The sequence below is a fragment of the Mustela nivalis genome, assembly GCF_964662115.1.
Source record: "Mustela nivalis genome assembly, chromosome: 12".
In the NCBI taxonomy this organism is placed as follows: Eukaryota; Metazoa; Chordata; class Mammalia; order Carnivora; family Mustelidae; genus Mustela; species Mustela nivalis.
In genome coordinates this window covers 15,313,090-15,457,268 of record NC_139031.1, presented here as the reverse complement: position 1 = coordinate 15,457,268, position 144,179 = coordinate 15,313,090, and the positions used below count along the sequence as shown (strand labels likewise).

The 144,179-nt window shown below is 42.3% G+C and overlaps 1 protein-coding gene across 2 annotated transcripts; it reads right to left on the bottom strand.

Moving 5' to 3' along the window:
* Nucleotides 1–40,643: 40,643 nt before the first annotated feature.
* Nucleotides 40,644–141,964, bottom strand: PTN (pleiotrophin). Of its 2 annotated transcripts, none has more exons than XM_082692170.1 (5): nt 141,694–141,964; nt 65,591–65,706; nt 64,520–64,693; nt 62,375–62,536; nt 40,644–41,425 (listed from the first exon to the last, which is right to left on the bottom strand). In XM_082692170.1, exons 2-5 carry the CDS (start codon nt 65,703–65,705, stop codon nt 41,373–41,375), a joined length of 504 nt encoding a protein of 167 aa, XP_082548296.1. In that variant the 5' UTR covers nt 65,706; nt 141,694–141,964; the 3' UTR covers nt 40,644–41,372. The 2 variants fall into 2 exon arrangements, with proteins under 2 accessions (XP_082548296.1, XP_082548295.1); XM_082692169.1 differs by having other exon boundaries at nt 40,644–41,428; nt 141,694–141,962.
* Between the last annotated feature and the right edge of the window lie 2,215 nt (nt 141,965–144,179).

Below are 144,179 nucleotides of genomic sequence, written 5' to 3'. Positions count from 1 at the left end.
CTGATTATACTGGTTTGAATATTGTCCAAAAAGAAGAACTCCTCCTCTCCTCACACTTTATTCAAAATCTCTATCTCCTCTTACAGTAGAGATTGCAACAAGTTTCCTGGCCCAAAGTGTGAATTTTACACAAAATTATTCTTCAGGGTTTACCATGTGAACCCAGGTTTCAGTATGCTAGATCTGTGTAAGATTCCATTTTACATTTTAGGATTTCATTGATTGTGATCTTATCTTAACTAGTTATTTTGGTCTTTCTTTTACTTCCCTTGAAATAATAACATCTCTGAACCTTCTCTGGATCCTCTCGAGGTTGATTGGACATTTCTTAGGTGTGCTGAGCAGGCGTTCTTGAAATTTCTCCGAGTGGAGATGCACTGAGGACTCTCTCATTTGAACGGGGGCCCCCCTTCCCCCCCCCCCCCACCAATGCAGTGGGGACGGAAATCTCACTGCAGTTCCGTCAGGGTCCACATGATGGTGGCCTTGTCTCCATAAACGGGACTTCAAGGCCCTCTGTGAGCGGCAAGTGTATTGGCCTCAGTTTTAAGCTCCTGCCATAAAGCCGTGGCTGCTTGCCAGAGCCCCTGCCAAAGGGCCCAGGTTTTGGGCTTGGGATCCACACCCGTGGCCGTGACCAGGGGATTGTGGGCTGCATGACGTGTGCAGAAGAGCCGTGGAAAGACATGAGCACTCTCAAGTGCTGCAGCCGCACTGTGTTTGGGGTTTGCTTTTGATTTTTCTGTGAAAGGTTTTTCTGACACAATTCAAATTTGGGAGATGGAGGATGAAATTAGTGAAAATGAATAATGCTACAGTCTAAACTGAGACCTGCAGTCATGGTAAAATACAAGATTGCCAAGATTTAATATGAAAAAGAATATGAGATTCTCATTTAAAATGAAAATCATCATAATTTGGCTTGCAGTGGGTGGGTTAAATAAGGTGTATCACTAAAATGAATTTCACCACTTATTGCTTTTTAAAATGTGACTACTGGAACATAGTAAGAGCTGATAACAATAACTAGGCTGGCTAATACTTTTTCAGCATCTACTAGATGTCGCAAATGATGCCAACTGTCTTTCACGGGTTATTTCCCAGGAACTCTGAGAGATAATGTTATTGTCACTGTTTTGCCTATAGCGAAACTTGGGTTTACCCAGGTTAAGTTCAGAGTCACAGAAGAAGGGATGGAAGAAGCTGTGATATTCATCCAAGGTCTCTAGTAGCACTGTTCCCCAGTCCTCTGAGGGGAGCACAAAGAAAATTAACTTTTACTTTTTATAGAAAGGGAAATAATCATCCAAAATGAGGCCTCACCAAGGCTCAGAATGAATGTTTCCTTTCCTTATGGAATAATTGAATTGACCTCGCAAAAAATGAAAAAGAACTCATTATTATCATTTGCATATATTTTTCAGGAACAAGTTACTTCTAACATATGTGAGTCACAGGAACAAATACCACTTTAAAACATATATATAAATCTTATAACTTGAATCAAAAGATCAAAGTGTTCTATCAACAAAGTTTTCCCCTTCCTTCACCTTTCCCTTTTGGTACTTCTGTTTCTTTATTAGTCTCAATTTCAGCTTCAAGAAGGGAAAAATCACATGGTGCGTGCTTGTCCACAAACCCTGGCAAGAAAAGAGTAAACATCTTCCACCCTGGATCCCAGTAGGTGAGCGCTAGGTAGGAATGGAGCACCTTAGGAAGACTAGGATGGAAACAAAGATTGAAATCCCTGAGCAGAAGTAGCTCTATGAGTTCTGAGGCTTATTACGTGGGCACATCACCGAAGGGCCTTGGGTACTCCAGAGATAAGTCATTACACCCTACTTACTCATCTAACTCTGCTTTGTGAACTGGAACAAGACCAAGCAAATGCCCAGGAGGCAAATGTCCCCTGAAAAAATTACACTTTTTATTTGGACCGTGTAGCAGGTGTGGATGAAGTGAGGGTCTGTGACTATCTTGTCGGGTTCATATTTACGAGTTACACTGTGTTTTCACAATTACTATGTCCACTTAACATCCATACATAGGACAAAACCCCACTTACTCTAAATTAATGGTTATCAAGTAACAAAATGACATTTACGACTTCTAATTCTTGCCCCCCACCATCCGATTCTGATTCCGTTGTTCTGAGATAGGTCCTGACATTACTATTTATATTTAAGTATTTGCTTGCTTTTGCTCTCTAGGTAATCACAATGTGCAGCTAGATTTAAATACCACAGGTTAATAAAAAACAAACAAACAAACAAACACTAAGATTCCAAATAATTATTGAGGTGAAGACTAATTTTCTGTTGCTCAGAGAGTTCTAATTTATGTGGATATATATATAATAGTTAAGCACCTATATGGTGATCCCCATTATTCATGAACTCTCTATTTGTGAATTTGCCTTCATGCTAAAATTTATAACCTCCAAATAAACACTTAAACAACTGAGCACTTTCATGGGCAATCACAGACGTGCTCGTGCTCGGCACGGCGCAAACTGCCCGACAGACACGTTCCCAGCTGAGGGTGAATAATGACTCTGCCATCATGTTCCAGCTCTCCTCCTGTGAACAGCTCTCAGACTCTCAACAGCCTGCTTAGCGCCGTAGTTTTTGCTTTTTTGTGCATTTTAAAAGTCTTATTTTTTCATTTTTTAAGGTTTTATTTTAATTCCAGTTAGTTAATACAGTGGTATGTCAGTTTCAGGTGTACACGGTGCGTACAACACCCGGCGCTCATCACAGGTGCACTTTTAAATCTCCATCACCTGTTTTACCCATCCCCCCGACCCTCCTCCCCTCTGCAACCATTCATTCTCTACAAGTAAACTAGGTATCTGGTTTCTCTTTCTCTTATTTTTTTTCCCTTTGCTTGTTTGCTTTGTTTCTTAAGCTCCACATGTGAGTGAAACGATACGATGTTTGTCGTTTTCGGATGGAGTTATTTCACTTAGTGTTTTCGGATGGAGTTATTTCACTTAGTGTTGTACTTTCTAGATCCATCCATATTGTTGCAAAGGGCAAGATGTCATTGTTTTTTATGGCTAAATAATCCTGTGTGTGTGTACAATACCTCTTTATCCACTTAATCAGTGGACACTGGTTGCTTTCCTATCTGGGCTATTATAAACAATGCTGCTAGAAACATAGAGGTGCATGTATCCCTTTGAGTTAGTGTTTTTGTATTTTGGGGTAAATACCCAGTCGTGCAATTACAGAATCATAGGGTAGTTCTATGTTTATCTTTTTTTTTAATTTTTTATTTTTTATAAACATATATTTTTATCCCCAGGGGTACAGGTCTGTGAATTGCCAGATTTACACACTTCACAGCACTCACCAAAGCACATACCCTCCCCAATGTCCATAACTCTACCCCCCTTCTCCCAATCCCCCTCCCCCCAGCAACCCTCAGTTTGTTTTGTGAGATTAAGAGTCACTTATGGTTTGTCTCCCTCCCAATCCCATCTTGTTTCATTTTAAGTTTATCTTTTTGAGGAAGCTCCGTACTATTTGCACAGTAGCTGCACCAGTTTGCATTCCCACCAAGAGGGTTCCTTTTTCTCCACAACCTCACCAACACATGTTGTTTCTTGTGTTGTTGATTTTAACCATTCTGACAGGTGTGAGATGATATCTCATTGCAGTTTTGATTTGCATTTCCCCGATGATGACTGATGATGAGCATCTTTTCATGCATCTGTTGTTGGCCATCTGGATTCTTTAGAGAAATGTCTGTTCATGTCTTCTGCCCACTTTTTGAATCAACTTGCTTGGTTTGGGGGTGTTGGGTTAAGTTCTTTATATGTTTTGGATACTAACCTTTGATCAGCTATGTCATTTGTCATAACTTCTCCCATTCATTGTCTTTTAATTTTGTTGATGGTTTCCTTTGCTGCACAGAAGCTTTTTATTTTGATTTACTTGTAGTTCCAGTAGTTTATTTTTGCTTTTGTTTCCCCTTGCCTCAGGAGACCTATCCAGAAAAATGATATTATAGCCAATGTCAGAGAATTCCTGCCTGTACGTTGTTCTAGAATTTTTATGATTTCAGGTCTCACATTTAGGTCTTTAATCCATTTTGAGTTTATTTTTGTGTATGGTGTAAGAAAGTGGTCCACTTTCATTCTTTTGCACGTAGCTGTCCACTTTTCCCAGAACCATTTGTTGATGAAATTATCTTTCTTCCATTGCATATTCTTGACTCCTTTGTCAAAGATTAATTGATTATATAATCATGGGTTTATTTCTGGGCTCTCTATTCTGTTTCATTGATTGATATGGCTATTTTTGTGCCAGCACCACATGTTTTGATTACTATAGCTTTGTAGTATATCTTGAAATCTAGGATTGTGATACCTCCAGTTTGATTCTCCTTCCTCAAGGTTACTTTGACTATTCTGGGTCTTTTGTGGTTCCACACAAATTGCAAGATCATTTGTTCTAGTTCTGTGAAAAATGCTGTTGGTACTTTGATTAGGGATTGCATTAAATCTGTAGATTACTCTGGGTAGTATGGACATTTCAACAATATTTGTTATCCCAACCCATGAGCATGAAATATCTTTCCATTTGTTTGTGTCATCTTCATGTTTAATCTTTATTTTTTTTTAATCAATCAGTTTATAGTTTTCAGAGTACAAGTCTTTCACTTTCTTGGCTGAGATTATTCCTAGGTACATTAATTTTTTAGTGCAATTATAAATGGGATTGTTTTCTTATTACTTCTGCTTCATTATTAGTGTATACAAATGGAATGGACTTCTGTATATTGATTTTGTATCCTGCAAATTCATTGAATTAATCTTTCAGTTCTAGCACTTTTTTGGTGGGGTCTTTTGGGATTCCTATATACAGTTTCAAATACCTACAAATAGTGAATGTTTTGTTTCTTCCTTACCAGCTTAGATGTTTTAATTCTCATACTGTAAACAGCTCTCAAACTTTTAACAGTCTATTTAGTGCCATTTTTAGTTTATTTCGGCCATTTAGTGCCATCTTTTCTTTCTTTTTGTTGTCTAATTGTTGTGTCTAGGACTTCCAGTACTATGTTAAATGAAAGTGGTGAGAGTGTACATCCTTGATTTGTTCCTGACCTTAGAGGAAAAGCTCTGTTCTTACCCCTGGGGATGATATCAGCTGTGGGTTTTTCATATATGATCTTTATTATGTTGAGGTATATTCCCTCTAACCCTACTTTGTTGAAGGTTTTTATCATGCTTGGATGTTATGCTTTGTCAAATGCTTTATCTGTATCTATTGAAATTACCATATGGATGTTATTCTTTTTTTTTTTTTTTTTTTTTTTTTTTTGTTAATGCAGTGGATCACATTGATTTGCACATATTGAGCCACACTTGCATTCCAGGAATAAATCCCACTTGATTATGATGAATTTTTTAAATGTATTGTTGCGTCCAGTTTGCTAATATTTTGTTGAAGATTTTTATCTCTGTGTTTGTTAGAGATATTGGCTTATATTCTTTTATTTCTTTATCTGGTTTTGGTATCAGGCTAATGCTGGCCCATGGAATAAATTTGGAAGCTTCCTTCCCTTTTATATATATTTTTGGGAATAGTTTGAGAAGTATAGATATTATTTCTTCTTTTTGTTTTTTTAAGTTTATCTATTTATTTACACAGTCTCCACATTCAATGTGGGGCTCATACCCATGACCCTGAGACCAAGAGTTAGATGCTCTTCTGATGGAGCCAGCCAGGTGCCCCTGTATTAATTCTTCTTTAAATATTTGGTAGAATTCACCTGTGAAGCTGTCTGGTCCAAGCTGTCCTTACTGGTAATCAGTCCATTCAAATTTTCCATTCCTGATTCCATCATGGGAGGTTATATGTTTCTAGGAATTTATCCGTTTCTTCTAGGTTGTCCAAGCTATTGGCATATAATTCTTCATAATATTTTCTTATAATCCTTATTTCTTTAGTACTGGTTATTTCTTCTCTTTCATTTCTGATTGTTTTTTAGTTCTTTTTTTATTTGGTGAGTCTGGTTAAAAAATTATCAATTTTGTTGATTATTTCAAAGAATAAGCCAATGGTTTCATTGATCTTTTTAGTTTTTATATCATTTGTTTCTGCTCTGATCTTGTTTCCTTCCTTCTACTGATTTTGGATTTTGTTTGTTTTTCCTTTTTTTAGCTCCTTTAGGTATAAGGTTAGGTTGTTTGAGATTTTTTTCTTGCTTTTTGAGGTAGGCCTATATTGCTATACATTTCCCTCTTGGAACAATTCTTGTTGCATCCTAAAGATTTTGGACTATTGTATTTTCATTTTCATCTGTCTCTAGATATTTTTCATTTCCTCTTTTCTTGGGTGACCCAGTCATTGTTTAGTAGCACATTATTTAATCTCCATGTATTTCTGTTCTTTCCAGTTTTTTTCTAGTAGTCACGTTCTAGTTTTATAAGCATTGTGGTCAGAAGAGATGCATGGTATACATTTAACCTTTTCAGGTTTGTTGACATTTGTTTTGTGACTTAATATGCGATCTATTTTGGAGAATGCTCTATGTGCTCTAGAAAAGAATGTGAATTCTGCTATTTCAGGATGGAATGTTCTGAATAGCTTTTAAATCCATCTGGTTCAATATGTCATTCAAAGTCCTTGTTTCTTTATAGGTTTTATTTGATGATCTAACTATCCACGTAAGTGGTGTGTTAACCCTACTATTATTGCATTACTATTGATTAACTCCTTCATGTTTGTTGTGAGCTGCTTTATGTATTTGGTTCTCCCATGTGGATGCCTAAACACTTAGACTTGTTCCCTTTGTGGTTATATAGTGTTCTTCTTTGTTTCTTGCTACAATCTTTGTTCTAAAGTCTATTTTGTTCAATATAGGTATTGCTACATTGGCCTTTTTTTCACTTCTATTGGCATGATAGATTCTTTGACATCTCATTTTCAATCTGCATGTTTCTTTAGGTCTAAAATGTGTCTTGTAGGCAGCATAGAGATGAGTCTTGCTTTTTTATTCATTTTGTTACCTTATGTCTTTTGGTTGGGGCATTTAGTCCATTTACATTTAAAACAATTATTGATAGGTCTATACTTATTGCCATGTTCTTTCTTGTTTTATGGTGGTTTTTGTGGTTCTTCTCAGTTCCTTTCTTTTCTTCTCTGGGTTCCTTTAGTGATATGCTTGGATTTCTTTCTTCTCTTTCTCTCTTTGCATATTTATTACTGGTTTTTGATTTGTGGTTACCATTTGGCTTATATATAACATCTTATGCATATCGCAGTCTGTAGAATCTGGTGGTTGCATTCTAAAAGTACTAAATTTTTATTCCTCTCTTTTCACATTTTAGATAAATTGTGATATGCTTTACATCCTTTTATTTTATGAATCCTTGACTGATTTTTATAAATATACTGTATTTTACTGCTTTTATGCTTCCCAATTTTCTTACTCCTGCTTATGTTCTTTCCTTTCAATTTAAAGAGTCCACTGTAACATATTTTTGTAAGTCTGGTTGAGTGGTGATGAATTTCTCTAAATTTTATTTGTCTAGGAAACTCTTTACTATTCTGAATGACAGCTTTGTTGGATGGAGAATTCTTGGTTCTAGGTTTTGTTTGTTTTTTTATCTTTCAGCACTTTGAATAGATCATGCCACTTTTTCTGGCCTGCAAAGTTTCTACTAAAAAATCAACGGATTTATGGGGTTTCCCTTGTATGTAGTTCTCTTTTGCATCCGTTTTTTGTTTTGTTTTGTTTTGTTTTAATCTCTTGCTGTCTTTAAAATTCTCTTTAATGGGCACCTGGGTGGCTCAGTCAGTTAAGTGTGTAACTCTTGGTTTTTGGCTCAGGTCATAATCTCAGATTGTGGCATCAAACCCCATATCCGGCTCTTGGTCAACAGGGAGTCTACTGAAGATTCTCTTTCTCTCTCTTGTCTTCCCTGTACTCGTGCTCCTTCTCTCCCTGTCTCTCTCTCTCTAAAATAAATAAATATTTTTAAAAATTAAGATAAATAAAATTCTCTCTCCCTACTTTTAGCATGTTTAAGTACTACGTGTCATGGTGTGGTGTCAACTCCTTGGGTTGAATTTTTTTTTTTTTTAAAGATTTTATTTTATTTATTTGTCATAGAGAGAGAAGCGAGAGCAAGCACAGGCAGACAGAGTGGCAGGCAGAGGCAGAGGGAGAAGCAGGCTCCGTGCCAAGCAAGGAGCCCGATGCAGGACTCGATCCCAGGACGCCGGGATCATGACCTGAGCCGAAGGCAGCCGCTTAACCAACTGAGCCACCCAGGCGTCCCATGGGTTGAATTTATTAGGTCTCTGTGCCTTTTGGATCTGGATATCTGTTTGCTTCCCAGATTTGAAAGCTTTCAGCTATTATTTCTTTAAATAAATTTTCTGCTCCTCTTTTCCTTCTGAGATCGCTATAATGCAAATATTATTACACTTGAGGATGTCACTGAGTTCCCTTCATTTATTTTCATTTTTTATTATTCTTTTTTCTCCCTTGTGTTCAGCTGATTACTTTGCATTACTCCGTCCTCCAGGTCGCTGACCCACCCTTCTGACTTCTCCAGTCTACTGTCTGTTGCCTCCGGAGTATTTTTAGTTTCAGTTGTTGAGTTCTTTATCTCTGATTGGTTCTTTTCCTTGTTTTCTATCTCACTGAGATCCTCCATTCTTTCCTCATGTCCAGTGAGTATCTCTATGATCATGACCTTAGATTCTCTATCAGGCATGTTGTTAATCTCCATTTTGCTTAGGTCTTTTGCTGTGATTTTTGTCCTGATCTTTCATTTTGGGACATATTCTTCTGTCTCCTCATACTATCTAACTCTCTCTGTCTGTTTCTATGTGTTGGGAAAGTCAGCTATGTCTCTGGCTCTTAAAAGTGGTGGCTTTATGAAGAAGAGGTCCTGTAATGCCCTCTGGTACAAAGTCCATTGTTCACCTGAACCTGGCACTTCAAGATGTCTCCTTTGTGTGTTGTGTACCTTAGTGTTGTGGCTAAGCTGCTTTTGCTTTCAGTCCACTCATCTGCTATAGCTCTCTTTGCTTGCTATGGGCAGGGTCTGGTCCCTGTGTTGTTAGTGGCCAGTCTGAGGCTGTCTTGGGAATATTTTGCATCAGACCAGCCATTTGCCAAACCTGCAATAGTATCAAATTTCAGGGCACTCTCCTTGTGTTGTCCTCTGGGAGGTTTTTGTTGGTGGGTAGTGCCTGCAGTCAGAGGAGATGTCTGCCCCATCCTACTGTTGAGGCCGCACCAGAACTGGTGTGTGTAGTTCTTTTTCCCTGTTCCAAGGCAAGAATCATTTTGGAGCGGTGCTGGCCCCTCTTGGGGTTGCTTGCACACTGTCATGCTTGTGGAACCATTTTGGATGGGCTACTGACAAGGCTGAGTTGGAGAGGGCAGGACCACAGAAGAGCACAGGGGTAGGGCATGTGATGTTAACAATGTTTTGGTGGGTCTGCTGTGCAGGGAGACCAGGAGCCACGGCTTAGCTGGAGGGGGTGGGTCTGAGGAAGTGCATGGGATGGGCATGTTGTTAGTGTGCTGGGTGGAGAATGATGGTGTGCTGGCTCCCACCGGTGTCACTGTATCTAGGCTGGGTGATAGGACATGGAAATGATACTTAAGAGTTCTTTTGTTTTTGGAAAAGTCTCGCAATGATCCCTGCCCCTCTAGAATATGGTCTGAGAGTAATAAACAAATCTCCCTCCTGCATACCCTAGGAGTTTTTCGAACTGATTTTATGTGTATCTCAGTGGGGCTGTTTGTTATACTGTCTTTTAAGGACAGGGATTCAGTTTCCTTTGCCCTCCAGCTGTCCCAGAGCTGAACCCACTGATTTTAAAGTCCCATATGTTAAGTCCCAGTGATTGAGAGAACTTGTGAAGTTAAACCCCTTTGGTTTTCAAAGCCAAATGTTCTGGGCATTTGTCTTCCTAGTGTGGGTCCCCTGTGCCTGGAGTATCTTGTGTGAGGTCAGTTCCTCTCTCTCCTGTCCATGCACAAGACATCCCTCACTCTCGCAAACAGTCCTATAGTTCCATTTGGCTCCCAAATTCATCTCTGTCCTTCCTACCCTCATTGATGTGGACTCTTCTCTACATTTAGCAATGGAGTCTGTTCTGCCACTCTTGGAATAATTATTTGGATTATTTACACTGATATGGGTGGTATCTAGGAGTAGCTGTGGGACAAAATGAGCCCAGGATCCTCCTACTCTGCCATCCTTCCTGGAAGTCAAATATAAAATAGTTTTAAATTTTATTCTGGACATTATGCATATTATGACTGGATACTATTATAGTTTCCAATAAGGAATTTTGTTTTGTTTTGTTCTAACTTTAAAGCTAATCATCTTGTTGAACTTAAACTGCCAACACTTGGGTAGCATCTGACATTTCATACTTTTTAAAATATTTTATTTATTTGGGAGAGAGAGTGGGAGGAGGATCAGAGGGGAGAGAGACAAGCAGACCCTGTGCTGAGTGCAGAGCCTGAGGTGGGGCTTGATCCAAGACCCAGGCCCACCCAAGTGCCCCTGACATTTCAGTACAGTTCTTTTTTGTTTGTTTGTTTTTGTTTGGTTTGGTTTTGGGGGGAGGAGGGTTTTCTGGGTTTGTTTTTTTTTTGGGGGGGGTAGTTTGGTGAGGTGTTTTGAGTCACCCGATACATATATGATTCAAGTTTTAGCCAGAGATTTGTGCAGAGATTTACTTAAAACTTGAGATTCCATTTCTCTGGTTCTCTCCTGTCTAGGTTTTCTCCCTCATTATTCCTGGCTGTGGTTTCTCGAAACTCTATAGACTAAAATGAATGTGGATTTACTAGCAGATGTTTTGCCGTTCTGCATGGTAAAGACTGTGACCTTTCCTAAGGCTGAAAACTGTAATAAATGAAATCCAGTGCTTTTTTCCTTCTTTAATGTACTGACACCCCTCCCAGATCTTCGTGCTTATGTTCACTCTCAAGGGCCTTCAAATAATTAGGTTTTAGGCTTTGACCAGGTCTTACAATTGTTGCCTAATGAAGGGCTGGTCCCATGCAAGCTTATTCAGTCAGGATGTACTGTTGGATTGGTTCTAATATATTGCTATTAGTGAATTAAGACACAATTTTGTATTTAAAACATTGGCATGGGTGATTGCAAGGCATCCTGATAGTTTGCTTGCTTTTGTTGACTAAAACCTATATCCAATATAATGAAGATGAAATTCCAGACTCTCCTTGTTATGCTGTTAAAAAAAAAAAAGAAAGAAAGAAAGAAAAGGGGAGTGGTATTCAATGGTTTAGGAAGATGGGAGGGAGTGCTCCAGTAGAGTAAGGCTTGCCCATCTGCTCCCTAAGTACATCCCCAAGAGGGTCCAGAAGACACATCCCTCATTAGAGGTGGCATCTCATGGTGGCTCTTCTCTAGAGACCAGGTTCAGTGGTGGGAATTACTGCTGTCAGACCAGCTTGTCTGATTTCAGTGATGATGATGGGACTCCGTGGTGGCACTACTCAAAAAAGGCAAGAAATGTGTGAATCCTGGAATGAAAGGCAGGGCTGAAATCAGTACTAGGAACAGTCTCACCAGCAGAAGTCTCTGGTATTAGCTAGCAGATCCTTACATCTCTAGAACTGATATACAAGGACAGCCTCTAATGTTTTACTTACTTTGTGTAAGTAGAAAGCTCTAGGATTGATGAACAGAGGACTGAATGAAATCACGGTAGTTACCGAATGGAACAGAAAGTTTAACAGAACCACCAGGACTATAAAGGCACCCTTCCCAGCTACCTCAGGTTAGGAAGTCCCTCTCCTAGTAACGATGTCATGGAGATCAAAACAACTGGCAATTGAAATTAGAAAGCAGTTGCAGAAGGGAGCTATTAGTGATAGAACAAAACTCTACATTGGAGGAAGAGCTATTTATCTGGTGGACAAATCATGTCTTAAGGTTATGATTTGGTCTTGCACATATTACTTATCATGCTGGGCCTGTGAGATCAGGAATTTCTTGGACATTGTATACATATTGGACGTCCTGCCAGTGTGATTACGGACAATGCAGACAGAACATGGAGCAAACTGGAGGATACTGGGAATGGTGGAAGAGACAACATATCTAACTTCACAAGCACTGTAGAGTGCTAGAGTCTGAGAACTGCTGCTTTTGAGGTTTTCAGAACTGCCAGTAAATGACTATTTTCCAGTTGTAGTCTTGGTGCAGACTAGCTCTACTGAGATTTCCCTGTATCCTGATAAAACTTGTTTTTTTCCATGTCTAATAAATCTTCTATAACTCTTTTAATATAACTACATGAGTAGTGATTTAAAATTCATCAGAGTGGTCTTTAGGATTTTTCTCAGTATTGAGTGCATATTAAGATCTGATTTCTGGGTGCCTGGGTGGCTCAGTGGGTTAAGCTGCTGCCTTCGGCTCAGGTAATGATCTCAGGGTCCTGGGATCGAGTCCCGCATCGGGCTCTCTGCTCAGCAGGGAGCCTGCTTCCCTCTCTCTCTGCCTGCCTCTCTGTCTACTTGTGATCTCTCTCTGTCAAATAAATAAATAAATAAATCTTTTAAAAAAAGATCTGATTTCTGTTCAGCATAATTATGTGATACTTTGATGTAATACAAAAGGTATCAAATATATAGTTATCATTATGTGGAAATTAATCCATTGTGGCTGTTACAGGCTGCATGCTTGTATCCTCTACTCCTAAAATGCGTATATTGAAACCTGAACCTCCAATGGAAAGGTATTAAGAGGTGAGGCCTTTGGGAGATAATTAGGTTCCAATGAGATCATAAGGATGGATGAAATTAGTAGCCTCGTAAGAAGAGAGAGGACAGCTCCTCCTCCACCCCCCCCCCCACACACACTCCTCTCTCATGTGAGGATATAGCAAAAACATAGCTGACTGAAATCTAGGAAGAGGACTCTTACCAGACACTAAATCCACCAGCACCCTGACCTTGGACTTTCCGGGTTCAAAATAATTGCTCACTGTTTAAGCCACTCAGTCTGTGGTAATTTGTCATAGCAGCCCCTGCTGACTAAAACAGAAGCATAGGACATGCTTTGTTCTGTTGGAATGTTTATTTAAGTAAATCATTTAGATAAAAAAATGAAGATAGGCTAGTTCAATTTGAGTTCCTGGATAGGAGAGGTGTGTGAGAGACACGGCTAGAAAACCCAGAGAACCAGTTCACATGGTTAATCAAGATGCACTGGGACTCTACCCAGGTAATCAAGATACTGATAGACCACACGTCTTACATATTTTCTACATCGCCAAGATATTTTATTCATTACCAGTACTTACTATGCTTAGTGTATATTGGAGTATCACTAAAAATGAGCCCATTATGCAACAGGACGACAGAAAAGAAAATAAATCTCCCTCTGTTGCAAGTTATCCATCTCTCCCTACTAAAGTTTCCTTCTCAAGTTGACATTTTAGGTAGCCAGAACATGGTCAGACACTTTGATAATGACACAGTCTGTACCCATATTTTCTGTGAGACTTTATGCAGCTTGAATAAATCCTGGAAGAAGTGTCATTCCAGTCTCAAAGATTTTTCTTGACATATAGGAACTCTCCTCTCCCTACTTATCATCTTGAAGTCTCTCTTTTCTCCACTCATAAAATGTGAGGAGAGGCTTCTTCCAGAAGGTTATTAAAGTTTGTTTGGCAGTCCACTGGTTGGGAATGAGATTTCCCGGTGGTTTAATTTTGATGTGTTTCCTAACTTGGGTTTAATTCTATTCATCCCAGTAGATGTTCGAGTAGAAGTCCATGTTACTATGAATATGTATTATAGTACTCTGAAGTTGATGATATTTTAAATAATTTAATACAGAGCATTTTCTACTCTAGTAATTTTAATGACCCATATCAACTGTAGAAATTTGAAGAACAGTTGCATGAAACAGAACTATCCCTTGGAAAAGACAAGCTGTGCACTAAATGTTATCCCATGAGGCAGTATCACATTGACTAATATATTTCATAGTTCAAGGGCTGACCCCACTGACTCAGAGATGGAGTTATCAGCATACTAATAATGGATACATATGGCAGACTGAACTCAAATTAACCATGTAATAGAGCTGAAACATAAAATCCTGACCTCCATGTATTAATTATAATGATGAAAATAACTGTACCTCAGGCTGCAGTACTCACTTTGATCTGGCATTGATTTTCTTCCTGTACGTTGACCTAAATTGGGTATGGACTTGTTCTCCGTGAAATTGGTTTTGTCAAGTCAGTGAGGTTGGATGAGGTAGGTAGGTGTTTTTGCTTATGTGACAGTGGGGGCTCCTGCAATTCTCCTTTCCCTAAGCAGACCATCCCCTCTATGCGGACCTCCCCCACCACCCCCAGACTCCTGGTTCTGATCAACACACCCTGGTGGGTGACATCAGTCTCATACCCCTCAATTCCTTGAACTTGTAGCCATGCTTTTTAAGCTGCCTTTGCATGTACCCAATTAAAATACTGACTTTGTAGCTTACTTGCAGATAGTAGGCATTCCTTTTTAAAATATATTCTGAATTTCTTGGAGACTGCCTCTTTGTAGACTCCAACTGCTAGTAATTGGTAAGAAAAATAAATAAATAAATAACCTTACATAATTGATAAGAAATTGAAATATGGTATCTTAAAGTCTGACAAGGGAAACTTAACTAGGAATTATAAAGCAAAGTTCATGAAAGGTAACCATTAAAGAAACTGAGTCCAAGGTAGATGGCAGAAAAAAACCCATCATCATGATTCTTGGAAAGAATGTGACTTCTCTTTGCGAACCACACATTTATTACTGAAACTAGACAAAAGACAGTAGAGTATAAAAAGTGAGAACCCCGTATTAAAAAACTTTTCCACCCTAATGTTAATTTCTAGTGAGAAAAGTAATGGCATCTCAAGCTGAAATAATTACTTTGACATGGAATTAATTTTCCTCTTCTGTAGAGATTAATATGTATTTCTTTAGACCAAACTAACTGTATCCATCACATAGACAGTAGCTGTGGGCTCCTTAAAGTCTGATGGATAACAGGCCAGCAGAGCCCAGGGGACTGTCCAGAATCCTATTCCAGAGAAGAAGTTTTCCTGCTAAGTGTAAGAATCCTAGCCTTAGAAAGTGGACTTTAAAAAATAAAAACAGGCATCGGGAGGAAAAGTAAAGAATATAGCCATTCACCTATGATTCCATTTAATGTTTGACTAGAATTCTGTCAGATGCTCTAGTGTTCTCTAGACTTACACATCAATGTAGCCAAGTCCAACACGAGCAAATAATCTTCAACAGTCCTGAAATACACACTCCCTAGAATTTTTATTTATTTATTTATTTCCTAGTTACTTCATTAGATAACTTTCTCTTCATTTCCTTTTTACCTAATTTTGCCACTGGAAGGCCTAATCTCTAGAGTTGAAATACTATCACATATCTTGAGTAATTGGAGGGAGAAGTAACCAACAATACAGAAAAACAAATAATCATGAGGTATCGATTGGTGTAAAGGTTATGCAAACTTCTGAAGCTTCCTTCCTTCCATGTTCTAAACGTCCATTTTCCCTGATTTTTAAAAATTACCGTTTTGAGTTGAAAGAACTTTGGATCTTAGCTAGTTTGTCTTTCTCTCTTAAACAGCTGCCATCTACAGCAGGTAAAGATGCTTGGAAGATACATTTATTTTCTATTTTTTCTATATGTATAGTACGAAATAACATTTAAAAAATCACGTTTATATTGATTTCTTAAGAAAATTCAGAAGTGTGACAACTCCAAAACTCCAAGCACCGACAGAGTAATGGAAATTTCCATAGTCTACTGGTGGGATGTAAATTTTGTAAAACAGATCTGTAAGAATTTAGTTGCTTCAGAATCCTGAGGGCCTGTCTTGCAATTCTTCCCCTGGGGTTTGCAACGGCAGCCTACCGTGGTGTGTTTTTCCTCGCTGCTGACATACATATGCAGGACTGTAGTTTCTTCTCCATCCTGATGCTCAAGCTTCAGGGATACTTACACCAAAGCCTAGCCCTGTAGTGAAGGCCTTTTCCAAATAAGGTCCCGCTCAACTCAATGTGGACCATTCTGTATAGCCCAATAGATGAGCCAGAGCCGAATGGAATGTTTTATCTCCATGACCCTAAGAGGAAGGCCAAGCCCTGTGCTTTCTTTGTTGTAGCAGATGGAAGCTGAAGCCATTAAAGCCTTCTACTTTAGAGAGCTAGATATCCCAGAAGCCCCCCTCCTAGTGGACCCCCCAAAAATCTCCACCGAAGTGTCAGCTCCCTGAGTTCTCACAGGACTTACCATTCCCTCCCTGGGAACGCGAGTGCCTCGCCCAGGTCTCCCACATATGAGCCGTCTCTCGTTCCTCCTTCCGGATTTGCAGGGCGTCATTGCCATCATGGATTGGTGTGATTTGGGTGGGATGTCCTGGTAGCCCCCATCGGACTGCCTCACGACACAGAACGGGAGCCTCGATATAGTCCTGAAGCAAAACGAAGACTGAAGAGAGACTAAGCCACAAATAGAAACTGTTCCTGATTCTTTTTTCTGACCGGAATCAAAAAGAATATCTTTGCCAAAACAGTGGCGGCCGACAGAGTACCTGAAGCCTCATTAATCTGCTCTGACCAGGATACTGGGTCTGGCACAGCCACTTCAGCTGGGCCTTCTCCTTGGTTAAGCTTGCAAGAGCCTACAGTAATTTTTCAGGAGCCGGACTTTCAAAGGAGGACTGGCTAAGTACCACCACCCACTGTATACTTTAGGTTTCTAATGGTGGCTCTTACCTCCACCATCTGCCCTGAGGATATAATACTGTTTTTGACTAACTGTATTGGCTACAGGAGGAGGGCAGGGTCAGAGGTTGCCTGGGGGGTCAGTGACCCAACACGGGGTTTACTGCCATTGCTAAGTTTGTTGATACCAAGTATTCATTCTGGAATTGGAAAAATGACCACTGGATGGGTCTTGAGATGGGGCCCACTGTGATCTTATTTTTATCTGGGCACCGTGTTTTCCTTGTTTCCCTCAGCCCCTATTCAAGCTAGGATAGAGGGCTTGATGTTGACAATTTAGATCTCTAGTTACCAATGTCAAGTCAGACACTTTGTCAATATTTCTCAAAATGTCTGGGTATTATCTTGTCCTTGGGGTAAATTCAACCTTTTAAGTGTCCATAGATCCACTTGGAGAAGGACTAAAAGAATCATTAAAGTATTTTCTTGGTACGGTGCTGGCAGAGTCTTTGCATCTAGGACCTGGTTCTGTTCAGTCATTGGGTTCTGAATATTAAAATTAGCTCAGATTTAGTAACTGAACAAGGAATCATAACTACTTTGGCAGCAAACACCCTCAGCCTCCTGCTTTTCTATTCTTACCTTTTCCTGGTTGTAGGTGCTTCACATCACCCTTGTTGACTGCCTTGTCTTACCATTTGGTCTCTAGGAACACCAGATTCCATTATTATCTCTCAGACCCCCTGAAGGCAAGGTCCAGTTAGCTGTCCCTCCAGCCTTGCTGGTCATAAAGGCAATTGCAGCCTTCAGGCTATTGGCTTTTAAGCATTGAATTCTGGCCTCTATTACTTGAAGGCCTCACTGTCCTCATGATATTAACCAACCCAGTTTGTGACCACTGCTAAATTGGGTACCTTACATGTCACAGAATTCAATGCCAAAATGGCACAGGTTTTGTCCCCAAGCTCTCATATTAGTTGAGATAAAACAAAACAAAACAAAACAAAACAACCCCCCCCCCCACCAAAAACCAAAATAATAAAACCCATTTCGAAGTTCTACTGAGCCAGGAGCTCCTTGTAATGCTGTGTTAGGACCAACCAATGGATCCTGTGGTCACTTGCCTATTACAGTGGGGTTTGTTTTTTGTTTTGTTTTGTTTTGTTTGGCTATAAAATGGGGCTTTGTATGAGACAGTATTCTGAAGGTTGAGTAATTCTTGTGTTCTGTGAGCCCTCTCAAAATGAGGGTGTCTGAGAAGGTGAACTCCTATCTAAAATGTGAATCCATCCCAATAAGGATGACTTGGTTCTATCCTCCAGAATGCAATGCTCCAATATTATCTGCTGTGTGTGTGTGTGTGTGTGTGTGTGTATAGAGAGAGAGAGGGAGAGAGGGAGAACATTTTGGAAAAACACATATAAAAAGGTTAACAGTAATTATAGAAAGAAAATAAGAAAATATTGGACAGTTACTAATTTTTTCCTAATATATTTTCTTTTTTTTTTCCCTAATATATTTTCATTGTGTTAGGTTTATATTAAAAAATGAGAACAGAGCTCCTACAAAGAACTAGCAAATGTTTATAAGTTTATAATTTTTTAAGTAGGTTTTCTTTACCTTGTTTATCTAGTCTACATTTCCTGAATTAAGCTGATAAAACAATCATTGCTCTTACTCTAATAAGAATTTCAGGATTTTTGTCTCATCATTGAAAGAAGACCATTCCTTTCTATTTCGAAAAAAGGAACAAAATTGTTGATAACAAAGTACCAACTCCTAACACAATGAGAGAAAATACAATAGGAAATAAAACCTGCCAAAACTTAGAGCTGTGTAAGAATGTGTAAGTTACTCCTCAGGTACAACCGAATATTGGTATTTGCATTTCACCTAAAGAAGGTGGTTGGGGGAATCGTCTTCTTACCTTGTGTTTCATGGCTGTTATTTAACTTAATAACGTCCAGAAGTAATTTACATACAAATGGCAGAATGGATTCCAGTGGTCCTTATTTAAAGATGGTTAAATATCACAATATACAGTCATATAACGCTGAATATATATAATTTTCATATAATGAAAGTGGCTAAAATGTAGCTATTGATACAATGTCTTTGTTCTTTAGTACTGAGTGTCACGGGACAAGTTATTAGCCTTTTTGAATCTTATTTTGACTGTGTGGCCTCCCAGTCCCACCAATTGCCCCTTAAGACCCTTTGTTCTGTTTTGGGTGCATTTAACCAGATTCCAAGTTAATGCTGGTCACTTTTGTATTGGGGTATTCCTTTCCAGTGGGTCACTTCTGGTGGCTCCCTCCCCCTTCTGTTTATCTTCCAATATCAGTCTGTGCGCTCCCACTCCACTCTACCTCCCCACTGATGATCTCTGCTCCTGTAGAGATCCAGAAGTGTATTATCTTAGATTTCTGGCTGATTTCATGGGTGTATAGAGTGTTCTGGTAGATATTTAGCTCAATTCAGGGGAACGATTGAATCAGGGTCTCCTACTCTCTGCCATCTTTCCCCTCTTCAGTATGACTATGAAATGAAGGTATTAATAGCCCTTGTCTCTCAGAATTGTTATGAGAACTAAAGAGACAATCCACAGTAAGAATTTATAACAATGTTTTGCAGGTAGTATGCACTCAGTAAATCCAAGTTATTAATACTGCTTTCAGAGTTCTACATTTTCTTTTTTTTTCGTGTATTATTTTTATTAACATATAATGTATTATTTGCCCCAGGGATACAGGTCTGTGAATCATCAGGCTTACACATTTCACAGCACTCCCTACCCTCCCCAGTGTCCATGATCCAGCCATCCTATCCCCACTCTCCCCAGCAACCCTCAGTTTGTTTCATGAGATTGAGTCTCTTATAGTTTGTCTTCTTCCCAATCCCATCTTGTTTCATTTTTTCCCTCCCTACTCCCTATGGCCCACTGCCCTGCCTCACAAATTCCTCCTTTCAGAGAGATCATATGATAATTGTCTTTCTCTGATTGACTTATTTCACTTAGCATTAATACCCTCTAATTCCATCCACACCATTGCAAATGGCAAGATTTCATTTCTTTTCATGGCTGCATAGTATTCCAGTGTGTGTGTGTGTGTGTTTGTGTGTGTGTGTGTGTGTGTATACATACATACAGAAGGAGATGTCCATCTTCTTTATCCATTCATCTGTTTATTGACATCTAGGTTCTTTCCATAGTTTGGTTACTGTGCACACTGTTGCTATAAACATTGGGGTGCACATGCCCCTTCAGATCACTACATTTTTATCTTTGGGGTAAATACCCAGTAGTGCAATTGTTGAGTCATAGGGTAGCTCTATTTTCAACTTTTAGAGGAAACTCCATACTGTTTTCCAGAGTGGCTGCACCAACTTGCATTCCCACCAACCGTGTAGGAGGGTTCCCCTTCCTATGCATCCTTGCCAGCATCTGTTGTTTCCTGACTCGTTAATTTTAGCCCTTCTGACTGGTGTGAGGTGGCATCTCACTGTGGTTTTGATTTGTATATCCCTGATGGCAAGTGATGTTGAGCACTTTTTCATGTGTCTGTTGGCCATTTGGATGTCTTCTTTGCCAAAATGTCTGTTCATGTCTTCTGCCCATTTATTGACTGGATTATTTGTTCTTTGGGTGTTGAGTTTAATAAGTTCTTTATAGATTTTGGATACTAGCCCTTTATCTGATACATCATTTGTGAATATCTTTTCCCATTCTGTCAGTTGTCTTTTATTTCCTTTGCTATCTAAAAGCTTTTGATCTTGTTGAAGTCCCAAGAGTTCATTTTAGCCCTTGCTTCCTTTGCCTTTGGCGATGCTTCTTGGAAGAAGTTGCTGTGGCTGAGGTCGAAGAGGCTGCTGCCTGTGTTCCCAAGGATTTTGATGGATTCCATCTCACATTGAGGTCATTCATCCATTTTGAGTCTTTTTTTTGTACAGTTTGTAAGGAAATGGTCTAGTTTTATTCTTCTGCATGTAGCTGTCTAGTATTCTCAACATTATTTGTTGAAGAGACTGTCTTTTTTCCACTGAACATTCCTTCCTGATTTGTCGAAGATTAGTTGACCATAGAGTTGAGGGTCCGTTTCTGGGATCTCTATTATGTTCCATTGAGCTATGTGTTTGTTTTTGTGCCAGTACCATACCGTCTTGATGACTACAGCTTTGTAATAGAGCATGAAGTCTGGAATTGTGATGCCGCCAGCTTTGGTTTTCTTTTTCAACATTCCTCTATTTGGGGTCTTTTTTGGTTCCATATAAATTTTAGGATTATTTGCTTAAAAAGTTGATGGTATTTTGATAGGGATTGTACTAAAGGTATAGACTGCTCTAGGTAGCCTAGACATTTTCAAAATATTTGTTCTTCTAATCCATGAGCATGGAACATTTGTCCATTTCTTTGTGTCTTCCTCAATTTCATGAGTACTTTATAGTTTTCTGAGTACAGATTCTTTGCCTCTTTGGTTAGGTTCATTCCTAGGTATCTTATGACTTTGGGTGCAATTGTAAATGGAATTGACTCCTTAACTTCTCTTTCTTCTGTCTTGTTGTTGGTGTATAGAAATGCAACTGATTTCTATGCATTGATTTTATATCCTGACACTTTACTGAATTCCTGTATGAGTTCTAGCAGTTTTGGGGTGGAGTCTTTTGGGTTTTCCACATATTGTATCATATCATCTGCAGAGAGTTAGAGTTTGACTACTTCTTTGCTGATTCAGATGGCTCTTGTTTCTTTTTGTTGGTCTGATTGCTGAGGCTAGGTCTTACAGTACTATGTTGAATAGCACTGGTGATAGTGGACATTTCTGCTGTGTTCCCGACCTTAGGGGAAAAGCTCTCAGTTTTTCCCCATTGAGAATGACATTTGCTGTGAGTTTTTCATAGATGGCTTTGATGATATTGAGGTAAGTACCCTTTATCCCTATGCTGTGAAGAGTTTTAATCAAGAAAGGATGCTGTACTTTGTCAAATGCTTTTTCAGCATCTATTGAGAGTATCATACGGTTCTTGTTCTTTCTCTTATTAATGTATTATATCACATTGGTTGGTTTGCAGATGTTGAACAAACCTTGCAGCCCAGGAATCAATCCCACTTGGTCATGGTGAATCATCCCTTTAATGTACTGTTGGATCCTATTGGCTAGTATTTGAGGGAGAATTTTTGCATCCATGTTCATCAAGGATATTCGTCTGTTATTCTCCTTTTTGATGGAGTCTTTGTCTGGTTTGGGGATCAAGGTAATGCTGGCTTCATAAAATGAGTTTGGAAGTTTTCCTTCCATTTCTATTTTTTTGGGACAGTGTCAGGAGAATAAGAATTAATTCTTTAAATTTTTGGTAGAATTCCACTGGGAAGCCATCTGGCCCTGGGCTCTTGTTTGTTGTGAGATTTTTGATGACTGCTTCAATCTCCTTACTGGTTATGGGTCTGTTCAAATTTTCTATTTCTTCCTGGTTCAGTTTTGGTAGTTTATAGGTCTGTAGGAATGCATCCATTTCTTCCATATTGTCAAATTTGCTGCTGTATATTTGCTCATAATATGTTCTTATAATTGTTTGTATTTCTTTGGTGTTGGTTGTGATCTCTCCTCTTTCATTCATGATTTTAATTTGGGTCTTTTTTCCTTTCTTTATTTTTTACTTTTAATTTTTTAAATAATTTATTTATTTGACAAAGAGAGAAAGAGCCCAAGTAGACAAGATGGCTGGCAGAGGGAGAGAGAGTAGCAGGCTCTCTGCTGAGCAGGGAGCCTGATGTGGGGTTTGATCCCAGGACCTTGGAATCATGATCTGAGCCACAGGCAGATGCTTCACTGACTGAGCCACACAGGCACCACCTTTTCTCTTTTCTTTTTGATGAGTCTGGCCAGGGAGTTATCAATCTTTTTAATTCTTTCAAAGGACCATCTCCTAGGTTTGTTGATTTGTTCTACTGTTCTTTTGGTTTCTATTTCATTGCTTTCTGCTCTGATCTTTATGATTTCTCTTCTCCTACTGGGTTTAGGCTTTCTTTGCTGTTCTTTCTCCAGCTCTTTTAAGTGTAGGGTTGGGTTGTGTATTTGAGACCTTTCTTGTTTCTTAAGAAAGGCTTGTACTACTATATATTTTCCTCTCAGGACCTTTTTGTTGTGTTCCAAAGATTTTTTTTTTTTTAAAGACTTTATTTATTTATTTGCCAGAGACAGAGGGAGAGAGAGCGCGAGCACAGGCAGACAAAGAGGCAGGCAGAGGCAGAGGGGAGAAGCAGGCTCCCTGCTGAGCAAGGAGCCCGATGTGGGACTTGATCCCAGGACCCTGGGATCATGACCTGAGCCGAAGGCAGCTGCTTAACCAACTGAGCCACCCAGGCGTCCCAGTTCCAAAGATTTTGAACAGTTGTGTTTTCATTTTCATTTGTTTCCATGAATTTTTTCAATTCTTCTGTAATTTCCTGGTTGACCCATTCATTCCTTAGTAGGATGCTCTTTAGCCTCCATGTATTTGGGTTCTTTCCAACTTTCCTCTTGTGATTGAGTTCTAGTTTTGGAGCATTGTAGTCTGAAAATATGCAGGGAATCATCCCAATCTTTTGGTACCTGTTGAAATGTGATTTGTGACCCAGGATGTGATCTATTCTGGAGGGTGTTCCACATGTACTAGAGAAGAATGTGTATTCTATTGCTTTGGGATAGAATGTTCTAAATATATCTGTGATGTCCTTCTGGTCCAGGGTATCATTTAAAGTCTTTATTTCCTTGTTGATCTTTTGCTTAGACGATCTGTCCATTTCAGTAAGGGGGTGTTAAAGTCCCCAACTATTGTTGCATTATTGTTGATGTGTTTCTTTAATTTTTGTTATTAATTGGTTTATATAATTGGCTGCTCCCATGTTAGGGACATAGATATTTAAAACTGTTAGATGATCTTGTGGAGAAACCCTTTAATAGTGTCCTTTCTCATCCCTTATTATAGTCTTTGGCTTAAAATCTAATTTATCTGTTTTAAAGATTGCCACCCCAGCTTTCTTTTGATGTCCATTAACATGGTAAATTGTTTTCCACCCCCTCAGATTAAATCTGAGGGTATCTTTGGGTCTAAAATGAGTTTCTTGTAGACAGCATATCGATGGCTCTTGTTTTTGTTTTTTGTTTTTAAATCCATTCTGATTCCCTATGTCTTTTGATTGGGGGCATTTAGCCCATTTACATTCAGGGTAACTGTTGAAAGGTAAGAATTTAGTACCATTGTATTGCCTGTAAGGTGACTGTTACTGTATATTGTCTCTGTTCCTTTCTGTCTGTTACTTTTACTTTCAGGCTCTCTCTTTGCTTAGAGGATCCCTTTCAATATTTCCTGTAGGGCTGGTTTGGTGTCTGTAAATTCTTTAAATTTTTGTTTGTCCCGGACACTTTTTATCTATCCTTCTATTTTCAGTGACAACCTAGCTAGATATGGTATTCTTGGCTGCATATTTTTCTTGTTTAGTGCTCTGAATATATCATGCCAGTCCTTTCTGGCCTGCCAGGTCTCTGTGGATAGGTCTGCTGCCAATCTAATATTTTTACCATTGTATGTTACAGACCTCTTGTCCTTAGCTACTTTTGGGATTTTCTCTTTGTCACTGAGACTTGTAAGTTCTATTATTAGATGACTGGGTGTGGACCCATTTTTATTGATTTTGAGGGGGATTCTCTGTGCCTCCTGGATTTTGATACTTGTTCCCTCCTCCAATTAGAGAAATTCTCTGCTATAATTTGCTCCAATATACTTTCTGCCCCTCTATCTCTTTTTTCTTGTTCTGAGATCCCAGTTATTCTAATTTTTTGTCTTATAGTATCACTTATCTCTTGAATTCTCCAGTTGTGTTCCAGTAGTTAGTTGTATCCTTTGCTCAACTTCTTTAGTCTCTATTTCGTCTTATATATAATGAATTCTCTCTTCTGCCTCATTTTTTTTCCTAGCAGCAAGAGCCTCCCATTTTTTATCACACCTCATTAATAGCTTTTTAAAATTTCAACTTGGTTAGATTTTAGTTCTTTTATTTCTCCAAAAAAGGATTCTCTAATGTCTTCCATGCTTTTTATGAGCCTAGCTAGCACCTTGATAATTGTCATTCTGAACTCTAGTTCTGACATATTACTAATGTCCATATTGATTAGATGCCTAGTCATCAATACTGCCTCTTGTTCTTTTTCTTTGTGGTGGGTTTTTCTGCCTTGTCATTTTATCCAGATAAGAAGAGATGCTTGAATACTAAAATACTAAAATACTAAAAGGATAGCAACAACCCCAGAAAAATATACACTAACCAAATCAGAAGAGACCAGAAACCAGGGGGAGAAGAAAGGTGGTGGGGGGAATGTATATACATACATACATATATATTAAATAGACTGGTGAAGAGAACAGAGCCACACACTTGATTTTGGGTGTATTTTGGCTTGTTAGAAGAAACTACCTCCCAAAATTTTAAAGGAAGAAAAAGTTATATAGACACAAAAATAAGGGTATACATGATGAAAGGATGGAATATGACTGTAAAGTTGAAAATTTAAAAAGATTCTAAAAAAGGGATTGATAAGAAGTTGTTTGAAAAAGAAAGGAAAAGTGATCAGGCTGGAGACTAGAACAAAGATGTGTGCTAGATTTAGGGTATATTTTGATCGATTAGAAGAAGTTGTATCTCAAAATTAAAAAAAAAAACTCTAAACATATACAAGAAATAAGGTTAAATACAGTGAAGGGATAAAATATGACTATAACAGTGAAAATTTTAAAAGATTTTAAAAAGGCATTGATAAGATAAAATAGTTTTAAAAAAAGTTAAAATAGGAAAGAGGAAAAATTTTTAAAAATAGAATAAGAATAAAATAAAATTTAAAAAATTTAACTTTGAAAGACTAAAGGATCATGGGGAAAAAAGCCATGAATTCTGTGTTGCTTTCCTTTAGCTCTGGGGTTCCGCAGTTCTCATTGTTTGGTGGACTTGGTCTTGGCTGGATGTTCTTACTGATCTTCTCGGGGAGGAGCCTGTTGCAGTGATTTTCAAAGGTTTTTGCCTGAGCTAGAATTGCACCACCCTTGCCAGGGGCCAGGCTAAGTAATCTGCTCAGATTTGTTCTCGGGAGCTTTTGTTCCAATGGCAGCCTCCCAATCTCTGGCCCTGTAGGAGCCAAGAGCTTGGAGGCCCCCTCCTCAGAACACCTTCAGAGAAAAAGCAGTCAATCCGTCCTGTCTCCCTGGTCTCTGGCTGCGCTCAGAGCTCTCCTGGCCTGTGATCGAGTATTTCTCTCTCTGGGTCACGACCCCGTTTGGAGTCTCCAAACTCAGCAGATTCCTGCAGCGCGCTCCTATGCTGCTCCTCCCAAAGGAGGAAGGAGGGGTCTCCTCGGATCTGCAGCTTGTGGGGTCCCTGCTCAAAGAGCAGTGGCCGGAATGTGACTTGGATCATGCTTTAAGGTAACACCGAGCTGAGAGTCCCCCTCCTTGTCTCTGTCTTTGCAGCCAACTTCCCACCCTGATACCTGAGAGTTCTGCCACACTCAGGCACCCCTGGTCTTTCTTTGCTCCCTCAGGTCCTGAGATCACACTGTCCCTACGAGGGCTCCACCCCCTGCTTAGCCTCTGGAGTGATGTCTCTCAGTGGAGCAGACTTCTAAAATTTCTGATTTTCTGCTCCACCGCTCTACCACTTGCTGGGATCTGGCTCCTCTCCCCACAGTCTTTCTTCCAGTCACATCAGATTCACTTCTTCACATGTCCTACCTTCCAGAAAGTGGTCAATTTTCTGTTCCTAGAATTGCTGCTCTTCTCTTCTGTGTCCTGTTCAGTTTGTAGGTGTTCAGAATGGTTTGATAACTATTTAGCTGAACTCCTGGGACCTGATGATATCTCAGTCTCCTACTCCTCCACCATCTTATTCCACAGTCCTCAAGTTCAGTGGTTTCAAATCCATTATCGGATTTGATCTATTGGAAAGGAAAATTATTATTAATATTATTTGCCCAGCAGAGATTGCCATATCTGCAAATGTGAACTATACATGATGGTAACTAACTTTCTATCTCTTAAGAAAGATTGAGCCTGAGAAACATTGTCAGAAGTGAATATTAAGCAATGAGATGGTGAAGTATGAGAGTGTTAGGTGAGGAATAGATTCTGAATCCAGTCTGGCCAGAAATGTAACATGCCTGTTTTGTACACTTAAAACCTATTGGTTGAATTAATGAATGAACCAGTGTATGAGTGAGAGAGTAACAGCTAAAAGAAGTGGAGAGAAGGCCATTGTTCCACTGTTGCAAGGAGGTCTAGCATCACACCCAGAGGAAGCAGTGGGGGCCCAGGCACCAGGGAGAGGATCCAGTGGTGTGTTCACAGCTTGGAAGGAGGGACAACCTGGTATTGGAGAAGAAAGGCCGATCCTAGCCTGAGAAATTAGTGAAAGGGCGTGCTTGGGAAAGAATTGACAACAGATTTCCGGCAACACTCTGGGCTTGCCTAGGGTTGTGACTTCCATTGGAATAGGGTTCTTAACTAATGGGTACCTGAAGTAAATTTGGGGATCTATGACTGAAACAGGGGAAAAAAAAATCATGGTTATTTTCACATGTCTCTGAACAGAAATTTGACATTTTCTTCCATGACAACTATGGGCAACAAGCCACAACAGTATTAACAGTATTTGTGACTGTGTCATGAACAGAAAAGCACAGATTGTCTCATTGTTCTAGCTTTGCAGATATCTAGAAGCATCCATTGGATGGATCACTATAGTGATTAGACTGAACTCTAGAACCTGTTATTTAATGGGTAGTGAGGCAAATTATTTCTAAATTAAACTTTTAAAAATACAGTTGCACTGTATTACAATACATTTGGAATCATTTCTAGTCCAATGCAGTTTATTTTAAGCATAAAAACACTGCTCTGTGAGGGGACCCATAGGCTTGCCTAGCCTGCCAGAGGAGTTTGTGGGATTAAAAAACATGTTAAGAACCCCAACTTGAGAACAAGCATCTTGGTTTTAGTGTTCTCCGTGCTCTATCACAGTATTCTCTACCAGTCTCCAGGCGAAGGGCTCCATCTGTGAGCCTCTTCTCTGGGACTCTCCTGTGATTGATTGTTATCACGACTCCTCTTGCTGCCTGAGTGGATAAGATAAGGTGTTACAGCACCCTCTCTGTTGTTTTCTGCACTCTCTGGGGTGTGCATTCTCTTCCATTTAAATGACTTCCCCTATCTTAGCACACACCCAGAGATCGAGTGGATGACTTCAGGCAGGTAGGGATGATTCAGAAGGACTTCAATCTGGAAGCAGAGATCTCCACACAGGGATGGGAGCTGCTGAAAGGAAGGAAAGGAAAGGAAGATGATGGGAGAGGAGATGGTAGGAGGGATGGCCCAGTGGAAAGAACCTCGCACTCAGCGACCCGAGAATATAGGTGTAGGCCCCAGGCTGGCCAGAGGCTAGCATCAGGGAAGTCCGGGAAAATAAAGGAAAACATTAGCTGTAACAAAGCCCAGGGAATATGCTAGCAAGTACTCTAAGATCAGGCAAAATGCAGAGTCATACCCTGATTCACATCAGACACGTCTGTCCAGATGTGGTTAGAGATTCAGAGCAGGACTACATCTGGATGATGAGGGTGTGGCTAGAAGGGGAGGGTAGAGTTAGAAAAACAGAGCCTCCTCTTAGAAAGGCCAGAATACTGGGCGAACTTCAAGGGAGTCAATTAAGGACATGGTGGAAAGAGGTAATAAATTGGAGGCTTTGTTTCAGGTGTAAGGCATGATTCTGTATCTTATACATGGGACACAATGTGAGTGGCTTGCCGGGGAATATCTTACTGGTGAATTAGAGGACAATTCACAAGGTTCATATTGGGACTAAGTCTGCTGGTCAAGGTGACCTCATTCATGCTAATAGGAAGGGAGGGCTATGATGAAGTCATAGAACCAGGAAGTTTGTGACAACTGGTCAGCTTTCTAAATCTGCCATACTCAATAAGAGATAGCTATCTGACATTAGGCTCCCAAAACATGAAGAAAAATGCGTTATTAAATTAGATCTCTTTGGATCACAAAGAAAATAACAAGGCAACAGTGATAGAAGAGAAAAAAAAAAATAAGAGAAAATGACTGGGTGGCCAGAGGCAAATGTATGACAGATCCAAATGACCTTCATTATTTCTCAGTTGGAAAATTCCAATAACTGCCTAAATTGTCTCTCCATCTTAAGTGCTTTGCTATTCAAATTTATCTTATAAACCACTTCCAGGTGACAGACTAAAATCTTTCAAATGTAAGCATTGTTACTCACGCTAGTCTCCTACTAAAAATACGAGTAACTCTTTGTTAACCAACAAGTTCCTTTTCCTTGCATTCAAATTTCTGTACAACTTGGTTCCAGCCCACATCAGTGCTTATTTCCTGGCAGTCCTTGTTTTTAATAGTTTAATATTAAGCATTATGAAAATAATTGATTAAAACAATTCTTCTAATGCTTCATTTTTAGTATTTTCTTTTTCTTTTTGGCAAACATGCCTGTCTTAGAAGACTTGCTCCATTTCATTTTTGTGTGATTCTGATAGACTGCCCATCTGGAAACTCCAACACAATGGGAGTCCCATGTGGCCCAGGTTGGGCCAAGCAGAGTCCTGTCCCAGGAGGAATGTCCCATGAATGAGGGAACATAGAGGGACCAAAAATCACTGGAACTGAATCATGTAAGGAACTCTTGGGCTGCTCACATGTTCAAAATATTTGTCTTTTTTGTTTGTTTGTTTGTTTGTTTTTAATGCTCTTCTGATCCTCTACCCTTCCCTAGCCTCTTCTACTCAATTCTATGAGCCACTGAATATCCTTTCAAAAAATGTCTTTGCACACACACACATTATACTGCATTCGGTTTAAGAATAGCAGTTTCTATTAGTTGCAACAAAAGAATGCTGCACGATGCAGAAATCGAGAACAAGAGCATAGGGGAGGCTGTTAGGTATAGAATAGGGCATAGACCTTCCGAGATGCAAGTGTGTAGAATTAATTATGAAGCTGAAGTTCATTTAAAAAGCAATGGGCTTGACATCAGCATCCTAAGCTGGGAAATGAAACGTCCACGATATAGAGTGAAGAGCTGGTGCATGAACTTATTGCTGAGATGCTGGGATTCTGTAATGGAGGCTTTTAGTAACAGGCGGCTTTTGCTGTCGACCCCGCTAAATTAAACCAAGGAAACGAGCTCAAATGTTAACATTTTCATTTTGAAGCATGGACTGAAATCCAGAGTCCTGCCACCAAGCATCTCTTACTAGTTGTTATGGGACTGGGATTGATGAAAACCAAACCAAAAGATGGGTCCTTCAGCTCACTAAATGAAATCAGGTCAAGGGAAAACGTTGCCACGGATGGAATGAACCTTGAGGACAATAATGGTATAGGAGTTGTTCAGCAGTTGTGTTAGTAAGGATTTGAGGAATCTGAAGAAACCTGAACCTCCCAAGCCCCTGCCAGCCTTCTTACTTTGTCTTCTTGGTTGAGGAAGAGGTACTCTCAGAGGAGAAATAAAACTTCCTCTGGTCCCCACACCTCACTAGAGCTGCCCTCATTCCTGTACTCTCGTGAGCTCTTCCTCCTTTACCCATGGTTTCCTGCATCCACAGGCTCCCTGTTATTCATGGAATGTGTTGGAAGCTTCCATCTGGAACTTTGCACCTTGTGCCTTACAGAGCTCTCTCTGCCTGGAATATTTTCCTGCAGGCAACCCCATGACCTGCTCTCTCACCTGTCTCTGGTTTTTGCTGGCTTGAATGTCCCCTTCTCTTTTCACTCCCTGTATTTCGGATGGCAGTGTTTACCCAGCACCGTGTATTGCCCTTCATGGTTTCATTTTCTTCTATGGAACGTAATACCATCTACTGTATGTTTTACATTTGTGTATATTTTGTGCCCAATCAGCCCCCCAGTGAACCCTGTTTCCTGGGATTCACTCCGTGTGTAGATCCTGCCCCTAGAATCTGAGCTGGCCCTGACTCATTTTCATCATTAGAATGTGGTAGGAATGATGCCTGGCCAGTTCCAGTCATAAGCTTTAAGAAGGCTGGTGGGTTCCAACTTTGTGCTTTGGAGAGTTCTTTTCTGCCAGAATACCACGGTATTCATGGTCCGGATCCTCAGGGGGAGTGTAAGGGCCTTGAGAATAGTGTTTTGTGATTTCCTGCATCCCTAGCACCTATTTCAGAGCTGAGCACTTAAAGAACATGCTTAATGAAGGAATTCACACATTAGTTAGTGAATTTAAGCTGGTTCTACTCTATGGGGTAAAATGTATAATCAGAATTTGGAAGGGGCAATATACCCAAAGAGATTTTCAAGAAATTAATCTATATTGATCTATATAAGTAACACTGAATAGTATTTCTTCAAACACATTTTAGAAATGCACTTCATAGGAGAATGGAATCTTATTTTGGATATTGTTATGTGTCTTGAGAAAAATGCATTCACCAGAACACCTGAATTTAATTTCCCCAGCCCTGGTTAGGTTTCCTAGCTTAAATAACCCACATGTAAACCAAATGTTCCTCAAAGAAAACTACCTTAGATGCCCAGGTATCCTTTAGCTTAATATAGAGGTAAGGAACTCAGAGAGCAATTATGCATATCTTGCCCACTCTCCTCTGGGCCACTTCTCAGAACAGGCCCCTTCTCTCTCACCTTTCATCCTTGGAACCAGACCAGACTGTAGTTGGTCAAATCTCTAAATAATTTGGTAAGAATTTCAATTGTTAGCATGACTACCTTAAAAGCATACAACTTTTGGATTTAGAGGTCTAAGAATTCATACCACTCATTGCAGGCATCTCAAACTGTGGGTCATATAATTCTCTTCATGTAATTCTCAAAAAGTCTCATAAACTGAGACACTCGAAGACGATGACTTTGGCCTGTGTTTGATAGATCTGACAGTCAAAAAACAGAATATTCTCTGAGATTATTATTTTATGTAACCTTTGTATCTCCACTAAGGTCAAGTCGAGTATATGGATATAATCACTATACCTACATGATCTCTAACGTGATTCCTCTATTCACAAGAATTTAGGGATATGATGTCAGCATGTTTTCCGTCTTTAATGTAAAATGTATGGCTTCCATGCACATTTTCCAAAAAAAACCAAAATACGTGGTGATAATTGAGACATATAATCTCCTTCGCCAACCCCATGGTTAACTTAATATAACAGTTACAGTGGTTACATACGTAGGAAGTCATTGGACAATGTACTTCCTGTTGAGGTTTTGTCCCCTAAAAAAATAAAACCCTTTACAGAGATCAGATTTTGAGAGCTAATTGGATTTTACTGTTCTTTTCAAATTAAAAAAAAATAAACACATGTAGGTCTGGATTTCTTTGTGTTGAAACATCCTTGAATTACATTGTTTTACTTGTGACCCTAACAGAATTGAGGAGTTCACATTATTTTTGGTGCCTCGCTTGAAGACTGAACGATCGAGAGGAACAGAGACCATGGGACAGGGGGTGGACTTCTCAGACTGTGATACATTTTTCTCTGATTAAGATGTCTCATATCTTATTTCTGGGGGAATTAGGTAGGCATGAATTGCTGGTTGCCACTTTCTCTTGATGTAAATGTATTCCAAGACTCTGTATCTTCTTTGAAAAGTAGATCGAAAATGCATTTATTTGACAGACCTGGGGCAATTACTGTCTGTTACTAAAGTTTGTCCTCTTTCATTCTGTCTGCCCGACTTTGCAGCCAAGATTTAACAGGGAAACACAGGAGAAAAACATGGTAATACAGGGAAAGACATGGAGAGAATTTTCCACATCCAAAGATATTTATTTATTTTTTTTAAAAGAAGATGAAGGGGAAAAGCCCTTTGCTTTCCTCCATTAGAAAATCTCATGACTGAAGGTTGATAAAGTTCTAAATGTTATGTTTGGGAACTATTTTTAAGTAATTGAATTTGTGAAAGGTAGTATATTCAGTGCTTCCTAAAGCATATTTACCTCTGGTTTTCATTTAAAGAAGTTATAAAACAATTAATTTAAGACTTTCAGGAACATAGAGTTAAGTTGCTTATTATGAAAAAAAGGTATGTATCTCTTATTCTTCAAGAAGTATCTCTTCTCCATGGCAGAGGAGCTTTTCTTTCCTCAAATAAGAAACCACAAATGAAATTAATTTTTTTTAAATACCCATGCATCCCCACCAATACAATTTAGTAGGCCCTAAGAGCTATTTAGAACATAATTGGGTTTGGCGTTCTCCTCCTACGGGTTGACAGGAAGTTAGGATGTCACTCCAGGCATATATAAAGTCAAAATATCTTTATCCCAGATCTTCTTTGTCTGTATGTAATGTAGCAGCATTCACATATTCAAGATAAATCAGAAAGTCTACCAGGGTACACGTGCAAAGGATGTAATCACCCAGCTGAACAAGGACCTTTTCTGGTGACTAAAGGAATGTTTTTGCTAGGATTTTGGATAGGCTCCTTTGTGCCCTCCTAATCACTAGAAGGAAAGCTTGTCTTCACTATAAGTCTATTGAAGGACTTACAACTGTTGTTGGGTGTTTTTGTTTGTTTGTTTGTTTTTTAGTTTCATTTTATTTTGAAGTATAGTTAATATACAGTGTTATGTTAGTTTCAGGTGTACAATGTAGTGATTCAACACTTTGATACATTACTGGTGCTCATCACAAGAGCACTCCTTAGTCCCCCGCACCTTTTTCAGCACCCCCCACCCCGTAACCATCAGACTGTTCTCTACCGCCAAGAGTCTGTTTCTTGGTTTGCCTCTTCTCTTTTTCTTTTGCTTGTTTGTTTTGTGTCTTATATTCCACATGTAAGTGAAATCATAAGGTATTTGTCTTTTTCTGACTTTATTTTGCTTAGCATTATTCTCTCTAGTTCCATGTACATCATTGTAAATGGCAAGATTCATTCTTCTTTATGGCTGAATAATGTTCCGTGTACGTGTGTGTGTGCGTGTGTGTACCATTTTTTCTTTATTTTTTAAAGATTTTATTCATTAAAGAGCACAAGCAGGGGGAGGGGCAGAGGGAGAGGGAGAAACAGATGCCTCACTTAGCAGGGAGCCTGACATGGGGTTGATCCCAGGACTCTAAGATCATGACCTCAGCAAAAGGCAGACGCTTAGCCACCCAGGCTTGTTCTTTTTTTTTTTTTTTTTAAGATTTATTTTTTTAATTTTTTATGACATAGAGATCACAAGTAGCAGAGAGGCAAGCAGAGAGAGAGGGGGAAGCAGGTTCCTCCCGGAGCAAAGAGCCCGATGCAGGGCTCAATCCCAGGACCCTGAAATCATGACCTGAGCTGAAGGAAGAGGCTTAACCCACTGAGCCATCCAGGTGCCCCTTGTTCCTGACCTGAGGAGAAAAGCTCTCAGGTTTTTTTTTCCCATTGAGGATGATGTTAACTATGGATTTTTCGTCTATGGCCTTTTTTATGTTGAGATATTTTCCTTCTAAACCTACTTTGTTGAGGGCTTTTATCATGAATGGATTTTGTACTTTGTCAGCTGCTTTATCTGAATCTATTGAAATGATCATATGGTTCTTATCCTTTCTCTTGTTGATGTGATGCATCAGATTGGTTGATTTGCAAATATTGAACCACTCTTGCATCCTGGGACTAAATCCCATTTCATTATGGCAAACGATTTTTTAATGTATTGTCGGATTTGGTTTGCTAGTATTTTATTGAAGATTTTTATATCTATGTTCATCAGAGATATTGCCCAGCAGTTCTTTTTTGTGGTGTCTTTATCTGTTGTTTTTTTTAAATTTTTTTTTTTTTAATTTATTTGACAGACAGAGATCACAAGTAGGCTGAGAGGCAGGCAGAGAGAGAGGGAGGAAAGCAGGCTTCCTGCTGAGCAGAGAGCCCGATGCGGGGCTCGATCCCAGGACCCTGAGACCATGACCTGAGCCGAAAGCAGAGCTTTAACCCACGGAGCCACCCAGGCGCCCCTTTATCTGGTTTTGTATCAGGGTAATAATCACCTCATAGGATGAATTTGGAAGTTTTCCTGCTTCTTTTATTTGGAACAGTTTGAATAGAATAGGTATTATTTCTCTTTAAAGTTTTAGGTAGAATTTGCCTATGAAGCCATCAGGTCCTGGAATTTTGTTTTTTGGGAGAATTTTTTGAATATTGATTCAATCATCTTGCTAGTAATAAGTCTGTCCAAGTTTTCTATTTCCTCCTAATTCAATTTTGGTAGATGATATGTTTCTAGGAATGTATCCATTTCTTCTGGGTTGTCTAATTTGTTGGTGTAGAGTTTTTCACAGTATTCTTTTATAGTTGCTTATATTTCTGTGGTGTTAGTTGTTATTCATCCTCTTTCATTTAGGATTTTTATTTGAGCCCTTTCTCACTCCCTCCTTCTTTTATGATGAGTATGTCCAGAGGCTTCTCAATTTTGTTGATCATTTCAGAAACCAGCTTCTGGTTTCATTGATCTGTTCTATTGTTTGTTTTTTTAGTTTCTTTATCACTTATTTCTGCTCTAATCTTTATTATTTCCTTCCTTCTGCTGTCTCTAGGCTTCATTTATTCTTTCTCCAGCTCCTTGATGGATAAGGTTAGATTGAGATTTTTCTTGCTTCTTGAGGTAGGCCTATATTGCTATAAACTTCCCTCTTAGAATGAATTCTGCATCCCAAAGGTTTTGAGTCATTGTGTTTTCATTCTTGCTTGCTTCAATGTACTTTTTTATTTTTCTGGTTGACCCATTCATTATTTAGTAGCCTGTTATTTGACCTTTATGTGTTTGTGCTCTTTCCAGATTTTTTCTTGTAGTTGACTTCTAGTTTCACAGTATTGTGGTCAGAAAAGATGCATGGGGGACGCCTGGGTGGCTCGGTTGATTGGGCGGCTGCCTTCGGCTCAGGTCATGATCCCAGCGTCCTGGGGTCGAGTCTTGCATCGGGCTCCTTGCTTGGCAGGGAGCCTGCTTCTCCCTCTGCCTCTGCCTGCCACTCTGTCTGCCTGTGCTTGCTCTCGCTTCTCTCTCTATGACAAATAAATAAAATAAAATCGTAAAAAAAAGAAAAGAAAAGATGCATGGTAAAAGATGCAGAAAAGTCTTCCAAAATTTGTAGAGACTTGTTTTGTGGCCCGAAACATAATCTATTCTGGAGAATGAATGTTCCATGTGTACTTGGAAAGATGTATTCTGCTGTTTTGGGATGGAATGTTCTGAATATATTTGTTAAATCCTTCTGGTCCCATGTGTTGTTCAGAAGTCATCGCTTCCTTATTGATGTTCTGTTTGGATGATCTGTCCATCAGTGTAATCGGGGTGTTAAAAGTTCCCTACTGTTATTGTGTTACTATTGATTAGCTCCTGTATGTTTGTTATTGGCTGCTTTATGTATTTATAGGTGCATAAATATTTACAGTTGTTATGTATTCTTGTTGGATTGTCCCTTTTATTATCATATAGTGTCCTTTTTTGTCTCTTTTTCCGGGCTTTGTTTTAAAGTCTATTTTGTCTCATACAAGTATTGCTATTCTGGCTTTTGACATCCATTTTCGTGATAAATATTTCCCCATCCCCTCACTTTCAATCTGCAGATGCCTTTAGCTCTGAAATAAGTCTCTTGTAGGCAGTGTATAGATGAGACTTGCTTTTTTTATCCATTCCATCACCCCATGTCTTTTGACTGGAGCATTTAGTCAGTTTATATTCAAAATAATTATTGATATACATTTATTACCATTTTGTTACTTCTTGTTCTCATGGTTTTTCTCTGATCCTTCTCTTTCTCTCTTTCATGGTCTTCTGGGATATACTTGGATTCCTTAGTCTTTGTTTTTTTCATATCACTGTTTTTTGATTTGTGGTTATCATTGGCTTATATATATCGTTTGCATGTAGCAGTCTCTATTAAGCTGATGGTCACTTAATTTTGAACTTATTCTTTATTCCTCACCCCTCCCCATTTCAGATATTTTGCATCATAGTTTACATCCTTTTATTTTGTGCTTCTCTTGACTGATTTTTACAGATATACGTTAAAAAAAAATTTTTTTTTTTTTTTTTTGCTTTCATGCTTCTATTTTTCTTTCACTCAGTTGTGTTTTTGTTTTTGTTTTTTCTTACTCAGAGTACCCCTTAACATTTCTTAGAGGGGTGGTTTAATGGTCATGAATTTTAACTTTTGCCTGCGAATGCTTTCTCCTTTTTTTATTCTAAATAATAGCCTTGCTGGAGAAAGTATTCTTGGCTGCATATTTTTCCTTTTCAGCATTGAATGCATCATGTCACTTTCCTCTGGCTTGTGAAGTTTCGGCTGAAAAATCAACAAATAGCCTTATGGGATTTCCTTTGTATCTGCCACCTTTTCTCTTGGAAACGTTAAAATTCATTCTCTGTTATTTTTTTATTTTTTATTTTTTTGCCATTTTAATTACTATGTGTCTAGGTGTGGATTGCCTTGGGTTCAATCTATTGGGCAATCTCTTTGCCTCCTGAATCAGGATCTCTGTTTTCAATCCCAGATTTGGAAAGTTTTCAGCTATTATTTCTTCAAATACATTTTCTCTCCCTTTTTTTTAGTCTTCCGGCATCCCTCTAACTTGAATGTTATCTGCTGAGTTCTCTAAGTCTATTCCCATTATGCAGGATTTGTTTGTCACCTGTTTAGCTCGATAGCTTTCCATTCCTCTATCCTCAGGTCACTGATATCTTCCTTTGCTTCTTGTAGTCTACTACTTATTCCATCTATAGCATTTTAATTTCATGTATTATTTTCTTGATCTCTGATGTGTTATTTTTTAATCTGTCAGGGGCCTTAGTGATGTCCTTCATGGTTTTCCAAGCACAGTGAATATCTTATTACTTCAAATTCTGTCTCAGGCATATTGTTTCTGTTCACATAGACCTTTTGCTCTGATTTTGTCCTATTCTTTCCTATATTCCTATCCTTTTGTCCTATTCTTTGTCCTGTTTCTTTCATTTGGGACATATCTCTCTTGTCTCATTTTGTCTACCTCTCTGTGTCTGCCTTTCCTGTGTGTTAAGGTCAGTCAGCTATGTGTTCTGCTCTTGCGAGTAGTGGCTTTAGGAAGAAGAGGTCCTGTAGGGCCCTGCAGTGCACTGTCTCCTGTTCACCAGAACCCAGCACTTCAGGGGATTCTCCTATGTGTGTTGCTAGTGTCCTGCTCTTGTGTCTGAGTCCCTTTACCTTTCAGCCCAGCTGTCTGCATGGATTTTCTGCCTATTGTGGCCAGTGCTTGCTCTCTGTGATGTTAGTGAGAACCAAGCATGTAGGGTGTCAGGAGGCATGACCACAGAAGGACTCAGGGGCAGGGCAGCATTGAGCTGCTGGGAGCATGGTGCATGGTCATGGTGTTGGTGGCTGGGACAGGCAGTGTCTGTGTGCATTGCAGTTGGGTGAGGCCTGCACAGCATTGTACTGAGCCCAGGGCCCAGACCGGCGTGTCTGGAGTGGGTGAGTCCTCAGAACTCATGGGCAGAGCATACTGCTAGCAGGGTAAGTGGTAAGTGTCTGTGTAGTGCCACCTCACTCAGGTGGCTCTGTATATGCTGCTGGCTCCTTTGTTCCCAGAGAAGCTCCCCCAACTCTCTCTGAAATTACCATAAACAGATCTCCCTGATGTTGTGCAAACTGTGGCTTCTATGTTGACTTTCCCTGGGCTATTGTCTCTTTAGGGGTAGAGACCCAGCTACCACTGGCTATCCTGGCTCACTCACTGCTGAGTTAGCTGACTTTTAAAGCTCCAGGCCCTAAGTCCCACTGGTTATACAGACTCAACAGAATTCAGCCCTTCTTGGTTTCAAGGCCATATATTACAGGGATTCATTTTCCCCGTGCAGGCTTCTTTGGGTTTTCCCCTCTCTGTGTCCATGGAGCCCTACAGCTTCCTCTCTCCTTTGGTCAATTCCCAACTACCATTTCGGCCCTTACTAACCTCTCCGATTTCTAACCTCTCTAATGCGGCAGCTTCTGTGGGGTTTGTTCTGTCAGTCCTTGGTTCGCTCTCCAATTCATGTTCTTGGATATGGTGATAACTCGTTGTAAATGTAGGATGAGATGCACTCAGGGCCCTCCTACTCTGCCAACTTTCCAACCCTCTTTTTCTATCATAGCTGATTCTTTATATTTCCCTTTCCTACCTCAAGGCTAAATAAACTTTAAGGTAAAGTCCATAAAATTCAGAACATTTGGGAAGAAGAGTTTGCTAGTACACTCTCTGAAATGACTAATGATGGTCTGTTTTCTCCTATTTGTGAGAATCTTTTTTTTTTTTTTTTTTTTTTGAGCTTGTCCTTTTGTATTTGTTTTCAGTACTTCAGCAAGATATTTTAAACTGGAGTTGGGGTAGAATAATTCTCAAGACTTAGGGTAAGTTTCATTTCATAGCCTATGCAACAGCAATGAACATTCCAACCCTTGCCCTTGCTTTAACAGAGAATCAGAGGGTTATCTTATGGTTAGGAATCATCCTCCATGCCCTGTGAGTGGAGGGGATGCCACGATCACTTACAGAGCTGCTTTTCTTTGGGGAGATTTTGTTCTAGTTTACCTTAGCTCATTACCGATTCCTGAGCTGCTATTCTGGCTAAAGAATGATGGAGGAGCAGTATTAGCTGAGAGGCTAACAAAATTTGCTGCAGACTCTTCCACCATCTCTAGCCTTATGGGACTTGCTAGAAAGAACCCTACTCAAAACTTTCTTCTCCTCCATCCATCCCCATGAGTGCTTTTTTCCTATTAAGAGCCTCTGGTAAAAGGACTGCATTCATAGTTCATGTTTCTGTCATTCGCTCTTTACCAGGTGCTCTGCTGTTATCAAGCATGAGTCCATAAAGTGTTTTAGGTTTTTCTACTCCTCACTGGCAGTTGGTTTTGACTCAGTGGGGAGCAAGGACCCCCTTGAACATTTCTAGCTCAAGTGGAGTCTTTGACTCAACTGCAGAGCAGTTTAGCTTTGAAGGCTCTTTGGCTGTATCATTAGACCAGTTTGTAATGATTTTATGGCTAGCCCAAGATATGCTGAAACCCTTATTTCTGAAAGTGGACTTGGAGTTATCTTGGTAGATAGGTGTTTTGTTTATCGAGTCTTACCACTTTAAAATTAGCAGTGGCTTTTTCAAGCGTAATACTAGCTAATCTCAGCTGATTTCTGAGGTGTTATTTCTCTAATAGAAGCATTGACTTGTTTATTTAGAGATTGTACTTGGAACCCAGCTGATAAGGGAGTTGTACAGATAGTCCTTGGTAGATATCTTGGTACATGTGGTAGATAATAGAGTTGGAATTGTTAGCGTACAGAAGCCAAGTACAAACTACTATTTTGCATGTGTTACTTTGTTCTTATATTGGATAAGTCTGAGCTTGCATAATCCAAATCAGGAAGAGTGTTTTCCTAGTCTATTAAACTCTGGGTTACTTTGGGACTTTTGTTCAATTCTTTAACACTAAATATTGATAGTTAAAAATACAGAGATGTATGGGGCGCCTGGGTGGCTCAGTGGGCTAAGCCTCTGCCTTTGGCTCAGGTCATGATCTCAGGGTCCTGTGATCGAGCCTCACATGGGGCTCTCTGCTCAGTGGGGAGCCTGCTTCGCCCCCTCTCTCTGCCTGCCTCTCTGCCTACTTGTGATCTCTCTCGCTCTCTCTGTTAAATAAATAAATAAAATCTTTTTAAAAAAAATACAGAGATGTACATTTACATCTATGCTGTGTATAACTAAACCCTCTATAACATTTGTGCCTGAGTGATTTAGTTTGTCTGATAGCAGGTTAATGTGGGAGTGTAGGAGACCATGGAAGAGGGTTGCAATAGCAAATCACTGCACACAAAAGCACCTTTTTTCAGCATCACCTTGATTTATTTTCCTAGTCTTTTTTTTCCTCAGAAGGAAAAATAATTTCATCAAGAAAACAAATGTTCCTGCCAAAGTGAATTTCTTTTAATGCTTTTCTTAAAAAAAAAAAAAAAAGAAAGAAAGAAAAGAAAAGAAAAAAAAAGCAACATTGAATTAGGGCTTCCTGTGCCCCCTCCCCCCATTTTGCTAACCAAAGTTTTTTGTTTTTTTGTTTTTTTTAATCCATTGGCAGAAAACAAGATATTTTCCTCAGATAGGATGATTATAGTTTATTGCTGTTTTGTTTAGTATGTATGTTTTTCTCCATTGGGAAAAAAAAGTCTAGGTGAAAAAATTAACAAGAAAAGTAGTTTACATGGTCATAACACTTAATTGCTGGCAAAAGAAAAAAAGTAAAAAAAAAAAAAAATTTAAATGTAAAATACCACATAACTCCAAAAAAACTTACCTCAGTTCTCTACCATGTATCATATACTATAAGTCAACTTTCTAAATAGGATTACAGTCCTTTATTATAAGCCCCTAGTGGTCCTATGGTATACATTTAAAAAAAAAACACTACTACAAAATTTTTGTTTTTTTGTTTTTGCCTATCGTGTACTTAAGCTATAGATAACTGTTGAATAAAAAGCCTACATAGGTATAAATGCAATAGTTAACTGATCCTGTTTGCTGACATCCTTTTTGTGTTCCACAGAAGGCGGCACCCATTAGTCCAGCATCTTCTCCTGTTTCTTGCCTTCCTTTTTCTTCTTCTTAGATTCTGCTGTGATGAAAAAGAGGGGGAAAAAAAATCATCCCGTTAGTACACAATGGGGGTACTTTTCTTTTACAGTTAACCCTAGAACAATGCATGGGATTTTCAACCCTCCATGTGGTTGAAAATCTGCATGTAACTTCTTATCCCCTCAAACTTAATTATTCATAGCTTGGATCCCTTACTAATAACATACATAGTTCATTAACACACATTTTGTGTACATATTATATACCGTATTCTTACAATAAAGGAAGCTAGAGAAAAAATGCTATTGATACAGTACTGTATTTATTTAAAAAAAAAAAATCACATCTAAGTGGACCCAAGCGGTTCTATCCCTCGTTTTTCACGGGCCAGCTGTCATCATCTGGGAATGAAATGATTAGATAGAGGGACAAGGCACATGTGTGTGTGTGAACCTGCTTTGCCAGGAGAGTGCCTCGGAGAGCAGGCAGGAGGGATACAGCCTTCCTTCATGCGGACACCTGTAGATGCCTGTCATCTTATTGGTTGCTCCCATTTTGATATTCAAAATACTGTCTGAGGCTCCTACTTAGAAAAGAGAAGGAGGGCAGACCTCTGTGAGAGAACACACCAGGATCCCCACTGCTCGGTGGAGAGGTATAAAAGCTCTGCTTAGCCCCCTCACGCCCCATATGCCCTTTCCATGGGGCTGTTAATAAGCATTTTTCCTGCCAATTTCAAAGTGCCTTCTCTCCTGATTTGCTCTTTGTTTATATATTCGCCAGTGATCTGTATCTGAAGGACCAGCTCTGAACCACAAGGAGCTTTGACTCTCTAGTCTTCTCGCCTTGGATGAAGCCAATGGAAAGTCCCAACTTGAGCTAAACTGGGTAAGTAAAACCATGAGGATTTTTTTTTTTTTAAGATTTTATTTATTTGACACACAGAGAGATCTCAAGTAGGCAGAGAGGCAGGCAGAGAGAGAAGGGGTGGGGAAGCAGGCTCCCCGCTGAGCAGAGAGCCTGATGCGGGGCTCGATTCCAGGACCCTGAGATCATGACCTGAGCTGAAGGCAGAGGCTTTAACCCACTGAGGATTTAAATAAAAACATCTTGTCCTTTTCCAGTCAATCATCCTGCTCTCTCCCTTTTCCTAGGCCGAAGAGAATGCAGTGTGGAACAGGGCTCCAAAGATGAGAACAACCAGAATCGCTAGGCTAGCAAGTGAAAGGCTATTGCCAAATGTTTTTAAGATCCTTCCCCCTGTCTGGCCCACAGTAGTGGTAGAAACAGAGGGGTCAGGTACGGGCTCTGGAGTGGGACTGCTGGCATGTGAGTCCTGGCTCCACCACTAAGCCAAGCTGAGGCTTCTGGAAAGCCAGTCGTGTTATTTGTCTCAGATCCTTCACCTGTGAATGGGCATACGAATCGTACCACTTTCTAGGGTCAATATCCTCATTAAACGAGTTGTAGAAAATTCCCTGTTAAACCATGGTTTAACAGCCTGTTCTCAATAAAGGTTAGACTATTATCACCCTAATGAAACCGCTAAGAACAAGAGGCCATTTCTCCGTATTATTAATATTCTTCATCATCCCCAAGACACACTGACTGAGCAGGTTCCTGAATGTGCTGAGTGACAGAGGAGTACTGGGACAATAGTCATGGTAAGCAGGCCCTGTTCACTGGATCACGGGGCCTGTGTCCAAGAGGAGCCTAGGGAACGTAATGCCAAACACGTACATTGTAAAACCCAAGCTTAGACCTAGGCACAGCTTGAACTTTTTTTTCCCCCTAATCCTCATCATTTCTTCTGATAAGATTGAAAGCCCATTATTTACTAGGTGAAGTAATATTTCCATACAAAGTCCTATGCTCCTTACTCAAGCTTCAAGAGGGCATCACACGCCATTACTCCAGGAGTTGCTAACGTCCTGCTAAATTGCTGTTCGCCAGCTTTCACTTTGTTCATGCCCGTCCTTCCCTTTCTACCTAAACTGAAGAGACTTAAACTTTCACTCTGTTTTTGCTTGTCTTTATAAATGTCCCCTCCTTTGGACCCATGAAAGGTAAGATGACCAGAACTTCCGAGTTCAAAGATACCTATAAAGTCAAATTCTGTTTTATTTCTGAATAGTCAGTGCCTTAACATTGAATAATTCCCAGTCTTTGGTTGACATTTTAATCAACAGCTGTTTATTAGAAAGGTATCCTCATAGAATAATCTGGGATGTCAGCTGGAGTAGAATTGTAGTCTCTCTGATCTCAAATTCTCCAAATCCCCTACTGGGGAATGCCCATAGTTTAAATTCACTAATTAACAACATGCTAAATACCAAGAAATCAACCAATTGCCCATTTAATCTGTATAATGCCAATCAGAAAGTTTTCTTTTTGACACTGCTGGCCAGTCATCTGGGCATTTCTTTGATACACTGGAGACCTTAAGACCACGCTGGGTTCAAATCGAAGTAGAAAGTAGTAGGAAGAAGGATTAAATTCTATTTGCATGAGGTCAGTTTGGTTTCTCACATAAAAAAGAATAAGGAAGAAACTTAGGTTGGTAATATTGCTTCCAAACAAAAGCATTTTTTTTTTTTTTTGGTGACTTATGTACATTTTACAGACAGACTATATGAATGTTTGCTTATTTTCACCTCAGCCAAATGACTAAATTGTGTCAAAAATTGTCTCCAGTGTGTCAGTGTTGTCACTGCTTGTCTCTGTGGCCTCAAAAACTTAGGAACAGCCTCTCAGGCTTTACCCACTCTCCATGAGGGTGTTTATTTAAATATTTATGTATTTATTTGAGAGAGGGAGAGAGCACAAGCAGGGGAGAAGCAGAGGTAGAGGGAGAAGCAGGCTCCTGGCTGAGCAGGGAGGTATTCAGGCGGGACTCAGTCCCAGGACCCTGGGATCACGACCTGAGCTGAAGGCAGAGGCTTAATGACTGAGCCACCCAGGTGCCCCTCTACATGAGGGTTTTTAAATAGTATCATCAAATCTACAATCTGCAAAGAACCTAGTCCATCTGCCCTATGTAGGTGCTGAAGAAATGGAGTCCAAAAGAGTGTTAGTCATTCCTCAGGGTCCACCTCGATCTGGCTGTAGAATCAAATGAGCGGCCATTGTCTGACCTCCTCCCACAGCTTCCGTTGCTCACCCGTCTCTAGTAAATGCAGCTGGTCTTGCTCTGCACTTGTCTCTTGGCCGTCACTCAGGTCCCCTCCCTTGGCTTGAGTCTCTACCCTTCTGCCTATTTCAGTTCCTGGAGCACATCATTCTTTTTCTCCCCTAGTCTTTGGCCTTCAAACCTCCTTTTCATTCCGTCAGGTCTGCACCCCCCCACCACCACCACCTCCATCTGGTTAATGCCTGCCATCCTTTAGGTACCAGGGTTGACACCAACTTCTAGTTGGTTCTCTGCTTGGTCTGCGTTAGAAGCCTTCTCTCTGTATCTCTTCTCTCAGAGCACTGACCGTTCGTACTGTAGTCGCCCCTAAGCATAAGCTACGTGAGGGCAGAATCCCGCCCCACTGTTCCTTCCCGAGCCGCCAGCACAGGGCCTAGCGCGTGACAGCTGACTGGCAGCTTCTCAGTGAGGTAAATGAATCTCTCCCATGACAAGAACTCCTGCCTCACTGGCTCACCACGCCCTCCTCTTCCTGAGGGTGCTTCCTTGAGGTTTCTTTGCTTATTTTCACCTCAGCCAAATGACTAAATTGTGTCAAAAATTGTCTCCAGTGTGTCAAAGGAATGCCTAGATGACCTCAGCCATTATGCGCGGCATTCTCTCCTCCCGCTCTTCCCCTACCCCCTCAGCCTCGCTTAGCCACCATCGGCTCATCCTTGAGACCTTCGTTTCGACTTCAGTTCCTTAAGGAAACCTGCCCAGAACCCCCAAACTAAGCAGCTTCCACCCGTAGTCAGACACTTCCATGTGCCTCTCACTGCTCTTAGAAAATTCATTGTTCAATTCTAATTTCATAGCTAATTAATCTACGTTTCCCTCTTCCTGTGAGGGCAGAAGACCGTCTCTATCATTTACATCGGTGTCTTAGTGCCTGGCACCTGACAGGTGCTCATGAAGTATTTGTTGCCTAAAAGCGAAGAAATGAACACGTGGATAGGAAACAGTCAATTCATTCGTGTTTTTCAAGGAAAGGAAGGAGTGCCGTCACAATCTTGCAGTATTTCAGTATCTCCTTAAAGCTATTTTATAAAGAAGAAAATTACAAACATACATCCCTGAACGCTATCACAGATTCCTCAACCCTTTCTCTTATCTTTAAAATAGAAGACCGAATTAACTCTGTGAGAGAGTTCTGTCCCGTCTTAACAGCCCATCGAGGTTACAGGGAGAGAAATCTGCCGTGCGTATGAGGGTCACGAATCGGCTTGGAGCAGGGCTACACCAGCATAAGCAAGTGTTTTGTTTGTGACCGTCACACAGCGGCTACTCTCAAAGGTTGTAAGAGCCTCTGTGAGCGGTATCCTGATGTCCAACGGCCGGGCACCGTAGTTGCCAGTGAAAAGAGCCAAGACAACGGAAGGAAGGACACACACGCCGCACATGAAATAACACCCCAGGCTCCATGTCACTCTTCCCCACGGGGACTGAGGATGTGGGGCTCAAAGGGATGCCAACAGGAAGTGAGCCACTGTGGACATGTGAGCTCAAAGGGCACCTGCCTGAAAAGTGGCTTGTTTTGTTCGCTTGGATGATCCCCCCTGGGACCTACTGCACGAACACTCACAGGGGTGCCCTTAATGTGTTTTCCTTTCCTAGGTTTATAAAGACTTTCATTCTTTTTTGGCCACTTTTTGAGGTGATGGAGGATAGTAGTCCTTCTTTTCTCCTGATACGTGTGTATTTCATGTTGCTCAGAAAGAAACAGGTTGTTTTGTTCAAGATATATTTGAAAGTATTTAGAAAGTCCCAAGACTTTCCTTAAGGAGGAACACTCCAGAAAGGATTCGGGTTGCTCACATGGCTATGAGTCACCTGGAGGGCCACCCTGACAGTATTCTATTTTGAAAAATCAAAATTTACCAAGGAAAATTCTCATGAAGCATAGCTCTTGCTGTGCATCATGAGAATTTTTAATTTAAAATTTAACATAGTAATTTAACAAAGGGATTAATGAGAGTCATGCTACAGTCAATTCTGAACCTATACATTTTAAAAATTCTGATTAGAAAACAAAATCTTTAAGAAGTAAGTGGCATCACAGCCTTTGTTTAGTAGGGCAAGAAGGAAACCATGAAATTCTGCTCGAATCATACTAAGAACCAAATCCTCAAAGAATTATTCTAATCCGGATCCTTCCTTTTACCAGCTCTGTGATGTTGAGCAAATTGATCATTTGACATCTGTTTCCTATAAACTGAGGATAAGAACACCTAGTCTGTCCTCTGGAGAGGGACATCATGAATATTGTGTGAGCTTACAACCTCTAATATCCTATTTGACCACCACTGTTCAAGAAACATTCATTTCTTCATTTAGCAAATATAACCCTATATCCACTGTGTACCCGGCACTGTTCTAGATGCTAGGAGATGATGGCAAACAAGGCAAAATTCTGCTTTCGTAGAGCTTATAAGATTTCAAGAGTGCATGCTGTGAGAGTCTTCCAAAAATTGTAAAGTACTCTAAAAGTATGTATTTTTAGTTGGAATCATGGGTATGTGGCAGCTGTTTTGATGACCTCAATGTCTGTTTCTCTTCTTCCTAGTTTCTCATGGCATCATTGATGCCTACGCTGTAAAAGATACAGTATCCTCGCTGTAAAAGATACAGTATCCTCGGGAAGAATTAGTTACTAGGGAGAAAAAGAAAGTCTACAGGAAATTCAGCCTGAAGGTAAGGAGTTTCTCCTCGCTCTGTTATTTTATTCTTCTTAAAAATATTACTTTGCTGGTTTTAAAAGTAATACCAGCTTATATGGAAAGTAAAGAAACAGATATATGTTAACAGAAATCACCCATATTTTCAAAATGCAGACAGAACACTCTTCACCGTGGGTTCTATTTGTATTTTTTTTTAAGATTTTTATTTATTTATTTGACAGACAGAGATCACAAGTAGGCAGAGAGGCAGACAGAGAGAGAGGGAGGAAGCAGACTCCCTGCTGAGCAGAGAGCCCGACAAGGGGCTCGATCCCAGGACCCTGAGATCATGACCTGAGCTGAAGGCAGAGGCTTTAACCCACTGAGCCACCCAGGCGCCCCTCTATTTGTATTCTTTCCATGACTATATCTAACATATACTCTTAGTAGGAATATAGTGACGGTTGATAAAGTATTTTATACTAAAACTTATTTCCATACCACTGCATCTACTTTGAAGCATGCCCACAGAGGATTCCTTTATGGCATCTCGGTCCATATGTTTTGTAACCTTCCCTCTTTTGTTGGTCAGTTAGCTTGTTCTCACTTTTTATTACCACAAATAGGTTTGCAATGCACATTTTGTACAAATCACAATATTGTAAAGTGTTGTACAGATTATCAGAAGAGGATCTGCTGGACCAAAGGGTAGGGCCTTTGGAAAGCTCTAGATATGCACTGACAAATTTCTTTCCGGAAAGGCAGTAATCATCGACATCCCTAGCAGTGACTACTGTCGGACCCCATCCCAGCAAACTTGTTCTCAAAAGGCCAGTAATCAACGGCGTGCATCATCTCTTTTTCATCCATCACAGGTCCTTTTAGGAACAGGACCGCCACGCAGTTGGTACAAGTAAACACCTGCTCCTGTTTTCAGGATTCAGGAAATCGGAGAGAAAGTTGGGGGAGTGGATCTTGGAAGAAAGATAACAATGTAAAGGTTTTCAGAGAACTCCAGGGAGATGCTATGTCAAGAGAAGAAGAGTTGAGAATTCTGGAACAAGCTTATCTCATTTTCTTAGCAAAACGTCTTGGTTTGATTTGTTTCTTTTTGTTTTTTTTTTTTTTGTTTTTTCAGAGGGCCTGCCTGTGCCCCCAGAAAGCATGAAAAGGAATTGAGGGATGAAATGGTTGAGTGAAGCCTGGATTTTAACTACCGTGAGTTCAACTCTGTTTGCTATTGACTTCAATGAAGTAGCTTTGGGTCACTAAACCAGTGGCAAGAACTACTTACTGGAATAGAAAAAAGAGATTTGCACCTTCTTACAGTTAGAATTCATAAAGGAAGAGGCATGGACAGTCAGAAACGGACATGCTAGATTCAGAGAGCAGGAAGGCAAGGCCAGCGAGAGCCATGCCAGAGCCATGCCAGAGCCATGGAAACTAGCCTTTGGAGACTCATTCAATAAATCATGAGAACTGGGGCACCTGGGCAGCTCCGTCAGTTAAGCGTCTGCCTTTGGCCTAGGGTCCTCGGATCAAGCCCCGCATCAGAGCCTACTTCTCCTTCTCCTGCCCCTTCCTGCTCTCTATCTGTCTCTCTCAAATAAATAAAACCTTGATTTATTTTTTTTTAAATTTTATTTATTTATTTGACAGAGAGAGATCACAAGTAGACAGAGAGTGAGAGGGAAGCAGGCTCCCCGCTGAGCAGAGAGCCCAATGTGGGGCTTGATCCCAGGACCCTGAGATCATGACCTGAGCTGAAGGCAGAAGCTTTAACCCCCTGAGCCACCCAGGCACCCCAATAAAAACTTTATTTAAAAAAACCATTAGAGAAACGATCATATCACGGTCAGCGTATAGTTACAATGTAGATATGTCCAAAAGGCTGGAAACCACCACCATTCTTTTACTGTTTCATGAACCTATTTAAAGGAACTTGCTTGTGCTTCAGAATTAGCCACCTGGGTACCTGAAAATACCTAATCCCTCGTCTTACCTAGCTCTTCCTTAGAACTGGTAATAAGGCTTTTAAATCCCGAGTTACACAACTCAGTGATCCGCCTAAAATCCGACCGGGTACTAGACAGCTCAGCCTCCTTCATTAAAATTTCCCAACATTTCACTTTAAAGTGGGGTAGCATATATTAAGTTGCACAACACAGAAAGAATTTTCTATTTAAAAATCCAACGTATAATCTTTACACTTTTTTTTCTTAAATCATTCTCTGATCTGATTAGTCCACTATCTGTGCAATTATTCTTTTATTTCTTCTTCGATTTCTTATTTTGGAATACCACTTGCTTTGTTTCCTCTTGTTGACTGCGTGCGTTTACTTCCAGGATTACGTATGGACTGCACACATCCAAACCGCTCCTCGGTGCTGCCCACACGTGCATACGGGTTCTCTCCCTCACCATCCACCTTCCTTTGCACTCATCAGTTGTGTTGCACAATACCTACCTCTCCCTCTCAACCATCTGTCCTCCTGACCTGTCCTTTCTGCTATTAAGTAGACAGGACGGTGCGTGCTAGATAAAAGATAGTACACATCTGTCTAGACGGCTGTCAGGCTAACCATGTCTGGGCTCCATGGAGAATCTCTGTCTTGCCCCCACTTACTCTGAGAGGTGACTCAGCGTTGAACTGCATCTCCTCAAAACAAAGTTCAACTGTGAAAATGCTGGTGAGTAATACAGATTTAACTGTACTTACTGTGGATTACTTCATTGATCACACAGAGGAAGCTTAATAAGACACTAATCTTGTCAGTTCCGGGCCAAAGCAAGTCACCCAGCAGTGGTAAAGTAACCCCCACCCCTTGACCCAAGACCCGGCGCTCTATCCTTTCAGCCACTTTTCCCTCCCATCTCTCCATTCTCCTTTCTTTAAAGGAAGTGGAGACACCTTTTGGCTTCCCCAGCCAATCGTGAAAGGGACCCTTGTTAGGACGCACTTTCTTTATTCAGCAGTCATGAGTGCGTTGGGGTGATGCCCTGATCGGACCTCTGTGTATGGGAGACCGGGAAGACCATCAGCAACAAGCCTAGGGAACCTCCTGTATTAGCTCCACCCATTCACTGGTGTGGAACAGCTGAACATTTGTGTGGATTTTCCCTCTGAGTCACAGGAGAAGAGCAGAGAGGAAGGGGATCAGAAGGGCATCATCTCTAAGGCCTTTAATCCATGGTGTTCTCACTTGTATACAAGTTACAGAAGGAAAACAACAGCTGTGTGTGTTGCAGGGGGTGAATTTGATGTTCACGTGCTAAATTTTGTCTTTAAATACTAGCTAAACTGAAGAGAGGCGAACATAACTAATGCAAGGGAAGCTGCCTGTGGAAGGCATGCATTTCTGATGCTTATGCTCGGGGGTGTGCGTGCACGTGCAGGGGTGTCCCGTCACTACACGTTGTCACAGCTGCTGGTAGTGACGGCTAGTAGTGACAGGTAGAACGAAGCTCTGACTTCATTCTCATGTCTTCCAAAGTTAGTGTAAAGAACTCGAGTTAGGCACAGTGGTCCATGTGCGCATGTGCTCACACAGACGTAGAAAAACATGGGGCCGTGAACTAACGAGGGGTTTCCTGTGTGCAGCAAAAGCATCTGCCGCTCCCTCTGCGCACCACTCGGAAGACCTCCCCCTTCTTCACTTCCACCCCCACACAGGAAAGAGATATTTCTGACATGACAGGTAAATGTTCAAAAGCTGGTTTCTGCAAGAAGGAAGGCCCAGGGAGAAAAGCTGTCATACGATCAGATCTTATATGTCGGTAGCCTAAACCAGGAATGCAGAGTATTATTAGAATCAATAATAAGTAGTTCCCACTTAGCATATCATCACTTTCTCTTATTGTACCTGATGTTTAACATTACATGAAACAAAAGTCAAATTTTGATTTATGTCAAGGGGAAAAGTTTGAAGTCTAGAATATTTAAAAGTTCAGTAGGTACAGCTCCATAAATCATTTCTTATTTCCTTCCCCAATGGGTTTTTGTTGTTGTTGTTCCAACTGATTCTATGTATCTTGCTACAGGCTGAATTAGGTTTTCCTCAAAATTCATATCGAGGGGCACCTGGGTGGCTCAGTGGGTTAAGCCGCTGCCTTCAGCTCAGGTCATGATCTCAGGGTCCTGGGATCGAGTCCCGCACCGGGCTCTCTGCTCAGCGGGGAGCCTGCTTCCCTCTCTCTCTCTGCCTGCCTCTCCTTCTACTTGTGATTTCTTTAAAAAAAAAATTCATATCGAGTTCCTGACCCTCATACCTCAGAATCTGAATTTCCTGGAGAGGGTCTTTTTAGAGGTAAGTAAGTTAAAATGAGGTCATTAGGGTGGGCCCTCACCCAAAGACTGGTGTCCTTAAAAGAGGGAATTTGAACATAGACATGCACAGAGTGAAAACTATGTGAAGACACAGGGACAAGGTGGCTATCTATGAGCCAAAAGTAAAAAAAAAAAAAAAAAAGAGGTCTGAACAGATCCTTCCCTCACAGCCGTCAGACTCAGCCCTGCAGAAACCCTGATCTTGGCCTTGCAGCCCGCACAGTTGTGAGAAGACGGATTTCTGCTGTTGAAGCCACCCAAGCTGAGGTACTGTGTCACCCAAGAGCTAGTGAACCCGTACCTCAGTGAATTAGATTTCACACTTTCTTCTTGGTACAAAAATTAATTACAGAAGTGCAAAATATGTCAGCTGTGTCTTACATGTGTCCCCCACGGTATGTGACTTTGGCACACAATATAGGATTTGATGTCCCTTAATAGTTTCATGGGTGCCCCCCTCAGTCACCCGTTCACACCCCTGCACACGTGTCCTCCAGATTTCCCCACTACCCCACCCAGTGCTCTGTCTCCAGCAGAAGCCCAGGGTAGACTTGAAGAGGTGCCCCCAGACTTCTCTCTCTTCAGAGAGAAGCCCTCACAGCGGCTTCATGTAGTGCTTTTCTGCATCTGGGTAAAGATTTGAAAATATACTTTTCTATGAATGAAAATAAGATTTGAAAACCTCTCAAAAGCAAATGAATATGTGAACCCACTGGAAACAGTGCCAGGTTTCGTCCCCTGCATGCCTGAGCAGCAGGACACCACGAACATTTTACCTGCTTTCTGCTCTTTGCATCTCTGATGAGCTCTTCTACAAACACCGTTTACCCCTCTAGAAAAAGTCTTTCAGCACCCCCCCTACCCCCCGCCTTTTGTGCTGAGCAACAGCCAGCCTGCTTTGATTTCCCTGAGGGTTCCCAGAGGCTTTGCATCAGGGCAAAGCTGGCTGGAGTCACGGAGAGCACGCGAAGCATCGCCCCTGGTTACCAGGACAGCAGAGCTTCAGGTCCTTGTGAAGCCCTGGAGTCGCTCTGATCCTCACCACATCAAGGCGGCAGTCCGAGTCCAGCTCAGCGTCCGGCCTGGGAGGCCGATGGGTAGCAGGCTACCCTGTACCATGCTCTTACTCTACAGGAGTGTCCCCCTCTTTAAAAGACCCCAGCCTGAGAAATGCAGCACTAAAGGTTATTATTTGCTTTAGAGCACTTCGTACACACAGGCTTGAGCCAAAAATGCTCTCCCACAGCTCAATCAATGACCCCGAACACGCATATGGTAATAATTTAGGATTATCGAGGAAATAGAATCCAAAATTCCTAATTTCTTTCAGAATATCCCAAGAGACACCATATGGAGCACTTGGTTTGGGAAGCATGGACATGACAAAAAGAACTCTGGAAAAAGGACTATTTCTGAGTTCGAGTTCAAACCTGACCCTCTCTTGAGCTGGGTAACCTGCAAACTGCAACCTTCATGTCCTATTTGTAAAATGGGCACAAAACCCCTTGGGGCTCCTGGGAGGAGTAAGCGAGACGATGCACACTCACAACTCAGTGCGATGCCATCGGCTTCAAAAATACTCCACGGGACCCACCTGTATGTGGCTCAGAAATGTCGACGCAAGCGGCAACCGAAAACGCAAAAACACAAATGCTCAGTTGGGAAGCAGTCAGCGGGGAGAAACGCAAAAGCAACGGGAAGAGCGAGAAGGTCCCTCAACCTGGCAACCCGCCTGTGCGCACACTTTGTATCACGCGCGGCCTTCCTTCACGCCAATCATGTTCACGCGAATCGCTGTCGCCTGAGCACAGCGAATGAGCTTCTGAGCGCCGGGTTTACCAAGGGTGATGAGGACTAAAAATCCTTTCACGAGGCCGGGAGTAATACAGCCCGATGACTCGTACTGCAGGTGAGCAAACACCGTCCTGGCAGGGACTGGAGCCGGGGAAGGAATGATGTGCCCTAGTGAGCCAGACAGGACGATGAGGAGGGGTCTTCCCTGACTCACCGACGGATGGGTGGCTTCATTCATTCCAGTCGGTGCTGTTCATTGAAATCCTCTCGTGGACCAGGGACTACAAAGGGGAACGAGGTTCAGGCTTGCGAGAGGCAAAGACGCACTCACTACGGAGGAGGAACGAATGAATGTCTTATCCGAGCAGCCGGTCCTGCAGCAAGGCGGGACGAACTGCCGGGGAAGGGAAGCCGAGCGAGCTGTAATACTGATCTCTTCTCTAGTCCTGGAACAAAACAAAGCCTGGTGGGCCTCAGGGACTTTGAACTGGGCCTTCTTTGAGCAACCAGCAGGGCTGGCTCCTGCTGTGTTCAAGACCAAGTTCTGGACTCCCCCTCAGAGAAGCTTGCCCTGGTTTCTCGCTCTCCGTTCGCCGCCCTCCTCTCCCAACCGCCTTTTCCAAGAGCACTTCCTCCAATATGTGGTTGTCCTTTTAGTTCTTGTTTTTGTCACTATTATCTACCCGCCCCCCAACAATGCCCCCAACCAGAACAGAGCAGTAAGAGGGCAGAAACTTGCTTTGCATCCCCAGTGCCTGCCTAACCACCCATTCTACTGCAGGCTCTTCACAGATTTTCTAAATAAATGAATAAATTGGAGACCGCGCCAGAGGACCACAGGGCTCTCTAACAGCACCTGCCCTTCCGAGGTGCATGGGAGCGCTCTCTGCTGCTTCCTCCGCTCTGTGGGTCCACGCAGGGCCAGGGCCGTAGCTGATCCGTGCCAACTCTAGCACAAGGCCCACGGTGGTAAACGCTTTACAAAGGAACAAGCTGGATTTCACAGAACGAAATGTATGATGTCTAGAAGGAAAACAGGCGCCAGGATTCTAGGCCCACGGGTGCAGAGAAAGGGTGCGCAAGCACGTGTGGTCATGCCGCCAGCCCTCCCCGGGCTGTGGCGCGGCTGGGGCAGAGCACGTGGGCAATGTTGGGGACAAGGGTCAGGCGAGACGTCAGTCGGGACAGCGGAGCCACCTGTCCTGCTGAGGAGTCCAGATCTGACTCCACTGCTGATGGAAAGCCGTGACAGAAGAGGGAGTGTAGGGCTGAGTCTGAAGTTCATTCTTTCTTGGGTAAGAAACCAGGATACCTGTATTATCAGCTGAACAGCCTCACGCTAAGTGTCTGACTTCTCTGACTCAGTGTCCTCGATGTAAAGTTAGGAATGATGATAGCAACTCTTTCACAGCGCTTTTGTGATTCTTCAAGGACACAGTGTAGACTCAGTACGCTACAATGTCCTCCAAACACACAAGTCTCTCAATAAGTATTAATTGTAATGACTCCGGCTGTAATCGCCGTAGTTCTTTAGCCCAAAAAGGTACTGAGGGAAACATCCACCCCAAGATTTTCATTTGGAAGGAAGGAAACACTGCATGGTTATCAAGCATTTTTACAGTCACTCCATCCTGACAGTGATGAGGTAGTCACTGTAGACTTTATAGCTTACAGAAGACAAAACTGTTATGCTAATAAGAGATCTTGCTAACATGCTAATAAGAACTAGATCTCCTCACTTCAGCTAGTGTCATGAATGAGAAAATACAGATGTTGAAAGACAATTTCCACAACAGAATAAAAACCAAATCAGACCTTAAGACCAAACAGAGCAAGGGCTTCCCTCTGATCAAGAAGGACTAAATTCCTGCCTGATTCCTCAGGCTTCTCTTTCTGGTCAGACACAAGGGCAGCAACCACCAACCTGTCGGGGTCTCGGGGAGAAGGGGAGGCCGTCCCAGGCCGCCCGCCGCCCCGCTCCACACAGTGGAGAGTCTCTCAGCCTAGAAAAACGCATCTGCACGCTCATTGCTAAGGGATGGCAGAGCCCAGAGTCTAGAAAGAAATGTTGGCAACTTCTTGTATCTTTAAAAGAAGCAACAAAAAAATATCTGTTGAGCAGGAGAGAACGGAGAATGCTGGGAACATCACTTAACCGACCCCGTTTCTCATTTATAATCAGCTGCCCAGTGCCTATGTCCTGCACACAAGCTGAGTCTTGCGCTGAAACAGTGGCCGTCCTTTTGATCTTTAAGGATGAATTGTCAAACCTAAGAGAGGGCTAGGCAACTGCCCAAAAAAAGAGCAGCAAGATGGTAAAACATTGAGAAATAGCTGAGAAGAAGTAAAAGGAATTGGGGTTTTCCGGAGCAGGGGGAAATGTAACAAGGATCTGGTGACAGCAGAGTACAAAGGGGTGGCAGGATGGTGGGGGGGGGTGGTGGAGGGGGAGGGGGTGGATTAACCTGGCTCCCTGGCCCACCTGTAGCACAGACACACATTCCTGTGCTCCCTCCTCTTCCTGTCCCAGGCAAATCTGGAGGCTGATACAAATGTTATATATCTTGTTTAAACAGTAACAACTAATACTTTCCATTTCGACCATAACTTAAGATTCTAGAATGTTCTAGGATGATCATTAGGCCACATCTTCTGTAGTCCCTAGGAAACTCTCAGCTCGTACAAAGGCCTTCTGCATGAGCCCCAATCCAGCCTCAGCTCAGACTCTGCACTCCAGTGGTAACCGCCAAAAGCCTGCTTCACTGCGCTGCCCCTGCTCACGCTGTCCGGACTGCCGGCAGGGCCACGGCTCTCCCACAGGGGGGCCGTCTTGCCAGCTCCACTTAGCTTGCCTACCTTCTCATTCCACAGTGAGCCCATCCTCCAAGGGGACCACTGAGAGACACTGTGGCTTAGAGACGTGTTCCTCGCCCTCTGAAGGGTTCTGTGCTCTGGTCATTTGTGTAGCACTGTTGGCAGAGAGTGACTCTGGTTCCCACTTTCTTCACTTGTCCACAGCTCAATTATCCTCACTTTTTCTCCCCCGCAAACTGAAAAGACCGAAATGACTCAACAAAAAAAAACTACCGGTGGCTTCAATAATGAGAGCCCTCACTCACTGTGCAGTGGGGGAACTGTCTGATAGGACATTACTCTTGGCAACTTCTCCAAGAAATGTCATCAATGCCTCATCTAGGCAAAAGGAGGGAGGGTTAGGTCCGATGAAGACTTCCATACATTCCAGCACTCCCGCACACTCCCCCGCCGGCTGCGCACTAAATACCAATTCAAGACCCACTCACCGGCTCCTCGGATTTACAAGGAGAGTTTTGAAAGTAAAAGACACATTTTCCCAGAGTCCCTTGCAGTGGAATTTTATAGGTGACCTCGTTTCCAGCAAGCAGGTATGCTTTGAGTCCTAGAGGTAGAAGTCAGCAACCAGAAAGAAAGGGCCAAATTGGGGGAAATTGGGTATTTTGGCAAGAAAGGAGGCAAAGGTATCTGGTTTTGAGGGGAAAGGTATGGTGTTCAATTCTTAGCATATGTGCTAAACTGTGGATAATTTTAGCAGCAGGGTTTCTGCATCAGTCACTTTTGGCATGATTAGACATTTCTCTTGGATCTGTTGCTTTCTGCTGCAGTCCTCCCGGATCCAACTCAAGTCCTCTGGCCCTTCTGGAGAGTCTGTGAGCTATTCCCCCCCGGAATAACCCCTTTCTGCTCAACTAACTAGAGTAGACCTTGCTGCAACTAAAAACCTGGACAGATACAGGATTTTCATAATTAATTTTCTTAATTAATTCTTAATTAATAACTGTAATTAATACTCTCCATCTCTTTTCCTGAGAAATTAAAATCTCCAGTGTCCAACGCAATTGCTCGCCAAATATATCCCTGGTGGATTCTAGCAGCAACGAAGCAAATTCTAGTTACAATCCTCAGTCACTGACCATTCCAGAGCAACCCTATCCCCCTCCCCAGGAAAGCTGTATTCTAGTTATGCACCTTTCAGTTCTTATGTCTGCGTTAAGTATATCAATATTTTCTCTTCTTCTGAGTATATAATATGGAAGAAGAGGACAAAACCCTCTTCTTGGATTAAGTGGGGTTTCAAGAGAGGAGAATCTTTACCAAGAGTTTCCAACTTGGTATCTAGTGTCGATGAAATTGTACCAAGGCTAGAGAGTGGAGCTTCTGCAATATTGACGTAACCACAGGATGAACCATTTCTACCCAACGGACTGGAGCATGGTGAGTTTTAAGGTGATTTTTAACTAAAGCAAGGGCATAGTTAGTCATCTCCCCAAGTTTCAGTGCCAATTCAGGAGAGAAAGTGCCCTCTCTCCCCCAAGCAAGTCTTTTAAATTTTTTGCCTTATTAGGAATCAAGTCACAGTGATATTCTCCAGCTTTTTCTCAATTTAATGCTGGGTAGTCACAGCCTAACCAACATATATGTTCCCCCCTAAAATTTAAAGAGCGCGTTCTCCACACCGAGCGTCCCATCATCTGCCTATCAAGCCACTGCCATTTTCCAAAATAAAAGAGGACAGAAATCAAACTGAAAAGTTGTATAAAACAAACATTAAAAAAAAAAAAAAAAAGGCAGACAAAAGACCAGAACCTGATGATTTGTTTGATGAGAAGGTAACAACGGAAGGGTAAAAGGCACTTTCTGGGTACGAGCTCAGGACTGGGATAAAAGGGCAGAAAATGGCGCTGAAAGAGATGAAAGCCCGGAACGGATTCTGCTCCTCAGCAACAGGATGGATTTAGATGAATCACTGACAGTCTCTGTCCTCATCTGGTCCCCCAGGGTTATATCGGATGAAGGCAAGGTCCCCAGAAGCTCTACTATTGAAAGATTCTAGACATCGAGATTAATCTAACATGGCCAAAGTTTCATGGGCGTATAATACTCAGAGGCAGCACGGTCTTTGGTGTCTGACCTCGAATCTGAATCACCACTTATAAGCTGTGAAGCATTAAATAAGTTGCTTACCCTCTCTGGTCTGTTCTTTCTCAAATATAAAGTAATAGACATACAATTTCATGCACAGAGTTGCATTGAAGCTGAAATGAGGAGTGCCTATCACATCATAGTGCCCGACTCAAAGTTGGTGGGTTCCCTACCTCCCTCTTTCCTGAGTTAAAGTAGCAGGAAGCCCTGATGAATTATTCTTTCCTGAAGACAGGGAAAAATAATTTGTAATTGCATAACTGTATGAAAATGTTACTTAAATGACTTCTTTACCACAGCTTCCACCAGTCTATGGTAAATTTCATGTGTGAAACCTTTTTTCTTTTTAGCTTATTCAGCATATGCTACGGGCTACTACTTGTTCTAAGCAAAAGGGATACAGTAGCGAACAGCACAAGTCAGGTCCCTGCTCTCCTGAAACGTACACTCTGGTAGATGTCTTCTAGAACAGTTTTTAGAAATAATGTTCTAGAGAGTACAGGCAGTCATTTCTCTGACATCAGTCATAACAACATTTTTCTAGATGTGTCCTGAGGCAACGAAAACAAAAGTGAAAATAAACTACTGGGACTTCATCAAGATAAAAAGATTCTACACAGTAAGGGAATCAATGAAACTAAAACAACTTTACTGAATGGCAGAAGATATTTAAATGACATATCCCATGAAGGATTAGTATCCAAATATATAAAGAACTTCTACAACTGAGTGCCAAAACCCCAAATTATCCATAAAAAATGAAAAGACATGAACATTTCTCCAAAGAGGATATCCAGACGGCCAACAGACCCATGAAAAGATGGGCAACATCACTCACCATCAGGAAATGCAAATCAAAACCACAATGAGGTATCACCTCATACCTGACAGAATGGTTAAAATCAAAATCACAAAAAACAACTAGTGTTGGTGACGATGTTGAAAAAAAGGAGCCCTCACACACTGTTGGTGGGAATGCAAACTGGGACAGCCACACGGGAAAACAGTGTGGGGTTTCCTCAAATATTTAAAAGCAGAACTTCCCTAAGATTTAGTAATTGCACTACCAAGTAATTACCCCCCAAAATACAAAAACACTAATTCAAAAGGGCAGGTACACCCCTATGTTGACTGCAGCTTGATTTACAATAGCCAAATTATGGAAGCAGCACAAGTTTCTATCGATTGATGACTGGAGGAAGAAGATGTGGTATAGATACACAACGGAATATTATACAACTATAAAAAAGAACGAAATCTTGCCATTTGCAAGGGCGCACATGAATAGAGAGTACAATGCTAAGCAAAATAAGTCAGAGAAAGACAAATACCATAGGGTTTCTCCCATATGTGCAATTTAAGAAACAAAACAAAGGGAAGAAAAAGAGGCAAACCAAGAAACAGACTCTTGACTATAGAAAACAAACTGGTTACCAGAGGGGCGGGGGAGGAATGGGGAAGGGGATTAGGAGTACACTCGTAGTGGTGAGTACTGAGACATATACAGAATTGCTAAATCACTGGATTATATTCTAGCAACTAATATAACTCTGTATGTTAACTACATTGGAATTAAAATTTAAAAAAAGAAGAGCTCACGCTCTAGAAAGTGTCTTCCATTTGGGAGTCACCTTTGCACACCGTGGTGGGCTTTACCTAGTGCTGTGACATAGAGAACTCACTCAGGCTCATCCCATGCTTAATTCATTATATACCTTCATTTTTGACATAGAAACAAAGGACAGAATGTTTACCTACTTAAAATGTTTTTAACTGCTATTTTTCAAGGTGAAAGCCTGAGCCGAACTTACAACAACCTTCATTACATGTCACCAGATGAGGAATATGTAAACAGGTCAATTATCCAATGGTCCAAGTCCAAAGAAGTCCTCACTTAATATCTTCACCAAGTATCCTGAGGGGTCTTTCTGAATCATGTCCCCACTTTGTTCTATTTATTCTAAACCCTGCAATGATTTCTGTATCCGCCCAGCCCTACCACCACCTACTGCCCAGTTCCTCTCTCATTCTTTCCTCTTCATTCATTAGGCTGCAGTTTCTCTCATGCACTGGAGAGAACCAGAATGGACTGTGGACTTATGTGTACATGCGTGTGTGTATGCACATGTGAGTGTGTCTAGTCTCTGTGAGTTTCCTACTAGCATAGTAATTCTTGATTCTGGCTGATACTGAAAGCTTTTAAGGAACATCTTAATTTTTAAAGCTACTGAGGCTGAGATAGTTGGTCTGGGTTATGGCCTGCAAACTGGGATTTTTAAAAGCTCTCATAGGAAGTTCTAATGTGCAACCCAGGTTGAGAACCATGATGGTCGAGCATGGGGACTTCTTTCATTCCTTTTCTTTTCCATGCTCAATTTATGCTCAATATTTTGGTTCTCTGCCTGCCTTAAAAATAAATTAATTTGAAAACTGTGTATCTCTGAGTTCTTCCAGTTTTGGAAATGTGTCACTGGATAGACAAGGCTGCTAATTTTCATTAGATCTGAGCAGTTGTTTCCAGACAAGTAATACTTATAAAGTGGGCACACACACTCATATACTGACCCCAGCCCCACTTCTTACCTTCCAAACACACACTGGAACCAGCACATTTCCATGATCTGGAAAGGGCAGCCTGAATCCTAGATGTGCCATTGGCAGGTGTGGCCTGCATCTGGCCACCCTACCACTGGGGGCAACCACGTCCACTCCACCAGAGATGGAAGCGCTAGGTCTGTGAAGTTAGACCTTTCCGATGATCCGTAGCAAGCCAGCCAATCCTCCTAATTCCTGGAGGATTTTTTTTTTTTTTCCTATTTTCATTTCCTGTGGGCTTCAAGTTCAGTTCTTCTGAGTTTCTCCTTATATTTAATCTGGCCAGTATGAATTTTAGAGCGCAAATATGAGTACAAACCAGGGAGATATTTTAGAGTTCCCTGAGACCTGCCGTATCATTTGCAAGAGCTGCCTTACCCTGTACCACAGAGTGGATGGCTTCAACAAGAGAAATGTATTTTCTCAGAGTTCTAGAGGCTAGAAGTGTGAGACCAACTGTCAGCAACTGACTTATTCTGAGGTGTGTCCCCTTGGCTTTTAGACGGCCATCTTCTCGCTATGTCTCCACATGGTCTTCTCTCCCCATGTATCTGTGTCCTAATCTCCTTTCTTCATATGCCAGTCAGATTGGACTGGGGCCCACTCATATGACTTCATTCCACTTTAAAGAACTCTTTAAAAGCCTTATCTCCAAACACAGTCACATTCTAAGGTACTGAGGGTTAGATCTTGAACATCTGAATGGGGGAGGAGGGAAGAGGACACCATTCAGCCCATTACACCCATGAAATAAGAGTGTAATACTACTCCTTGTCTTCCCTCAGCCGGGATCCTATTTCTACGAAACCATAGCCATGATATTTGTTTTTGGTTCCCTTTCTCTGGCATGAGAGCAGAGTGTAACTTTCTGGGAATAAATAGAAAGACAGCTCTACATAATTTGAAAATTTCATGATGAATGTACTTAGTAAAATAACTTTAAAAATATATATATAGAGAGAGAGAGAGTGAGAGAGGCTGAAAGGAGTGAAGGAAATATAGGACTTATCAATTTTTGCAGTGGAGATAGGAAAAAGGTAAAATAATGTAGCTGACTTCATGAAAACTATGTTCGTTGGATAATCTAGGAGAGACCCGATTTTAGATTTTCTGCCTCACGGTCTCCATGAATTTGTTCATACTTGTCAGGATGCAGTCCCAGTTTAGGGCTTGGAATATACAGTCACCACACAGCAAATGTCTTAATTGGCTTATTCTGCTAAGTTGTTTATTTGTGCGAGGAGGCTGTTCCAATCCCCGCCCCCACACCCCATCTGTGCAGAGGACTCTAATCTGGACTCGTCAATTGCCTGCTGAAAAGCACTGGTGAGATGTTCAATACACAGGGCTTGTTTAGTCTTTTTCTTGAGGTGATTCACCTAAGGTTTCCTTCCAGAAAATTCGAGTTTCCTTACCTGAAAATCCCACGTGAGTCCATCAACACACACACGTGAAAACTGCGGTGCAATGACAGGAACCTACCTTGAGGTTTGGGCTTAGTCAGCTTGCCACAGGGCTTGGAGATGGTGACTGTTTTCTGGCAGTCCGCGTTGTGGAGGGCTCGCTTCAGACTTCCGGTTCTGGTCTTCAAGGCGGTATTCAGGTCGCATTCTCCCCAGGCCTGGAACTGGTATTTGCACTCCGCTAAAGGCAGGGTAGGACCAAACAGAAATCTTTAATTTCCTCTAGTAGTTCCGTAAAGGTAGACACACTTCTGTTTTTACCTTTTGGCAGTGAGATCATTGTAGAGTCCCATGCGGTTGAAAGAAATAATTTGGAGAGACCCCTGTAGCCTTCACCCTGTCTCCCCTCGATTGTGATTGTGTTGCATAACCAGAATTCCTGAGCACAACCAGGAAATGAACAGGGATATATCCCACAGAAGTCATTCAAGTTCTGCCAATTTCACATGCACTCATTTGTGTGTACGCGTGTGCATTTAGTTCTGTGTGACGCCATCAGGTCTGTAGATATGAGTGAACATCTACACATTAACAGGCAGAAGAGTTCCAACAGTCCTTTGGGTTAATCCTGTCATAGCCTTTGCCTACGCACCTTCCTCCCTTCCCATCTCCTTGAGCCCTGGCAATCACTCATCTTTTCTCCATCTCTATAATTTTTGTCATTTTAAGCTATCTACTATTTGTGTACAAATTTTTAGAGGAACGTTAAGTTTTCACTTCTCTAGGATAAATGGCCAAGAGTGAAACCACTGTGTTGTACGGTAAACAGATGTTTATTCTTACTATAAACAAAACAAAACGTGCCATTCTCCTTTCTAATGTGGCTGTACCATTTCACATTTCCATCAGCAAGGTATGAAGGACCTAGTTTCTCTACCTCCTCTCTAGCATTTGGTCCTATTTGTCATTTTAGCTCTTCTGAGAGGTACGTGGTATACGGTGACATCTCACTGGTTTTCATGCCCGTTTCCCTAGCACGGAAGAGATAGATGTTCACCATCTTTCAAGTGTTTGTCACCTGTATCTCGTCTATTGTAAAATATTTGTCCATGTCTTTTACTCACTGTATAACTGGATTCTTATTTTTGTGAGCTCTTTATATATTCTAGGCATTCATTCTTTAAGACACACTTTTAAAAACTTTCTGTAGGTGAGTCTTTAGGGAACCCATATACAATTTAAGACCAAATGTATCTGAATTTCACCATGTGCTATAGAACTTACCAGCATTCACAAGAAGCACCCCAGAGGTTATAGAGAATGAGAAAGATACAGTGTGTATATTCATTATCCTTCTTTACTGTCTTATAAGTCAGAATACATTTCTGCAAAGAGTGAGAACATTTGGGGAACTGCGTACCACCAAGGCCAAGAAAGACAAAAAGTCTGGAATGTGGAGAAGACAGGTAATCTGGGTGTTCAGTAGTGGGCTTCAAAGTTGGAAGTGTTGAAAGGCTCCTTCCCAAACAGGCAGAGGAGGCCAGTAGGAAAATGACAATAATTAGCGAGAGTAAAGTCTATGGAAACTGCCTGTAAGCGGCCTGGCTAGATTTGATAAGCAAATCTATTAACCAGGGTGGATGGTGGGGAAAGATCAAAAGAGGGGGGTCCTGAGAGCCCCAGAAAGATGTCTGGTAAAGGAAGAGGAGTAAATAAGAGAAGGGGGAAGGAAGAAAAAAGGAATGAGAACTAGAAGAAGAAGGAGAGAGAGAAGAAAAGACAGGTCAAGGCACACTCAGGAAGGATCAAGGGTATGGTTTATGTCCCGATGGGTAGGACAGTGGTTCTCAATTAGGACTATTTGGACCCCAACGATCATCTGGCAACATCTGGAGACCTTTTTATGTGTCACAGTTGATGGGGGCGGGGAGTGCTGCTGGAAACCAGTGGAGAGAAGCCAGAGATGGTGCTCGATATCCTACAGTGCCCGGAACAGTATCCTACAGTGCCCTCCCCACCAGACGCATCATGGCCCCAAATGGTAGTAGCACCAAAGCTGAGAAACCTGGGAGGTAAGGCAAGGTATCTGGTTACTTGCAATCTGATGAGATCAACTTATTGAAAATAAACAGTAATCAAGCTCAAAAAGAGGACCGGTGGAAGAACACAAGCATTATCCCCGAGTGGAAGACCAAATCGGCAGGACCGTAGTGGTGGGGCTTACCTCCAAATTGCTTTTTCCAGTTGCAGGGGATCTTACATCTCTGGGTCTTCATGGTTTGCTTACATTCAGCTCCGGTCCGGGTGCCCTCCCGGGTTCCCAGGCCACAGTCCCCACTGGTGGGCACGCACACACTCCACTGCCATTCCCCACAGTCGGACTTCTTCACTTTTTTTTCTGGAAAGAAGAAAGGAACATGAGTCCACCTCTGGGAAACTCTGATTCCTACAACAAAGTTCATTCCAGGACGTTGTAATTGCGGGGTCTGTGCTTTTGACCTCTGTCTTCACTGTCCAGTGAACTGTAGCACCTTGACCCACGGTAGCCAAGTGATTGAATCGGTGAATGATCACGAGAAGAGAGAAGGTGAACAGAAGGAGACAGAACTCATATTAGTGTAACTCCAGGGGCTAGGGGCTGTACAAAGGATCTAATGACATCTCCTTTTAGAAGCAAACTCTTCTGGTAAAGATGTTCAAAGCCAGTGAAATATGAAAGATAAGGCAACATTCTTTTAGAAGTAAGGGTTGTCAGATTAGCATTTCATTGCAAGTCAATGTTCCCTTCTCTGTCTTAGAGCTGGAAGCCATAAGCTGAATGTGGTGCCTCACAGACATAAACAGACTGCCAGTTCCACAGCCTACCGTGCATGACCCTGGGAGGGACAGAGAGAAGATGCTGTATCGCTCTGAGCTTCAGATTCCCCCTTTGTTCATATGAGATAAAACAAAAATGCCCTGCGGGACTCTTCTTTGAGGAAGAGACTCAACGTAAGACACCTGCTTGCTCCTCAGCAGTCCATACATAAGGGCTATAATACAGTCCTTATGTTAATAACCATCAGCCATATTTTAGGACCTATGGCAGGGTGAGGACGGGGGATGTCACTTACCTTCCTCTAAAGAAAGAACAGAGGGAGGGTTATGTATGTCATATGTAGGGTTATGTGTGTCACATGTAGGGTTATGTGTGTCACATGTAGGGTTAAGTATGTCATATGTAGGGTTAAGTATGTCATATGTAGGGTTAAGTATGTCATATGTAGGGTTATGTAGTCCTAACCCTACAGCTTACCTGGCTTCTCTTTCTTCCCTGCTTCAGCCGTGTCCACAGCTGCCAAGATGAAAATGAACGCCAGGAAGGCAGCTGCAAATTTTCGACGCTGTTGCACATACTGCTGGGACTGCATTCTAGGAATAAACAGAGAAACAGAAGGTGGTGTCAGCCTAAGAGAGGAAGGCTGGTGGCACTCCTTAAGGAAGGGCGCCATGTTCCACTTCTGGAATAGAGTTTCAGAAGGTTTCTATCAGTGCTCTTGAGCAGAATTCTTTCTTTTCTCTCCCACGGCCACTGAAGTAAGTGTTCTTCTGCAATTAGGTGTTTACTGACAAAAATACAATGGTTCCCCACTTAAGAACCTCACACGAAATTACCTGCTGAAGTATGACTCAAGAATTATGGAATCAAAAGAATTTTCATGGCATAATTCTGAGCAGTGAATCTTGCTGGTAGGGATACATGGTAAGGTCTGTAACTATGGTCATCTTTGGGACTCCTGACAATTCCTAGAAACAACCTCGGTTTTGTAGTCCACATGGATAATCTGAATGAACACAGTTAATGGTCACTGGTCCACCAAGAGGGAGGTGCAAGACAGAAGTTGGGCTAGCATGCTTTATGTCAAATACATGTATAAGCTCACATAAAATCTAAAAATCTTCTCAATTCTAGGATAATAAAGAGATTACACTCACTCATAATTTGAAATTCTCCACATTTGCTCTGAGTCAAAAATCCTAGAATAACATTAGAAAGACTCCTGGAACTTGAAGTCACTTGTGACAACTAATTGTTAGCATGGTTACCCATGGTCATTAGATCTGAGGATTTTTTTTTTTTTCCAGAAGAGTGATTTTAGATTCCCTTGAGTGTGAAAAATCTCACACACACACACACACACACACACAGAATTGATATTATTCTGTTCTACAATTTATTGTAGAACAAAGTGTACTACAATGTGTACATTGTCCTCTGAGGATTCAGAAGTTCCCACTGAGAAAGCACAGCTCACAAGTGAACTTTCCAACCACACAACGGGCTGATCTTTGTAGAGCCTTGTAATGCCCTTGGAGCCGCGTGAAGAACCACGGTCACTCAGGCAAACGGGTATTAGTAGAAAGCTGTTGTCACTTGGCTACTTCTAGCCTCAGCATTTCTAGTTTTACACTATTAAGTTCCTACTTTTATATTTATTTTCAAAAATGTTTCAAGTTAAATTCACTGAATTCTGAAGAGAAAAACCACACCCAGACCAGGATTTCCTAAGGATACCCTTGTTTTGAGTCAAGGGGTTATTTTGCCATAGTGTGAGCTAACGGGAAGGAAAAAGAGGAAGTGGATGACATTTGGAATTAGAATGGAAACGCACCCTCTCTGCTTCTGATATGAATTCGCAACAATTCAGAGCCTGAAGGAGTGGGTGAATGGTAGACTTTAGTTTGAGATGCACTAAGGAGAAATGCACCCAAGTCCCTGTGCACAGCAATTCGCCCGTGTAAAAGGAGCCACCAGCAATGCGGTTGAGTTGGAGACCATCTTTCTTTTCATCTCCTTCTCCCCTTCCTCCTACTTTGCTTACTATTCTACATGGGCCTATATTTTGATAGCTTCCATTTTTCCGGCTGGAGAAAATGAATAAAGGTTATTTAAGAAAGTAAAGGGTTTTAGAAAAAGGAGGACTAGAATCATCCCCAAATTCAGGTGTTCCCAAACATTGCCCAATGTGCACGTTGATGCCTGCTGCTGTAGGAAATACTTGAGTAATTAGCACACGTGTGGCTCACGGGTCCCCTGCTTGTGGTATTTGCATCGCTGATTGTTTGTCCTTAGCATCAAGTAAAGGCAAAAATTCTCTGTCTAAATAGTTTAACCCTGTTCGCTCTCCAGGGGCGTGCGAGATGAACAGACAAAAGGACTTGGATCATGGCGAATTGTTGGCACTGAGGGAAATAAAACAGTGGCAGAAGGCTTGCTAAATTGGCTGTTCTTTTGAATCATTTCCTTATTTTCACCTTCTCTTACCACCATTTTTTGTTGCACTTGCCCCGATAGATTTAGTTTCATGGGGTTGAACCATCAACTGGAAAACTGCCATAGATGGTGGTGTGTGGAAACTCCTGTTGAGTTCATCTCCATCACTAATAAGTCTAAAGCTCAGAGATCAAAGGAAATTAAAGTTTAAGAAACCAACTCAAAGGAGATGAGTTAGTTTACAAAATCCTCATTCCTTCCCTAGAGAAAAAGCTGCTGAGAAGGAAAAAGAGAGCTAGCTCTCCTTCCTTTAGCATTTTAACAGGATCTAGAATTTTAAGAGGCGTTCAAACTCTGGTGTAAACGCAAGACAAGAATCCTGGAATCGAACTGGCCCCTTAGTGATCTGTTTGGAAGGACGACCATGGGACCCAGAGGCGGAAATGTTGGCTCAAACTTTAGCCTGACCACCTAATTTGGGGGATGTCCTCAGGCAAATCACAACCACTGGAATTTCTCTTTTGACATCTGCAAAGTGGCAGTGATTATAGCAACTGCTTGAGAGGCTTGCTGTGAAAATGAAGATGTAGACAGAGAGCCAACCCGGAATCTTAAGAAATGTATTCTTAATTGCTGAATAAAGTTAATCCACCCTTACACTCTTATTACTTAGTACAAGGAAATACTTCTCTTCAATTTTTAAAATTGAGGTATATTGACACATATCATTATACTAGTTTTGAGTATACAACATACTGATTCAATATTTGTATTGCAAAACGATAATGTTGCTTTCTATTGAGAAATAACAAGCATCGCACTTTGAACTATCTAGTATTATTTAAAAGCAAAACACAAAAGAATGAAACAAAAAAGAGGAGAGAGAGAGGATTTGATAGCCCACTGAAGACTTGTTCAGCATCATCAGGGCACAAATTCATTCTGACCTTGGACCTCCTAGGTTAAAATAAACTCAAGGACCTTTATCCCCAGTATTTTTTTTTTTTTTTGAAGTTCAGGGAAGTCGAGAGGTTCCACGTTGAGACTCAGGGAACATGCCAAGGCAATTTAACTTGTATGAAATGGGGGAAAACAAAAATCTCCTGTTGCAACTGTATTTTATGCCCTCTACGTGCAGAAACCGTGCCAGTCCCCTCTTTTTGTTTTGAATACCTAGGTCCGGGACCCAGCCCAGAGTAGCTGCTCGGTCAACTTTTTGCTAGTGAAAAATATCTCCAAAACACAGCATCAAGCACAGGAATTAGTATGCATGCTCAACTGATTTTTCCATCCTTTGTCTATGCCAGGGGACATGAAATTTACTGAAGAAGCCGGGCTGGAGACAACAGCCAGAATCTAAAGCAGACATACACAGTCAGTGTCCACAAGCGTACAGACTGCATCATCAGAGAATGATCTGCACCATGTATTACACATCACTAGAACTTTCTAGACTTTTTGTGCTTTCTTTGCCCAAACTCCTGGGAAATAGTTTTTTTACCTTTTTATTGTAAAATCAAACACGACGTATAGAAAACCACACAAAGCAAACACACAACTTAGTGAATTATAAGATGAATTAATTTTCCACTCATATCCAAAGGCTTTACCATGTTCCCCATCGCCATGAGAGCCCTGGAGCTCCAACACAAATAGGCAGCAATTCCTTCTTTGCACTTCCTGAGGCTTTTATTCGAGTGTGCTTCTTTAGACATGTCTAATCTTAGAAAAGGTTATCTTTTACATTTCTTTTATTAAGTAGGATTATCCTCCAGCCCCCTTTTTTTCTTTCTTTTCCTGGTTTTCACTTTTTACAAGAACCAGGCCATGTAATCAGCAGTGGGCCACATTCTGGATTTTGATGATTGCAAACTCACGATGAATTTCAACATTCCTTTGTTCTGCTGTACACTGGCAGGCTGGGAGCAGAGGCTTAATCAGACTCAGGTGTTAACCCTTTGGCGAGACTGTAAGTGGCACCGTGCTATTTCCCCAGGAGCTGCACAGTCTTTTGTTTGGCTCTTCTGTGACGGGAACAGCAATGGGTCCTACTCAATGATTCCCGGGGGGCTGGTATGGACTGAATATTTGTACCCCCCCCAAACTCATATGTTGAGGCCGTACCCCTCGTCACCTGCATGGTCCTAGGAGGTGGGGCCTTTGGGAGGGAATTAGGATCCAATGAGGTCATATGGGTCGGGCCCTCCTGAATGGGCTCCATGCCCTTATGAGACTCCTAGGAGGGTTTTCTTTCTGTCTCTGCTCTCTGCCAAGTGAGGATACAATGGGAAGCTAGCAGCCTATGACCCAGAACCCAACGATCCTGATACCCTGATCTCGGACTTCAAGCCTCCAGAGCTAAGAAAGAATAATAAAAATAATAAAAATCTACCCTGAGTGTTGCTTTAAACCTTGTCCCTTGGTTGGAGTTTTGTTATCAATCTACCCCCCCATCTGTATTTATGTGAGGATTCAGGAAGATTCCAAAAATATCCTAATGTTTCCTTTCTCCCCACATGAGCACATTCTTTCATTAAACATTTTTGGGACACCTACCATATGCCAGCCATGGAGCTAAACTCTCAGGATACAACAATGAGCAGTGAGAAGTTTTTGCTTGTTCTCACGAAGCTTACACCCCAATAAAGTTTATACTGTCAAATGGCCAATAACGGTTCACTCTGTTCTGATAAGAACTATAGAATGTCATGATGTATGAGGGAAGGACCACTATTTTGCATTTCTCTTTCTTGAGGGCAAACCAAAGACAGAGATTCAGTTAAGGCCAAAGATGAATTTCCTTTAAGTTTCCTACAAAGCAAACGAAACCACTGATGATCAGAAATTCTGTTATGGAGCATGAACTATGACTCATGTTCTAGATGACCACAGTCATAGACTTAAATGTCTGTGTTCTCTTACTTCTCAGAAGTGACTTTAATTTAGTTTGAGGGAGATCGGTCAGCTTCTATTAGGAAGGTACTCACTTGGTTAACAAGCATTTATTGTACTACATGCGAGGACCTGTTTTAAGTACTTTATGAATACTGACATATGTTAATATTAATACTTGAAACATCACAAATGGTGTATCCATTAACTCAATTATTCAAAAACTCTGTGTATGTAGGAGTTGCAGCCTTCGTAGCCTGAGTTGGTCTAGGCAGCGGTGACAAGGATTTGAACAACACGGACCAGAGTACTGACGCCGTGGTGCTTACACTTGGTGGGCAAAGTCAAAAGTAAACACATAGGCAAGTAAAGAAATTCAAAAATAAGATAACTTCTGACGGTGGTAAATTTTATAAACAAATAAAAAGGTGATGTGATAAACAGTGAGTCGAAGAGGACTAATTAGATAGGGTGGTGACAGACGGCTTTGTCCATGTGACTGAGAAAGAGCCAGAAGATTATGGTATATCTTATTGATAATTATTTTGCATCAAGCCTCCTAATTATTACTTTCATTTCTCATTCTTGTCTTCAGAGATGGAATAGGCCTGTCGCTTTTATAATTCTTCTGAAATTCAGTAATTAGCCATCTACTCCTCCTGACTGACCTTGTCCTCTCCACTCCGCTACAATCTCTGGATCCACTTAAGGTTCGGCCAACAACCAACGATTTCTCACTCCTATTGACTTACTAGTAAGCAGCCCAGTCAAAGCTGAAGTCTTACCATCGTATGATCTGTATGAATATCTAATCTCATGTTTCAAAACAGAAAACCAACCAAATCATCATTTTAAGAAATGTTTACCTTTCTCAAGAAAAATAATGACCCCCATTTATTTAATTTAAATATGATATCCCAGCGTATTCTTTTCTCTTGTTTTCTGACTTGGTAATATAGCAGGAAACCCATTTTGACTAAAACCATGTAGCCGCCTCACTTCTGACCCTTATTAATCTTTACAGGAATGTGTAGGTTTCTTGAAAATGGCTATTTCCAACTCCACTCTAAAAACACAAAAACATCCAGGAAGAAGAAAGGGGGGAAAGATCAATCAACTGAAGCAAGAATTCAATGGAAATCAATTTGGTTACCCTTCATACTATGGCAGTGACGTGAAGGTATGTTTATTCAGCTATTTTTTGGAGCCACATGAGTTCAAAAGGGACGTGGGTCAGTTGTATTATTCCCTCGCTCCTTTCATTTGCTATAATCAAAAGTAACTGGAGATGAGCTTTTAGAATTTTAGAATGTTCTAGTTTCCTCTTAATCCTTTTTCTATCTGTTCACTGCAACCTGATACAGAGGAATAAGTAAGGGTTTTGTAGTAGGTGAGCCCTCAGTTAGAATCCCAGCTCTGGCTATGTAATGAAGCCCTGTATTTAATTTCTCTGGAACTTATCTTCTTCAGCTCTTGACATGGCTGTGAAGACTGCCCACCATGTTTTGAGAGGGGAGAGGATACATGAAAAGTCAGCACCATAGTACCTGGCACATGGCAGACCCACAGTGCCTTTGGTTGGTAGGCTTGCTTGCTTGCTTTCTTCCTTTCTTTTTTTTAAAAATATTTTACTTATTTATTTGACAGAGAGATAGAGAGAGAGCACAAGTAAGCAGAGCAGCGGGTAGAGCGAGAGAGAGAAACAGACTCTCTGCTGAGCAGGGAGCCCCACGTGGGGCTTGATTCTAGGACCTGACTGAGCCACCCAGTAGGCTTTCTTACCTTCTATCGCAGCCCCCTAAACCCTTCATCCTTAATGGTATTAGGACAACAAATTGGCATTTTGCGTGGGATCTTCCTAGAATAGAAGGTAAAAAGCTGAATTTCCCCTGGGCAAAAATGGCAATCCAATTCTTCTCCTCACAGAGGACGACACGATCTTGTAATTTACCTTCTAGCATGAAGTGGCCTTTCTTGCTTCCCTCTGATCTATACTCTTGTAAAGCCTAGGTATAGACAGAATTTCTAGAACATGTGCTAATCTTTCTTTCTCATGGGAATTCCTTTCACCTGTGCTCTCCCTCCTGCACCCACTCCGTGTGTCTCTAGCTGGAAAGACTGCTAATTCTCTGAACTCAAAAACAGTGTTTCAGTCAACTGATCCTTGGCCCCTGCTACCCCGTACAAGTTCTTTCCCACATGTCTCTACCTAGCAAACTCTTATCACCTCCCAAGGCTTGCCACCAGGGATTTCACCTCTAATGAGGCCTCTGTCAAGGCCACATTGTCCTCTTTATCTTGGGAGCTCACTGTGTCATGTCCAATCCATAGACTTTGTCCATTCACAAACCCTGACCATACAAGTGGCGTATTATTGACTCTATCAACCGAAGCATAAAAAAACGAAAAATACCATGAGCCCACTACCCTGTTATACTGAGTAACCACCACTTAGTAAGGCCCCTTTGACTTGTCTTCTTTTGTTACCATGACTAGCAATTGAGTCTCTCTTAAAATCATTCCTTTCTTAAAAAAAAAAAAAAAATGAAATGATACATTCTAATTGTAATGCACAAAGCACGTAGAGAATAAAAAACTGTAGTCACGGAGCAGTCAATGGAGGTTCCTCAGGTTCCTTTCTAGCTAGCTGACTCGCCCCCACACACCGGCCAGGAAGTAAGTGCCCATCTTTGGAAAACTGCCAACAGTACAAGCCTTGAATCTTTCAAGGTCCTATTAGAATGACTGACATTTAGAGTAGCCACTAAATTGAATTTCTATCAAAAGCGTTAACATCAGAGGTGCCGGGTGGATCAGTCATTTTAAGCGTCCGATTCTTGATCTCAGCTCGGGTCTTGATCTCAGGGTGGTGAGTTCAATTCCAGCATTGGGCTTCATGCTGGGCATAGTCCTACTTTTAAAAATAATAATAATAATAAAAAATAAATAAAAAGCCTTAACATCTAGTATAACTTTCGCTGTGTGCATGTGTGATTGTGATTATATTTGTGTATCTATGTATATAGTTGTGTATATAGACAAACTGTATTCATTTCCCTACAATAATCCATAAGGCTTTTAAGGGACAGGACACCATCTTTTCCTTACATTCATTTGTAAAGCTCAGAACAGTGTCTGACACAGAAATGTCACTGATCTAGTTGCTAAATGGATGAATAGAATAACATAAATAAGAGAAAAAATAGCCCGGTGTCCAATAGAGTAACTCACTCCACTATCTAAAATGTCACCAATTTCATACATGTATGTTCCCTCACCTGGCTTTACGTTTTCCTTGGCACAAGCCCATGTGGGATGTATTAGGTCTTTATTTTTGTTTGCAAATTATCTTCTCTCCCAAGACAGCAGACCTCTGGAGAAGAACTGTAGGTGCTGGCCGCTGAGATCATACTAAGACCAGGGTGCGGAAAGCACAGAGAAGTGGAAAGACATCCCAGGGGGATGCGTTGAGCACTGGGTGTTACGTAGGTGCGACTGTAATGAAAATACATTTGAATTCATGCGTTCCCTGAACAGCTCAAGACCCTTGATTTTGGAGTAGTTTATTATTTATGTAAGCCCACTTTCTCCACCTTGCTTGTGAAACACACAATATTCACAGAGGAAGGTGGTCTAAGGTTACAAAGACAAAGGGTTGGTTAGACAAATACACCACTGTAATTTTATCTTCCCATATAATACCTGTACTTAATAATGGTGATTTCTTCTGCCTTCTATCTTTGAGAGAGATTCGTTTCTATGGGGAACTTAGTGGTTTATTTTATTTTATTTTTTTAATTTTACTTATTCATTTGAGAGAGAGCGTGAGTGAGTGCGTGCAGGCATAGGAACAGTGAGCGGGGTTGGGGGGGGTGAGGGGGGAGCAGGCTCTCCCTCTCCCCTGAACAGGGAGCCCAACATGGGGCCAATCCCAGGACCTTGGGATCATGACCTGAGCCAAAAGCAGAAGCTTAAGCAACCAAGTCATCTGGGCACCCTGGGAATTCATTGTTTTAATTTTATTTTCCCTTGCTTACAGGTTCCCTTTGTTTTCAGTAACTCTTCTTCAAGCCTAAAATCATCATATTGATTTATTCTTGAATGGTTTCATCACTGTCTCAGGCTCCTGCTCTCACGTAAATAGGCATTGTGTTTATAATGAAATCTGTTACTAAATCAGCCCTTCATTTTGGCCTTGTTAAGCTGTCTTATTTAAATACTAAGCCTTGAAAAGAATGTGTCCCAAGCACGTGCATGCATAACCTCAGCACAACCTCAGGTACACTCTGCTCACAGCACAGAAGTAAATTCAGCAGTGTTCCACCTTTGATTTTAACTAAGTGCATATCAATTAGATTGATAAGTAGGGCATTCGTTTGATTTTGCATAATGCAATGCCTCAAATACAGAGAACTTTCAGGCCAAAATATTTTTATGGCATGGTGGCACCTGCTGGAGAAGTGTGATATTTTAGGACATTTTTGTTAGACATCTATCTGCCAACTTTTAGAGCACCTGCTAAGGGCTGGGTCTATGCTGGGAATGGGAATAGGAGAAATGAACATGATATAGTCCTTCCTCAAAAGAGTTCCAACTGGGAGGAAAGAGAAACAAGTATGATAATTCACTGTGGTAAATATTATGGAAAAATCAGTGCTTCTGAGGGTATAGGCCCAAGTACTTATTTTGCTTAGCAAGTCTGAGTGAGGTAGAGGGTTGGAGCATTTTTGTCTGTTTTTTGGGAAAAAAAAAATAGTTGAAGTCTTCTTTTTTTTTTTTTTTTTTTAGTTGAAGTCTTCTAAGGAAGGAGGCAAAGAAGACAACTTCAGGCAGAAGGAGTCACATCAGCAAGTGTATGAAGATGTTTGTGATCTATTCAAGGACCAAAAGTGATTAGAACATGGAGTACAGGGTATCAAATAGCAATGGATGGACCTCAAAAGGGGGAAGAGGGAATGAGTACATCCTGAGAGGAAGACAGACAGCGTCACGCACTAGTCTGGAGAAGAGAAGCAAGCGAAGGTGACGGAGAGAAGGAACGGCTGCTTGTTGTGCGAGTGTGGCTGCAACTGCAGGTCTCCGCCAAGATGTCAGCCACCACACTCAGCGGTCCTTCCGGATGCTCTCGACGTGACTCCTCTTCAGGCTGTGGGATTTTGGTTGTTGTTCGTCAATTTATAGATGTTTTAGGGACTTCAACTTGAGGTGTTTATTACAAAGGTACTAAAGGTACTATAATTGGGAGTCAAGAACAAGATCTAAGACTCCAAACACACACACACACACACACACACACACACACACACACACACCCTTCTGATTTGCATAGGAAAACAAAGTTGGGCTACAGCAGTGATTTTTTAGAGCACTGGTGTTTTCCCAGAGAGGCAGGCATCAAAGGCTGGTGCAAGGCACTGAGTGCGTCCTGAGCAGGTTTGCTGAAAGCCGCCCCCAGCCCTCACCATCATCTCCACTTCGGCTCAAGCAGCTTTTCTTTCACTCCTTTCCCCCTTGGTTCCCATCTAACGTTCATCGGTCAAAAATGAAAACTTAATTGTCACCTGTCTAGCTAATCTCAAGTCTACACTGGAGGGGATATGCCAATAATACAAAACTATCTGTTTAAAACGCGGAACTGAACAGATGTCGCAAGGTATGGTGATGGAAATGTGAAATATATTTTGAGTATTCAAAATACCTTGCTCGTGGTATTAAGAGGAATTTCCATAATTCCTGTATGTAAAAATAGAAATTTTACAAGTGTGTTATTTTGACTATTCCAGCCTTTACTAGAATTTGACAGGATTTTATCTTTTTATCAAAGATCAAACACATAGTTTAACAAGTACGACCATAATTACAAGGGTAATATAACAGAAAGTCATATGGCAATAAAACCTTTGTTTTAATACGATGGAAAGAGAAGAGGCTGTAGAGTCAGCAGGATTTCCTCCACATTGACTCCATCGTTTATGGTATCAGTGATCTGGACAAAGTAGGTAATCTTTTATGCTCAATATCCTCCTTTATGGAAACTTATTATGTAGGCTTACGATCTGTTTGAAGATGACAACGAGATAACGAATATAATATGACAGGCGCCTTAGGAGCTCCATCAGTGGTAGCTCCTGTGGTTCTTAGGGAAGAGAGTGGGATGGAAGAGAGTGTATCTTTATGAAAGGATACCAGGGACAGCTTAATACACAGGGTGGCAATACGAGATAGATATATATATTTTTCTTTTAAAGAGAGAGAATTTAAAAAAAAATATTTTATTTATTTATTTGATAGCCAGAGATAACAAGTAGGCAGAGTGGCAGGCAGAGAGAGAGAGAGGAGGAAGCAGGCTCCCTGTGGAGCAGAGAGCTCAATGCGGAACTCGATCCCAGGACCCTGAGATCATGACCTGAGCCGAAGGCAGAGGCTTAACCCACTGAGCCGCCCAGGCGCCTGACAATATGATATTTTAAGATGGTTTGGATTTTGGTAAGTTTAAATCTGGAACGAGAAGCATTCCACTGAGAGAAGCAGAATTAGCTAAAGTTTTAGGTGAGAAATCAAGAGACCATTTTAAGTAAATAGTTCAGTTTACAAGTTATCGTTTACTGTAGTTTTGTAGTAAAAAGAAGAAAGTGTAGTTTAGATAAGCTGGAGTCAGAATAGGCACAGCTTTGAAATCCTAATTATTACCAGTAAATATTTGGTGACCACCTAGCATATGCAAGATAAAAGGCTATGTTATAAGGGAGACACAGATGTGAATTATACCTGATCTCATGAACCCTACGAGATTACTAACTCATCATAGAGACCAAGGCAATTAAAGTATGTACCATATTTTGTGTGAGATATAAAAGCTGTAACTAAAAGCAAATGTGTTTAAAAGTGTCTAATGTTTTCCCAAAATCTCTTCTGAATAGTTGAAAGGACACTTCTCAACTTGGGGCAGTAAAAATCAAAAGAAAGTCATCTGTATTGATGAACTGAGCTAATTTCTCAACAGTATTAACAAGTTATAAATAAATGCCCCCTGTTGCCTGAAAAGACAAATCCATACTCATTCAGCCTAGCTCAGCAAAGCAACCAGTCTGAGCAGTGGTTTCATGGGTACATACATATGCAGAGATTTACTGCAGCTTTCATGTTACTTTAAAAAAAAAAAAAGTATGAAGTCTCTTCAGGTTAAACAGAAAAGCAATATCCACAAAGCAATCAAAGACCAGTTCATTCCAATATGACACAACTCTCCCAGAGGATAAGAAAAATAAAGAATATTCATTAACTCATATTATGTGGTCATATAATCCTCATGTCATATTTCCTCATGGAAAACAGGAAGAAAAAGAGCAAGCCCCTCTTATGAACAGAAATGAAGAAATTCCTAAACAAAATGCTACCAAAATCAACCAGGAATTACATTCTGGGTTTGTTCCCCAAAACGCAAGGTGGGTTTAACAGTCAAAAGTCAAGCATCGGCCACAAAATTAGATTTAGGAGAAAAAAAAAAGTATAACTCTCAGCTTCAAATTAAAATAAAGTATTTCCATCAAGATCACTTCTGTATTTTCATAGTCTTCTAAATAAGTAAGTACAACTTTATTAACTACAAAGCTCAGATGGGATCTCTAAGAGCTTGTGACTTTATCTGTTCACATGAAGTGACTCAATTAAAAACAGATGGAGGGGCACCTGGGTAGATCAGTGGGTTAAAAACCTCTGCCTTTGACTCAGGTCATGATCCCAGGGTCCTGGATCAAGCTCCGAGTCAGGCTCTCTGCTCAGCAGGGAGCCTGCTTCCTCCTCTCTCTCTGCCTGCTTCTCTGCCTACTTGTAATCTCTGTCTGTCAAATAAATAAATAAATAAAATCTTAAAAAAAGAAAAAGATGGAGACTTTCACATTCACTAATATACCGCTAAGTGAATAAATATAATCCGACAATATTGTATATTCTGTATGGCTGCATGAGAAAGAGAATTATCAGGGAAGCATTTAGCACCAACTCAGAGTGGAAGCTCTTCTACATTTGCCAAAAGTCAAAGACCCAATGAAAGTGCCCCACCTGGGAAGTGAGACTTTTGAAGAGGGACCTAAATTTGTTGATTTGTCATAGACTCTTAAATCTGTACCAGAAAAGGAACTGATTATTATTATTTTTGATTGCAAAGAAATTAGGAAAATATTTACCTAGTAAGTCTGAATTGTATCTCAAAGGCTGTACCTGGTTTCTCCACTCAAGAACCTAGAATTACCCAAGAGTCTGTAAGGAGCAGGACTCTATTCACAATTCAGTTCACAATTCACAATTCCTCTTATCGCTACCAGGACTGATAAGTGAGTTCAGTAATGTTGTAGGATATCAGATCAATATCCAAGTAGCAATTATATAACTATGCATTTGCAATATATCTATCAAAGGCTGTTTATCTAGAATATATAAAGAACATTTCTAACTCAATAGCAATATGAAAATCCAATAAAGTGTGGGCAAGAGAATTGAACACTTTTCAAAGAAGGATATACAAATGGAAAAATAAGCACATGAAAGATGTTCAACATTACTGGGAAACCCTCAATGTGATATTCCTACATACTCAAGTGACTTAAAGACTGACCATAGCAAGGGCTGGAAAATGTTGAGTAATTTAACTCTCATAATCTTCTGATTACAAGTATTTTGGAAATCATTTTGGCAGTTTCTTAAGAATCCAAACATATACCTACCATACAAACCAACGACTCTACTAATTGGGCATTTTCCCAAGAGACATGAAAACTTAGGACTACACAAAGACTTATACACAAATATTCATAGGAGCATACTCTATTTATAATAGCCAAACTGGAAACAACCCAAATGTCCATCAACAAGAAAACTGGTAAACAAACTGTGGTATTCTCATATTCCTACTAAACATAAACAAACAAAAAATAATTGATACATGCAAAATGTATGAATTTCAAAATTGTGCTGGGTAAAGGACGTTATTAAAAAATAATGTGAACTGCACAATTCTATTTTCATAAAATTCTAGAAAACACAAATTTATATAGTGACAAAAACAGATCATTACTTAGAATCTGGGGGCATTATGAGGACCATGAGAGAAAGATTACAAAAAGGGATCAGGGAATTTTTGGAAGTGATGGACATATTAATTATCTTGATTGTTGTGATAATTTTGGAAGTATATACATAAATCAGAAGTCATCAAATGAATAGATTAAATGTGCAGTTTGTGGTATATAGTCAAATTCAATAAAGCTTTAAAACCGCACATGCCAAAGAATTGTGAACCAGGGCATAATCAAGAGAAACTGTGGTCAACAGAAATAGATTCCAAGGGGCACCTGGGTGGCTCAGTTGCTTAAGTGTCCATCTCTTGATTTCAGTTCAGGTCATTCTCTCAGGGTTATGAGATCAGCCCCAGGCTCCATGCTCAGTGGGGAGTTCACTTGGGATTCTTTCCCTCTCCCTCTCTGTCTGCCCCTCCCTCTGCTCATTCTTTCTCCCCCACTCTCTCTCAAATAAATAAGTAAATCTTAAAAAAAAAAGAAAGAAAAAATTGATTCGAAGATGACATAAATGTTGGAATTAACTGAAAGAGTACGGTAGATATGATGAATATTGTCACTGGTTCCGTAAGAAGGTGGAAACACAACAAACAATGAAGAATCTTAGCAGAAAAATGGAAACTAAAAAAGGATCAAATGGACATGAGAGAACTGAAAAATACATATGCAATATTTGTTGGATGGGTTAACAAAAGATTAGATGCAGCAGAAGAGAGATTCACTGAACTTGAAAATAGATCAATAGAAATGATCAGAATTCAAAACTTGAGGTATTAAAACAAAAACAAAAACAAATAGTGCTTCAGTATCCTGTCCTGGGAGGCAGTGTTGAGCAGTCTACCATGCTCCAGGGAGCCCCAGAAGTAGAGAAGAGGAAGAATGTGGCACCACAAGTACTTGAAGAAATAATCACTGAGGGGTGCCTGGGTGGCTCAGTGGGTTAAGCCGCTGCCTTCAGCTCAGGTCATGATCTCAGGGTCCTGGGATCGAGTCCCACATCGGGCTCTCTGCTCAGCAGGGGGCCTGCTTCCCTTCCTCTCTCTCTCTCTGCCTCTCTGCCTACTTGTAATCTCTTTCTCTCTGTCAAATAAATAAATAAATAAATATTAAAAAAAAAAAAAAAAGAAAGAAAGAATCACTGAAAACTTCTATAGTTTGATTAAAACATCAACCCACAGAACCAAGAAGCTCAGCAAACCCCAAGCATGGTAAAAATAAATATTCCTCACAAAGACACTTCATATTCAATCTATTGAAAACAAAATTTAAAGAAACAAATAAAACACTTTTCAAGCAACTATGGAGAGAGGTGCATGATGTAGACTGAAGAAGGGTGACTTTTTCTGATTTAAACAAAGGAAGTGAAAGACAGGGGAAGAACATCTGACAGAAGAAAAAAAATCCCAAACTGTAATTCATGTATTTAAAAACTGAGGGCAAATAATACATTCTCAGGAATAAAGGTGACAGAATCAGACGCAGGCAAGTTTTCTTTATACTGAATCCTAAATGCAGTTGTTCAGACTGAAGGGAATGGTCTGTGGCTATGTATGTATCATAGAAGTTAAAATATATGTAATATGTAATTATAGCCATATATATGTATGTGTGCGTGTGTATGTGTGTGCGTATGACATGATAAATATATATTGTAAATTGTAGGGTTTATAGCATATGTAAAAGAAAAATGTACGACAACAATCAAATGAAAAATGAAGAAAATGCAATTATACTCTTAAGAACTTCTGCATTTTACATAAAGTGATATAATGTTGTTTTTTTTTTAATTTATTTTACAGAGAGAGAGATAGTGAGAGAGGGAACACAAACAGTGGGAGTGGGAGAGGGAGAAGCAAACTTCCCGCTGAGCAGGGAGCCTGATGTGGGACTCAATCCCGGGACCCTGGGATCACGACCTGAGCTGAAGGCAGACACTTAATGACTAAGCCACGCAGGCACCTCAATAATGTTCATTTTAAATAGAAAGTTATTTGTCAAAGACACATATTTGAGTAACCCAAAACAATCAGGAAAAGAGAAACAAAGGAATAAAGAACACATGAGATAAAAAGAAATAGCAAGGTAGTATATTTAAACCTACACAAATAACTGCATTAAATACAAATACACTAAAAATATTAACCAAAAAGAGATTGTCAAACTAGATAAACGAGCAATACTAAACTGTATGCTATTTACCAGAGACACATTTTAAGGATTATTTTTTAAAAGGCTAAAAGTAAAAAGATAAGAAAAGATATTCCACCAAATCAGCAGTCATAAAAAGGCTAGTGTCTTTCAATACACTATTCAATACAGACTTGAAGAAATGGACAATTAACAAAATTAGAGGGACATTTTATAATTAGAAAATATTAATCTATAAGACATAATACCAAATTTCAAACATGAATTACTCAATTATTCAGAACTAAAGAAGGAAATAGACCAATCCAGAATCATAATCTGGGGTTTTAAAATCTCCCTGATTAACTGAAATAATTAGAAAAAAAATTCGGTATAGATGAATTTTACTTGATACCAAAACCTGACAAGGACATTAAGGAAATTGTAGACCAATATTACTGAGGAACGTAAACATAAAAATATATTTTTTAATATTAGTAAATCAAATCCATATATCAAATACTTAAAAAGCTAATAAATCATCACCAGTGGTATTTATTCCACAACGCAAGGTTGTTTTAACAACCGAATGCTCATGTATTTCACTGTATTAATAGGAGATCAGAAGTATGGAGGGAAATCCTAGGATCATTTCAACAGAAACCCATAAAAGAACTGAATCAAATCCAACACTATTTCTATGTGTAAAACTGATGCACTAAAGTTTAAAAACTGCTGTAATCATTTTTTTTAATGGGCATAAAACAGTTACCTAAGTATGTTTAGAGATTTTAAGAAACTTCCAGAGGACGGTAATTTTGAGTTTAGTCCCAATCCGATGAGGGGAGGGGAGGAAGAACACTCAGGCACAGGCTGAGTAAGTGTGCAGATCTGAGTTAAGTGTGCAGACGTGAGTAAGTGTGATATATTCCAGGAGTCAACTCTTAGTTAAAGACTGCTAGAATGTCAGAGAGAAAAGTTAGGAAATAGAAAAGGAATGGAGAGAAGCTACGTTTCTGGGTGTTTCTTCCTTGTGTGTAAGGGTCCCATGAGAACGGCAGTGATGTTTTAACTTAGGACACATGGACCCTCAGGAGCCCGGAGCCCAGCGGGAGCACGATCGTCGGCATGTTTCTGAGAGGGCACCCCGAGAGGAGTCGGCAGAGTGACTGGAGGACATAGGACTGGAGTCAGGGAGGCTGAGAGAAGGCCATCGGATGTAGTCCAGTTGGGGCATGACAAAGACAACTGTGGCATTGGAAAAGGAGTGAAGGGAAAAAGGGAAGGTAACAAAGAGCTAAAATTGATTGGATTTGTCAAATTAACTGAATCTCCTAAGGATGGAGAAATCTCAGCCATCTTCCCAGTTCTGATCGTCAATCCAGGGACAAGGGCCAGCGCAGAGAATAGGGGCTCATAGACCACTTCATAAGGAACACATACCATGACCTGTTCTAAGGACAGTAGTCTAAGCCTCTGACATGGATTAAATGTGATTGAATTCTCAGCAAACATGACTTTTAGTTTCTTTTACTATCTTGACTTTTCAGATCAGTCACTAAGGCATAAAGACATTGAGCGACTAAGGTTAAGAAGAGCTAGGAAAGACCTGTTTGGACATGTTGACTTTGAAGCACCAGGAGGATGTCTGAATTGAAATTGATAGGAGTAATTGATCTGGAAAAAAAGCACTGGCTGGTCTGCTGATCAAAATTACAGTGGAGGGGTGCCTGGGTGGCTCAGTGGATTAAAGCCTTTGCCCTCAGCTTGGGTTGTGGTCTTGGTCCTGGGATTGAGCCCCACATCAGGCTCTCTGCTCAGTGGGGAGCCTGCCTCCTCCTCTCCCTCTGCCTGCCTCTCTGCCTACTTGTGATTGATTTCTATCAAATAAATAAATAAAATCTTAAAAAAAATTACAGTAGCGTCAACACTGGCTCCTTGAGTGAGCGGGAAGCCTTAGGGCTGCCCAAAGACACCAGAGGATAAGACACAAAGTAAGAACTGAAGAGGTATGCAAAACGAGAAAACAATTCTAGTTTTTCTGTAAGTACGGCTAGCAGCAGAAAGGTAAGAGTCACAGGAGTTAGCAAAGGGAGTTGAATCATGGGAACCAAGCAAAGAGAAGTTCAAGAAGTGAAAAATGGTGAGGAAAGTCAAAGTCTACAGATAGGTGGAATCAGCAATAGAGGTCACTAGCAATCTCACAGAGACACATTTCAGTATAATTGTGGAGTTAAAAAAAAGCAAACAGCTATCACAGAAACAATCATTAAATTAAGATAACATTAGTTTGGAGACGGTTTCTGGGCTGGTGAATATCCTGTGTGACTTTGCCAAGTTATTATGTTAGAAGAGCCTAATAAATATTCAGTGGGACATAATGAAAGGCTTTGAGAACCCACACAATATAATGGAAAAGACTGTCCTAGAGTCAAGGGACCAAAAGGAGCTGCTCAAGGAGCCGGTGTGACTCAGAAGGAGGGTGAAGACAATGGCTCTTGCTAGAAATAGAATCCGAGGAGACCCTGTCAGGTAAATTTGATTAGAGAGAGGACGCTTTTACTCGTAAAAGAATAAGAGAAATAAGAGACCATCTCACTGCTTTCGGTTGTGATGCAAGGAGTCCTAGCACTGGACACTGCGTGTTGTTATAATTCTGAAGATGACTTCCATACCTCTCCTCTGAAACCCTTCATGCCGATTCCCAAGCCCCGCCCCAGAACTTCGGAACCAGAATCACCTTTTAACAAGGTCACGATCCCCAGGTGAACTCCAACGTACATGGAAGTTTAGCAGACCGTTCCTCGGAACCATCATTTCTTCTGAAATAAAAAACTGAATATTGGGGTGCCTAGGTGGCTCTGTCGGTTAAGCGACTGCCTTTGGCTCAGGTCATGATCATGTGATCCTGGGGTCGAGGCCCGTGTCCAGCTCTCTGCTCAACGGGGAACCTTTCTCTCTCTCCTCCCTGCTTGTGCTCTCTCTTGCTATCTCTGTCTCTCTCTCAAATAAAAAAATAAAATATTTTTAAAAATTGAATATATGCTCACTCTTTCTTTCCTTCCTTCCTTCTCTCTCTTTCTTTATAGTCCAGCTTCTTCCAGGAAGTATAAGGTAGGTTTTAAGGATGTGTTAAAAATAAAAATAAAGAAAAAGGCTGAGAGAAATAAATGTAGGGAAAGATAATAGTCACCATGGATTAAAGGCTTTGCCCTGTGCCAAGAGCTTTATCTAACCTTTATCTTCAAAACTTTAGAAGGCAGTCGATATTATTCCAATTATGGAGGTGAGAAAAATAGAAGTGGGAAAGTTGAGATAACTTGCCTAGATCACAAAGTCTGAGAAATGGGGTCAGAACCTAGACCAATTAGACTTTCTCCTGTCTGTAGATTAGGCCCTGTGCTAGGCTAGGACGGAACCAGAAGTATCAAGAAGACGAAGACAACCCTTCTTCCGCCTAACCCCATGAGTCAAGTGAAATCCCTTCATCCACAGTTCCCACACTACCGAAAGTGTCCACACGACCAGGAAGACACCGCCAGGTAAAGAGGTGGTGTCTATTTTCTTGGGTTAGCTTACAAGAGCTGGGTTATTAATGTCTGGTTCCATACCAGGAACAAAGCCCTAGGATAATCAAAGAATTGCCCAGGAAGCCATTTGGATTGAAGTTAGCCTCTCCTTCAAGAACGGAAGAGCCGAAACTTGCCAGCTTTGATTTGCACGCCTTTCAGCTACGAGTTCCAGCCAATTCAGTTCATACAACTCCAGCTTTCATTTGGGGCTGAGTTCATTGACTAAAAAAATAAAGAAGAAAGGAAAAAAAAAACCCACAAGAAAAGAAATCAAGGAAAGGCTTAATTGATTATGCAGAGTGTTGCTTTGGGAAAGCGAAAATCTTGTTAGAAGGCTGGCAAACTCACTTCATTAGGGACCTAGTGACATCTTCTAAAACCAGAACATTACATCAGGTTCCTTTAAAACATCAAATGACCTTGTAGTTTGGTCGGGATACCCCGTTCCCGTTCATTCTGTCTGGTTCAGTCTTTGCGCTGTTCCCCATATTTTTATCGATAGTGAAAAGGCAGCTACCAAATAAGCTGAAAGAAATGGGACTTATTGGAAATTAAAAACACTAAAATTGGGGATTGTGATTCTGCTCGCGCACTTAGTCCTCTAAAAGCCCACTTTCTTTTTTTACTTTCATGATCATTTGACCCTCTTTCCACCATCCTTCTCTCTCATACGCAGTCCTACTCATTCACCTAGCACCTGGTGATTCTCTGTACGTAATGTTGAAATGAATCCAGACACGAGCATCAGATCTCATAAGGGTGTGTGAGAATCCACTGCTTCCTACCCCTTCAGAGATTCCCCCAAAGTGTGCCTTGCACAGTTTTCCCACCAAAAAAAGCGGGTTAATTTCTTCCTTCCTTTCTTTGGAAGCATCAAATGCCCTACTCATTGAAACCCCCGCGCTTCCTATAAATAATTAGCCTAAGGGATAAAACGACCATTGCAATTTATAAAAGAGGAACTGAGTCATCAAAATGGTTCAGTCCTGCCAAATAAGTCTTATTCAGTTATGTGAGAAAGTGGCTAATAACAGTGATCTCACAACCAGTTTCCTTTCTGCTTTAGAAAATCATTTACCTGCAAGTAATTCTTATCTGGGTTTCAGGCAATATTTGACACATATTCTGAGAACACACCTCTGAGTAAGACCAGGAAATTTGAATTAGACAGTAATGTTATGAGGTAGGTACACTTAAAATTTAGGTAACTACCACTCTGGAAAAGTCAACTGGAGAGGCACCTAAAGAAATCCACAGAAGATCCTCTCTTTAAACTTGTTTTGTAAACCATGTACGAATAAGTGAAATAAAAATATCAAAGGAATCCTGGTTAAATGTGCAGGCTACTTCAAATCTGAGCAAATACAAAATGGTTTTGTGACAAAAATCGAAATTGTATTTTCAATGGACTACAGTATCAACTTGAAATTCAACAACTGGAGCAATCAAAGTGGTTCATAGGATACCAGGAAGGCTTTACTGGACCACAAAATTTATACAAATGGTAAGTATATGGAAAAATCAGTACATTCCATTTTTGAGAGGCTCCAATTATTATTTTAAAAAAATTTTAAGGATTTTATTTATTTATTTGAGAGAGAGAGAGAGAGCACTAGAGGAGAGAGGTCAGCAGGAGAAGCAGACTCCCTGCTGGGAGTCTGATGTGGGACTCGATCCCAGGACTCCAGGATCACGACCCGAGCCGAAGGTAGTCGCCCAACCAACTGAGCCATCCAGGCGACCCGAGAGGCTCCAATTATTAACAAGTTCTTCCGTATATGGAGCTGGAATCTTTTCACTGTCAATTTCATTTAATTATTCTCAGAGAGGAATGAGGTTGAATTCTTGGTAACTCAAACATAAAAACACCAGGATATAAAATTAACTCTGATTATAATATGTCTAACTGTGATTATGACAGCAAGGAGTAATGCTCAAATGGATTAGAGATTACTACCTTGTAGCTGCAAAATTTTACCTAGATTTTGAGTAGTTGCTAACCTAGATCATATTTATTTCCTTAAAAACCATACAATGATGTCTTGTTTTTTTTGGCATCTAGATCCAGGAACTTCGTGTTTCTAAAACACTCTGTCCTATATGTCTTTTTACTCCCACGCTTACCTAAATACTTGGCAAATATTTACTGAATGAATGAATAAAATTTGAAAGATTGACTAGCTAAACCTAATGAAACAATATTAAGGTTGGCCTCCCTTAGGGGATTAATGACTATCTTTTGAATTTTACACGTAATTCTGCAGGCTTGGCTAATTGGTTTTCAGGCCTATGGTAAATTAGAAAGAAAGAAAAAAAGGCCATCATCAAGTATCCTGGTATCAGCATAAAAATAAAGGAAAATATGGAAAATTTATTTTTAAAAATTCATATGCACATATGGGTCATTTAGAGTAGAGTCAAATAACCCCCAAGAACACTCAGTTTTCCTTAATTAGAGTACCCACAGACATCACAGTACGGATATCTGTAAGATGGCAGAGATCATCAAGGTACACTTAATGTTTATAAGGCATTGTGTGATTAGCAACATAGGAAAGTATGCACAAAGTAGCTTTACAAGATTATACCTACAATGTTAATTAGTTGAAAAAATTGAGCACATAAGGCATAAACCCTCAGTTCTCTAAAAATACTCCAGACTCCACTATTTGTGGTGACTTGCCTCGCCTGAGCTCCTGAGAGTGTCAGTTTCATGACACTTCTAGAAAACCTCCTTAGCAACTTCCGTTCTTATCTTCCGGCAATTTCTGTTTTCACCTCAATTATTCTAACAGTTCAGAGTGGTAGAATGAGGACGTTATATCCAGTTGATGGATATGCAAGCCAAATTAACACAAAAGAAAGTGAATCAGGAGAAAGGGAGGCTGGTCTACTCCTCAAAGGTCAAGATTTTGTTTTTCATGTAATCATTCACGGAGACTGGCTGCATTCATGATGTGGCCGTCTGCTAAATTCCAGATCCCAGGCTGGGCGACGCACGAGTAGGGCTAAAGCAACCCTCTTGGGGAAACAAACATAAGTAATTGGAGGAATAGTTTAAAATAACCTCATATGGTACTAGATATTTGTCTTTAAAGCACTTTTCCATTTAAAGCTCTAATTAGACTAAATAACCATTAACTACTTTTCAACCCCAAAACGATGTGATTCTATCTTGTTCAATTTCACAAAAATCACTGTGAAATAAACAATGTCAAGCATTGTTAATCTGCAGTTAATAGACTATGAAATTGAAGATTTTATAGATTGCGTAACTTACCCCAAACCACACAGCTATTTAACAGCAAGGCCAGAGAAGAAGCTAGCTTGATTGGAATCCTAATTAATTATTCTATTATATGATGAATGTCATTCATGTTTTATGATGGGAAATCATTAGCTGACCCATTTCATAGACTGAACTCTCACTCTGGGGTTATATTTATGATAAAGCACATGGACTAAATGAAGCCTGTTCCCCAAATGGCAGATGATCTGCTGCTTTGCTGGTAAAGTTTTTCTTTCTCTTCTCTGGCATTCCATGTGGACAATCTGTGTATGAATCCACTGTTAGCTCTGCTCCTAGTACTTCTTTTAAATAACTACTGCTTCCGGAGTGCTGGTAAAAAGTAGCTGAGGAATTGCCAAACTTGATTACTGTGTGTATGTAAAGCTTGTCAACTCTTTTGGGGATGACGTGGAGTTCTTTTCTACTTAGGGTCCTTCAGGATACCATCTAAGTACAAATGAATTGTGCATGTTTTTTCAGGGAATTTTAGAAAGAAGAGTTGCCTTAAATCCTTCAGGGGTGCCTGGGTGGCTCAGTCAATTAAGCATCTGCCTTCGGCTCAATTCATGGTCTCAGGGTCCTGGGATCGAGTCCCTCATAGGGCTCCCTGCTCTGTGAGGACCCTGCTTCTCCCTCTCTGCCTGCTGCTACCACTGCTAGTGCCATCTCTCACTCTGGCAAAGTCTTTTAAAAAATGAATCCTTCAGCTACTTATTCATCAATGAGAATTTATTTAGTGTTCATATAGACAAGACCTGGTGGACATAAAATTAAATGTCACCTTCATCCTTAAAGAATCTGCACTAAAATTTGAAGATTTTCATGAAAATTAAAGTGCAGTTCCTTTGCTCGACATGACAAGGTGTGCCCCAGAATTATAACCTTATGCAGCACATATGTGCTGCTCAAAATGTTTACAGCACAGTCCACTGGGAAGCCAGGGAGATCTATTAGATGACTTCTTTTTATTAATAAAAATTTTCTGAATTAGAAATGGTGGATATGGTAGTTAACATCAACTGTGGACTCCCCCGGAAGTCCAACCAAAAAACTCTATTGACTCAGCAAAGCTAACTTCACTAAATCCACAAGAGTAAGGAAGAATGTAACCTTGACTGTGTCTCCGTGTCTCAGGGAAAGTGGGTTTTGGAGGCTATCTGTGGGGCTTTGGGGTCTGATCTCAAGTGGTTGAAGTTCAATCTTTCAAGGCAAGAAATTGACCAGGAATGAGAGAGTCTCGGTAAGTGAACTATTGTTTAAGAAGCAAACTCTTCACCCAGGTAAGCCATCTATCGTTCTAATAGGAGAACAATTTGCTCAGATGACTAAACTATGTGTTTGGATGTATTAGCTTCCAGGAATTTGGTAAAGCAACAAAGTTATGACTTGGTTTTATAGCCCTATATATATTTTTTAAAGGTTTTATTTATTTATTTCACAGAAAGATAGGTCACAAGTAGGCAGAGAGGTAGGCAGAGGGAGAGGGGGATGCAGGCTCCCAGCTGAGCAGAGAGCCCCATGCAGTGCTCGATCCCAGGACCCTGAGATCATGACCTGAGCTGTTAAGGCAGAGGCTTAACCCACTGAGCAACCCAGGCACCCTTATAGCCCCATCTTCCTGGCCAATATTTCCTGGGATGATGGGAGCTATGCGTGGGTCTAGTTTTTCCCTCAATTCCCTTCTTACTCACATGTAAAATGTGATTTGTGATTATTGTTTATACTTCAAAGGATATTCAGTCACATTCTAGGGGCTGCTGATGAAAATAGCACATGCATTTATTATCAAATATATTAATGCTATTGAGAGCCAATTTTTTTCACTTTTTAATTTAGTGTTGTGTATATATTCATCGGCACAGAGGTGGAAAGAAACATTTATTTGGGGAAAACAAAATCTTCATTTGGAGTTTGCCAAGTTTGGACCTACTGTTCTTCAAGAAAGCTAAAAATATAAATAATATATTCATTAAAAATGACACTGTTATGGGATAGCACTTTCGGTAAAAGCACTAAAAAGGCAGAATCAGCCCTTCTGCTGGAGGGTGGATTTAATTTTAAAAATCTGAGAGAAAAAAAACAACCTAAATCTGCATCTTCTTTGTTTTTCTCCCCACTGAAGTAACACTGAATTAGTATTCATTTTGCACTTAAATTCAGGTGCCATACTCAGCTTGTTACACACGCATTCTTATTTCTTAGTGAGAACACCCTTGTCAAACAGGTAGCATTCATCAATTTACAGGAAGAAAGACAACAGACTTAAACAGATTACGTATGTGGCCCAACTCATGCAGGTGTGGCTATGTTTGAACTTGGTGTATCTGATTTCTTTTCCTTTTTTTTTTTTTAAAAAGGAGGGAGAGAGGTCGGGGGAGGGACAGAGAGAATCAGAAGCAGGTTCCATGCCCAGCGCAGAGCCCAACACGGGCTCCACCTCACGACCCTGAGATCATGACCTGAGCTGAAATCAAGAGTCAGTTGCTTAACCCACTGAGCCACCCAGGTGCCCCTGTGTATCTGATTTCTAAGCCTGTTCCCTTGGGCCTGCTAAGAGGAGATTATCATGAAGTTAGAACCTCAGTAATCAAATATCATCTCCCAACTCTTTAGAACACAGACCTACTCATGACTCTTGCACTGGGTGGGGCGGAGTTGTGTGTGTGTGCGGTGGAGTCTCTTTATTCAGAGAACAAGAGTAGCCCTTTGACTCACTGGAGGAGAAGAACCTTGGATTTGGAGAGGCAGAATACTAAGATGTCCCCCGGATTCCCAGCTCCTGGGTACACACACTGTCTCCTAGTTATTCGAGCAAACACTAATGTAAGTGCTGTTCAAAGGGACCTCACAGATGCATTCAGGTCCCAAACCAGTCGACCATAATACAAGGAGACCATCTGGGTGAGCCTGACCTACTAATCATAGGAGGCCATTAAATTAGGGCCTTGTGGTCAGTGACAAGGGAAATGTGAGGTATTTGGCACAAGGGACATGCTCCTGCTGGCTTTGAGGGTCACGTGGCCAGAAGGTGGATGGCTTCTAGGAGCTGACAGTGGCCTGGGGCTGAGGTCCCAGGAAAGGGGGACCTCAGTCCTACACCTGCAAGGAACTGAAGATAGCTAATCATCCGAATGAGTCTGGAAGCAGATTCTTTCCTCAAACCTCCCCAATAAACACAGCCCGACTGATACCTTGATTTCAGCCTTAAGACCCTGATGGGAAAACCCAACCACATCATTGCCCAAGCTGACCTCCAGAAGTGTGAACTAATAAACCACAAGGTTTATAGTCATTTGTCACCTGGCAACAGAAAACAAAACAAAGAGCTACACACGTCTATGAAGCAAGAGTGTTAACTTGTGATTAGAAGAGTGATGAGCACTTCTGGTCAGTCTGAAACTTCGCTTGCCTTATCTGCAAGCAGTGTAACCGATTTTCTACAAACACAATTCCAAGAAAACGTCATTGGTGTATAAATAAATGGCAGGTGCATCAAATTCCTCTGGTCATCTAACCCCGTGGACTTATAATAACAGTAATATGGAAATAATGCTTTGGGGTGTTCAATGTACTTTTGCATTCACTGTATCATTTGAGCCTTATTATATCTCAGGGGAACAGACAAACAATTACTATTATTATTATTCCTCAAGAAAAGAGCATGTAGAAAGGGCAGGTGACTAACTCAAGGCAAACCACAAGAATTCGGTGGTGCATTGCAGTAGGCAGTAGGTGACAATCAAGGTCTTCTAATTTCTCTCATAACCACATTTTATTCTCAAGGCTGACTAAAACATTTTGGCAAAACGAAGGAGTTATGTTCCTCCTTTCCTCCTCTATTTCAAGAAATAGAAGAATTAACTAGATAATTTTATTTTTGGAATAATTGCTTTTCTTCCCACATCAACTTTCCTACCCTTCACACAATGTGGGATATTAAAAAACATTTTTTAGACATTTATTTTTATATAGAAAAACATCTCTGTTTATAAAATTTTTTTTTGCTGTCTTAGAAACACTCAAATTGATTTTGTAAAAGTTTGAACTGTACTTCAAAAGGATTAAAGCTGTAGGATAACAAAAAGTTTTCAATAGCCAATATGGGATTCATAAACGGTGTCTGCAAAATGAAATTCTATGTTCCTGCTTAAGTGAGATCTATGGGGCTCCTGGGTGGCTCAGTCAGCTAAGCATCTGCCTTCGGCTCAGGTCATGATCCCAGGGTTCTGGGATCGAGCCCTGCATCGGGCTCTCTGCTGAGCGGGGAGCCTGCTTCTCCCTCTCCCTCTGCCTGCTGCTTTGCCTTCTTGTGCTCTCTCTGTCAAATAAAAAAAAATCTGGAAAAAAAAAAGTGAGATCTATATTTTTCCACTGAAAAGATGATATATATTTATTCACACAAGAAGTTGTTGATTCCCTTTGTACACTACAATCTTATTTTGTAAAAAAAAAAAAAAAAAACACACATCCACACACTCACACACACACACACACACACACACACATATATATATATACACCCCAAATTTTTAAGAGAGGTCATCTGTGGAATGGGGGCATTTTGATGCTTTTCCAAATATTCTGCATTTCTTAGAAATACCACATTTTATAGTGTATTTTTATCCCAAAAAAACCCATTTTCATCTTACAAAATCATGGGTTCAAAACACTCAGTCTAGTTGTATTAAAGCAACATGGGTATCATAAAATATCCGGGAATCTCTATGAAGGTTGGGAATTTATGCTTCATTCCCATGACCGTAGCTGGGTGTGCTCCCTGACCCCCCATTGGGTCCCCCAGCATCTATACCTGTGTGCACGGCCCCAGCGGTGACTGAGAGGCCAGGGCCAATTACCATGGCCAACAGCAGCCAAGAGTTGGCCAGGAGTCCAACCAGGAACCTGAGTTTGGGGGAAATTCCTACTCTTCCCTGACTCCATGTCTTCAAGGCCCCAAATGACATAAGCCAAGGAGAATTTTCCTCCTTCATAGGAAACGCCAGACGCCTGATATGGGGCTTCCAATCAGGTTGCTGAGATATAAATCTGTCTCCAAAGGCCGCCGGATAAAAATGACAGCGAGCTCTTTTGACTCTTATAAAAGTAGGTGTAACTTGGCTGGGGTTTCCACTGCCCAATCGCACTGGGACCATGTCCTCTGGGACCCTCCTCTCATGACCTCGCATCACTCACCCCATCCCCACCCTGTGTTCCTCTGTGTCTGAAGAACAAAGCCATGACTCTAAAAAAATGTGGAGACCCTGAGTCTTTGGCCTGCTCTGAACCGATGAAAATGTACGTAAATTTAATGGTTTTCTGTCCACTGCCGCCCCTAGAAAATATTCCACCTAGGGTCAAGAGACTGAGTTTGGGCATCTCGGGAGGGTCGTCTTCAAAACGGGGAAAAGAAATACTGAGAATGTGGAATAAAACAATAGTTTTAAAGTGTGAAAAAGAATAAAACCTGATTCCTTCGTCCTAACCCCCGACGGAAATTATTGTCATGTTTAATTGTCTTTAGTACTTGACCCAACACCATACTGACTTTCACACAACTGCCATCTTAGGTGCTCACAACTTTGCATGGTTCTTCCCAAAATTTAACAAGCTGTAAGACTTTCTCCATGCTTCGCGGTAATATCTTAACTTCTCTTTGTAAGAGGCCACATGATTTCTCCCAACTAGAGGTACCACTATTGGATATGCCAAAATTGTTTCTTCCCTTGACACCAAAAATGAAGGTCCTTGCCTGGACATCAAGGACAGTCAGGAGAGCAAAGCCCTGTCGCGTGGCCCTCTGGTCCCCGTCTAGCTCTCGCTCATGTCCGTCCCTGGGCTGCTCTTCGTTCCTAAGCTACTCCTGGTCCTGCAAACTGGTTAACCGAGGCTAGATCCTGCCACCAAATGAAACAACAGTTTAGGCCTAAACCTGGTTAACAGCCAAGTCAGGTGATAAGAGAGAGCAAAACTGTAATCCGTAAATAGATGGTGGGGAACCTACGTCCTGACTCACGGGACCAGAAATAAGTGACTGAAACTGGTCTGTGCTGATATGGGGCAGCCATTGTCCGACCTCCCAAACAGTACAACTCCTTCCTGGGGAAAAAGCAAAATGCAAGCTTTCCTAAATACATCTACCACCTTGTAGATGGTTCATGCAACGGGTCAAGTTTCTGGGCCAACATACTTGAAATGCGAGTAATTAAGGGTGCAATTCATCATGCAGGGTGCCAAGGAAAGGAAGAAATATTTTATCTTGGGCAACGCCACTCCGGATGAATCCACTGTACACAGCACCGCAAAGATGGCAAACGGATGTCCTGGCTTCACTTTCTAAACTGAACGATTGGTTACGAAAACAGAGAGAGAGCATGTGAAGAAAGGGCGGAACGAGGAGTCCTCAGTGTTATTTTTTATTAGGTGTGATAATGGTACTGTGGGTATGATTTTCATAAAGCTTTTATCTTGGCAATTGCAGATGAAAGAATAAAATGTCTAGGACTTGCTTTAAAAATACTTAAGGAAAAGTCCTGACACACCTTCCAAGCAACAACGATCAACAGAGTGTCACGTGGATATTTCACATCTGTTCTTTATCTGTGTACTTAGAGTTTCATTGTGTTCTTTTTTTTCCCTTTTATTTCCTAGAAAGAAATAATAGTCACTCGTATTTAGACCAATTTCAGGTATATTAAAGCTTCTCTATTTTAGAGTGTAGCTATAAATTGCTTTTTCATTGCCATTGTTGATATTTTTTTTACAGCTTTAGCAGGAGGGAGTCCCTCCTTCTAGACAGATCTTGAGTGTTGAACATGGCTGCTTAGGTCCCAGAGGTGGCCACTCATGCTCCAGGAAGTGTCCCCATACAGGATTCAACAACGTACCACTTCCTCCGGGTGACACAAGCCCCCAGCAGGGAACGCTGGCCACGTATTTTGCTACGCCTGGGTTGGGCGCCCTCAAGTAGAGCACAATTTTGTATCATGTTGCGTGACGTGGACCAGTCCTGGTCCTGAACACCTAGGGGTGTTTTGTTGTTGTTGTTGTTTGTTTCGTTTTGTTTTTTAGTCTCTGGCCACTTTGCTTGGCAGCCAAGTATCTAGTCAGAAGCCAAATTAGGATCACTCACTCCCTACCGGGACATCTCATACCCCACTGAGAGAGGTTGGCTTCGTAACAAGTTTCTCTGCCATCCACCCCAGCCACCAGAAAACAGGCCAAGTTGTAGCTGCTGAAGCCTATTATCTATTATGTCTTCACGTGGCCTCTCAGGGCTTCTAGTGATGTGCTCTGACAGAACTGTATGTGTGTACCTTTTGGAGAAGGCGAGGAGGGCAAATAAAATCTATGCCACTTTCATCGGCCAAATGATTTGGTAATGGTAGTTGTTCTGACTCCAGAAGCATGGGAGTTGGATCTCTCTGCCATCTCTTTCCTCTTTTATAAGGGGACTCGGAGTTTTAAGTTGGGATTCAGGCTTCCAGAGAGCTGGCCAAGAAAGAAAAGAACTCGAAACGGGTTATTTATCGGATCTCTCTGGTGACTAATGATGGCGAGAGAGTCCGTCTTAAATCCCAGCCATCCATGCCTCACCTGCCTAGCCAGAGAGCCACTGGCCACGTGTGGCTACAGAGCACACCGAACACGGGCAGCCTGCCCGGAGATGCTGGGCAGTCAGTGTGCAACGCACCCCAGAATGTGAAGATCTGGTATGAAGAAAAAACAATGTACAACTCACTCAGAGAGAGCGATCGTGTTCATGTCATACCTAGTTCGTTCATTGATTCAAGAGGAGAGCACTGGGCCAGTCATTAAAAATAGAGCAAGGAATAAGACAAGCTCAGTCCTAGCCCTCATGATGCTTCAAGTCCAGTAGCTGTCATGGAAAGTTCTCTTCCCCCAGTGGCTGGCCATTCTCGTGAATACTAGGAGTACGCTTCTGATATTCTCAAAGCAGCACCGCAGTCTGGGGGTACGTACCCATGGCCTCCCAGAACAGGTGCCATTTCTCACTGAATTTCCAGGTGCTGGCAGTGACATGTGGGATTCCAAGGACAGTCTGAAAACATGAATATAAAGTATTTCCTTCCTAGGATGAAATGGAAATAATGCATCAACTTTGGATTACATGAAATGGATTATGAAGAGGAACCTGGCCTCTCTTTTGCTTTGTTAAAGGTGGTTCGAAGGACAACGAAGACGCCATATGGGGCTCACGTAGTCATCTACACTTCTATTGATTTTTTTTCTACTCCATCATTGCAAATACCCACCCTACTGGAGCTTGGTCCCCAAGAAGCTGTGGAACCACTGATGGAGGAACGTGATAACTAAGGCGCTATAAGCTGCCTCAGTTTCCCTTCTTTTATTTTCTGTTTGAGGACACTTGTATCTTGGGTGAGCAATGGAGACAGCGCCAGGCAAGGGAGAGGCACTAGTTCTCAATCAGAAAACTGGCACCTTCGGTCTCGGAGTCCTTACTGAAAAATCAAGAGCAAACCATGAGATCTTGCACAATTCCCATCTCATTAGGTCTAACTATTTTAAAAATCTGTCTTATTGTAGATAGAATTGTAGTCCGTGAGATAAATGTATGAGAAACCACCTGATAAGCAATAACTCATAATTATCATCATTTATGATCATGATAATTATAATATAATATATTATATTATAATAAATACTTCCATAAAGAAGAAAACTTGGGGGACAAAGAAGGTTAAAATACCTTCATTCTGGGAAAATTCCCAAACAACAAAAATTCAAATACAAATATTAAAATACTAATGTTTCAGGAGTAAGGTTGACAAGGGCAGAGGTGAGATAAAGGGGTAAGGACCTCAAACGGAAGCGTGTCCAAGAGCTGGGGACAGTTTAGTTTAGGAGTTTGCATCATGTCAACTGCCCTATTCCAACAGATCACTTTGATATTATTTGCCTTTCAAAAGAAAGTTCTCTTTTATATACTAGTGATTAAAAAACCAACCAACCAACCAACCACCAAACTCGCCCTATTTATACTGTGATCAGCTGAGTCTTTCTGCAGTAACAAAGGTGGACGGTCAGCCTCTGATGTCACACTGTGTAAATGGAAGCCTATTAAAACAGAGGCCACTTTGTACAACTTCTGGCTTAGCGATGCCACGCACCACGCCACTTAGCCTGTAACTGCACACGAGTGAAACACAGAGATGTGATGATTTTTCCTGGCGTCTGAACTGATCCCAACATTCCTGGTCTCCATCAAACCCTAAAAATCAAGGCAGATCCAATGGCTTCAGAAATCCTACTTTGGTTTTGCTTGCCAGTCTGGGAAGCTTAAAAGAAACCCAAAAAACTGAGCTGTTTTATGCCTTGGCTGCACAATGGATTCAAAAAGCTTTCCAAATCAGAGCTAATTTAAACCAGTAAATACATGTTCCAGTGAGTATGACAAAGAGGTTGATATGATGGGGAAATGCATACAGTTGCAAGAAACTGACTTTTTCTAAAGAAGCTTCCAAAAGACATGATTAGATTATGTTAAACAATATTTTTTTAATATACCGTTTTTATAAAACAGCACATGACCATTTTTTCCAAAGAATCGGGGCCATTGGAGCATGGTTAAGCTTGGGTCGAGTGTGGTTTTGTGGCATGAGAGGGGATGGGGCACCACACTTGTGGAGGTGGAAAAGCCACAGAGAAGATGTTGAAGACACAGCGAGCAAACCCGTCTGAAGAAATGGAGGTTTCACTTGATGGCATAGAGAGGAGAGTCTCAGCAGGCCACAGACGGCAGCACGCTCACGTGGGTTCTTGGAGGAGAGTTTAATGGATTCGTTATTGAAAATGATGCGAGGGGCGCCTGGGTGGCTCAGTCAGTTAAGCGCCTGCCTTCGGCTCAGGTCATGATCCCAGGATCCTGGGATCGAGCCCCGTGTGGAGCTCCCTGCTCGGCGGGAACCTCCTTCTCCCTCTGCCAACCTGCCTTTGCTCTCATGATCTCTGTCCCTGTCTCTCTCCCTCAAATACATACATAAAATCTTTTAAAAAAATAAATAAAATGATGTGAAGAGTGTTAAGCCAAACCAAAAGAGATATTGAAACATAGTGTGGGGTAAGCAACATCAAGAAAGGTTTACCACCGTTCGATCTAGACGGAAAGCAGACGCAGTAATTTTCAGGGCCTCGAAACAGCGAGAGCGACAGGCCAGGCCAGGCCAAAGGTGATCGGACTCTGCAAACTCACCAAATGAGCAGGGAAGGAAGGACAGAAATAAACAGCCTGGACTCATTCTTTTCCCCTTTTATGAGCCCTTGACAGGGCCTCTGTGGGCCAAAGCCAGCCAAAAGCCAGATGGCAAAGGAATCTGGTTTTCCATGAAGGTCAGCCTCCTGGTATTTCAAGCGGAATAGAGAAGATTGGAGAAGGGGACTGGAGGGAAAAATGGAACATAACCCAGAGAGCTGATGAGTTCGATCAAAAGGATATCATGGGGCTAGAATATTCCCTTTGGCGGGTGGGTGGGAACGGGGGAAATGTGTATTTCCCGTCTACACACTCCTGTTGCAAGCTTGCCCTGATTCTGATTCCCACTGTCCACCCGACCCAGGTGGCTCGTGGTACAAGAGCAGAGACCTGGTAAAGCAGCTCTTCTGTGGGCGTTCAAGATGAAATACCTACATTAAGGGGCAAGAATGAACAAGAAACAAGGCCACGTACAACTGCAGGAATACATTAAGAGTTCTTAGATATGAAAACATTCTCGCTTCTCATCTTGAGCCTTCTACCATCCTGAGACTTGAGCTAATCCCAGTTTTTCTGATTAAATTTTGATTGAACTAATCCTAAACTCTGTATTCATTAGCTGAGCAAATATGCTTTGGATTTGCTTTTTCCTGACTTGGCCCGATATTGATCAGGAACCGGCTAAAAGCTGACGGGGTCTCGGAGTAGATATTAAAAAGAGGAAAGTATCCTAGTCTTTGAATACAGCAGATTCTTTCATGAGAATTTCTTTTTTTCAAATTTTCTGATCCTTCCATGTTCTTTGACATAAAAATGTAGGTAATGAAAGAGTTCTAAACCTCTTATTATAATTTATGTTAATAAGCCCCTGGGGGGCTGGTCAGTGAGACACCGTGAGACCCAGTGAAAACTCTGCGCATATTCTTGGTGGCTCAGCACACCGTATTAAGAACAGATTGTTTTAATAGAAGCCTTGCTTTATTCCCAGCCCTGCTGCCCATAATTATTGTAAAGCAGGACTATTTCCTGCCTTCCTGCCCAAAATAGCAGGAAGCATCCAACTCTTTCAACCCGCTTTGCTTAGGGTACCACCTCTCTGCAGGGGTTCGGGTTCACTGCCAAGAATTTCGAAAAAGCTAACTCTGTTTTGGTTTCTTATCCAGAACTTAGCTTGTGAGCAAAGAAATGAAGGGAGATCTGTAATATATCCAGGGTTTTCGAGAAATGACATGGCTCCGGGCCCGGTTAACCACCCCGAGTGATCGCCAAGATGGCAGCCCTGCCTTTTTTCACGTTCACTGCGGGAATCAGTTCCAGGTGACACCAGGTGAGCCTCTGGCTCATCAGAAATGACTGGGAAACTCGAGAGAGTTTTTAGTAAGTACTAAGAGCAAGAGGCTGTTCTCTGCCCCTCGGAATTCAATAAAAAGTTGCACTGAACCTTCCTACACCCTTCCTCTGTGGGTCCGTGCTACTCACCGGTGGGGATTCTGAGCCAAATGCTGCTTACTTCTCGTCAGGGTGTCCAGACCTACAGCCAACCTTGGGGTAGCTTCCCAGGTCACGTTCTTCAGGCATCCCAGGGCTCGGACAGGATGACTTCTAACTGTAACTGCTCACATTAACTGTGATCTGCTGTTGTCTCTCTCTTCTTTTCAGTTCTGGGCACCATACCCTGTTCTGCATGTTCTTATCCCATGAAACCTTACGGCAACCTCACCAGTCATCGCTGTTAACCCCACTGGTCAAACAAGAAAGCGAGGTTTAAGAGGATCGAGCCATCTGGCCAACTTCTTAAGGAAGAGAGAGCTAGGGCCCAAACTAGAAAGTGCTGTTCCACCCAGGGCAGAGTGCACAGGGTCAGGCACCTCCGAGCGGTCTCTGAGGGACACCTAATAGCTATGTGCAGCACAAAATGGACTATTCCCGAGGAGACCACCAAATACGGTGGGTCGTATCTTCAAAGGGGAGCCACACCAAAGGAATGCAGCTTTGGTCTCCTTTGCCAGAGACCTTGGTCCTGGCTCTAAAATTGTAGTGGCCTCCAAGTAAAAGGTACTTATTATTTAAAAAGCCAGGGAAGCCCCCAATTTTACCAAAGTCCTCCAAGTCCCCTCCATTAGATGTGAGCTGAAAATCCTTCAAGAGACAAGGTCCTTTTACCTTAAGTCTGTGGTGGAGGCAGTGTGAGGACCAAAAATCTCAGGGGAGGTGACTGTCCCACCCCCAAGGAAGAAGTGTCCCTTGTTCTCTAACCCTAGAATCATCTTTCAAGGAAGATGGATAGATGGATGGATGGATGGATGGGCAGACAGACAGACAGAACAAACGAACAATGATACTACATAAAAATTCCTTGTTTACATGTTTTTGTATCTTCTACCCCATTTGGCTCAGAATTCTGTGATCATCAGAACTGCCTTAGGCCTAAGGCACCGGTTCGCTGTTCATAGGAGTACAATCTGAGCAGCATAAAAATGCATCAATTTCAAGGGAAGTTAACAATTTGTCCCGTCTTCCTTCACACACTCATTCATCACCAAATGCTTCCCCGATGTCAGCCACTGGGCTGGAGAGCAGAGGCACAGAAGCAAACACAGCACAGGACCTGCCCTCACAGAGATCACAACTGACAGGTAAAACTGACAAGTAAGCCAACAAAAGCGGAGAGGGTATGGAGGCATTATGGAAACAGAGAGGAGCAAGGATCTAAGTCTTCCTTGGGAGTCAGGGGTGAGTTAGGGAAGGTGTTTCAGAGACAGTAAAGCCTGATGGACTCTAGAAGGAATGAGGGGTCATTAGCCTTGGTTGATCTCATGGCAGAGACAAGGCCTACTCAGCACGATGGTTCTCCTGCCTGATAAGAAAGGACTCTGGGGGGTTTGGAGAAGAGTCACAGGAAGTGCCTGGAAGCAGATATTCTCTGTGTCTTGGGTGATCTTGACAGGGCTTGGATTTTCCCCTGAATTTATCCCACTTCAACCTCAAGAGCTAATTAAACTGCTGAGCACTGCCTAGCCCAGCTAATGGTTCCATTTCCAAGATCCTAGTCTGAATACAGTACAAAGTTTGTGAAACCTATTCCTTCCACGCTATAATGGACGAGCCCTTCTGTAATTTCATCCTTTCACTTACACATTAAATGGCCCTGTGACCAGTTCCCCATTTTCACGTTGTGCTAATGAGCTCTCCCAGGAGGACTTGGATCATTGCAAAAGAGGCAGGCTCTGGTTCTAGAGAGAAATGGTCTACAGGGTATTGTACCACGTATGCTGGAAATGCAGCTCCTACTGTCAACATCCTTACACACTCGAGTTTCCTAAACAATATCCTGAAGATTTGCAAAATACGCCTGAGAGAGAAGTGAACCCAGACGGTCTGGGGAGTAGAGCAGACGTGTGAAACTAAAGGCTGCCATGGAAAAGAGAGCGGGAAGGGGAGAGCCCTCAGCTAGGGGGAGGGACCCTCAGGGGGGAAGACTTGGGATAGCGGCTGTCCGCGGGACCTGCCCTAGGAGAGCATGCAGCCCCACCAGGAGGGGCAGCAGTGAGCTGTCCCAGTGCCGAAAGTGGACCAGGTGGCATCAAAGTTGCAGGTTTCAAAAGAGAGAGGAAGAGTAAACGTATTGATTAATCAGATAAATAAGGAATAAATAGAAGGGTCCACAGTTTCTCTGTAGGATGCCAAGAGCAGCTGAGAATTATAGACACAAAGGCAATAAAATTGTATCGCAAGCCTGCCTGGGGCAGAGTGTCATGTGTCACAGACGTTTAAATTTTGGATTCTTGCGGAAAAATACCCAAGATGCTCCCTGACAGATGCAGAATAACCAGAACTCTGGGAACTCAGATTAAAACAAACAGATGGGGTGCCTGGGGGTGCTCAGTGGGTTAAAGCCTCTGCCTTTGGCTCAGGTTGTGGTCCCAGGGTCCTGGGATTGAGCCCCACCAGGGGGCTCTCTGCTCAGCAGGGAGCCTGCTTCCCTTCCTCTCTCTCTGCCTGTCTCGCTGCCTACTTGTGATCTCTGTCTGTCAAATAAATAAATAAAATCTTTTAAAAAAATTTTTAAAAACTTTAAAAAAACTGAACAAATAGGCAAACCTTTGTTGTTGTTGTTCTTTGAACTCAGTAGAAGTATGCTTGTCCCGGTTTGTTTACATTAATGTCATAACTGAAACAAAATTTATCTTAGCATTTGAAGATCAAGACCTAATAAAGTAGGGGAAACCTGGGTAGCTCAGTCAGTTAAGCAACTGACTCTTGATCTCAGCTCAGGTCATGATCTCAGGGTCGTGGGTTCAAGCCCCTGGTTGGGTCTACTTAAAGGAAAAACAAACAAACAAACAAAAAACGACTTAACAAAGTAGAGGTAACCCACAAACCGTTTACTCTGATTGTCAAAAATAAGAATCACAACATGAATACATGTCCTTTAAGAGTTCTAGTAATTTATTATCTTTGTTAATTTTTTAAATAGTAAATCCTAAAGACATTCTTTCTTTGAAGTATGTATTATAAAAATTTTTTGTCTGTGTAAAATAAAAATCACTCTGAGGTTTAAGAGAAGTCAGTAGGATACAGAAAGAACATGAAGCCTAACCAGTTCCCCTATATTTATTTAGCAATTTATGGTTTATCAAGAATGTTGTGCCTATTTTCTGATTTGATCCTAGCTATTTTGTGAAGGAAAAGGGGGTAATTTATATTATTCCCATCTTCCAGAAGAGAAACCTAATCCTCAAAGAAACTAACTATCAGGGAGTCGAGGACACAGCAGAGGCAGGAAACCACATCTGCTGATTCCTAGTTCCCCAAAGGCTTGAATGTTGTCCCTTCCCTAATGTAGTTTTTAACTACTGGCAAGAGGAAACATTTGGTTGCTTGTAAAATGAAAATAAACAGTTCTGGCATGCAGGTGAAATTTGGTGAAAAAATTCCAAAGATGATACCAGATAAAGCAAAGAAAATGGGTATCAGAAAAGGATACAAAGGAGTTGAATTTATCAACCAGATGTCAGATCTCACGTGCACTTCTGCTGGACCACAGTGCCGGAGCCCTCTAAGCGCTTCTGGGTGTGTTCTGCAAACTGACATTTTGGATAAGGAATTTCAAGAGGGATCCCGCACTGCTGTCGCTCTTACTGAAATGAAACTTTGCAGAGAGGAAGGCAATAGCAGACTCTGGCTCACACTTAACTTGGTGCTTATCATTGCAAGGCGTTTCCATTGGAATCATCTCATTTTATAGTCTCCGTAGGTGGCTGGAATATATAGCATCAAAATGTCTCAAAAATGTATCAGTTCAGCTCTGTTCCCCCTTCTGTCAATGTAAACTGTATACAATATAGTTCCTTCTTGAAACAATAGCTATTACTTATATGGCCTCAAAGAGCAAGCCCCTGCTGTTCATGTTTATTCATTGTATAGTATTTATTGTGATCATATCAATAAGGCACTGTTTCTATGGACCAGCTGCATGAGACACGGAAATAGCTTTGTTTTAGAACATTCCCTTTGTATTTGTTGCTGTTGTTGTAATAGCATTTGTCATATATGGCTCTGAATTCTACTAAGGGTTTCGGGTTGGAGAGTGTATTTCTAGGACTCACTCCCTCTTTACTTTGCCACTGCCGTGATCGCAAATTATAAGACAAGGCACACATAGGAATCACAAGTGACAGAGCCCAGGAAGAATTTTTACATTCCCTCCAAGAGATTCTGATGACTTCTCAGATTTTAAAGCGACTGTTCTATGGAACATTCTTTTATTTTGCGGTTGATCTGAGTTGAATCACTGTTTTCTGAGGATTCCTTATTATGTATCCTTATTATTAATGTATCCTTAGCATGAAAACCCTGTCCCAGATAACACTAAAGCCTAACCCTTTGAAAACCTCCCTTAGTAAGACCCTTAGTCTGTACTAGGACAATTTGCTATAGGCCAAGTAATATCCTAGCATGGAAAAAGTGCTTATGATGTCCGAAAAATTCTTAAATCCTCACAATCCTCTATTCCCCCACACGCAATTATAGGACACTGCTGAGGTTTGTGCTGTGAGCATAGAGACAAATCAGATGGTGACCAAGCCCTTAAAAAGTCTGTGGGAAAATTACGGCTTGATTCTGCTGTTAATCCATTTCTCATCACAATTAAATCTGGATTGTTGGGCGCCTGGGTGGCTCAGTGGGTTAAGCCGCTGCCTTCGGCTCAGGTCATGATCTCAGGGTCCTGGGATCAAGTCCCGCATCGGGCTCTCTGCTCAGCAGGAAGCCTGCTTCCATCTCTCTCTCTCTCTCTCTCTGCCTGCCTCTCCATCTACTTGTGATCTCTCTCTATCAAATAAATAAATAAAATCTTTTAAAAAAAATCTGGATTGTTAAATGGCACATAGGAGGGAAAAACCAAGCAAATCTCATTCGCCGAACTACTTCTAGAAAATTTCTTGCAGTTTAGCCTCGAGACAATCACTCACACACTAAAATAGGCCCACTAAAGTGTGTGCATATGTGCAAAAGGACACAAATGGCTTCTTGAGTGTGGGTCTACAAAGTCTCCAAGAAGGGACATTTTCAATCGAATTTGTAGCGTAACCTCCCACCTCCCAAAAAAGCTTTGATGTTGCACAATAGTTTGCTACCTAAATAGTTTTGAATAAAGTTATCTATAGGGTAGATAGAGGGAAGGCTGTAATCGCCTGTAAATGGATCGCGCGATATATTCCCGGGTCAAGCCTTGAGAAGACAGGCAGAGTGGTACGAAGCCCAAGGTCCCTTGTGTGGAGTCACCAAACACTGTCTTCCCAAGCGCTGCCGGTAATGCTAACTGACTCCAGGGTCTGCATTCCTCCCCTTTTCTCTGATCTTTCCCTCCTTTTTTCTCCGCTCTCCTTTTGTTTTGAGCCTTCTGACAGCCAACCACTTGCAGTTACTTTGGGTTACAATATGTTATCCCCAGTGGAAATCAGAAGCTGTAATTCAAAAGGTGACCACTCTCGACCTCTGACCCTGCTGCTTCCCACCCTGCGGCTCCCCTCCATTTTCTGTCTCCATGGAACTGAACAGCCAAGTGGAAAAATGGGAGCAGGCAAAGTCTATAGCTATTCACAGACCACCCCGCTGCCCCGTCCCCCCCCCCCAAAAAAAAAGAGAGAAAGAAAGATGAATGAAACTCATTCATCAATAAGCAGGAGATGAAGAAGAAAGCCTTATTGGCTGAAAAGCAAGCTAAGAAATACGGAGGCCAAAAAAATGAGGAGTGCCAGGAAAGAAATAGAGAGGAGTAAGGAACCAGCGTGGACCGCGAGTCGCAACATCTCAAAAAGAAAATGCCCAAAGAGGAAAAGCAGCATTGTACATTTCCGCCCACCGAGTTATCTGCGAGGGCCCAACTGTTTCAAAATGAGTGCCCATCACTCACACCACACCTTCTTACAACAAAAGCGCCCAGAGAAAGCATCAAAAGGAGAAGGCGCGGAGTCTCTAGGATTGTCCTTTCTTGGTGGCAGCTGGGAGATACGGGGAGAGAGAGAGAGAGAGCACCTGCTGGAGAGGTGGCAACTGAGAACCCCCCTCCTGTCCTACACGCATTCAGAGGGAAAGTTTTTGCAAAACAGAAAGCAAGTTGCAGCCATGACGGCCAATGTATTCTCTGCGAGCCTCATACAGTCGATCTTTATTTCAGCAGTCGTGCCTGAGCAACTGGACGTGCCCAAGGTCAAACCGCCACCCAAGGTCAAACCGCCACCTAAGAGAGTGACCCAAATGAGACTGACAAGATGGCCTCACCGTTAACCAACCTGGTTGCAGCACAGAGGTCAGCAAACCCAAGAGCATTCCTCCCAATATAAGCATGTTAGATGTGGGGGGGAAATCAGTATTAAATTCAGGTGAAGCTCAAGATAACCTCAAGACAGAGTTTGGTATTTCTGCAGCATTCACCATCTTTCTCTACTACCCATGAGAGGTAAACATTTCCTCATGTATTAATCATCTATCTGAAGAGCTGGTTTGTTTCTCCCAAGCGAGTGCTAGCTCTGAGATTAGCCCCCCAAGAGGTTCTCATTTTCTGGGCATGACGTGCACCACTGGACAAGAAGATGTTTCCATCACCCCTCTGTTCACTCCTCCTGCACCAAAGGGACCTCAGTCGTACCATTAGAGCTCGAAAGATAGGAAACAGTCTCCCTCCTTTCACACGGACAGAGTCCAGCTACTTTCTTATAAAATTCTGAAATGATCAGGGCGCCTGGGTGGCTCAGTGGGTTAAGCCTCTGCCTTCGGCTCAGGTCAGGATCCCAGGGTCCTGGGATCAAGCCCCACATCAGGCTCTCTGCTCAGCCGGGAGCCTGCTTCCCTTCCTCTCTCTGCCTGCCTCTCTGCCTACTTGTGATCTCGGTCTGTCAAAGAAATAAATAAAATCTTTAAAAACACAAATTCTGAAATGATCTTGCCAGACAATTTGGCCCCTCGCCACCTTTATTTTGATCTCTGGTGACACCTGTTTAGCACTGTCAGATTCTGAAGCATGAGGATGCGCACAAAGGGGGTAAGGTATCATCACGGGGAAACGAGAAGGATGAGGCAGACAAGGTGACAAATCTCCATGAGCTTGAATCAGCAGGTGAAAACTTGCACACATCAAGTTCACTAACTCACCACCGGGAAGATCAAGGACCCTGAGCAACTCAGGAAGTCACAAAATGGGACATAGAGGAGTCCGGAAGAAGCCCTCACTGAAGAAACAGCCAGAGGCTCTTTGCATTGCCCCCAGACGAAGGACAGAGATGACCCTGCGGTAAATACGGGGGTGGTTACCCCTCCCCGGGGTGTTCCTTCACCTCCTCTGCTTCCAATTCTGCAGCTTCTCATGAAAAGCGCTGAAATGGGGACCAGAATGCAGAGGCAGAGTGGATTCAATTCCTTTTGGGCCTCTGCCAGGTTCTCATTAGGTCCTGGACATGTGAGCCAACGCTGATTTCCATGGCTGATCTACCCTAAATCTGCCCCCCCCCCCAAAACACTAGCCTTTGTCCTTCCAGTCGCCGTCTCTAAATGGGGATTTGGGTGAGAGCAATACCAAAGGGACCGTCATTATACACCCATTATTATGAAATTGATGGTCTCTAAGTCTTTCTGGCTAAAAGCTCTGACAGGGTGAGATCACACCAGATTGTAGAATCATGGCTTTCCCCGGTAAATCGGGTTACAAAGGAGAGCTAGAATTGGGAGGGAGGGTCAGTAGGAGGATAAAGGAAGAGTGTTTTTCCTCAAATTCACCTCACTTCATGCTGGAGCGAGAGGCCATCCATACTCACGAAAGGCTAATTATATAAATCAGATGCCCTGGCTGAGTTTCCAACCCCCGGGGAGCAGGGAGAGCTAGGAATAAATGAGGTCCTCTGCAAAATGAAAGAAACCCTTTGAAAAAAGGCCAAAACCAATGGTTATACAGCTTAACTCACAATTTTTTTTTTTAATGGAAAAAGAAAAATCTGACCAAGGATAACAAAAATAGCTGAGTTTTCATCTTTCAGCAGATTTGGAAACGTACTCTGCATTTGTTTACCTCCTTGCTCGTATTGACTAGTCTTTACTTTGGCATCACTGAGTAGGACTCCTAAGATGCTCAGATTTCTAAACACAGGCTCAGAATAAAATCTGACTTGTGTCTTAGGAAGGTCACATTTACGTTAGGATGTCATGATAATGAACCATTGTTCAAGGAGGAGGCTAACTATGATGGGGAAAATCACAGCACTAGGAATGAGGGATATCAACCTTTAAGTCTCCACCACTCACCAGCACGCCATCTTGGGCCATCACTGCCCTTTCCAAGGCCTCAGATTTCACAGATGAAAATGATGGGGTTGATGTCCACCAATGACTATCACCACTTGATCTATGATCCTAAATTTCCATACAGGCCACAGGTTCTCTGCGGTCAGATGAACGACTGAAACTGAATCCATATATCAATGGTGCACATGCCACTTAATTTGAATTTCAGATTTTATACTGGGACTTTGATGTTGACACTTAAGTTCTCCATGGATCGCCTCAGCCTCCATGAAAGTGCATTCCTATTCCGTTCCCAACACACCGACATGGTGCCCCGCTGCGTCTACTGACGTCCACTGTCTGAGAGCTACTTAATTCCTGACAACACAAGTTCCTTTTTAGGGCAAGACAGGAAAGATGCCTAGATTCCTGAGCCTGGCACCTAGAAGTCACTCAGTTACATGCATTTATGAACAGAAGAGCCACTGAAATGTTTTTCAGAATGCCTCTAATTGGATGGAGGGCTAACTTATTCACAGTGGTTTTGCCTTCCAACATTCCATTTTTCCTAATCTTTATTTCTGACCAGATCAACTGATTAAAATTAGTTGCCTTATTAAGAACTTAGACCAAACATATAAGTTGTCAAAATCATAGGGATATAAAGAAATGGAACAGATGACGGAGACCATCTGGTCTACCCCCTTTTTCAGAGCTACCAGGCTAGGGGAGAGGAGATACATTTCTTGCTCAAAATCGTACAATCATATATATGGCTTGTGGTGGGGCTGAAATCAGAACCCGTATTTCAAAATACCTAAGCCAATTCTTTTTCTATCATATGTGGCTCTATTATAAGTTTGTCTTATTTGAATATGTATTTTCTATAGTGTGTATCTACTCAATGTGCACATACATAGCTTTAATATGTATTTAAGATATATATTTAATGTGGGTCATCCGGGTTGGTGTTTTCTACATGTAATATGGTTTATAATTCTGTGATTACCACTCCCAGGGTGCTTTAACATATAGCATTCTACCTGATAATATCAAGAACACTGTCCAGAAGAAAGGGATGCTGAGTAACTGGCCAAGGTCAATGATAAAGGACAGAGGCAGGGCCAGAATATATCTGTGACACCCCTTGCCACCCCCAAATACCCTGCATAACCACTTCTATTCCTGCCCTTATCCCATGCACAGTGTCAGGGGCTGGAATGAAAGGACATTGCACAGTTTGCTGTGTTATTTGGAAGTAAGATATAGCTTTATCTGTTCATGGGATCTCTCAACTACCCAGGATTATATTTTCTGCCCTCTTTTCCTCAAGTTACAAAATCCCTACTGAGAGACACACCTGCATCTTAGCAATCCTGCCCCCTCTGACTTGCTTTTCTCCTAGCCTAGAAAACCGTTATCTAGTCCAAGGGGAAGAAGATAAGTCTTCTTCATTGTTCAATTCATTGTTATGATTACAATTTTTATGCCCTGAGTCCCACCCACCCCACCCCCTGTGGCTTTGAAAGCCCCCAAATTCACTGCTACTCAAAAGTCATAAATTTTGCTCTTTTCTCATGATCTGCTATAACCACTTTCTCTTGAGGTTTGCATTATGATTTTATGTAGCTACTCAAGGGAAGAAGGGATAAAAAGAAAAATGGATTTACAAGTAGAGAAAAAATTCAGCACAGAACTGATTCTTCTATTTACAGAACTTCTGTCTACAGAACTAATTCTTCTATTTCACATCATTACTTCATAGAAATATGTAAATACTTAGGTATACTCATATATCCTACCAGTGGTGATTAGATTCTCAAATCAGCTGACCAAAGCCTATGGAAACTTCTGGAGAAATTAGCCATCTGCCTCATCTCCTTTTCAATGGTAGGTTATGTCCAGTTGTTCATGAGTTCTCATGCTCAGAGCATGAAGGCAGTATTTGTTAAAGATATCATCATAATGGCTCTCCATTGGGGTGACCACGTCACGAAGCCCGTTTATATGCTACGACAGGTGAGGATTAAAATCTTCAGAGCAAACAGGACAGCCAAGGATAGGATACTCCCAACCCAAATTTCATCTCTGCAGTTCTCTCTAGCACACTGGCTTTCCATAAGTTCCCTGGAACTGAGACAGTATTCTGGGAGTTATAACTATTAGGGAAGAGCAAGAAGGTTTGAATCAATTGGCTATCTCTACATTTACCAGAGGACCCTGAATTGTCCAAGATTGGTACTCTGCCATGGCTGGAAATTGAGTTATCTCTCCACCCAAGAGTTTAATTTATTCTACCAGTTCAAATGGCCATAGGAAGCTGAGATGGAAAGAGAAAGTAAGATGATGGGACACAAAACAGACACTGAAATACATCCCAAAGCAAAGCAAAGAATGAGTGTCGGATACAGTTTCTCGGGGAAATGGATGGTTGGAATGCCTGAGGAAACCAGTTGTATCATTGATTGTATCATCTACACAAGAGCAGACGGGCCTGTTTTAAGATGCAGGTAGCAATTCCAAAGCTTTAAGAAATATATACAACCTACCAGACAATGCCAACAGGAGAGAAGTGTGATGTCTTCCGATCTGAAGGACAGCTTATTAATTATTATCTGTTCTTGGTGCTGATCGTTTCCAAAGCCAATTTTTAAATTATACTGTTGCGATCATTCTCTAGTGAAAATGAATATAAATGAGGGTGTACAGCCATGAGGCAGCCAAGTGAATCTATCCCTTTCTCTTTGGGGAGTCTCTGCAGTCTATACTTTTTTTGGAGAGTTTTACCGGAAAGCACTTTCCTTGCTTTGTTACCGAAGCCAGGGAGCAGGGTAAGTGAGACAGGGAACTTGGTTTCCTTTACCGGCTGCTCCTTAGTTATAATCTCTGCCCACGCTTAGCCCTGGCTTTCCAACTCACTTTCAATATACATTTTGAAAGATTGTGGCAAATTTAATTTGTTTTTGTTTTTTTTTTTTTTTTAAACCACTCCACCAGCCCTCTCTCATATTTAATGGAAAAAAAGTAGAAGCTATTAACAGAGAGATTTTCCAACATCTGGTCCATGAGAGAGACCAAAAAAAAGGGGGTGAGGGTGGGGGTTAGGAAAGGGCTAGTAAATTCTATTTCTTTTTATAAAAGTTTTAAGTATTAAACTTTAAATAGACTCATACTCTGGCTTAAAATAACTTCCCACAAAACAAATGCATAAAGAGCCTGAAACTAGAAAACTCCCAGAAGAAGAGAGGCTGTAAGCAATTTGACATTGGTCCTAGCAATAATTTTTTCTAATCAGTTGTCACAGGCAAAGGCAAAAAAAAAAAAAAAAAAAAAAAAAGTTAAAATAAACAAATGGGATGACATCAAACTCGAAGACTTTTGCACAGTGTAGAAACCATCAATAAAACCAAAAGGTAACCTACTGAATGGGAGAAGATATTTGTAAATGAAATATCCAATAAGGGGTTAATATCCCCCAAATATAAAGAAGTTACACAACTTAAATATCAAAAGAGGGGGAAAAAACCCCAGCCTGATTAAAAAATGGGCAGAGAGCTTGAGCAGTTTTCCAAAGAGGACACGCAGATGGCCAACAGGCACATGAAGAGATGTGGCACATCACTGGTCCTTAGGGAAATGCAAATTAGAACCACAATGAGCCATTCCCTAACACCTGTCAGAATGGCTAAAATCAACACAGGAAACAACAGGTGTTGGCGTTGATGAGGAGAGAAGGGAACCCTCCTCGTGCTCTGTTGGTGGGAAAGCAAACAAGTGCAAAAAATATGGAAATATGGAGGTTCCTCAAAACACCTACACCCTCTTGGAGCAGCCCCTCTCCTCGGCACCGGCTGTTATCAGGACCCGCTTACTGGCCTGGGGTCCAGGCAGGTTTGTTCCTCTGTTGCTTTCATCAGCTGCTGGGTGATAAGCAGGAGGCAGGAAGTCACACTATGAAGACAGAAGAGTATCTACCTTTGGAGTCACTGAAGGCGATCTTTCAGCTATACAACATAGCTAAAAATTTTAGAAGGCTAGATAATGCCCTAAAATGTACAATCCTAAGACATGCTCCCAAGAATAATGTCTATACCGTGTACTCCGTTAACTAAAGCAAGTTCAGTGGTATCATGGCCCACTATTCTTCTCTGCATTTCTTGACCTACTCTGCTCCATGTCACCACTGAGGTGCCCACTGCTATAACAGGCATGTATAAAGATATTTATAGAGCAATGCAAAGATGGCGTTTTAGACATGAACAGAGTTGTAAAAATATAGACTCTACCTCAGGAGATCTAATAGGTTTAGAAGTTCAGGACAATTATATATACAAATGTACGATATACGCTATGCCTATTTTTATCTCTTGGGTCCAAGCCCAACCTTCCTTCTACGCCTTTGTGATGCTCCAGAATTCCTTAGTGTTTTATTTTCAGTTATCTAGTTACTACCTTTATACATAGTTAGCTAATATTCATTCTGTTAAAATAATTGATATGGTTTCTCCCTTCATTGGTCCTAATTGATACAGAAATTGAAAACAGACAGGAGATCAGGAATCAGACCCTCATAGAGGTCTTTAGGATTGGTTGGGTATGTCCTTGGGTTCGAACTCAGTGATGGGCTCTCTGCCAAGGGAAAAGAGCATGCTAGTAATTATGTGATATGACAGCATCACAGTTAATCAAATGAACACCTGTGGAGGGCTGTGATCAAGTGCCTCCTGAAGAAAGTGTCTTCAGAGCCCAGAAGGCTTCTGTCCCAGACAATTACGTCATGGTGTGAGCCCTGTGATGGGAGCTGGGTTCTTCTGAGTTCTCTGGAGAGACTGCAGAAAGAAGTGCTAAGCTCAACTCCAAGTTCTTATCACAAATCACAGAAGAGAACTTACCTAGCAGCCCTAAAGGACTCTCTAATCTCTAGTAAACTCTGGACTGATCTCCTGAAAATCAAGCACGGCACCTCCAAGCATGTGTTACAGAAGGACTTAACCGTGTTGAAGTTACAACTTGACCAGTCCTCTCACATGCCAGTCAGGACATTATCTGGGAAGTAGATTTCCCGAAATTTGGAAAGGGGAGGTCTACCGGGGCTCTGACAAAAGACCCAGGCTCTTCAACCTCCGAGTTACTTGGAGCTTCCCCTCGGCGAACCCCACCACAGCTTCACGTGGAGCCAAACGGCCACCCAGAAGTGTGGTCTGTGGCGTCCCAGCCCCAGCACCCCAGGACAGAGCGGAGAAGGGTGGGTGCCGGGCTGCGAGAAAGGAGGGATGTATGTAAGCCCGTTCTGCAGTCCGAGGATCTTAGGTCAGTCTCGGCCCCTGTCTCTGGATTTGCATACTGAAAAGAAAATACTGGACTTGGTGGTGGTTTCCCTTCCGTTGTAAGAAGCAAAATCCTATCTAAAACTCTAATAGATAAAACGCATAAAAACAAGCTGCTCTGATTAGATCTTGTCCCAAAACAGGGGACCCTCACCTTGCTCCCCAAATTTACCCTGAGGCCCCTCTTCAGAAGCCTACGGCTCTACTGTGGTTAATCAACTTCTGAAGGACGTCATCTCTTAACACCCCTCTTGCTCTACGGATAACTGACACAGAGATTTTCTCTTCATGTCTAAGGAAGTATTCTTAAATTGAGGTCCCCAAACCAGCAGCCTGCCTGCCACCAGGAGGCTTGGTAGAACATTCTCAAGGCCCCGAACTCCAAAGGCCTAGGCCCCACCACTGGCTTGCTGTGTATCCCTGGGGAAAGGTGCTTACCCTGGGCTTTCTATCCCTGGAATTCCGATCTGGAAGGCCTGCTCCAGAGGGAGGGAACACAATTCATAGAAGAAAACCCCTTGGGGACACAAACAAAGTCGTGTTCCTGAGAAACTCAGAGGGAGGCATTTTCCACGACTCCGCGTGTCAGGTGACGCAAGGGAAGCAAACGTTATAAAGACTAAAGACTGTCCAGGGCCACCTCGCATTCATAATGGCAGGGGTGGGGGGAGGCTCTCGTCTTTCAAACAGGAGGGGGCTAATTTCAAAAAAATGACTGCTGGAAGAGACCAGAGGACCGAGAGGGCCCCTAGGAGAGTGCAAAGCACTTTGTTTGCTGTAGAAACTGGCCGGCCATTCAGCAAGAACAATAAGCAGGAGACCAAAGGCCTCCTGGGGCTCGTGGGGTTGCACAGTGGGCTCCCAAAGCATTACCTTTCCTACAAATGAGCCAGCTGCCAGATTTGGTAAACATCATCAATCTCTAAGAACAGGGCTGCACCCAGGAGGTGACCCAGGTGTTTGATCATCGAGGAGGCTGGAAAACACGCAGCCAGCATGGTCTGTGCCAAATGGGTCACAGGGGCCCCCTCTGTGCTGCCGGTTCCCAGGCCCCCGCGTGGACCGGCTCACAGCCCACTGCTTTGTCTGTCACCAAGCCTGCCTCTCTGCTGGATGGGGGGTTTGGTCTCAGTCTGGTGGTCCCTCTCCCCTGCCACTCTTTCTTCTTGCCCCACACGCACAGCATCCTTCATCAGAAACCCCATCAGTCACCTCGAGCTTTTCTGACGCTGAGCAAGTACATCCATCACTCGGGGGGCAGGCTTGAGAGAAGGAGACGCTGGCAGGGCATGGGGCGTGCCGAGAGCGGGGAAGGGGCCCTCGGGCCCCTTCCCTCTCCTTCCTGGCCCTGCTCCCCCCGACCCAAAGAGCTTTTGTGCTTCCATTCTTCTATACCCTCTGTTCAGGGATCAGATGGTGACTTTTAGGTTTCTTCCCAGGGGGTTATTGAAGGTTAGACTTAAAAACCAAGACTTATAAATGTCCAAGTTCCTCTGGAATCAGAGTTTCTTTTTCAACTTTCCTTCCTGAGCAGCGGGTGTGAGGATGTGGGGAGACGGCAAGAGCGGAATCTCCCGAACTTGACCCCCAACTTGGCCACCCCACCACCCCCAAACTCCTGACCGCATGCACACGGAGGTCCCAACTCTGGGAAATCCTATGGACCCCAGAACTTAACGACTTCCTTTTCATCCAACCTAGAAACCTCACAGGGTCCCCGTCCCACATCAGCAAACGCTCAGACGGAAAACCACGCGCCTCCTCTCTTTACGTCTCTGGATTGTACAGAGCCTTCCCGAGGGGACACCTCGCTACAGTGAAATCACTGTTTCTAGAGCATTCAGTATGGACCTAAGGATGCCTTGCAGGGGATTGTGCTATAGAAAAAATTTAAAAACAGGCGTATAGTTTACAGTCTTTGCAGGAAGAAGAGGCATCAGCTGAGACGGTGAAGAGCACAGCGTGTGTGATTAGGGTCGACGTGGGTCAGTACCCTTGGAGCTCGAGGAGCGGATGGTTAAGGGGGCTGGAGGGTTTAAAGAAGACGTTCTGGATGACCAGAGCTGGACCCTTTGCTCACAAGAAGTAATCTAGTGGCCGAGAGCCTAGAGATGAAGGTCTACCATGAGCCAAGAATGTCAGCACCTCGTCCTTCCCCATTTCAGCAACTCCAGGCACTTCCAACAATAGGAAAGCCACGGAGAAGCCCACCGGTTCTTCTAGATGGCAAGTTATCACATGTGACTCCACATTAAGTATTAATTTTTATATCCTCTGGGCTCATCAGACATAACTGTAAGACAACAAATGTTAGGTTCTACGCCTCATTTAACTTTGCATTCCTTTCCAGAGACCTGACACACAGATGCGTGTGCCCCGAAGGAGTAAGTGGGTGAACGAAGGGCCGCGGGTGTTTCTGGAGGGCGTGTCCCTCCTCCGCCACCTGTCCCGTGTCGGCTTCCAGTCACCCCGAGGCTGGAAACAGAGCCGAGTCTCTGGTGTCAGACTGACCAGCGCTCAAAAATCTAACCTTCGCCACATACTGCCCGGTGACTGAGAAATCGACCTGCCCTTTCTGAACGGCCATTTTCCTTATGGATAAAATGGGACAAGACCCCCTCAGGAAGGGACGGGAAGGCAGAAGCAGAGCCTCTGATGCCCAAAACAACCTTCCCGCCACCAGCACCAAGTTGGTTTGTTCTCTGGCACGTGACTAGTGTCACGTCTCTCTCTCCTTTCACGTCACGAAAGGGAGACCTTTCTGCCCTGCGTATCTGTCCCCGACTAACGTCTATGCTACGGGTGCTACAGAGACCACGTGACTGCTGCCCACCTGTGTCCCAGAGCCACGCCCACACCTGCCTCCCCTCCTAACCCGAAGACCATGTGCATTTCACTAACCAGCGCTCAGCCTCAACTTTCCCGTCTGTAAAATGGGATCAACTGCTTCCCACCTTACTGAATTACTGTGAGGATTCTCCGAAGTCCGACGCATAAAGGATAGACTGGCGTTTCCTCCCTTCCGCTTCTTTGCAGGCTGAAGCCTCTGAAGAGGGCATGACTTGAATACCCATAACCCGAGCGCTCTCTTTTGAGTTCCTTCTTAAAACTTGACATTGAAGCAAGGCCCACGGGACTGAGACAAATATCTCTTCGTTATTTCACCAAGACAGCAATGAAGCTCCTCCAAAAGCTCACAAGCCTTTTTTTTTTTTTTCCCCTTAGCTCTTCAGCTTCCTCCGTAGTCACTGAAATGGAAAACTCTGGATTCTTCCCCTAGAGGGTTTTGTTTGCCATTTTATCAGAATCGGACTGAGACCTGAGACTGTCCTGTTGGCATCCATAAAGAGTATTCAAACCTGCACCGATAAGGAGGGGGACAAGCTGCCAAGACTGCAGGCCCCAGAGGCTGGACACAAGGCTTATGTCACCGGAAAGTGGGAAGGGCGTGGGGCCTATTCTCCGGTCTCTCCAGGTTTGCTGGGGCTCAGTGACATTGTATCTTTCTATATGTAGGGTAGGACTTCAGTGACATCAAAAGGTCAAAAGGACTGTGAAGATGGTCTGGGCCATTTTTCCAGTCTGTACTCAGTACTCCTCGCTGCCTGGACAGGCCCCGTGAACACACATCCCACCCACCGAGAATCCACACGTCCGGGTGCCCACGACACTCTAAGGGGCAGAAAACAAATTCCCCCCTCTTTCTAGCTCTGAACTTCCCTTGCATACCACATGTATACCCGCTATGTGCTTGCACGCTTGCAAGACACACACCTATGCATTCGTATTTAAATGACATCTTCTGAGAATCATCCCTTTATTATTAGTATTTCATGCCACGGAGAACAAAATTGTCCTGTATTTTCTCTTTCTATTCATCACTCACTGACACTCACCCCTGCACCCCAACACCCTTCCTCGTGCTCACTCACTTGCCTGGTAGAAAATTAAGAGCCACACATTGGCGCATAAAATCTTTCTCGAACACTTTAGCGTCAAATTAAAAATGTGGTTCTCATTTCCTAACTATCCTATCCGCTATACTCAATTTATCAACTCATTTCATACTTCTAGGAAGTTTCACAGTGCTATTCTCTCTGAGTTTAACACCTGTCTCTGTATCAATAAATAAGTATTTATTATGAAGATGACGACCACGTTCGCTCCTTCTCGGACTTAAAGCTGTAGTAGAGAAATAAAGGGAGAAAAATACCTCTGGAAGATGTTTAAACAGGATAAAGAGTTAATACACACATGGGGACTCCTATAAAAAGAAATACAACGCCACATAATGAATAGAAGCAAGCAAACTTTTATGACATGGTGGTTTTGTTTTGTTTTTTTTTCTTCAGATTTGCACTCTACACTCTCTCTTGATTTTCCGACCTGAGCTTGTCAATCAAAATTTATTCCTAACAGCAGCAGCTTTACGCACACCAGCACCCTGGCTTCTCTGGTCCTTCAGCCCTGTCGCCAGCCTGTCCCACGGGAGACCTCGCCATTCCTCGCTGGAGGTCATGATGTGGCCATTCATCTTACAGAGCAAGCTAGGATTAGGAGAACCTTTTGTGCTTAAACTTCAGGCATTATTTTTCACAGACTCAAAGGAAGCTGAGGTAAAGGGTATGTGCTGTGGCTCTGTGATGAGGCATTCAGCGAGGCCCTTTGAGTCCACAGGTGTTCAGAGCATCTAAGCTAATGGGCAGTTAAGGAAACAATCCAACAGCTGGTAGGCCTCCCTGGCTATTGCCAGCCTAGCTTCCAAGCTCCGGATGGTGCTGAATTATGGGACACAGGTTCGGCTCAGCCGGCAGAGATGCTCCCCACTGACGCCACCGCCCCCGACTCGTACACACACATCCAATGCCACGATTCACAGCACTCATCCAACTGGCTTCAGGGCAGGCTTTCTACCTGCTCCCAGCTTGACTAAGAATCAAAGACATGCTTGTTTTGTCAAAAGAAAATCCTTTAATCCAAATATGGTTTGAATTTCTGTTTGGCTTCAAAATAGTTTTTAACCACGTATTTTTATATAGATTTTTCTTTCTCTAACTGGTAAAAAAAAAAAAATAGATATGTTATATATGGTATATATTCTCAATATATTTTCTCTCTCTATAGGTTCTCTCTATATTCTCTCTGTATATATTCATATGGTAACAGTGGCAAGGTTTCTCTTATCAATAATGTTTTATCATTGATGCCAAATTCCTAGATGATAGGTGATAAAAGATATTAAATACATGGATTTGTGATGTCTCTATAATAGTATTATCTTTGCTAGATACTGACTAAAGCGTCAGTGGTCTCTGTGTCTGTTTTTGTGCCAGTACCATGCTGTCTTGGTGATCACAGCTTTGTAGTAAAGCTTGAAATCAGGCAACGTGATGCCCCCAGTTTTTTCTTTTTCAACATTTCCTTAGCAACTCGGGGTCCATTCTGATTCCACAAATTTTAGGATTGTTTGTTCCAGCTCTTTGAAAAATGCAGGTGGAATTTTGATGGAGATGGCATTGAAAGTATAGATTGCTCTAGGCGGTACAGACATTTTAACAATGTTTATTCTTCCGATCCATGAGCATGGAATGGTCTTCCATCTTTTTGTGTCTTCTTGTATTTCTTTCATGAGTGTTCTGTAGTTCCTCGAGTACAGACCCTTTACTTCTTTTGGTTGGGTATATTCCCAGGTATCTTATGGTTCTTGGTGTTATGGTAAATGGAATGAATTCTCAAACTCCCCTTTCTTATATTTTCAGAAGAAAGCAACTGATTTCTGTGCTTTGATTTTGTATCCTGCCACATTACCAAATTGCTGTATGAGTTCTAGTAGTTTAGGGGAGGAGTCCTTTGGGTTTTCCATATAAAGTATTATGTCATCTGCAAAGAGAGAGAGTTTGACTTCTTCTTTGCCAATCTGAATACTTTTTTTTATTAACATATAATGTATTATTAGCCCTAGGGGTACAGGTCTGTGACTCGTTAGGCTTACACACTTAGCAGCACCCAACATAGCACATACCCACCAATTTGGATACCTTTTATTTCTCTTTGTTGTCTGATTGCTCTTGCTAGGACTTCTAGTACTATGTTGAACAAGAGTGGTGAGACTGGACATCCTTGTTGTGTTCCCGATCTCAGAGGGAAGGCCGTCAGCTTTTCCCGACTGAGGATGATATTCACTGTGGGTTTTTCATAGATAGATTTTATGAAGTTGAGGAATGTTCCCTCTATCCCTATACTTTGAAGAATTTTAATCAGGAACGGATGCTGTATCTTGTCAAATGCTTTCTCTGCATCAATTGAGAGGACCATGTGGTTCTTCTCTCTTCTCTTACTGACTTGTTCTATCACATTGATTGATTTGTGAATGTTGGACCACCCTTGCATGCCATGGATAAATCCCACCTGGTCGTGGTGGATAATCTTTTTAATGTACTGTTGGATCCTATTAGCTAGGACCTTGCTGAGAATCTTGGCATCCATATTCTTCAGGGATATTAGTCTGAAATCCTCCTTTTTGGTGGGGTCTTTGCCTAGTTTGGGGATCAGGGTAATGCTGGCTTCATGGAAAGAGTCTGGAAGTTTTCCTTCTGTTTCTATTTTTTGAAACAACTTCAGGAGAAGGTCCTGGGCTCTTGTTTTTTGGGAGGTTTTTGATCACTGCTTCAATCCCATTGCTAGATATTGGTCTGTTCAGGTTGTCAATTTCTTTCTGATTCAGTTTTGGAAGTTTATAGGTTTCCAGGAATGCATCCATTTCATCTAGGCTAAAGCTTCAGGGGTTCTTCTTCTTCTTCTTCCTTTTTTTAAAGAACATCAGAATATGGTTTCCTCTTCTTGTCTAAACACTACTTAAGATCTGTTTCTCAGTTGCAGTATAGTCATAGCCTTTGGAATTCAAACACAGGATCCCAGATTTCAATATAGGTAATCAGCAAAAATAAAATATTGTTTAATGTTTAAGTTATGCAATAGAGTTATGCTCTATTTACAGATTTATGATTCAATTTTTTGTTTTACTTAAAAGAGGCCACACATGACTAGGCTAAGTAAAACAGTATGTTTATTATTAATAACTATTTGATTTTCATAAAGATATTATACCGCAGAGTAAGAAGTTTGGACTTTGTCACCGAAACTGAAGGAGATAAAATATAAGAGTGGTTTTATCCCCACCCAGGGACAGCCTGTGGTAGAAACTAAATTGGTCTCCCTTGACACCCTCCTTCCTCAGCCCAGGCACCTTCATAATGCGTCTCATTCCCCTCTTTGATTTTCTTCCTAACCCCAACACTAACTGAAATTCCATCTGCTTATTTGGTTCTTCATTTATCCAGAATGATAGCTCAGGGAAAGCAGGCACTTCTGATCTTTTCACCTCTGTTTTGCAAGGATGCTAAGAGGAGTATGGGAGCATCCTATAAATACTGGAGAAGCAAATAAATGGATGTTTTCAGGTGGTGACCTCTATTCTATTGTAAAAACACGAACTGCATCATCTCATAGTTGCTGTTCGGAAATGACACACACACAGACACACACAGGTGGTCATGGCCTTGCCCAGTACTGCTCACGTAAAAATGGGCATACAGACTGAAACCGGGCAAAGCAACCTTAATAATCATTCGGGAAAATTATGACTGTTCCTTCAACTTGGAAAATTGTTCACCAAATCATTCAAAACTGTCAGTTATAAATGTACGGAGAAATAAAAAAGGACAGGAAAACTAACAACTAATAGCATACTGTCATTTACAATGTTAGAAATATTGAAACTTAAAGGGTTTCATCACTGTTTTTTTTTTTTTGTCATCACTGTTTTTATAAAACAGTTATCAAGAATCTTCTGCAGAGCCTGCTTTCCTTTTCTCATTGTGCAAATCACAATGCAGAGCAAACATCTTTCCTACGCCTTGGCAAATGCCTACGCCTTTCTAAGCGGAGATTATTTTATTCTTTCATTCTTTAGGTTTTCAAGTCTGAGCGTACGCTTGAGAATTCCATTCAAGCGAGTTTTTGGCCGGCGTCAATCACTTTGGCACATTTTCCTCCTCTTTGTCTTCTCTGCCTCATTTATGTCAAGTTTGTGTTCACCACATGCCCTTAGCTGCGCATGAGCAGCCTCTCAAAAATGGCCATGTGTCCAATTCCCCGCTCCTCGCCCTTTCCTATGTCCATTTGGGTGTCATTTCAATTTCACGTCCATCGGTAAATCACGCCCATGTCTTGCCCACACTTTCAACGTTATTAGCCAATTTCTTCTTTTAATTACCCATTTTTGGAAAATGTCATGTAGGCTTATTCTGGGAGACCAGAAGGCAAGAAGACAACCTTCTTTGCTCTCTTCGCAGAGCATGAACAACAGACACAAGGTGACCAGTGCGTACAGATGATCAAAGAAGTGATGTGCTCGGTCACCAATTAGAAGGCACATCTGTTAGTTATGCTGTGATCTGCAGACTGACTACCTGGAGTAAACTCTGTCCTGTGTACAATTACTTATGGTTAACATGCTAAAATCTAAACCACATTATTGGGGGATGAGGCTTAATTAACTAACCTGCAGTAACCACAATTCAGGCAAACTCCGAACCATGTAAAGTAAGAAGTGCTTTTCATTGCAAATTCCATTGCTCTGCCAAGCTTTCCTGTAACCTCCAAATACCTCTATGGATGGAAGAAGCTACTTTAGAAATATGGGAAATTGGGGTTTTACCCTCAGGAGTCTTGGATTATAAATAGAGAGATTTTACTTTTCTTACTATCTTTTCCTGAGAAACAGACAGCAGCATGTAGTCAGAGCTCCCGGAAAAACAAAATGTAATTACAGAGCAAAAGATTTGCATTTACTGGTCAGGATCAAAAAGGCTTACACTGGTGGTCTTGAACTTGATCCTGTGTTATGATCTCCTGTAGGGCTTATTAACTTACGGCACCCTCTGAGTGCTACCCCACCCTCTTGAGTTTCTGAGTTTGTAGGTTTGAGGTGGTAGCTGAGAAGGAGCATTTTTAGGAAGTTCCCAGGTACCGGACACTGCAGATAAGGAACCCCAATTTATGAACCACAGACTTAAACACACGCAGCCTATTCCATGGGGGGGGGGGCAAAGTCTCAAGAACCTAAGTCTGGTAAGAGCATAGACACTGAATCCTAGAGCTTGAGAGTGGCTTAGCGATCCTTCAGTTAAGCCCTGTTATTTTACAGCTAAGAACATGAAAGCCTGCAAACTTCAAATGATTTACTTAAAATACGAAGTTAGCCAGTCTTAAAGTCTGGTCTAGAACTTAGAATCTATTTCCAATAATTTCTGGAGGACAGCCAGCATCATAATAGACCATATTCTCAATAGACATATGGTGAAAAGATCACACACACATACACACACACACACTCTCAAACTTACTGAGTATGAAATGGTCTGGCTAAAAATTGCCATTCCTAAGCCCTCACGTAAAGGCTCTGACTTCACAGGTGGAGGAGAAGGCACTTTTAGATGGCAACCCCATGGGATTCAAATGCAGGGGAACTGTTCTTCAGGAAACATTGGGTAATGCCAGTGTTTTAAGCCAAAGAACCTACACACTGCAAAGAACAGAATACCAAATGTCTTTGAATTTTTTTTTTTTTTTCAAAATACTTCCACAGATTATAACTCCCCCCATTCTCATATGAGGTGGATGAGGCAACAGCAATTCTTCCTTCTTGAACAAACTTTGGATAAGACTTCCCCTTCCTAGACCCTCCTTTTCTTCATCTGTGTAAGGGGTAAAAGTTTTTTCTAAAATATTTATTTATTTTGAGAGAGAGTGAGTTTGGGGGAAGGGGCAGAGGGAGAGAGAGAGAATTCAAGAGACTCCATGATGGGTGTGGAGCCTGACTCGGGGATCGATCTCACAACCCTGAGATCATGACCTGAGCCAAAATCAAGAGTTGGTTGCTTAACCCACTGAGCCACCCAAGGTGCCCCAATGCGTAAAAATATTACATCTGATCTCATACAACTGGTCTGAGGACAAAATGAGATAGGACCTATGAAAGCAAATTGCAAAGGGTAAAACATTATCTGGTTATTAGTTGTTAGCTTCATTACAGAGAAGCCTAAAGGGTAAGTTTTTGTTTTTTTTTTTTTTAAATCAAGTCGGGTATCTGCAGATAAAAGATTCTTAATTGTAATATAGTTGGCTCATCTTGGCAGAAGCTTACTGATCAGTCAAAGGGTACCAGACGAGGCAACATCTCCATGAAATCACAAAATTTTACCCCAAAAAGCCCCAGGTTACCTGGCCCAGAATCTGCAGATTAACGTCAAAGCTGGAACAATTTTAAGTATAATATATGCAGGGCTAAATGGCTTTCTTGGAAAATATCTTGTCTAATCTCTGTCCCCAGGACATTTCCTGCCTCTCCTGACTCAAATTGGACTGGAAACCAGACAACCGCGACTCCCTGAGCTTTCTTTTCTTTTAGTAAAGCTGCAAAGATAATTTTTAAAGCAGAAAAATGAAAACTATCCATTTACCTCTACTCTGCCTTCACCGAGAAGAAGATCCCCAGGGTTGGATGAAGAAGACGCCAAAAAAAGAAGGGAGAGTGTTCCTATCCCAGCAGGATGTGTGGAGGAAGCCGTGCTGACTAAGGACAGCAAAGAAGCCATCTTGGTACAAAACATCCCCCCTACACAGGAGCTCTTTCAACAAAGAACACAAGAACCTTTTTCTCTTTGAGGGCCCGGCTCTTCTTTTTCTGCACGTAATTTTCATCAAAATTTGTGGAGCCAGAACATTCTGGCTTCATTGTTACTCTGCTGTTGCGCATCATGAGTAACTACTTTCTTCAACGGGCTGCCCAAGTGGTGACTCTACCCACAACTGGCACGAGATCATTCATTTGAGGAAAGGAAAATGAACCCTTTTAGGGAAAGAGCAGGCATCTCACTGGGAGCGACTGGTGCTCATCTCCAATGTGGTTACTCAAATTACAGAAGGCTCTTGGAGAACAACCGACCTCTTTTAGAAGAAGTGGCTTCAAACCATTCCACATGAAATGCCCAGACCTGATTATAGAGCTTTCTCGAAGCCGACATCTGAGGCAGATTTAAAGCAAAGAGCAAAGGAACAAAAAATATTCCCCAGAAAATAAAACTGTTCATGTTGTCTTACCTCATTGTAGCCGGAGTAGCAAGACCTCCTGGGGCAGAAGATACAGGAAGGAGCCTGGTTTCCACTGACCCCGTGAGACACGCCTGGAGCTGGTGCTCCTCAAAGGGCCTCCCTAGACACTAAGGATTCCCCCCAAAATTCAGAGACATGTGGGATATGTGGGTCCAGCTCACGCTCAGGTCTGAGGATAATCCCGTCTTGCCACATTTTCTTCAGTCCAAGGACATCCGCCTCTTCCCCCAAATCAGCCCTTTCTCTAGATGTCGTCTCTCTATCCGCGACACCAGAATTCTCCCAAACCGGTCAACTTCAACATTCCATTTTCCAACCATCCTTCAAATACCCCCCTTGCAACCTCACATCTAGGTCTCGGATGGCTTTTCTTTTCCTTCATGGGTCTCTGGAAATGATCCCTCCCAAGTACCTCGTTACACTAACGCATCAGAATTGATGCACTCGGTATTGTGCCCAAGCACTGGGCGAAGAGCTCCAAAGATAAGTACGGCAAAGAAAGTCATTTAAAGTAACTGTTCAAGACAAGAATAAAATCAGGACTTACACTATTGTCCCTACCTACAATGTCCCCTTTCTCTCTGATCTTAATCAAGCTTTAAACACAAGTCAGGAGACATGATCGCCAAGAAGCCTGTTTTGAATCCAGTGTCAGCGGACTTCGGTGTCTCTCCAACGGACTTTCCGAAGTGCCTATCTTGATCCCTGCACGGACACTCCAAGGATAGATGTGTCTGGCCCCCAGCCAGACGGTGGGGATGTGAAGACACAGACGGGGTCGCATTCATCTCTGCATTCCTAGCACTTAACACGGAGCTCAGGACACAGTGTCCATTGCATGTTTTTGAAGCAATGAATGAAAATTAGAAGAGAAATCGCTGAAAGCTGGGGAACAGAGACAGAAGTATTCATTTCAGCTGGGGCAGTGGAGACGATTTTCTTGGAGGAGGTGGTATTTAACAAAGCACTGAAGCATGAACAGGATTTCTAGAATGTGGAAAGATCAAGGGCTTTGATCTTTGAGGGGCAGAGCTGGTACGCAGAGGATTATTTTTTAAGACTGAATGGATTCTCGGGGCGCCTGGGTGGCTCAGTGAGTTAAGCCGCTGCCTTCGGCTCAGGTCATGATCTCGGGGTCCTGGGATCGAGTCCCGCATCGGGCTCTCTGCTCAGCGGGGAGCCTGCTTCCTCCTCCCTCTCTCTCTCTGCCTGCCTCTCCATCTACTTGTGATTTCTCTCTGTCAAATAAATAAATAAAATCTTTAAAAAAAAAAAAAAAAGACTGAATGGATTCTCTCCACCTCTAATCTACTGCTTTTCTAAAAATCATCTTTCTTATACTCTACTCCATTTTTTCCCCTTCCTTACTGGTGGAGAACCTCCAGTGAGTCCTTCCTGTCTAACACAGTGCAATTCAAGCACATTAGCTTGCATTCAGGGCTCTTGCTGCCCTACACTTTTTTCTGCTCCTAACTTTGGTCCTCTGGCCACCTACTGTGTGCATACATTGGACCTGTCTGCAATCAGTCCTCTGTATCTTAATTTTGTCACCTCCTTGGCTCCCGATACTCCCCCCACTCAGCCTGCCCTTCTCCCACACTCAACAGCACTCTTCTTGCAAATCCTACGTCCTCCAGCAGCTCCACTTTGCCCCTGCAGACCACAGCACCCTCTTCTTCTAGGGAACTTGATCAAACTCTTCTTTTACCAATTCATCATACGCTATACTGTATGGTTTTCTAACTACAAGTCTGCTGTGCCCCTCTTAGGAGGACCCAGTCTGAGATAAAGGATAGTATCCCTCCGTAACACGCTGTGTCTCAGACAGACATTCTACTGGCTAAAAATTCTCACTGAATGGAATACTCCTCTAAGAATATATCGGGGGGTCTGTAATTCGGGCAGATATCTTCTTATTCAGCTACCCATGGATAGGGGGCTTACGACACAAAATTGAATTTCATGAGAATAAAATTCTAGTATTCATTTGTTACAGAATGACCAACTCCACCGCTGTTACAAAATAAGAACTTCGCACTTCTCTCTTTTGTTGATAAAATTACAGTCACAGTTCGTCCACACGAACTGTTCGTTACTTTGTCCACACGACCAAAGGAATGCCTTTTTTTTTTTTTAATTCATACTGTGTGACTGGCCCTTTAAGACAGGTGCACCCTTCCCACCATTTTCGTGCCAGCCCTTGTGACTTCGGGGCCCCTTCCTGCTCTTCAGCCCACCCCACCCCCAGGCTTTGCCCTGCATCAAACCACATCAATATACCAGTCTTAGACCTTAATCGTGAAAGACACCGAGGGGCACAGGGCTCGACACTTCGTCCCCCACAACAGGCCGCGGGGCACGGAGAATCCATCGCCTAACCTTTCCCAGCCTCTGTCCATCTGGGCCCCACTGTTGGATGTCCAAGCTTGACAGGGAATGCTTTCCAATAGGAAATTGCAGCAGGGTCCCCCCCCCCCCCCCCGCATCCTTTTGGTTCCTATTGTATGTTCAGCTGCACTGGAACTAGCCGCAAATCAAAGCCAGAGCCTCTCATACACAAACAAACACAGCATTGTGGCCTCCCCCAGGGCTGGAACACAGCACTCCCACAAACAATTTAGTCAGGTGATAGCAGGCTGCAGGCCCAGAGGGAGCGTCTCCAGGACACCCTCCTGCCTGTGCTCCCCGGTCCCTTCCTCAGCACTAGCCCCTTGAACCACCATTCCAGGCCAAGTGACTCTTGAGGAGACAATGGAAAATGAACCAATGCATGAAAATATGCAGCCAAAGAGGTCTAGCCTAATGGCAGAATTCTTTTATCGAGGGAGGGTATTCTCCCGATCAGAGGGAGGTAGATATAATTACACAGTGCAAGATCGTATTTCTGGGCCCTGGCCAGAGGAAAGAGGGGAATGTTGAACCAAAACCTCTTCAGGTACTCACGGGACCCTTGTCATGGAACAGGGGTGGAGAGTGGGGCAGCATGCGCTGAAGACCTTTGTGGTCAGAACTACTTGGACCACAATCTTAGTTCTACCTCTAGCTTGTGATCTCGGACAAATTACTTCACCATCCTAAGACTCAGTTTCCTCATCTATAAGAAGCAAAAGAGTCTTTTTCCCCCAAGGCTTTTGGGAACATTTAATCTGGAACTGAATGTCAAGTTCCCGCCTTGTGTCCCACACAGAGAAAGCACCTGACAGACATTAGATAGCATTCTTTGAGCCGGTGGGTGGTGCTCTGAAAGGAGAAAGGGGAGGAAATCACACAAAAAGCGAACAAGGTCTTAGCTTCTCCAAATTGCTGATGATAAGGGACAAAGTCTGGCCCTGGAAAGTTCCTAGAAACAGCACCCCAGAGGTGCTGGCAGGTCCCGAACTTGACAGATCGCCATGTGTCCCCAGAGCACATCAAGGGACGCGAGGGATGCCAGTGGCCAGCGTGAAGCCTGGATACAAGAGGTCTTCAGAGAACAGCAGAAGGCAGGCCTCTGGGTGTCTGAACATCGATAACGGAAATATCCCTGAGGACGAAGAACCGAGTGGAGAAGAAAAGCTGGAGATGCCAAGGAAAACGACTGCTCAGGTCACAGTTTGTGGCGAGGGCAGCCAAGTAATATTCAGTCTTGCCAGGGCTGGTGGAGGGAGCGCGTGGGGGGTAGAAACTAGGTAAAATGCTATCCTAATTCTATGCAGCAACAAATGTGAATTGAGCAGCTGGCTCTATGCCAGGGCATAGACCTGGGCAGCGACAAAGAGAAAGAACCAGAAATGATTACCCAGCAACAGAGTTTAGAAAGATGAGCTTCAGTGACAAGACGCGTGACCACTGAAACTCAGACCTAATGCAAAGATTTCCGTTAAATACGAAGGACCAACAATCCAAAATGATTGAACAACTGAAGCATCTTCAAAGGCGTCTGGGGGGCTCGGTTGGGGAAGCATCCGACTCTTGATTTCAGCTCAGGCCACCATCTCAGGGTTGCAAGATCGAGCCCCGAGTCAGGCTCCACGCCCAGCAAGAAGTCTGCTTGGGATTCTCTCTCTCCCTCCCGCTCTGCCCCCAGCTCCCCACTCGTGTGTGCCTGCACACACGCTCTCTCTATAAAATAATAAGTTAAAGCTTTAAAAAAAAAAATGGAAGCCTCTTCCTATGGAGATCTACAAACAGAACCAGTATCGGATGTTAGCTAGAGGAATGTGTCCTAATATCTGCAGATTTGCTTCAGGAATCGCCAGTCATTAGTGGTGTCCCTGATCCTTGCTAGCATGTACCTCAAGTGTCCCTCAGTTTAGCTGGTGCTCCTGGGGGGACGCATTCACCCTTATTTCAGTAAAAGTCAATCTCATCTAATAAGCTACAGTCCCGGAGTTGCTCCCTTTGCGTCCACTGGGAGAATGTGGTCGCTTGCTCCTTAAAGCCTTACTAACTGGTCTGCACTTGACCGCCCCTGCTGTTACCTCCTCCAGCCCCCAGCTTCCCCGCCTCCCTGGCCCGTCTACCTTCATCCCGAACTCACTGCGGCATCCTGAGTCCTAACAGAGACAAATATTTAACACTCTCCAGGGACAGAGCGTGATTTTGCTCAAAATGCACCAAGAATAGAGATAAGCAATTGCTTATCACACTAGATAAGCCAAGAAATCCACTCCCCTTTGAGAAAAACAGCCTCTGGTACTTAAGCTGATCTTCTCCACCTAAGATTATATTTAAAATCCAGTACAAAGAGAAGGTACACTTTCCCCTGATTCTGCACTGGTTTTCAACTATTGCTCAAGTTCTAGTGCATGATAAGAGACCCGGCCACGCCTCAGCGTGGACTTGGAAATCAGATAAGGAAGAGGTCAGTTGGAGGAAAGAAGACAACAAGGGGATAACAATTTGTTCTGCAACATATAATTGGACTTTTTAATAGGCGGGGCCAAGCCTAAACTTTTTTCTGATTTAAACAAGATGCTTAACATTACATCTTACAGCTGGTGATGAAAGGCAAGGGACAAAACCCACCCAGGAAGCTCATGGCGTGTGTGCAGCCAAGCCCTGGGTCTGGAGGATTCTGCTTGCTCCAGGACATGAAAGGGAGCCTCCCTGGCTCTTCCTTGATCCCTTTTCTTGACAGCAACCCCGCCCCCCCGCACCCCCCAGGGTGGAGAAGACACAGATGTAAACAGTGGGCTAGAGGACCTGTGCCTTTATGGAAGAGTGGGCTCAGCGACCAAATGGACTACCTTACGGTCTTGTACCCAAGATCGCTCAGGTCCTTTTTGAGGCACTGGCATGGCTGCTACTGTTTGGTCTTCAAGAGCTTCCTCTGAGAAGAACAAGGAGGGACCAGGATTGATGCCCAGAGCCTGACTGACTTCATGGCATCGTTGTATGTAGAGGCATCCAGAGCCCGGGAGACTGGGACAGCAAACAAGACCAGTCCAGCCCAGAGAAGTCTCCTCATAAACCCCGCCAAAGCCAGTGGGCTCACTGGTGCCTCCACAGTGGAGGAAACCTCAACTCTGATAGAATTTTCTGGGAGGCCTGAAGTTCCTTTCCCCAGGCACAGGGCTTCCAACTATCAGGCTTGGGGATATTTTCCCTAAGATCTCAAAACCAAGTCCACTTCCATTTCTTTTGTCTGTTGGTTCTGCTGCCTTTGAAGTTAACCGCTGTCATTTTAACTTCCTGCAAGAGCACATCAGTGGACAAAACGTTAGACACCAGAGTAAGGCTGATTTTGGAAACGCGGATCTATTTTGAGAGAAACTGGTTAGAAATCCACCTCTACCCACTTACTCCTGCTGAATTGCTTCTGATCTGTTTCTCCAAACCAAATTCATTTATGACAGCCTTGAAGTTGCATCTCCAAATTCCCAGATATCACATATCAGAGGGCAAACTCTGTGATCCCCAACTGTCAGACTAAAACCTCTATTTAAAAAGGGCTAAAAATCATTTCGGGCTCAAGTTAGTGGGACTCCCAGTACTGGCAGAGACAATCAAAGCGTGTAACTGTTGCCTGTCCTCTCCAATCAGCGATGCGGTTGTCCAACGCAAATTTGATCGGACTCCTTTAAACTTGAGCACATTTGTACATTAGTTATTCCAAATAACAACAGAGCAAATAAACAACTCCCCTTTGGGTGCCAATGCATCAGAGAGCCACAGGCTTCAAAAGGTTTGCTGCCCTTGCAGGTTACCCACACGCAGGGCTCTGGGTCCAGCCCCTCAGCCCCAGAGCAGTCTGGAAGGCCCCTAGCCTCCTGGGAGCTGTTACAGGGTTAGATGGGTCCTGGCAGCTGTGGCTTCCCTGGGGAGACTTTATCCCCCTCCCCACCCCTATATGTATCTGGAAGAGTCCTTGGGGTCAGAATGGAAGACACTGTTTACTCAGCCTGACCTTTAATTGGCACACACGAAACACACGAAGTTCCATGGAATTAAGTGTTCTCGTCTAAACAGTACATCCTTTGCTGGGACAAAGACTTCTTTTGTTTGTTTGCTTCAAGGCATTATGTTTGTTTGCTTTCATTTTTCTACTTCCAACTTTATTAGGAGAGTCTGTAATAGTAATGGACTAGGCTTTTTTTTTTTAAAGTCTGAAACATTGTATATCAAAATCTTTTTTTTTAATTTTTAATTTTTTATAAACATATATTTTTATCCCCAGGGGTACAGGTCTGTGAATTGCCAGGTTTACACACTTCACAGCCCTCACCAAAGCACATACCCTCCCTAATTGGACTAGGCTTTTTTTAATGACTCAAATTCCCCCATGTCAAGCTAAGTACACTGAATTTCCATCTTAATTGGCCTAATTCATAAAAACAAATGCACAGGAATGTGTGTAAAGCTATTAAACGTAGAGCATGCATTAATTGTAATGTTGATTTGTAAAAGACAGGCAATTATTCATTCAACTATTTCTTACAGTTCCATCAGCAGATCCGAAAGCTGTGGATGTGTATCAGAGTGTTAATAGCAGCATCTATTTGGAGCAAGACTCGAAGGGAGTTTTTCTTCTTTATAGTTTTTAAAAATTTGAGCATCTTAAGCCATAAAAATATATTTTTCTAGAATGAGGAAAAAATGATTTTTTTTCAGGTATGTATTTCTCTTTTTCTAATAACAAATATAATAATGAAAAACTTCATTTTTTTCCCCATGATTAAAGTGAAGCCACCTTTTCACAAGTCTGACATGCACGGTGCTCTGAGATTCTGAATACAGCCACCAAAGACACTGAACTTAATAGTTAAATGGATGCTGTAAATTTAAAGTGTGCATAGGAAGACAGGCTCTTTTTTCAAAATTTAAGTACCTAAATCTACTACAATAATCGAATCAACTATCTGTTTTCCTTCCTAGAGCAGTTGAGTTTTCCTCAGTTACATGCCTTGGACCATACCTACAGAAATACTGCAATATATTGCACAAGAAGGTAATATTTTTTCTTTCTTTCTTCTTCTTCTTCTTTTTTTTTTTTTTTTGGTAGAAAATATCTTTTGAACAACAACACTGACCCTTGCCTAAAATTCCCCAAAGCTACTTTGAAGCCACTTTGGGCTTACCATGGGCGCCCCACAGGACCTCCTGGCACGTGCCCACTAAAACCCCTCCAGTGTTCTTAGGATCCAACAGGAAGACCACGATCTGTCAAAACCTCAGGGATAACCCTTGGCTATTATGGGCAAGACTCCCAGGGCGAGGTTTAGAAAAAGCTGAATTATTAGCAAAGAAGTAAGGCCAGGATGAAAACACTGTTCTAAAATTGTGTGTGGTCTCCCCTTGTTTGAGCTTGAGTGAAGATTTTGTTACCCAAGAACGGTACTGGGATATGTTCCTTATCGCCAAAACCTGGCTCTGCGGCAAGAATCTCCAGAGGCCCAGGGTCTTCCCAGAAGTCACCAAGATGGAGGACACCTGCTCGACTTCCGTTACAGTACGGAAGGGACAATCAAAGAGAATCTTACTCAAAACCTAAAGAAGAGAATATTCTAGCACAAAGAAAACAAACGATATGATATCCTTTTCATATGAAGAAGGAAGTTTCCTAAACACTTCTCACTCACTCGCTTTTAAGACAAATTAAGGCATGAATCACTTCTCCCTTCTCCAGGGAAAACACTGGAAGGAGACACTGGTACACGCGGGGCAGGGGGCCTCTTACTCTAAGCGTCTTCAGTTGAGCCAAGCAGGAAATCAGATGGTGATTGCAAATTTCTTTTATGAAAAACCAAACACTGTAAATATTTGGACATGAAGTATGGGCATGCGCTGTTTTTGTGCACAGCAAGAAGGTTTATTGCCCAGGACCCTCAATGTTTGTATTAAGCTATGAAAGGTCATGCCTGGAGAGTTCTGGTCCTTCTCCCATTCTCTCAAGTTCATGGATCCCAATCCTGGTGGCTGGCTGCTCAAAGTCAGGTCCCCAGGCCAGCAGCCGGGCTATCACTGTGGGAGAGGTCTGCCGGGCACCTGCTAAACCACAGCCTGCGTTGCCCGGAGACCTCCAGGGGCCGGAACCCCCCGTGACAGCGTAAGGAGCACCTGCTACGGAGTAAGCACAGTGTCGCTCTTCAGTCGCAAAGACCTAAATTTAGCGAGCATAACTGACTGAACAATTTGGCATGTCCTCCTGACAACTCTCAGGAAGAACTATAATACAATATTTAGTAAAAGAATGCAAAACCATTTTCATTTAGCCTTTTTTTAGGATTGTCTTCTTGCTTCCTCCCCATCCCCCAGCTCTGTCTCAGATTTTCATATTTTCACAATCTTCACACATCTCTCCTCCTGTGCACTTTGTCCAGTCAAGCCGACCTTCGGGCACCTTTAGCGATCTCTAGGCGTCCTCGGAAAATGACAGCAACAAGCAGCAGAATCCGGGAAGGAGAAGTGGTTCCGCAGATTTTATTACGAGCCGCTCACACGCAGCCTAAGACTTTACAGTTTATAAACATCAGACTGTCACGATGTACCTTCATCACTGAAGGCAAAAGCAAGGGACGCCATCCCCAGCCTCCCTGCCATCTGACAGCCAAGATCCCTAGAGGCTTCGGGAGGGTCGGTGACACATGCCCCGTCCCTACCAAATGTCAGGCAGAGCTGCAGGGAAACCATCAGGTTTCTGCAGCTTCATGGGGACTCCCACCCAGAGCTGATGCTTCCTTGGTGGCGGCCGAAATCACGGAGAATGTGTTTACGGGCATCCCCAGCGCCAGCAGTGGGATGGCTGCACTGGACTGGGGGGCCCTGAATGCCCAGTGATCTCCTGGAGGCCACAAGGAAGGCCAAAGTCAGCAGCCCGATTTGGAGACCTCAGGCCTTAAGCACGACCACAGGTTGCATGTTCCTTTTCAGGGGAAGGGAATTGGGGAGCTGTCTTTACAGAGAATGATCTGAGAGTGCGAGGCACAGCAGAAGGGTCTCACCCAGGTCTCACCTGTCTGCCTGGCTGAGACGCCACCTCGGCCTGAGAAATAAAAGTGATGTGGAGCGTCGTGTCACCGGGCAGGGTCACTGAGCCCCGGGAATTAGCACCTTCATTGTCTTCATCCAACACTCCCTACCCATCAGACTCTGGGTTCAGTCCTTCATGTTCATTTTCTAGATTAATAGTCATGTCAATATTACAAGGGAGGTATTCATGTTCTCAGTAAAATGAGAGGTCAGGCCATTGAAGAAAAACCATGGTATCTGCTGACAGTCACAGAGCTAGCAGTAAGTAGAACTGTGGTTTCTACCTTGGTTTCCTTGACCTTGGAGCTCAAATATGGGCCTGTTAGGGCTAATATGCCTACTTTGTCCCCTATACCCAGGTGGCCTGTCACATGTCTGCATTCCTTGATTCCACCTCTCAAGTCAGAATCTGTAGGGCTGGGCCCCCGGCACCCGGAAGCTAAGACATGATTCTAGTTATTTCCATAAACAGAAGACAGGGAACCGCTACCCCAGGTTATTTAGCCTCTTATCATATATACCTTAGAGTTTAGGTTTGATATAAGAGGCAACTGGGACATAAAAATTAATTAGTCAAAGGATGAAATGGCATTATGATATAGAGAAGAAAATAACCAAACTAGGTACTTTAAAAATTTTATTTTTATTTGTTTAAAGATTAATTTATTTGTCAGAGAGAGAGAGAGAGACAGCAAGCACAAGCAGGGGGAGCAGCGGGCAGAGGGAGAGGGAGAAGCAGGCTTCATGCTGAGCATGGAATATGTCTTGGGGCTCGGTCCCAGGACTCTGGGACCATGACCTGAGCCGAAGGCAGATGCTTAACTGACTGAGCCAACCAGGCACCGCAAAAGCTTTGTTTTAATACTTTCATGGCACTTACTGGGGTCATCTTAACCTCTTTAAGCTTAGCCATATCAGTGTAAAGACAAAAAAAATCCTGCTCTAGTGGAATTGTTATAAAAATATTAAAAAATAAATGTAAAAAGTTCTGAAAAGCAAATGTTCTATAGCCACATTGGAGTTACGATGAAAAGAAGGCTTTAAGTGAGCAGTCTTGTAGCTTTGAATTATACGGTCTCTTAAAGAAGAAGGAAGTCCGATTTTTCTCTCCATTATGGAGGCAACCATGAGTCAGAGACCTTGCAACTTCTGGGCATGAAGTGGACAAGGAGGAGTATGATTAGAAGACGGGCCAGAGACCTGACAGGCTTAGATGACCTGTGAAATGACAGAGGTGAAGAAATGAGAGATGGATAGGCTTCCTTATAGAGGTTTAAGGCTGAGAATGGGGGTGCTCAGATTTAAATCGGAAATTGGCACCAGGTGATGTTTAGAGGAATTACGTATAAAGGACGGATCGTCAAGGTCTTTGGGGCATGAGAGGCAGAGAGAATGGTATTGAGTCATTTATTTTTTTCACTCATTTGCCAGACATTATTGGTCTGGAGGGTCTGGAGCTTGATAGTCTAGGGTTCTTGAGATGAATGAGACAGCGCCCCTGCCTTTCTGGATGCACGGTGTGGGTGGGATGGAGCTCCTGAGAATGGTGAGTAACTATGACGGGGGAAAGATGAGCTTTTCCAGAGTCAACCCTGCTGGGAAAAGCAAGAGTTAAAGTCACTTGGATGGGCTGATGGAGAGGGGGAGGAGAAAAGAGCAGGGCAGAATCAGAGCGCCACCTAGAGGACAGATTTGCCTGGGAAACGCCCCCCTCTGGTGCCTTCAACCTACTCACTCAGTTTCATCCAAATTCCACAGCTGACATGGAGGATTTGCTTTCTTTTCCTCCATGCATAGCAGTCCCCTGAAGGACAGTCAAAATCTCATGTCTGGTATATCTTTTCCTGAAGAATCCATCTATGGTGATGTGTCAAGTCTTAAATATTATATTTATTCTAAATAACCCGGAGTGAATTCTAAGATTTCCTGTGTGCCCCACGACATGGCCAATGTGAAATGAAAACACAAAGGAACCCAGAGTCAACTTCTCTTCCAGAATAAATGGCAATAAAATAACCAAAAGACAGTGATAATTTTGAAATAAATATGATCACCTTCTCCGTTTAACCTTTTTGAGTTAAACTTCCTTTTTTCTCATAAAAAATTTTTTAATCACTTTTTTGCTGGAACTGCTTAGGGCAAAAACTTTGTATGTACATATCTTGCTGTAACTCGTGTTGTAGTTATTTTAATGTACTCGCACATACACTGAGTAGCCCATAAGCTATTTGAAGGCCTATTTATTTTTGTATTCCCTATCACACTACCTGACAAGTAATGGGTCAGTCATTATGTGTAGAAGTCTGTTGGGATTAAGAATAAAATAACAAGAAGTCCTCTGCTTTAGTCTCCTTCCCCAACTAGGATTGCTTTTAGTATTCATTTAAAAAAAAATTTTTTTTAAGTGTGACACCAAAATGCAACCGAGAATGGAGAGATTTGAGAACTCTCTCATGAAGACTGGAGTAGAAACCCAAGTGTCATGATCAATACTGAAGCATATGGAGAGAGAGGGAGGGGTGGGGGGGGGTGAGATCTGAGTATTTAGAAATGAATGTTCACATGTGGAGGTCGAGGAGAAAAGAAGAAAAAAAATGCTGAGGAGTGGCCAAGGAAGTTGGAAAAAATTAATATGTCAGGGAGACTGCAGTAAAAGATAATCAGATAATCATAAGAAAGCAGTGTTGGCAAACGATGCTGTTGCATGTTAAGGGAAAGGAAGAAATGTAAAAAGTCATTTGTTTGATGAAATGATCTGTGACTTTTCAAGTGTTTTTTTTTCCCAGAGATGGGGGGCAGGGCTATAAATGGATTTTCATGGTCTGGCATCTCTTTTAAATATATTTGTAATAAAGGATTTCACAAGTTAGCACCATTTCCATATACAAACGGAACTGTGAAACTGTAAGCCTTCGAGAAAAGAAATTTTTTATTTCTTGAGTATATCACATTGCCTACCTCAGTATTAGGCATCTAGCATACATATAATAAAAACTGCTTATTATGGTTGAACTGACTCACCAGAGGAGCAAGAAATCTTCTCCTGCGGAGGCGGGATGGGGAGGATGCAGGTGAGTAATCCCAGCTCCACTCAAGTTCAGGAACTAAGAGGAGAATGAAGTCAACACTGCTCTCAGTGACGGAAGCATAAACTGATCCTGGCCGGGGTCTTAGTCAGAAAGGAAACAATCCAGAAAACAGGTTTGAATGAACCAGGCCAGAAAAATGTGAAAATCGTAGCTAGAAAGGTCCAGCTTTCCAAGTATCCCAGGATATGGGCGACCCTTCCGGATACATACGTACGTGAAGGCGTATTTGCCACCCTAGATACAGGGAAGAAATTGGGCAAGACATCGTGGGACTTGGTAAATGGGAAATGATAGCACTGGATGAACAGAAGGGAGCTTCGAGAATGACAGCAGAGGAGGGGGATGGGGAAGTGCTAAAGCTAGAAGAAGTGAAAACAAAAGGTTAGGAATACAGCATGCTATCTGCCTTGTCAGTGACATTTTGGTTGTCGAATGGTTCTTAGAATTAAGAGTGTAGGGTCAGTGTCAGTTACCATGACTCAACGTCTTTCAAGATTCATATACTTTTTTTTTTCAACTAAGGATGATGCTTAGGAATCTAAGAATTCTGCTTTTAGGAGACACATTATGATGGGTTTTTTCTTTTCTTTTCTTTCTTTTTTTTGGAAATGGCACTTTACCTAAACCTACTGTGAAGAAATGGCTAACAAACCAATCCCAGTAGAAGAAATTAAAATTTTATTTCTCCAACTGTCTCAAGCACCAACTGTTGACTGTATTCTTTGCCTGAGCTTAAGAAATAGGGATTTGTGGTGAATGTGATCTACATAATCGAATCCACAATGTTACCATAAACACAATGCCCTCCGATAATGTCATGGTATAGCTACTCTTTTAAACCACAGACATTTTAACCTCTCTTTTTTTTTTTTTTTTTTAACCAAATACTAAAACAGCGCGGAACAAAAGGCTTGTTATATTTGACAACCTAGAAAGATCGTGAGACCCGGAGAACTCTGCTACATTCAAGACGCATGAAGTGTGTGGAAAAATGGCTTGATGGATGGAAACTTACATTGGCCATAAATATCAGGGATGAAGAACAACTTTCCAAAGTCAGGCTGTGGCCCAAATCCCACTCCAGCCAGTTGGCTCTGGATGGAAAAAAGTCGGCCCAGCTCATAAAGAGAAGATCCATATCTGAATATTATTTTACCACAGAGCAAAGGCATGGCCTTGTGCCAACAGGAGACAGAAGTTCTGATTATTCATGAGAACGGCAGCCTTCACCGTTTGAAGAAGCCCCATTCAGCATCCAGGCAATGGAAGAGCACAGTTGGGAAGCCTGGACTCCCCCCAGAGCCCCACAATAAGCCATACCTTAAACTAGACTCAATGCCCTCCGGTGTAGACCACGCTTGTTCTCGGGTTGCCCTGGGTACTCTCAGTTTAAACATTACCTTCCGTAGGGAAGTCAAGGACCGTTCCCCATATACCGACGCCACCATATTAACAGCAGGAGTGGAGAACTTGAATGTATATTCTGAATTCTAATTTCTGGTATTCGCGATCTGCCATTAGCTAACCACACACACCATTTTGAGTAAGCCAACTTAACTCAGTCTCCTGGGAAAATTTTGAAGAGTAATAATTTAAAAAAAAATAAACCACATATGAAAAAGAGAATCAGAATCCACATGAGAGGTCATTTAAATGAGAAAGCGAGAGTATCTTCAAAGGGGGGGGGAAAAGCATTTAAACCTAAAATATTTCATTTCTAAGATGGATCTTATTGATAAAAGCGATTAAACTATTTGTGGACCTTATTTCTCTCAGGTTATTTCTAATGATCAAGTTCTGTGAAAATTCAACAAGGCCACTGGCTTTTTTTTACTAGAGTAAAAAAAAAAGTGCACTGAAGCTCTCAATAAATTGGCAAATTTATTACTCCAAATATCTTGGAAAGAGGTCTAGAAAGCCACAGAACTATGTATTATTATATAATATATATTATACTCTGTATACTGTTAAATTAACCTCATTCTCTATAATACCTCATTTAAACATCAGGTGATTCAAGTTATATATTAACAGGATGATAACTGGGGACTAACACAACTGCAGCTTGGAAAATACAATGCGAGGGGCGCCTGCCTGGCTCAGCTGGTTCAAGGACCCCACTTAGTTTCAGCTCAGGTCCTGATCTCAGGATCCTGGAAATGAACCCAGCATGGGACTCTATGGTCCCTACGGAGTCTGCTTAAGACTCTCCCTCTGCCCCTTGCGTGCACTTGCTCTCTCTCAAATAAATAAATAAATCTTAAAAAAAGGAAGTAAGAGAGAGAAAAAAAACAATGCAGTTGCATCCACGCGTGACCAGCAGAGAGAGCGCCTACTGTAGTCCTGGATGGCTTCAGGTGGGCACGCCTCACAGATCTCACTTGTGGGAAGAAAACTGTCCCCAAGGGTGTCTGGGAACGGAAGGGGGTCGGGGGAGATCACCTTCGGAAGACGTAAAGCACAATTAGAGAACTCCCATCACAAAAGTTTCTTAAAGCACAGGGTAATGGAAGGAGGTGCTTTTTTGTTTTTGTTTTTTTGTTTTGTTTTGTTTTTAAATAAAATAAGAAAAAATCGCATCCTATAGTTTCAGTGAGTGCAAGTCTCACCACTCTGAAGGCACACACAGCCCCAAAGAGGACGAGAGCTAATACCCGCTCTAATTTCCTTTGAATCTAACTGGACTGTGCGTGCTTTTTTTTTTTCTGTGCGTGCTTTTTAATCATTTGGTCTTTAAAGTGCATCATTTACTTAAAAGGGCATATAATGAAGATGGAAAATGCATGCTTTATTTTGTGCTGGGAGACACGTCTTTTGTTTCACTATCAATACCTTGAAATATCTCCACGTATCAATTAGTCCGCAGCGATCGCCGGGCTGAATGGGCTCTACTGTTTCATCAAACTTCACATTTGCCCGGGACCATGAAACTGCTTCCTGATGTTCTTAGTCCCAGAGCCCTGCTTGGTGACTAGCATCTCAGTTCTCTCCCAGGCCCGTGGCTCCCACACAGGCGCACGCGGGCACACACCACCCTTCCCAAGCGGCTACACCAACAAGCCCACCGAGAGGAAAGATGCTAAAAAGAAACTTCGAGGTCCCGCCCATTGTTCACTCTCCCTCAGCGGCCACCTTTCCCCCTCCCCCCATGCCACTCCTTTTTTTTTTTTTTTTTTTTTTTTTTTTTCAGTGTATCCCCAAACTTAGAAAGCAGCTGTTAACAGAGAAAAAGAGTTAACAGCCAAGTGTGTATCAGCGAGAGGTGTGTGTGCTGTGTGTTTTTGTTAAGGAGAAAGAGGTATGTGTGTGTGTTCAGGACGGGAAGTTTTAGGTTTCCTATGGGAACCAAGGAAGGAGGTGGGTATATTCCTTGCTTTAAAAACGCTCGTTTCTTAGAAACATCAACTCGGAAACGACGACTCGGGCAACTTCGTAATGAACACACCCCACCTTTCTGTGCGGGAGCCTCAGCGTTCAAGGGCCTGTGTCCGGGGCGGTGGTTCAAGTCCGCATTCAAACGAGATGGGTTTCAGGTGTGTCTTTCTAAACTTTGGATGTGACCCTTTCCGGAGCCCCTCCCGGGCTGGCGGGCAGGACGAGGAGTGTCCTCGCTCGGTGAGGGCTTCTCGATGTCCCCCGGCCCCGGGAGGCGCAGCCCCCGCCGCCCCCGCCCCCGGGCACCGCACCCACAAAAGCCAGCGGACGGGCGGCCGCCCGCAAGCCCAGGTGCAGGCGGAGGCGCGGAGAAAGGACGCGAAGCCGAGCCCCGTTTGCCGGGGCGCCTCCCTGCCTCTGGCTTCCCCCCAGACGCGGACACACCTCCCACGGCAGGGCCTCCGGAGCGCGCAGCCCCGGCGTGGACCCCGCGGGCCGCTGGCACGCGGCGCGGAGGCGCGCAGGGCATGGCCCCCGCTGCTCTCCCCCGCTCACCTACCCGCACCCCGAGTCCCGCACCCGACTCTCCCCCCCCGCCTCCGCGCCGCCACCCCCCATGCCTCCGTTGGCCCCCGCAGCGAATCCGTTTCGGGGGCAGCCCGCTCCCACTCGCAGCGCCATCCTCGGCTGCCCCCGGGCGGGTGGGCGAGGGTCGGGGAAAGTGGCCCCGGGGCGGCGGCGGAGCGGCGCGCCGCTTCCCACTTACTTGGAGTTGCAAACGCCGCGCGCGCTCCGGCTGCCTTTGTTGAACGCGGCGAGGCTGTGCGCTCGGTCGGGTGCCGGTGGCCGCTGCCCGCGCGCGCCTGCTGCGCCCTCCGTCCGCGAGCGCGCCTCTCCGGGCTCCCGCTGCCCTGTGCCCGCTCCGGCTGGGGCTCCGCGCGGCGGCTCGGTCGGCGGGCTGTGGGACGGGCGGGCGGGGAGCCTGCTCCAGCCTGGGCCTGCGCAGCGCCCGGCCGGGGAGGGAACGGAAGGGAAATGGAGAAGGGGAGGGATGAGCGGAGCGGGCAGGGCGAGGACGCGGGCTGGGCGAGGGAGGGAGCGCGCCTTTCCCTCGCGAGCTGATTGGGAAGCTCATTAAAGGCTGGAGTCTCCAGGGCCGCTCTCCCCGCAGGAGCCTGCACGCGGGTTTGGACCAAAAGGCCGGGAGAGGAGACACTGTGTTTTGTTTGGAGCAGGGACCCGCACAACCTTTCTTTTCCTAACTTGGTGCGGACCTGGGCTTTAGGTGGGTGCGCGCCCGCCTTCACAGAGAGGATCGCTTAAATGGAGAGCGGATGGCCTTTTAGGATACAGTGATGGCCTCAGACATTTATTTTGTTTTGTTTAAATGATATTCGGGATGAAAGAGCCCAGACTTCAAAAGCAGCTTCTCCTTCCTCCCCACGCCGCGAACACCCTCGCCCGCACCCGGCTCCAGTGCCTCCAGCTGTCCGCCCCGTCCCACCTGCGCGTCACAAATGTGCGAAGTCCTTCCTCGCGCTTGTCACCAAGAGTGACAGATGTCTGAAGGTTCCCAATTAAATGCCACTTTCCTTTAGGGGGCTCTTTCCTTTTTTGGCTTCCTTGGTGCCTTGAGTGACCTATTTAGTGACAGGCCTTTGACACCCCAGGGTTTAGAGGCTTAATGAATGGAGCTCAGACTCTGGTCTCCGTGAAACTCGGAGGCTGGGCTGCGTGGCTTTCCGGATTTTCATTATGTTGAGTTGAGAAACCAGGCTAAGGTACTAGGGCGGGGGTTGTTTGGGCAGCATGTAGATGTTTATGATACCGATGAGATAAAAGTATTGCATGTCATCATCGTGACATGTAAAACAAATGTCCCCAAACATTTTAAAAAGTAAATTTTGCAGAGGTGCCTGGGTGGCTCAGTAGGCTAAGCGTCTGCCTTTGGCTCAGGTCATGATGATCTCAGGGTCCTGCTCCCTGCCCAGTGGGGAGTCTGCTTCTCCCTCTGTTTCTGTTTCTGCGCTCTCTCCTCTCTCACTAGCACTTGCTCTCTCTCTCTCTAGCAAATAAATAAAATACATTTTTTTAAAAAAGTGAATTTTGAGATTTTCTGCCACTTATCAGTTCTTGCCTCCTGCTGGTCTTTCTCTTTTCACTTGCTTTCAACCTATCATTGGACGGCATCCTCCTACAGATGGTTGCAAAGTAAACTTCCATTTTCCACAGTTCTGAGGTTACATCCCTTCAGTTCTGTCTGGTTAGTATCTACTAAATGCCTTAAGTAACTCTGAAAATTTACATTTGCTGAGCCCCATACCCAACCCCCCAAACTAGAAGCATCGTTTTATGGAGAGTAGTTTCCAGAGATTTGGGGCTCTTAGGTTGACTGCCACCTGGACAAATGTTCCAGGAGGGTGCCAGTTAGGGTTAAAGAGGTGTCTCCACCAGTAGACCTTTTAATCAGTCAGTCAACCAATCATTTCTTTTGTCAAAAGGGGCAGAAATTTGCTTACAAACTTCCAGTCTATCCCTTTACCTAAAGTCTTCATACACAAGTCACACACCATCCTAAAGCAGAAATAAGTGAATAAGGAGCTGTGTCCCCTTGACTCACAGACTGCACGTTGCCTCTTTCTCCTTGTGATTCCATTTTCACAAGGAAAATTTTTGACGAAGCCATGTTGGTTTCAGTGTGATTTCACCTGGATAAATTGGGGAGGTACGCACTTTGTTCTTTACTATTTTTATTCCACCAAGGCTCTTTTCTGAGACACGCTTCTCCACATTCACTGTCACTCCTGAAGTGTAGATTTTCTAGGCCTTTAAACAAGGGGTTACTCATTTTCTATTTCTTCCTAATTTTATCTTAACATTTACAGATATAACATGTTGCTCATCATTACGGGGCTTACACTACAGAGTTGATAACGTAAGCAATGGTATCCCCATGATTTCCATGCCATAACATGTATTATATAAAAAATAGAACCCTCTATTCAAATACAGATATATGAGAATTATTGATATCAGGGCTTCTCAACCAGGAGCAAGAATCATTGCCCTCCAGGTGACATCAAACGATGTCTGGAGACATTTTTGGTTGTTACAGCTTGGTGGAGGACGGTTGCTACAGGCAAATCTAGTAAGTGGAGACCAGCGATACTGCCAATCATTCTATGATGCCCAGAACAGCTCCCATAACAAAGAATTATTTGTCCCAATATGTTAATAGAGCTGAGATTATGA

Coding starts and splice junctions, on each gene's coding strand:
- PTN (XM_082692169.1), bottom strand. CDS start 65,705: ATGCAGTCCCAGCAGTATGTGCAACAGCGTCGAAAATTTGCAGCTGCC. Junction 62,537..64,519: donor CTGGAAAAAGCAATTTGGAG/GTAAGCCCCACC, acceptor CCCTGCCTTTAG/CGGAGTGCAAATACCAGTTC. Junction 41,429..62,374: donor GACTAAGCCCAAACCTCAAG/GTAGGTTCCTGT, acceptor TTTTCATCACAG/CAGAATCTAAGAAGAAGAAA.